This window comes from Pituophis catenifer, unplaced genomic scaffold, assembly GCF_029215685.1.
Source record: "Pituophis catenifer annectens isolate HBS135680 unplaced genomic scaffold, rPitCat1.0.hap2 SCAF_4, whole genome shotgun sequence".
NCBI classification, from domain to species: Eukaryota; Metazoa; Chordata; class Lepidosauria; order Squamata; family Colubridae; genus Pituophis; species Pituophis catenifer.
In genome coordinates, this window is record NW_027256884.1 from 56,314,300 (window position 1) to 56,458,478 (window position 144,179).

General features: G+C 39.9%; 2 protein-coding genes and 1 long non-coding RNA gene across 4 annotated transcripts; 2 read left to right on the forward strand and 1 right to left on the reverse strand.

The window, feature by feature from the left end:
* Positions 1–2,765: 2,765 nt before the first annotated feature.
* Positions 2,766–43,573, forward strand: EIF2S3 (eukaryotic translation initiation factor 2 subunit gamma). The gene is made up of 12 exons (XM_070944096.1): positions 2,766–2,915; positions 9,035–9,098; positions 17,896–18,023; positions 18,136–18,257; positions 27,827–27,921; positions 29,089–29,247; positions 33,559–33,693; positions 34,815–34,909; positions 36,747–36,891; positions 37,735–37,904; positions 38,030–38,202; positions 43,089–43,573. Exons 1-12 carry the CDS (start codon positions 2,847–2,849, stop codon positions 43,150–43,152), a joined length of 1,419 nt encoding a protein of 472 aa, XP_070800197.1. The 5' UTR covers positions 2,766–2,846; the 3' UTR covers positions 43,153–43,573.
* Positions 30,309–48,709, reverse strand: LOC139317142 (uncharacterized). Its single transcript, XR_011600414.1, has 3 exons — positions 48,271–48,709; positions 44,564–44,707; positions 30,309–30,364 (listed from the first exon to the last, which is right to left on the reverse strand). It is a non-coding gene; the product is annotated as an uncharacterized lncRNA (long non-coding RNA).
* An 83-nt stretch (positions 48,710–48,792) lies between these two features.
* Positions 48,793–66,738, forward strand: ZFX (zinc finger protein X-linked). 2 transcript variants are annotated; one of them, XR_011600415.1, is made up of 9 exons: positions 48,793–48,872; positions 50,804–50,892; positions 52,207–52,773; positions 56,433–56,576; positions 57,330–57,473; positions 57,557–57,691; positions 58,697–58,834; positions 63,339–63,503; positions 66,381–66,738. XR_011600415.1 is itself a non-coding variant. In XM_070944098.1 (8 exons), the coding sequence occupies exons 2-8, from the start codon at positions 50,832–50,834 to the stop codon at positions 60,730–60,732; spliced, it is 2,376 nt and encodes a 791-aa protein (XP_070800199.1). In that variant the 5' UTR covers positions 48,793–48,872; positions 50,804–50,831; the 3' UTR covers positions 60,733–61,475. The 2 variants fall into 2 exon arrangements, 1 of the variants encoding a protein (XP_070800199.1); XM_070944098.1 differs by lacking the exons at positions 63,339–63,503; positions 66,381–66,738 and adding an exon at positions 59,546–61,475.
* Positions 66,739–144,179: the final 77,441 nt, after the last annotated feature.

Below are 144,179 nucleotides of genomic sequence, written 5' to 3' on the forward strand. Positions count from 1 at the left end.
TTGACAAATATGCAACCAACGTACACCCTCAGAACTATCAGTGTGCTGCTATTGGCTACTTTTCCCTACCTGTGCAGATTGGTGCTCTCTCTTCTTCCTCACAACAACGCCATGCTCCATTAGGTCCTACATGTAATGATGAAGTCATCATTGATACACAACTTTCTTCTTTAAATACCTTTGGCCGTGCTGTGGCTGGAACTATTACTGGGATGATCACCTTAAGGGCTTACCCTGGAATAATAGCTCAAGAAAATAGACGTTCTATCCTGGGCTTAACATGTCACCTGGAGAAATCAATTAATGTCATTGCTGCTATTGTTCGTGATCTCCAACATGAAATTGAGGACTTGAATCAGGATGTTCTCCAGCAACGTTTTGCTATTGACTATTTGTTAGCACAACAAGGGGGTTTTTGTAAACTTGTTGGCCATCGTGGATGTGCTGTTCATTTTCATTCCTTGAATAAGACTATTGAAGATGAACTTAATGAACTTCAATCATATTTTCAGAATAATGTTCATGCTATTTTTTCTCCTTTTGACTGATTGACCAATTGGCTTCCTGATTGGTCCTGGCTCAGACAGTTATTTCTTTATGTGATTATCCTTCTCATATTGATTGCTTGTTGTTGTTTCATTCAATGTATTCCCTCATTAATTGCTATGTTTCGTCGTACCCCCCTTTCTCTGTCTCCTTCTCAAATGCGTTATATTCAAAAATCTTTGTTCCCTCAAAATTAAATAAAAAGAGAGGACATGTAGGAGTTTGCATATGTGCAGGAATTTTCCTATCTTGGAAGGCAAACCTCAGATGAGGAAGGTTACATGCACGTAGGTGCCAGGAAATGGCATTAGAAAATAAGACCCTAAATCTGTAAACAAGAGGAGCAAGAGAGGAGGAAATGGGATATGTTATACTTTAACTATAGCTAAACATTGTAAGTTCTTAAGCAAGCAGTAATGGTTAACCAAAGATTTAAGTTACCTGGAAGATTCTGTGAGCCAATGATATGCTGCCAAATACGCTGTAACAAACTGTATAATGTCACTCTGTAAAGCAATAAATTACCACATATTTCCTCAACCTTTCTGTGTGTGGTCATTTTCAACAATTAGATTGCAAAGCCACCCAAATCAAAAAATATTCTGGGCAATGTACAATATCAAAAGCAAATAAAAACAACAATTTACATAAAATTATAACAACACAAAAGATTCATATCAATTAAAATTGTACATACTACTTTGTTACTATCTGATTCAATAAATCATTAACATTTTTTCAGTGTTATACTTGTACCACAGTTCATCCGAAGACCTTAACAATTTGCTTCATACAGGACCTACAGAAAACAAGTTATTCTGAGATCTTTTTTTTTAAATTTTGATTTATATGCCGCCCTTCTCCAGAGACTCAGGACGGCTTACAATGCGTTAAACAATAGCCTTCATACTTTTGTATATTTTTACAAAGTCAGCTTATTGCCCCCACAAACTGGGTCTTCAATTTACCTACCTTAGAAAGGATGGAAGGCTGAGTCAACCTTGAGCTGGCAAGATTAGAACTTACTAATTGCAGACAGCTGGAGTTAAATTACAATGCATTAGTCTGCTGAGCTATCCAGGCTCCAATCTTCAGAAATTTTCAGATGAACTCTCTAACACTTTGAATTGGGTAGTTTTACCAAAGGACTCTACTTGAAAAGTAACACCAAACCTCTAATAGAGTTATATATGTGCAAAAATGATTTGGAACTTTTGATAAATGCTGGAGCCAAGTACATCACCCCTTAAACCCATCAAGTCATTTTTTCAGGCTTTGATACAAATGGAGAATAACAAGAGGATTTTTATTGCAGCCTAAATTTTTATTTTTAGATACTACTGTATTGCCTCAGGTTCCCATGCTGTTTATTTGCTGTTGCTCCTATAACTATAGAAGCTTTATGGAACCATTTGTGAAATGGTTGATAAAGTGATTTTTTAATATCGGAAAATATCATTTTTAAAAATAAGAGTGTTTCATTTTATCACAAGTTCATAGTTGGTTATTTTTTGGAAACTGAAATCTAATGAATATACATATATAGTAAAATATGGCTTGGGAATATTAGCAATTAATTTTATTTCTAGTTTGTGTGAAGAAATGCTTAGGAGCAGGGTCAGAGGATAGCATATGCGCACATACGTATTTTCATAAAACCAGTGGCTGGAAAACTAACGTTTATAGGTTAACATGGTGTACAAACCAAGTTGTGTTTTATAAAGTATGATTAAGCTAATACAGGTTTAGAATAATGATGATTAAGGACCACACACCAAGTTAGAAGCTCGGGCCAAATTAGCAATAGGCACACACCAATGAACTCTGAGCAAAATCGGTATCAAAGGTATGGTAGTGAATTTCTGCAATTTACAGAGTCTCTTTACATAGACATTTAGCACCACTGAGGTAGAATGGTATTAGGAAAAATTACAGTAGAGCTCTAACGAGACATCCCTAAGCAAAGATACTTCCGGTTTGGTCGTAAACTTACGGCCAACAGCACCACCCATTCGGCAGCCAGCCGAAGAAAACGTGCTCTGCCGCTATATGCCTTTCCTTACACACCGGTTGCATCAGCCAGGCCCGGGGTCCTTCTTGAGCAGTCCACCATATTGCCTGACCCAACCTCGAATTCTTTCCAAACTTCTCCCTGGACAAAGCAAGGCGGCAAGATGTAACTCTGTTCCTAGATATTTTGTAGCATCGTCTGGGAGTAAGCTGCGTGCCCCTGAAATTAGTGGGTTCTGTAGGGAAAGGTCAGGCAGACTCGGCGGTCTTCTAACTTCCTTTCAGGCAAGATGGCGGGGACCGAAGCGGGAGTGACACTGGGGCAGCCGCATCTTTCCCGGCAAGACTTGACTACTTTGGTAAGAAGGGAATTCGGAGTAAGGAAGACACGTCAGCTAAGGAGTGCAGCATTCCAATGGTTGCCCTATGCTGGTTTTTTGCCCGGTACTCGAAGGCTGGGTGATGGTCGGGAGTTCAGAAAATCTGCCTTGCCTTGCTTGTCTTCTGCTTTTTCGTTCCTCTCAAAGGGTAGTTAGAATGGGAAGGAAAGGCTTTATGACGGTGGGAAAGAAATCTCCCAAATGTTCTCACGCTTCTTCTTCCCTACATACAACAATGTTACTTCATTTAGTACGAAAGTACAAAGCCATAATGCCAGGCAGAGTGACATCTTACCCTTACAAGCTGGTTCCAGCGAAAGAAACGTGATCTCTATCGATAATTGAATTCCGACGATATATGGTTGTGTTCAGAGAGAATATTTCCCTCTCTTTCTGCTTCATTCTGTAGCGCAATCAATACAGGGTAGAACAGAGAGGAGCTGAGTTCCCATTGCATACTGTACAGTACTAGGTTATGCTTTAGTTATGTTCGGTCAGGTTTGCATAAAAAGTCACACAATACTATAAAGTTAGAATGGTAGTACATTCCCAACCCACACCTGGCCTTAAGTATACCAGTAATAGCTGCGATCTTCAATGCTACTAATGATAATTATGAAAAATTGTCAGCATGGTTTTCATTTCATTTTGGAAATATATATTTACTTAGCATTTGACAATAAATTGGGTAAGTCTTTGAGTAAGGATGCATTAACTCATTACCCATTGCAACAAACACATTTAAATTGTCGTGTACTAAAATATATTCAAAAATCTATAATTTTATGATGAAATTGAATAAAATTTGCAATGATAATTTGTTGAAATGACATAAAACTCATTCAGTTATATTTTATTTTGATTTATTAAATTTATATCCAGCCCAACTCACTGTTAGCGAGTTGCCTATAAATTTAATAAATCAGTATTTTTATAATATGGATAGCCCTCAGCTTAAGACCATTCATTCTCTTTTGAAGTTACAATGGTGTGAAAAGAAGGGATTTATGACCAGTTGTCAAAGTCTGATAATACTTTCTGATAAGCGGTTTGGGGTAATGAAAGAACAGTTTTGCAAAGCACTGTTAAAACCAAACCAGCTTCATTGTGATAGGGTTTCACATTGTAACTAGTCAGATTTTATTTGTAGATCATTGAACAAGTTGGTAGGTTTTACATAAATTGAATCTTGAACCAGATACTATAAGCTACAAACATTAGGCTTATATGCTAAATGAAACACATTATAATAAAGCATGGTGTAAGGAATGTCTCTTAATCTGTGAAATAATAAAGCATAGTTTAAGGAATTGCCTCTTAATTACTTGCAAGAGCTGTTGCCATCTTTAAAAGAGAAGCTAGCTGTCATTGGTCTTGTTGGAAAAGTAAAACAAGCTGTGGCTTTCATTGCATAGTGTGATTTTGATATTTTTTTTAGATATTTGTGGCATATAAAATTGTTTGGAATTCTTACACAGAGAGAATATGCTACCCAGTTACATTGCATGTTTGGCAGCGTGATGTATTTGTTGTTTGCAACTGTGGTTGTGATCTTATGATAAATAAGTAAACTTTTTTCACTTTTCCTCCTTGAAAAATAGGACAATGTTAATTTTACATAAGGAACTTGTTAGGATAAATATAAAGAAACACTAGCTCTTTGTTTTTTCCAAAAACTATATACTTTAATTGATTCATTTTTAAACATACATAAAATAGTGTAAAATAAAAACAATTTACAGTGTAGAAAAACAAAAGCAAAGAAAAACTTTACACAAGAAAATAATACGCAGAAGACACAAACTGTAATTAAAATTATATCCCAACTAATTTTGTAAATCTTTAAAATAAAAACTCAACATTAAAAGCTTTTTAATATTGACCAAGCCTGTTCAAAAGGGTTTCCAAAGGGAAAGATAGGTCATTTTCCTGATTAACCACATACAATTTTCTCAAAAGTTGGTAACAACTCTGAAATTCCATTCTTTATGTCTTGAATTATAGTATTTTCCCATCTTCTAAGGATATTTCTTTTGTTATTATTAGAGCACAAAATTCATCTTTGTTCTAAACATATTAAATTCCAAAAAGTTGGCATGTATTCAGTATACACATGGTATCTTTAAAAAACAATTTTCTCAATATTTCTGTCAATGTATAAATTTTTTACAATGCCAATGCAAAAGATCCATTCTGCAAGATTATAGATGTTGTCCAGTAGATATGAAAAACAATATTTTGATAAAGTAAATTCAATTTTGAATCACAGGACATCAATTTGAGGACTTTGTATTGTGCACAAGCTTTATAGCTAATTATCATGTTTATAGGATAATTATAAGATAAGATAAAATGTTTTATGACATAAACAGCATAATTTATATAACTACTTTTTAAACATTATTTCAAACCACATTTAAAAAAAAACTCATCGCGCTAAAAACAGTGGAGGGAAAAGTGGTATATTAGAATTCAATTTTATTTGGTTGCAAAATAATCTTAAACTATGTGTAGAATTCTTAGTAGAGCAAGTATCTAAAGCATGGTGGATTTGATTTAAATCAAACTGATTTAAATCACGATTTAAATCACTAGTCAGTAAGGCTTGATTTAAATCATAGTTTTCTACATAAAGACTAATTCTTGCTGATATAACTTTAATATAGAGCCTTGATGGTACAGTGGTTAATGCACCCTGTTATTAACATAGCTGCCTGCAATTTCTGCTGGTTCGAATCTCTCCAAGGCTCAAGGTTGACTCAGCCTTCCATCCTTTCTAAGGTAGGTGAAATGAGGACCCAGTTTGTGGGGGCAATAAGCTGACTTTGTATAAAAATATACAAAAGAATGAAGGCTATTGCTTAACACATTGTAAGCCGCCCTGAGTCTCCGGAGAAGGGCGGCATATAAATCAAATTAAAAAAAAAAAAAAAATATGCAAGTAGATGAAGATTTTTAGAATAACAACTTTTCATATTAGTTTTTTTATCCCCGTTTAATAGGTTAATCATTCATATTTGGACAACTTTTCTGTTGTATTTAGGAAGGAGAAAAATAATCATTACCTTAATAATAACAATTTAAATAGATTTATTCAACTGAAACAATAACATTACAGCATATGTTATTTGCTTAAACAAACATCCATGTTTGTTAACTAATTTGGCTAAACAAAATATATATATTTTAAGAAACTTAGACTGTCAGCCCAGCCTACACATGAAAAACTTAAATACTGTCCTCTGTAGCTCACTCGTCATCTTCATCTTTTTCTTTGTTCATAATCTGGAAAAAAAAAACAAGCTTTCCTGCTTTATCGGGTCCCAAACGATTTCTCAATTTAGAATGAATGAGTCCAAAGGAAGAGAATATTCTTTCAACACCTGCAGAAGAAGCTACTGCTGTTAAAAATGAAATCATTACTTGAACAGTCTCTAAATCCAAGTGCTTAAGTGACTTCCACCAGTTCACTGGTGTGACTTTCTTTAAAATATCTTCAGCAAACATATATTTCTTGAATGGTTCCCCCTTAGCTTTGAAGTTTATTATAGTTGGCATTACAGATGGATGATTGCTGGATACCCATGTCATAGCTAACTCCTCTTCCTCAGCACTTAGGTTTTGACCCTGATACTGAATATTGACAATATTTGCCAAAAAATGAACTGGAGACAGTACTTGTCCCATTCGTTTTTTTAATGCTTGTAATTTAATTCTGTCCATGTATAGTTCTGTTTTTAAGTGTTCACTCAGTTCCTTCCAAATTTCAACAGCATCAGCAATAAAACAGCTATTTTTCTGTATTTTGTTTAAAGCTTCAGAGATGGGTTTCAGGATGCTCAGCATATGTTCAACATTTCTCTTAAGCCCAATGTTGAGGATTTTGGCCATGACAGTGCCATCTATTTTATCTCGATTTTCTTGACAAACTGTCATCAGAATAGGCCAGTTCTTGATATACTGCTCAAAACAGTCCACCACAGAGTTCCATCTAACATCTTGTGGGAGCGTTAGCTTGGTTCCACCCATCCTTTTCAGAGCTGCTGCAGCAAAATGATTGGTACGGAAGTATTTAGCAATTTCAACAACATTAGTCTTTATTTCTGTAACACTTAAGTCTTTGGCTAAGAGGTGCAGCAAATGAGCACTGCAACCATATGTTATTAGCTTTGTATTCCCTTCCTGCTCTTCTAAATTTCTTCTCATCTTGGATACATTTGCAGCATTGTCTGTGACCAAACTGCGTACTAGACACTTGAATTTTTGTTCACATGTTATTATAGCTTTTACTGCCACTTCTTGTAAGTATTCTGCTGTGTGTGCATTTCCTGACGTATCAATTGTTTGTGCAAGGAAGACTTTCCCTTCTTCTATTGTTATACAAGCACATACAATAGGATCATTGCGGACATTACTCCACCCATCAATACTTAGGTTAACAATTCTACCCTCCAGAGCTGTTGCACATTGCTCCATTTCTCTGTCATACATTTTATCCAGCAGTTTCCCTGCAACATCTGCTCTGCTGGGTGGACTGTATTGTGGTCTCGGTGACTGAACCATATTAATGAAATGTGGGTTCTCAGTCAGACGGAAAGAAGAGTTCGTTGCATAAACAAACTGGGCATTTTTTTCATCAATTAACTCTTTCTAATCTGCTAGTTTTTAATCACAAACTTATCTATGGTGGTTCCAGGAGGGAAGGGTTTTTTCTTTCGTTTAGGTGATAGTGATATGTGGCTGTGGGTGTCTGATGATGATGATGCTAATGAAGCACTATCCTGGATGGATAACTCTGAAACTGTAGAACAGGAGGATGGTGATCTTGAAGGTGGATAGTTTCCAGAATCCATGAATTCCCCTAAACAAAAAAGTCAATGCTGTTATTTTATTGTTTATACAATTTCTGCTTATTGTACACAGCACTGCCCCAAAAGGAATATTTGCTTTTCTTCATAACTGTACCAAATGACAGTAACATGCAGTAATAATAAGAAATATAATTTTGCTCAAACATGACAGTTCAAGGCAGTCTTTAGAAATATGATTCAATAAAAATGTTTACCAACCTGAAGATCCTGCCTGTTCAAATGTGTTTCTTTGGTCATCTTCATCACAGCACTTCTCATGATGTTGCCTCATTCGGGCCACCAGGCCTTGCATTTCTTTCTTGCAGTGTTTGCAGTTTGTACGGATGCCTGCCTTACCGACAGGTAAAGGAACTTCATTAAAATATTGCCAAACTGGGTCTCTTTTACGGCCTGCTGCCATTATAGGTTTTTTCCTCCAAGGAAAGAATGTGATAAACCAGGTCATACACACAAAAAGATCCAAAGACTTGTCTGTCTGTGGCTGTGCAGTATTGTGCTCAGAAAGTTTCACTTTCATTTTGTACTGCTTGTCTGCTTGCCCCTTCCTCCTCACACTTAGTTTCACTTTCTTCTTGTGCAGATCTATTCCACTCCAAACAATCAGAAAAATATTGTTTCCATTCTATTCACTGAACTTCTTGAAACTTAGCACTGAAGGGGTTGATTCTGTATTCATAGGTTTGTACAACAATAGGATTAAGGTCTTTTTCTCAACTCTGTTCATGTTATAACATTTTTGCTGTGAAGAAGAGGCATGTGATCTCTGCTGAGTCAAATTCAGTTTTGAGAACTGCAAAAGTAAACCAAGCATCTGTGATAATATCTTGTAGGCAGAGAAACTGCCCAATAATTTTATAAAAACTTCTGGAAGAGCATGACATTGTGAATGGATTAATGGAATTTATTTACCAAAAAAATTAAACATATGCAGCCTTATTCTACATAATTAAAAAACTAATCTTTATTTCATGATGGAATAACCTTTGGATGGTAATATATTTTCTTCAAAAAGCATTTCATTTAAAAAAATCCAATTTAAATTAAAAAAAATCCGATTTTTTAAAAAAAATCATTTATTTTTATCCACCCTGGTCTAAAGTACAATTTTACTTGAATAGTAAAACCTGGTCTTGGGACTTCTGCTTTTTTACATGGAAACAACAAAAAATCCTTTATGCATTTTGCTCTTTAATGCTCTGGAATTCACTAATAATCTGTTCTTTGCAGGATGTTACAAAATTAACCCCTCTGTCACCAGAAGTCATCAGTAGACAAGCTACAATTAATATAGGTAAGAATATAACAAATTATAGCTAGAAGTTGCTGAGTGGTATTAATTGCGTACTATTCATTGTGCAATGCCTCAATAGGAGCTGTTAGAAAATACTATATGACTTCCAGGCGTGACATCACTGGCGACTACAGCTAAGGTGGATCGCTCCTGGTCCCTTAGCTGGATTTTACCCGCCGAGCGGCGTGAATTGGCCACTGCCCACCTCATTGGGGTGGGTATAGAAGAGGGGAAGCTCTAGCGAGCCAACCGAAGTGCAATCGGGGGTTTGCGAAGGGAAATCCCTCCTTGGGATGCCAGCGGAAGAAGAGGGCTCCAGATGGTAGCCCCGAAGCCAGGCTCGCGCCCAGTGGAAGAAGATTTGCCCACACCACAGAGATAAGTGAAGCGGAGGAACCAATGCTGGGATCGGACTGCTTGGAGAGGTATGTGTACAAGGGAAAGCCGACGAGAGGGAGCGTGGGAGGCTCCATTGAAAGCGGCAAATCGACTGACAGGCTGGAGTGATTAAGCGGCGGCAGAAGCTGTACTTGTTAAGATTGCCTTTTGAGAAGATCGGCGTGGGTGTTTTCAAGAGTGCTGTGACTGAAGTGTTTTGTGGAAAATCCTGGGACTTTCTATATTATTGAATCAGACTTAGCTGGACTTACCTGGGCTTGATAGTGAGTAAGGAGCCATTGTAACTTGCATTTTTGAGTTTCTCCGGAAGTGCTGAATAGTAAGAGCTTCGCTGGGACAAGAGGTAGGAAGAGCTGATCTAACTGAGACTGAGGCAATAGCACCACCTTGTGGTGGCTTGGAAATTTACTGTGCAAGAAAAGAGGGGAAAGTTTTTTGTTTTGTTTTTTGGCTGATTCACTTTCAGACATTGCCCTCAATTTCTGGTTCTTGGGGATTGAATTGAGTAGAAAATTGGATTTCTGGCTCTTGACTCTGAAACTACTTTGTAATCCTTTTGGATAAAGAGCCAATGCATGTAAGAGTGGGGTAGGCGGTGGAAGCTTGCCATTATGTCAACAGTGACGAAGAAGAAAGTCTTAACCCTTTCAATGGTGCCTACCCACACGGCGACATCTCCAGCACTAAGAGGATCGGCAGATGATGTAAGACTCCTGGAAAAGGGGGTCGGAGGACAGGAACTTCAAAATATGCTAGATGATACAAAACACTATTACAAAGAATCAGGAACAAACAATGAAAAAGTTTGAAGATGTGCAGGAGGAAATGGCAAGTATCAAACAGGAAATCATGCACATCCACTCAAAATATGAGGAAGTTCAAGAAATATTAGTGGCTCATGAACAAAGATTTGACCAAGTAGAAACAAAAGTGGAAAAATCAGAGAATAAAATGGACAGATGTGAAGCACGATTAATGCAAGTAAATTGAGAATTGGAAGGGGAGATGGATCGTGCTGCCTTCTATCTTAGATTTCAGAATGTGACGGAAGCAAAAGACGAGCAATGAAGATATAATCGGGGAAATGGTAGCTGGTGCGCTTGGCAGAGAGAAGGAATTGGTACAGAGTGGTATAGACGAGGTCTACCAAGTCTATACAAATTATACCAGGCGGAATAAATTACCTCGTGAAATACACGTCCAATTTAGTAAAAAATCGTTAAGAGAAGAATTATATCAGAGCACTAGGGATCAAAAGATTACTTATAAGGACTGAGAAATTGTGATATTAAAGCAGGTCCCGCGACGTGTTCGTGAGCAAAGACAGAAATACCCGTTCTTGACAGAACAATTAAGGAAATATAGGGTTCCTTATCGGTGGTTGCTCCCAGAGGGATTGATGATGACGCGGCAGGAAAAGAGAGTGAAGATTGAGAACTTTCGAGATGCACACGATTTCTATGAAAACCAGTTTAATGCAAGTGAACCCGGTAATGAAGAAGAACTGGAACAAAAGAATTGCGAGAACCAGAAGAGTCACAGAACGGAAAAGAGCGGGAAACTGAAAGAGACAACGAAAGGAGGAAAGAGTGATATAAGTGAAGATGAAATCCCAGGAACCCGACAAGAAACAAGACAAACAACAAAAGCGAAAGCCACAGCGAAGTGTGGAAATTTGATTTCGATTAATATTAATGGACTAAATGCTCCAATAAAACGAAATAGGATCTTTTCAAAATTACAAAAATTAAAAACTGGTATAATATGTCTCCAGGAGGTCCACATTAGGAAGAAACACATGGATATATTAAGATGTTCACGATTGGGTGAGTTATACGTATCTCTGGCGAACCAAAAGAAGCGGGGTGTGACAATTTATGTTCAAACTTATATAGAATCTAAAAAAATATACTCAGATGAAGAGGGAAGATTGTTAATGGTCGAAGTAACAATGTATGGTAGACGTATCTTGCTGGTGGGTATTTACGCCCCTAATAGTAATCAAAGGAAGTTCTATAAAAGAGTATATAAAAAATTGGTAGAATTAGAATATGAACACATTTGTATTATGGGGGATTTTAATGCTATAATGGATAGAGAGAAGGATTATAAATCTGAAAAAGTGGGGGGGGGAGTGAAAAAGAAAGGTAGGAAGACGTTGCCGGCAATTTGGAACCAATTAAGGGAAGAATTTGGACTACAGGATATGTGGCGGAACTTTTATCCGACAAGGGAACAGTTTAACTTTTTCTCTCCCAGGCATAAATCATGGTCCCGCATTGATATGATATGGATGTCGTTGGAATTAGGAGAAATGGTACGGGAGGTTGAAATTTTAGGGAATGATTGGGCAGATCACAACCCTTTAATGCTTGCCTGGAAAGGAGAGCGCAGCAGAGGACGATGGATGATGAGGGCAGAATTGGGCAAGGATAAGGATTTTGTGGAGTTGTTAAAACAGGAGCTGGCTCTTTTCTTCCAGGAAAATAGACGAGAGGATACATCTTTACAAATAATATGGGACACGGCTAAGGCAGTGGTGAGAGGGGTCGTGATTAAATATATGGCCAAAAAATGGAAGGAAGATAAGCAGGAAAGACTAGAGTGGGCAGACAAGTTGGAGAAATGGAAATGAGATTACAAAAGGAACCAACAGATAAGATAGTGAAAGAAGCAAGAGGATTGGCGAGGCACCATATGAATTTATTGGACCAAGCTGAGTTAGTGCAAAAAATCCGGAGAGCAAAGCAAAAATATTTTGAATATGCCAATAAAGCGGGAAGATGGTTGTCAAGCAGATTGAAAAAGAAACTAGAAAGCAGAAAGATTAAATGGTTAAGGGATAAATCGGGTCATTTAGTGGCCAGTACTGGGGGGGGGGGAAAGAAGTGGCGTATGAATTTTTTCAGGAGTTATATCAAAGAGAAGACACTAGTCGAAAGCAATTCAGTTTCCTAGAGAATTTGCCAAGGGTACCAGATCAGATGATATGCTAAACAGAAATATCTCAGAGGGGAAAATAGAGGAAAGTCTGAAAAAACAGAAGAGTGGTAAAACCCCTGGAACAGATGGACTGCCTGTAGAGGTGTATAATGTAATTTGGGAAGTGATCGGGACCCACTTGCGTGATGTCTTTAACTAAGTGTTGAATGATGGACGAATACCAAAGTCTTGGGAAGAGACGGATATCTCTCTCCTTCCTAAGGAAGGGGCCAATACGACCTATATTAAGAATTATAGACCAATAGCCTTGCTCATGCTGATTATAAATTGTTTGCATCCATCCTAGACTACAAGTTTTTTAAAATCAGTTCGTACATAGAGACCAGAATGGTTTCTTACCGCATAGATTGTTGAGAGATAATCTGAGAGTGCTATTAAATGCTCTTAAGTATTATGAACACCATTCGGACAAACAGATGGCACTTCTCTTTTTAGATGTTTATAAAGCATTTGACAGCATGAGTTGGGAATTTATGTTATCCCAGCTTCGTAAAATGGAATTTGGCGAAAAGTTTACACAGGCGATACAAACAATTTACTCTTCCCAGGTGGCATGGGTTTTAATTAATGGGGAAAAAACAAAGGAGGTTATAATCAGTAGGGGTACGAGACAAGGTTGCCCGCTTTCCCCGCTTTTATTTATTCTGACACTGGAACCTCTCCTCAGGAAAATTAGGAATAACCCAGCAATTAAAGGACTTAAAGTACGAAGGCAGGAATTTAAAATACAGGCATTCGCGGACGACCTTGTCTTCATTGTAGAAGACCCTCTATAGTTGGGCCCAGAGTTGATAGAGATGATAGAAGATATGGTAGAGAGGCTGGGTTAAAAATGAATAAGGATAAAACCAAGATATTGGTAAAAAATATTCCAAAAATGCAGAAGGATATATTAGAATCTAGATTGGATATTCAAATTGTAAATAAAATTAAATATCTAGGAATTTGGCTAACAGCCAGGTGCTCTACAATTAAGGAAGATAATTTTGTTAAATTATATGATCAGACTGTAAGAGACCTGGAGAATTGGAAAAATTTACAATTGTCTTTGATGGGACGGATAGCAGCAATTAAGACACATATTTTGCCTAAATGGCTATTTTTATCTCAATCAGCTCCGGCGAGGCTAGATAAAAGGTTTTTTAAAGGTCTGGATCGAGTCGTGCTGAAATTTATTTGGCAGGGGAAAAGGCCTAGGGTAAAGCTCAAAATGCTACAAGAACATAGAAGGGGGGGGGCTTCGGCCTCTCCTGCTGGGAACTATATTATCGAGCTTCACTGCTGGCCTAGATGAAGGATTGGGTGTTATTGAAGAGGAGGTCTTTATTAGATTTAGAAGGGCACGGCCTATAACATGGCTGGAATGCACTGTTAGGCAGAGAGAAAGCGCAATAGTATTTAAAGTATAAAAGTATTTTAAGAGATATTACCTAAGGCGAATATTACTGGAAACCTGGAATATATTTAGAGGAAAATTCTATACTAAGATTCTAACCTGGTTCTCATAGAAGCGACGACATACCCAACAGCTCTTAAACAGGATAAAATTTTTAGATATAAAGATCTTGTGGATGCTCAAGGGATATTAAGAGCTAGGGAAGATTTGGCTGACAAAGGAATCAGGCTAGATTGGTGGATCTACGCTACAGTTCAATCTCGTTACAGGAGAGAGAGATAATTATGGGATATATGTGATGGAACAGAGTTTTGATAAAATATTATTGGGAGAGGACCATAAATACATAACCAAAATATATGCACAATTGCTTGAGCAAATAATAGGAGAGGAGGTTGTAAAAGATACCATGATTGCCTGGGGGAGGAATTTTGGATACTCGATTCCTTTAGAAAAATGGCAACAAATGTGGGGGGGGGAAATATTAAAATGACTACGGCAATGTCTTTCAAGGAAAATGTATATAAAATGTTGAATAGGTGGCACCTCCCACCAGCAAGAATTGCTAAAATGTTTCCGGGAGCATCAGAGTTATGTGGGAAATGTGGGAAAACCAAAGGTACGTATTTCCATCAATAGTGGACTTGTATAATGGCAAAGAAGTATTGGAGAAGGATTAGGAATTGGATTAAGGAAATTACTAATGTGGACCTCCAATGGAAACCTGAGATATATTTACTAGGTATTCGCCCAGAGGGGCTGAGTAAGAAAAAATGGTATTTCGCTGCGCACTCAAGACCCTATTGTTTCGCCAGGCTGGGTTAGCAATATAATTTTAAATTGGATGTTTTAAATTTTTGGGGTTTTAAATTAAGCCAAATTTATTTAATATTTTTAAATTATTTTAAATTGATGTTTATTCTGTTTTTAATTAGGCTGTACACCGCCCTGAGTCCTTCGGGAGAAGGGCGGTATAGAAATAAAATTATTATTATTATTATTATTATTATTATTATTATTATTATTATTATTATCTCACTCTACATATTTTAGTTGCAGCTAGAATAGCGTTCGCCCAACAGTGGAAAGAAAAAGAGATACCAGCTAGTGCCCAAATTATAAATAAAGTATTAGAGTGCGCTGAGGTGGACAGAATGACATATATGTTGAAAGAAAAAGATGATTCTGCATTTTTTTAAAGTTGGGACAGTTGGTATTGGTGGTTGAATAAAAGGATTGAGATGAAGTGAGGGCCTAAGTCAATATGAGGAGAGATATATTTATCTGGATTGAAAGATAATTGTATGAAAACCATATTTGGGGATTTTTTACTTTATTCTGTGTTGTGGGCATAATTATTTATTAATGAAGGCAGGAATATTATCTGCCGGGATAGACGTGTTTGTATATTTAGTGTTATGAATGGGGGAGGGAGGGAGGGGAATGTATGGTTTTTGTTTTTATGTATAATCAATGTTTTTGTCTTATGTGGATTTTAACTTGGAAAAATTAATAAAATTTATTTAAAAAAAAAAGAAAAAGAAAATATTATATGTTTTTATTCATTTGTTTATTTAAAGTTTAACCTAAAATGTGAGCCTATAAGACATAAGTGCATGTACTATAGCTCTGTAGGTACCCTCTATATTATTTAGTTCAGGAATGTCAAACTCGTGTTGTCACGTTGTCATGTGACATATCACAACTTTTTTTTTCTTTACTAAAACAGGAGTGATGCATCTGGCCCGCGGGCTACAAGTTTGACACCCAGGTTTAGTTGGATCACAAATCATAATTCCACTGGTTGTTTTTAATCAGTTCTAATCTGAGTTGATATAAGTATCTGTTAGTAGAGGTTTTACATAAAACTTTTTGAAACTTCTTTTTTCTAGGACGGGGTCTTCAAACTTTTTAAATAAGGGGCCAATTCACGGTCCTTCATACTGTTGGGGGGCTGGACCGGCTGGGTGGGCGTGGCTAGGCGGTCAAGTGACTGGGTGGGCATGGCCAATTTAGCACTCCATTAAACAATACACACAAATTAAACTTTAATTTGTTTTGCTCCTGGGGGTGTTTTATTTGCATGTTCCTCTTTTGGTTGACTTTTCTTTTTACTAGATCATTTTTTAAGTTGTTTAAGAGTCTAGTGGTCTGCTTCAGGAAACTCAGTTTGCAGCAATTCTTCTCAGCCCCCAGGAGTTTACAATCAACAATTCTCTCTTTCTCTATCTCTCTCTGTCTCTCTCTCTCTCTCATTCCTTCTGTCTACTGGAGGCAGGGGAGGTAAAAAACGGGGCGTGCGAACGCCCCAAGAGGCCTCGGTGTGCCCTTTTTTGGCCTGCAGAGTGCTACTGGAGGTGGGGGAGGCCAAAAACGGGCCTGTTTTTGCTGGCAGTAACACTCTGCCGGTCAAAAAGTGAGCCTTGGTACTACAGTGGTTTAAAGCACCCTGTTATTAACACAGCTGCCTGCAATTTACTGCTGGTTCGAATCTCTCCAAGGCTCAAGGTTGACTCAGCCTTCCATCCTTTCTAAGGTAGGTTAAATGAGGACCCAGTTTGTGGGGGCAATAAGCTGACTTTGTATAAAATATACAAAAGTATGAAGGCTATTGCTGAGCACATTGTAAGCCGCCCTGAGTCTCCGGAGAAGGGCGGCATATAAATCAAATTAAAAAAAAATAAAAAAAAAAAATGGGGTGAGCAGAGGCCTCCCGGGATGTCCACATGCCCCATTTTTTGCCTCCCCCACCTCCAGTAGCACATTGCAGGCCAAAAATGGGGCGTGCAGAGACCTCCCGGGGCATCCATGTGCCTCGTTTTTGGCCTCCCCTGACCTCCAGTAGCACTCTGCAGGCCAAAACTGTTGGCCTTACCTTGCAGTTCCAGCCCGTGGAGCTCACGAAGGTAAGTTGTGCGCTCGCCCGAAGGGAGTGGGCCAGTAGGTGGGCGGGGCTATGTGGGCGGGGCCACCTCATGGTCCTGCTTGGGCCGGATCAATGGCTTTGGCGGGCTGTATCCGGGCCGTAGTTTGAGGACCCCTGTTCTAGGATGTATAATGTTTTATGGCTTGACTTTGTTCAGTTTCTTTAATTCACCATCTAAATAGTCTGGAATTCATTTTAATTTGTAAGTCTAAATGGTTTCCATCATCACAACTTCCCCCCCAAAGAGTTATAATTTGATTCCTGAATTGTATTGCATTTTCAGTAGGAATCTTCATTTGATTTCTATCTTTTCTATACCTTTCTGGTCCTTTCTTTGAACTTCTAAGAAATGTCTTAGTCTCTGTGTGTGGGGTGTGTGTGTGTGTGTGTGTGTGTGTGTTTGTGTGTGCCAGGGAGAGAGGAAGAGAAGAGAAAATTCATCTCATTCCATGCTCTGTTCTAGTTAATCTTGCTACACTGAAAATAATTCAATTATATGGAGCACAGTCTGTATGGGAAGGAAGATTGGATTCAAATGATCATCATATTATAGAACTGATGTTGCCTCAAGTATATTTAAAAGGAAGTTACTTGTAAATAAACATATTGCTGACAGTATTAAATCAGGCCATCAGTTTATGTTGCTCACTGAAATATTTTTCCATGAATGCATGTAATATAATAAGAGTAGTTTCAGAATTACTAGATTAGTATATTAAATGATATATCTTCTTTTTGTTCCTAATTGCAGTTCTATCATAAAATTCTGCTCTGTAAAATGTTTTATGTTAATATTGCTACAGCTAGACTTGAAGTACAATGAAATCCTACAATGTTTTGTTGTTATTAAATCATTTAATTTGGTTAATATCTCAGTTGCTATGGAAAGGCAATATTTTGTATCGTTCTAGTTCTGTTGTCCATTACAATACAAGAAAAATGAGTTGAGTTTTTCATAACATTAATAACATTAATATATTCAATATTTAAATAGATGTTGGGGATTATAAAATTCATTCACTTCTTAGATAATTTTTATGAAATTAATAACAATTTTTGCTTTTAAAATCTAGGTACAATTGGCCATGTAGCTCATGGAAAATCAACAGTAGTAAAAGCCATTTCTGGAGTTCACACAGTCAGATTCAAAAATGAACTGGAAAGAAATATCACTATCAAGCTGGGCTATGCCAATGCTAAGGTTTGTCACTACTTTACATCTAATCAAATAAAACGTTTTTATTTGAGCCATCATCTTGTTTTATCTAAATTCAGCTGATCGCTGGTAAAGACTTACTGTCTTTTCTCTGCAGATTTACAAGCTTGATGATCCAAATTGTTCTCGACCAGAATGTTACCGATCCTGTGGGAGCAGTACACCTGATGAATTCCCTACAGATATTCCTGGGACCAAAGGCAATTTTAAATTAGTCAGGTGACAAGTCTAGTTCAACATGATTTGTTTTTTTATACATAAATTTTGTGTGAAATTATATGTAAGTAAGTAGGCATAGTTAAACTTTGATTTCACTAGAAGACTTTTTTTCAAAACTTTTCAAAAACTTTTGCTGATTATGATAGACCCCTTCAAACAAATATAATTTCAGAATGACTGTATCATATAGGAATCATGAGAAAAATGAAATTAACATTTAATGACTATAATGTATTTAATCATATAATATTCCAACGCACTCCATGAGTTCAATAGGACCAAAAATGTTTTGTTGCTGATTTTCATTTGTTATTTTTAGTGATTAGACATGGAATCAGTGTATTGATAATCTTAACTGAACATTTCCATAAATTCCTTTGTGTTTTGTTTATTTGTAATTATGTTATATACCTCAAGTCATTAATGTTTATATTTGAAACAAAACATATATTAGAAAAAAATTAAAATATATTTATATATTCCCTAGACCAGTGATGGCTAACCTTTTTGCCATCGCGTGCCAAAAGCGAGAGGAGTGGGGGGGGTCGGGTGCGCATGTGCCCACACCCATAATTCAATGTGCCCCGTGAGTGCGCTTGTGACCCCCCCGCCCCACGCTTTTGGCATGCGATGGCATGGTGGGCCCATTTTTCACCCTCCCCAGGTTCCAGAGGCTTTCTTGGAGCCAGGGGAGGGTGAAAACTGCCTTCCCCACCCCTCCGGAGGCTAGAAACGGCCCATTTGCCAACTTCTGGTGGGCCCAGAAGGCCCGAAAATCAGCTGGCCTGCATGCGCACTGGAGCTGAGCTAGGGCAACGCTCACATGCCCACCGATATGGCTCCACGTGCCACCGATTTGCCATCATGGTCCTAGACAATACAAATCGGTTTTATTAAACTCATAAAATATGTTAATACATGGCACAGGGGGAAAAAAGGGCATGTGTACATCACACACACATGCACATGCACACAAAACATACTTATAGTGCAATATGTTAGTTAAAAACAAGTTAGTTAAAATGTTACGGAAAATTAAATCTGTGAAAGCTGTTGTCTATTAGAATCTTTTTTTAATCAAGTTTTTTTTTATTGAAAAAGTTTTAAAACAAACACATTTTCCCCACAACCCCCCCTCCCAACCCCTCCCTCCCCCTCCCCGACTTCCCAGAGCAGAACACAAGGTATTTCTATTGACCTTTAACAATAAGCTAAATTGCATAACCAATCATTAAACTAACACCCCTATAAAAAAATTTCTTAACCCCCCATATATAAAATCCTATTTCTTAAACATAATACTTCTAATATCACTTATATAACGCTTATACAAATAAAAGAAATCATTCATAAGCTATTTGATATTTTTTGGTCTGATACTTATTTTGTATATAATCAATCCATCTTCTCCAGTCCTGTATGTACCTTTCTTGTGTGTGATCCTTCAGATATGCTGAAATTTTAGCCATTTCAGCTAAATTAGTTACTTTCAATATCCAGTCATCAATAGTAGGCAAAAAGTCCTTCTTCCAGTATTGTGCTACCAACAATCTTGCTGCTGTTATCAAGTTCAAAATCAATTTAGTCTCTGCAACTGTACAGTCCGTAGTTATACCCAGTAAGAACAACTGTGGAGTAAATTTCAGTCTCTTTTTAAGAATATTCTGCATCACCCACCAAATCTTTATCCAAAATGCTTTGATTTTTCTACAAGTCCACCATATATGATAATAAGTTGCATCATCACAGTCACATCTCCAACATTTAGCTTGCACATTAGAATACATACATGATAATTTTTTAGGATCTAAATGCCATCTATAAAACATTTTATAAAAATTTTCTCTTAAATTTTGTGCTGTGTAAATTTCACATTTCTAATCCAAATCTTTTCCCAAGTCTCCATCATTACTGGCTCTTGAAAATTTTGTGCCCATTTAATCATACAGTCTTTAACCAATTCCGTCTCAGAATCTATTTCCAATAAAGCATTATACAACCTTTTAATATGCATTTGTTTTTGATCTCTAATTTGTTTTACCAAATTCTCCTCATTTTGCACAAAGCCAGTTTTTTGATCTTCCTTCCATCTAGCTTGAAGTTGACCGTACTGAAACCATGTATAAATTATACCTTCTTCTCTCAGTATATCTAAAGATTTCAAATACATTACCCCCCTTTCCATAATAAGAAGCTCTTTATAGGTAATCACCTCCTGTTTTTGTTCTATACTTATATTTTCTATTGCATGTCTAGGATTTGCCCATAAAGATATCTTATAATTTAACTTATATTGATATTTTTTCCAAACCCTTAACAAAGCATTTCTTAATATATGAACCTTAAATACTTTATCCACTTTTTTGTCATATAACAAATAGGCATGCCATCCATATAACAAATCATAACCTTCTAAATTCAAAATTCTCCCCTCAGTTAAATTAAACCAATCACTAATTTGTGATAAAACCGCTGCTTCATAATATAATCTTAAATTAGGCATTTTAAGACCCCCTCTTTCACGTGTATCTTGTATAATTTTCATTTTTATTCTGGGTTTTTTCCCAGCCCAAATAAAAGTATTAACACCTTTCTGCCATTCTCTCAGATTTTCATCTTTCTTAAGCACAGGTATCATTTGGAACAAAAATAAAAATCTAGGTAAAATTCATTTTAATTGCTGCAATTCTTCCCAATAAAGACAACTGTAATTTTTTCCAGTTTTCCATATCCTTCTGTACCTTCTGCCAAAGAACCTCATAATTGTTTTTGTATAATTTTGTATTTGAAGCTGCTATGTATCCCCCTAGATATTTAACCTTTTTAACTATTTCAAAATCTGTTAATCTTGCTAGTTTATCTCTTTCAAGTAAAGTCATATTTTTAACTATCATCTTTGTCTTATGTGAATTAACTTTAAATCCTGATACTTTCCCGTATTGATCAATTATATCCAATATATATGGAGCCGACTCTATAGGTTGGGATAAAGTAATAACCAAGTCATCTGCAAATGCTCTTAATCTATAATTTTGTTGTCTAATTATAATACCCTTCAATTTTTCTGAATCACGTATCTTGTTCAATAGTACCTCCAAAGTCAAAATAAATAATAGTGGGGACAGAGGACACCCCTGCCTTGTTCCTTTCTCAATTTTAAAAGCCTCTGTTAAACCTCCATTAACTATAATTTGTGCTGTTTGCTGCTGGTATATCGCTCTAATTGATTGTGTAAAATATTCCCCAAAGTGCATTTTCTCTATTATTTTGAACAAAAATTGCCAGTTCAAACGATCAAATGCCTTCTCTGCATCCAAAAATATAAACGCTGCAGGGACTTGATTATTTTTTTCCAAATATTCCAGTAAGTTTACAATTTGTCTAACATTATATCTCATTTGTCTCCCTTTTATAAACCCTGATTGATCATTGTGAATTATTTGTTGCATAACTGGCATTAATCTATTAGCTAATATTTTAGCAAAAATCTTATAATCAGTATTCAGAAGTGAAATTGGCCTGAAATTCTCAGGTTTAATGGAATTTTGGTCCTCCTTTGGAATTAGTGAGACAAAGGCTGTTTTCCAAGAAGGTGGTACTCCTCCTCCTACTTGTATTTTATTAAATAAAATTTTGAGTGGTTCTAACATTTCAGATTGTAAATGTTTATAATAAACAGCTGTTAGTCCATCTGTTCCCGGAGCCTTACCTATTTTTAATTGTTTAATTGCCCCAACAATTTCCTCGGAAGTTATTGGCTGATTCAATCTCTCTCTCTGTTCCAGCGTTAATTCAGGAATCTCCATCTTTAAATATCTATCAATATCAGCATCTTGAATTGCATCTTTAGCATATAACTTTGTATAAAACTCCAAAAAAGCCTTTTTTATTAAATTCTGTTGATAAATCTCTTTACCTCTAAATTCTATCTTGTCTATAACACGTGATTTCTGTTTTTTCCTCATCGTGTAAGCCAACCATCTTTAATCAAGTTTTATTGATTCTCCCCCCCCCCCCATTCACCCGCATATTTTATGAACAGAGTATTGGTCATATCATATCTTATACAACTTATCATATCCAAATACATTTTACTTAGGTACAATTTCTGCCAAAATCTTCTTTTTCCTTGTTTTTTAATCATATCTTAATATTTCTAGCTGTCTATCTAGACCTGCTCCAGTCCGGCTTCCAGCCTGGGCACAGCACAGAAACGGCATTGGTCGCGTTGGTGGATGATCTCTGGAGGGCTCGGGATAGGGGTTGTTTCTCTATCCTGGTCCTGTTAGATCTCTCAGCGGTTTTTGATACCATCGACCATGGTATGTTGCACCGGTTGAAGGGGCTGGGGGTGGGGGGCACCGTTCTGCGGTAGTTCTCCTACCTCTCTGACCGGTCGCAATCTGTGTTGATGGGGGCAGCAGTCGACCCCGAGGCGCCTTGTTTGTGGGGTGCCACAAGGGTCGATCCTCTCGCCCCTTCTGTTCAACATTTATGTAAAGCCGCTGGGTGAGATCATCCGTGGCTTTGGGGTGGAGTTCCATCAGTACGCTGACGACACTCAGCTGTACATCTCCACCCCAGGCCACCCCAACGATGCCCTTGAAGTGATGTCCCAGTGCCTGGAGGCCGTGCGGGCCTGGATGGGGAGAAACAGGCTCCGACTCAACCCTTCCAAGACCGAGTGGCTGTGGCTTCCGGCGTTCCAATATAGCCAGCTGGTGCCATCGCTGGCTATTGGGGGCGAATCACTGACCCCCACGGAGAGGGCTCGCAACTTAGGCGTCCTCCTGGATGCACGGCTGTCTTTAGAAGAGCATATGACGGCCATGGCCAGGGGGGCTTTTTATCAGGTTCGCCTGATACGCCAGTTGCGTCCCTTTCTGGATCGGGACTCCCTACGCACGGTCACTCAAGCACTCGTCACTTCCCGCCTGGACTACTGCAATGCTCTCTACATGGGGCTCCCCTTGGGGTGCACCCGGAGGCTGCAGTTGGTCCAGAATGCGGCCGCGCGGGGGATTATGGGAGCAACGCGGCGCTCACATATAACACCTCTCCTGCGCGAACTGCACTGGCTTCCTGTGGTCTTCTGGGTGCGCTTCAAGGTGTTGGTGACCACCTTTAAAGCGCTCCATGGCTTAGGGCCGGGGTATTTGTGAGACTGCCTTCTGCCGCCAATAGCCTCCCACCGACCGGTTCGTTCGCACAGAGAGGGCCTCCTCAGGGTGCCGTCGGCCAGACAGTGCCGGCTGGCGACCCCCAGGGGGAAAGCCTTCTCTGTGGCAGCACCTGCCCTCTGGAATGACCTGCTCCCTGAGATACGCACGATATCAGACCTCCGGACTTTTCGTCGGGCCCTGAAAACGCACTTATTCCATCTAGCCGGGCTGGCTTGATCCCATCCTCTCAGTTTTTAATTGAATTCGGTTTTAATTGGGTTATCTTAAATCCGGGTCAAAATTATTTAATTGTTTTTTAAAATGTTTTTAAATTTTATATGCTATGTTTTATCCTGGCTGAGTCCCGCAGGACAAGGGCGGTATAGAAATAAAATAAAATAAATAAATAAAAATAAATTTCTATGCTTATTTATATAAACAACATCTTCATTCACCCTCAAGTTCTAATTTCTCTACTTTTACTCATATTTATTCTCTTTTCTTTTTTTAATAATTCATTCTTTATCCTAATACATTTAAACGTGTTCGGGTTGCCTTTCTTCCATTTCATCTGTTTTATTGTACAGCAATCTTTCTTCTCATTCTCTTCCGTCTCCCTCCCTTCTTTTATCCTTCCTACTTCCTTCTTTCCTCCTCTCCTACTCCTTCCCTACTTCCCCTTTCTTTCTCCTACTCCTCCTCTCTTTCTCCCTATCTTTCTCTCTATTTTATATTAAACAGCATATTTCTTCTTTTTTTTTCTTACCCACATTTCATTTCATCCTTACTTATATCCCTTTTACAATAATTATATATTTCTTCTAAATTACTTTTTATATACAATTTCTACTACTAATATCCTTCTCTTAAATCAACATTAATTTCCTTTCTGCTATCCCTTTTTAACCATTTTCTTTTAATCTCTCCACAATTCCATTTCTTGATATTTTCCTCCCTTTCTCCCATTCTCTTATCTTCTTCTTTTTCTTATATCTCCCTTTCTGCCTCCTTTCTCTAATTTTTACTCCTTTAATTTTCCCTCTCAATATTTTCCCATTTCCTTCTCTTCTCTTCTTTTTTGAGAGACATTCCCCCTATCCATTTTTATTCTCTCACTGTCAATCCCAGTGTAATCATCTATATCTTTATTTTCAATTATTTCCTTTTCAATATTGTCTTCTTGCTTCTCTAGCTTCTCATTCATATTTTCTCTTTCCTTTTTTTACATTCTAACCAGTCCTCTGCTTCTTTATTTCCCTTAAAAGCTTCTCTTATCTTTTTGAAACATCTCCCTTAGTTTCTCATACTCATCCTCCCAATTTTCCATGTTATCAATTTAAAGGGCAAGGATTTTAAAATTTGTTACTTTTGTTTGCATATAATTCAAATTCAAGTCCATATAATGTCTTTTTTCTTTCCAAATAGTGTCCAATTCAAATATTCATTTAAACCAGCGGTTCTCAACCTGGGGGTCGCGACCCCTTTGGGGGTCGAACGGCCATTTCACAGGGGTCGCCAAAGCCCTCTCTCGCCCCCCCACACCTTCACTCACCCTCTCTCTCTGCTCTGTTGGATCGCCGGCCGTTCGCTTACCCCACCCACTCCCAATCTATTGCTGCCTCCGGAATCCCAGCTGATGGCTAGAGGAAAAAAAACTCTTTAAATTCTTGCCGCGGGGCTTCAAAGGGCCGCCCTATAGCCAGTGGTGCAGCCCAACTGTTTGTTAAATTGCTGGCTTGCCCCGCCCCTCCGCACCACTATTTATTGCCAATAAATAGTGGTGGGCGAGGGGCGGGCGAGCCAGCAATTTAACAAATGGTTCAGTGTTTTTTTGTAATTTTATTGGCCTGCGGAGCTTCAACATAGGCTAATTAGCCCTTGATTAGATCGGCTCCCGACTCTCAGCTGATTTGTCTCAGCTGTTTTGCTCAGGGCTCTGCTGCTTCCTTGCAAAGAGTCCTGGAGCAGATTTTTTTTCCCCTAGCTATCCTGAAAAACGAAACTGAAACTGCTTTGCTGTTGCTGCAACGTTTGAAAATTAGGCAGGCAGATTTCTTTTCTTTTTCCTCACCAAAAAAGGTAGGTGCAAACAATGGGAAATTTAGGGAAAAAGAGGAGAGTTCAAGATTTTAAAACACACACAAAAAAAGCTCTATTTAACTAGGGAATTGTAATAATTGAGATACTATTAATTGTATATTTCTGAAAGCAGAAATGGTTAAGTTGTGGTTTGGAGGAATATATGGGGGAAATTATTTGGTTTATTATTATTGGTAAATATAATTAATTGATTTGTAAGAAATTGGATTGCATGGAAATAATTGGAATATTCTTGTTCATATTGATTAATATACAAAAAAGATAGTTATATAACTAATTGATTTATATTAAAATGTTGAATTTGTATTAAACAACTAATATTACATAATTAACCAATGTGAGGATGGATATAAAATTATATGACAATGGGAAGGGGTATAATATAGAATAGAAGGGAAAAATTGAATTTGATTAAGATTAGAGATGAGGATGAAGGGTAATATTGGTTTTTTACAAAAATAGATGAGGAATAAATATGGCAAAAAGGAAATATAGAAATTGTAAATTTAATTGAAATGACTAAACACTGTTTAAATTTGTGAATTGGCCAAATACTCTGTTCAAAGAAAATACATTGTATGTTTGTATGTGTGTTTCTAATTATTGTTATTTATTCATATTTGTTCTCTTTTATTCTTTAAAGTTTAACAATTCATTCTTTATCTTAATATCTTTATATTTGTTTGGGGTTGGCTTTCTTCCCTTTCATCTTTTTTATTGTACAGCAATCTTTCTCCTCAAACCTACCACCTCTCTCTTTTCTTTCCTTCTTACTTTCTCTTCCTCCCCCTCTTCTTCTCCTCCCTACTTCCTCTTCCTTTCTCCTTCTCCTCCTCTCTTCCTCCCTCTCTTACCGTCCCTCCTACTCTAATTTCCCTTCCCTTCCTTCATCCCTCTCTATTGCTGTATCCTTTTATGCATATGGACTACTCAGAGGGCTGAAAAAGTTATTTCTGACTGGTCCTCGCACTTTTGACCAGTCCTCGAACTTACGACTGTCCTCACATTTTGCGTTTTTGCCCTGTCTTGTCACCATGGTGAAGAGAAGCAGTTGTGAAATGAGTGACATGGTTGTTAAGAATGCTGCACGGGCATAAATATGAGGATGGTCATAAGTGTGAGGACCAGTCAAAAGTGTGAGGATCTGTCAGAAATGACTTTTTTCAGCTCTTTTTCAGCTTTTTTCAGCTTTTTTTCAGTAGTCCCTATACACATAGCCATGGCCATCCGGTCACATGACCAGCTAGCCACGCCCACCCAGTCACATGACCTCCAAGCCACGCCCACAAAATAAGCCACGCCCACAGAACCGGTAGTAAAAAAGTTTAGAATCCACCCCTAGCTGGGGGTCACCACAACATGAGGAACTGTATTAAAGGGTGGCGGGAAGGTTGAGAACCACTGATTTAAACCATTCCAGTTTTAGTCTTTGTTCTTTTTACTTCTTTTGAAATCGTGCTCCAGTTGTTTAAACAAACACTCCTTCAGTATTTTCCCAAGGTGGTCTAAATAAACTTAGTGCGATGCTTTCTTTTCACCAGTAGATGTCTTTCTCCTATTCACAAATCCCCTGACAACAAAGTATTAATTGTAAATCCACAAAAATAGTTACTTCCTCTTCTCCAAATTAAGTCCTTTTGTTGTTTAAAGAATACTTCTCTGTTTTCTTTTTCTTATCTTATTTTTAATTTCTTCCAAGTCCAGTTTTAAATCCAGGTGGAAGGTTCTTTTTAGGGCTTTAGTTATAAAGTTCCTCTTTTTTTTCCACTTGAATTCCCGAGTGCCAATTAGCCGCTAATTACGCGTTGGGACTTCTTTCAAGCTTTAAAAAAAAAAATTTTCTTCTTACCTGTGAGTTGGCCAATCACTCACCCGGTAACAATACTCTGTTCAATCTCCGCTCCTGCTCAGATCTTAGTCTGGTTGCCCCAGCTTGTAGTGGTCGTAATGGCTGCCTCCCCCACCGCCGGGTCAAAAAGCTGCCTCCAACCTTCTGAGGAACTTGCCTGTTCCTCTTGGCCTTCTGAGGCGCCTCTCTCTCTCCCCTGTCCCTCCAAGACAGTTCCGGTCCGAAGACTCCCCAACAGCAGTTTGTCTGGCTGGGTTTTTGCGAAGCTCATCGGAGCTTTGCTATTTCCCATTCAGTATCGCCACGACACTTCCGGTTCCCTCGTCTATTAGAATCTTGTAGTCTCTCAAGATACATCTTTTTTCCACATTTATTATAATATGTCAAAATTCATGTAATACTTTTTTGAGGAAATATTATTTATGGTTATTCTTTTTTTCCCTTTCCTTATATTATAGACATGTCTCTTTCGTGGATTGTCCTGGCCATGACATTTTGATGGCTACTATGTTGAATGGAGCAGCTGTCATGGATGCAGCTTTACTGTTAATAGGTAATTATTAGTGTAGGAGTTTGATATTGCAATAGATCCATGACATTATTGTGGCTAAAGAATTTTACTGTTAATATCATGCTTTCAAGTTACATTATGTCATGTTATGCTGGAGAAGGAAACACTCTGGAAGGATGCATTTTTAAAAATATAATGGAAAGTAGCTATTGGGACAAAGAGGGCAGGGAAATGAGTGACCACCAGTAGAGAAAGCCAAATAATTCTCATTCCATTATTTTTCTTAGCAATAACTAAGAAGATTCAAGCACTGCTTTGTAATCATCAAATGTATTGCCTGATTGAATTTAATAAAATTTTAAAGCAAGTTAATATATTATGTGCTACTTTCTCTGCTGGAAAAATCGGTAGTGTCTACATCTCCTTTTCCATATAAACCTATGTTCCAATTAACTGGTCATTCCTGAACAAGAAAAGGCAAAGAGAATGGTGTCAGAAGTATGCATTTAGATCATGGAGAGCTGCACACCTCATATTCCATTCAAACACAGAGAAGTATAGGCTTCTGGAGTCACATTCTGTGCATGCTGATTATTGTTCTGCTCTCAATCTCCTGAAATAAGGATACGGAGCTTCTCTTCTACTAAGTTATAGAATAGACATAAAATTAGTGGTTGACATTAGCAGATACTAAAGTAGGCTTCCTGCTATCTCTGCTTCAGAAAGAAAGTGAAATTCACAGCAGTGTGAGATAGATAGAAATCCTTTGCCAGATCTCTTTCTAGATACTGCACTGACTAGTTTATAGTGAATGTATTCAGTCAATTTCACATCCAATACATTTTCTCTCTTTTTTGTCACATGCACACAGATATGTTAGCATTGAAACATAGGGGTTTACAGAAGTAAGGTTGTGTTAGTGTTCATATTGCTATAAGGATACCAGTACATTTCCTGGATTACATAATCAATTAGAGACACAAACTTCACAACCTTGTAAACAAGGTTTCATTAATTATAATCCTTATTGTAATACAAACTATATTTACTCATTACACGAAATTCACATGTACAGTTTCACTCTCAGGTGTTCTAATTACCCCTAATTATAATTTACAGAAGGATTAGTATCCTGTATTTTAACCTTTTATTAAGAAGTTGATCAGTGTTCTATATTCTGTTGTAAACATTGTTTTTCTGTTATTCCAGCTGGCAATGAATCATGTCCTCAGCCGCAGACCTCAGAACACTTAGCTGCTATTGAAATTATGAAACTGAAACACATTCTAATTCTACAGAATAAAATTGATTTGGTCAAAGAGAGTCAAGCCAAAGAACAATATGAACAAATTCTAGCATTTGTGCAAGGTGAGTTTCCAGGTCAAAATCGAGAAGTCTCTCTTTGTTTACTACAAACCAACTTTTTGTCTTGCTTCACAAACAGCTCATTTTCAGTTATTGCCATATCAAATTTGTCAAACTAATTTTGCAAATGTATTAGCTAATTTTAGTAAATTTATCCAAGATCAGAACTCCAAAGCAAGCAAGCAAAAAGTGACTAAAGGTTAAATAGGGAAATCTAGTAAAGAAACCAAGTCAAATTCCAGTAAATTCTTCATAGCAAAGACCCTGACAAAGTGAGAGTCAAACTAGACCCTCATATATCAAGATTGTACTAATAATTTAGACTTGCCAAAATTGTTCCTTAAAAGATCTTAGTCCAGAACAGGGGTGTTAAACTCAATTTCATTGAGGGCCGCATCAGCGCTGTGGTTGATCTCGGGGGGGTCAGGCATGCATGGCCGACTGGGTGGGCATCACCAGCTTGATGCCACTCACTGGGCATGGCCGACTGGATGGGCATGGCCAGCTTGACGCCACTCCCCAAACTGCTGGCATGTTTCCTCTTCACATTGGGTAGACCTGGCCTAAACCAAGTTGGCCCAATGTTTCCTCTTTGCATTGGGTAGACTAGGCCAAAGTGACGCGGGTCAGTCCCATACATTTTCCAAGAAGGCCCTATGGGCCTGATGCCACTCACAGGCTTGTGTTTGACACCCCTGGAATAGGTAATGGGTTCAGCAAGAGATTCTTTTTCACGGTTACGTATTTTTATTTATTAAATAAATATATATAGCTACCCAATTTACACATAGGTGACTGTAGTTTACAAAATGATGTAAAGGAATGTGTGGATAATCTTGGGGAATGAGGGGCAGAGATGCTGCCTAGGAAATAATCAGATGAGTATTAGGAAACTGGACTTACTTAGTAAACATTTCACTTTTCATCCAAAAAGCTTCTTCAATTTTAAATGAAGAAATTAGAAAATTATATTCTTGGATGAGAAGCAAAATGTTTTTAAAGAAAAAAAACCTAGGAAATCCAGTTGCCTTTTGGAAAAAGCACTTTTGGGACTACCATTACCTGTATGATTGAGAATCTCTGTAGACAATCAGATGAGAGATGGAGGAGTCTTCAGTGGCTGGAGAGGAAGAAATTTAGGATTAGTCCTAATGGATCAGATGTTTAAAACAGACAAGAGGAAGTTTGTACCTTCAGTCATGCAAGATTCTGTTAATGTTACCTTACACTAAAGTAGAATTGCTTATTTAGTTGTGCTTCTTGTCTGGTTTACCTGGGAATATTGTCATAAAAACAGTCTGTAGTACTTCTGGTAGTTTGGTTGAGCATTATCTCTGTTATCCAGTTACTTCATTTGCAGTAGAACATTTAAACACTGAGCCAACAAATACATGACAGGCAATTCAATTTGATTGCAACAGTACTGTCTGTATAGAATTTGTAACTGGTGTTGGTACATATTATAATTATACTCTTGTCTGAAATTTTTAAAGATTTTAAAGATTTTCTATTTGTAATAGCCTGTATCTGTTAAAAGTAGAATATTTATCCAGTTGATTTCAAGTCACTGTAGAGTGCTTATGTCAAAGAAAGCATTGTATGTTGTTGCTGTCTTTTGCTTATCTGTTCTAAAGCAAAATTATAGACTCAGATTTTGCACTAAATGCTCTTGCGTTCTAATAACAACAAACAAGAGTAAAGAACATTAATCTATCTGACATTCTATTTGTTTCTTGATCTTTTTTTAGATTTTTATAATTGTAAGGGATTATCAAACATTGGTGAAAAAAAGAGGATGAGTTTTTATCCTTTTAATCCTTCTCGGGCCAGCTTTTTTTTTTCTTTCTTTCTTTCTTTCTTTCTTTCTTTCTTTCTTTCTTTCTTTCTTTCTTTCTTTCTTATTTAAAACTGTTTAATTTAATTCGGGAAGTAGAGGAATATACAAATATTTCCTAGCAGAAAATAATCCTGGAAATGCTCAGTTACTTTTAGTCAAGGAGAAGCCAGAAAAACCATTTTTATGATTAGAAAATCGTCTTGCTGATTACTCAGAGGAGGAATTTGGAGAATGATGGCTAATTGTAACTACTACTTCAAATTGAAGACCAGTAGATGAACTGAAAATAAATTGATGCTTCAACTGAAGGAAGCATTTTTTCACTACAAATTCTTTCCTATCCTTAATTGTGGCATAAAAAGCATAAAAATCAAATCACTTTAGACCCTGAATCTTTGCCATTCATCCTCAAACATTAATTTTCAAAGAATAGAATTGATTTATTGAAAATTATGATTATTTCTTCTGAACCAACTTTTCTTTAGCAAACCATTCTGTTAGTGAATCTGTATGGTTTCTTTTGTTCTTGTCCAAAAACAAATATATTCTGTAGATCAGGGGTGTCAAACTCAATTTCATTGAGGGCCGCATCAGGGTTGTGTTTCACCTCAGAGGGCTGGGGGGCGTGGCCAGGGTCAGCGTGGCCAGGGTGGTCGTGACAGCATTCAGCCTCCTGCAGCACTCTGCCAGCCAAAACAGGGTGCAGGGGTTAATTACAAAATGTGGGCTTTGCTTTGTGACATACAGATCCAGCAAGCAAGGGGCGTGGCCTGCACAGAAAATACACTTTTGTTTGGTTATGAAGAATATCCACAAACTCAGATGTAGACTAAATGTAGATTGACTTTTAGCTACACACCTTCCCAGCAAACAGCAAATTTTGAAGTTTCAGGTAAAGAAGATTCATTTTAAGATGAGTAACCACAGTTTGCATGTTGGAGGTTCCTAAAGGAATGTTGGGAAACTCTGTATTTTAAAGAACATTTGAGGGAGGGTTGCAGAATAGCCTTTCTCTGCCTGAGGCTGTAAAGACCCAGCACCAATCAAAACACTTTTTGTGAAGCAATTGATCACACTGACAGGGTAAGCCACTAGTATATGAAAATAAGAGCAAACCCCACTCCCTTCTAGTACTGATGAAGTTACCTAGTTTGGTAATGAAACATCTGCAAGAAAACCATCAAGGTCAGAGAGCACCAAGGACCCCACAATTCAATCCTGAGCTACAAATATTCTCTTCTATCAATAAACACTTTTTGATTACTCAGAGCCTGCCTTATATGAGATGGCTCCCACTGGATTTCATTCTAAATTTTGATACGATTTCTGTAAATAAATGTAGAATTATAGTGGCTGGGTCTTTGATCCTTCATACATCAAAAACATACAAAGCTAAGGGATAAACAAATAAAAAAAAAGATTTGAAAAAAAGAAAATGCTCAGGAAAGAAAAAATGAAAGTGTAAGAAAAAAAGAAAGAAGGAAACCCGAAAAAGAATGACTTCCAACTTTTTTTGGTACAGATATAAGTAAAAAATATATCAAACTCTTACTCTAAGATTAACAATTGTCTACATTATTTCCATAATCCCATGTCTAATAACTTTTAGATCAACTTTTAATTTCAGTTTCTCACAAAAAGTCCAGTAATGGTTCATATCGCTTTAATTACTATTTGTTAAGGAAACCACAACTGATTTATTTAATTGCACCAAACTCGAAATAAAACAGAAATGGAAAATCCTAAACTCTAGTATAGACCCATGCTTCTCAACTTTGGTAACTTTTAAGGTGCATGATTTCAATTCCCAAAATTTCCCAGGCAGCATGAAGTTAGTCCATCTGATCTACAGATAGGGATTTTTCCATTCCTCTTTTACTGGTTGTTATGAACAATCATAATGCAAAATCCTCACTTCCACCCCATCCCAGAGCAACAGAATTCCTCACTAACCTCCTTTCCAGCTCTGTTGTCCTGCGTGCAGAGCAACAAAAGAAGATCATGTGACTACCAGTTTAGAAAAAAATGAAATCAGACCTTCTATTCTGGGGGGGGAGGGGGGGGCTCACAAAATTAGAAGGTCTGACTTTTTTTTTTTTTTTTACTGGTAGTCACATGGTCTTTTGTTGCCCTGCATGCCGGAGAATGGAGCTGGAAAGCAGGTTAGTGAGGGAATTGTGTTTGCTACAGGATTTTGCAGGAGGCAGTCCAGATCAAAATCGGGCCACGTTTTTGGTCTGGATGCATGTCCCATTTTTGCTAGTAAAGGCATTGTGAGCCGGTTCTTTACTATTTCTAGGCCAGCCCTACGGGCTGGATCTAAGCACCCCATGGGCAGGATCCAGCCCGTGGGCCTTGAGTTTGACACCTCTGCTGTAGATTATAGAGCAAAAAATGTATTTGTGCTGGAGTTTCCAATATGTTAATCATAATAGAGGATTACAAGTATTATAATACGTGACTGTTTGTTGAAATAGGTACAGTTGCAGAAGGAGCTCCAATTATTCCAATCTCAGCACAGCTAAAATACAACATTGAAGTCGTTTGTGAATACATTGTAAAGAAAATTCCAGTGCCTTTAAGGGACTTCACATCAGAACCAAGGCTTATTGGTATGTCTATTTGAGTCACTGATTCTACGTAGAAAGTACACTAACACAGGAATTTGGTTAATGATGTGATAAATACATATTTATTGTAGTCATTGGTAGTATTGTTAACATAGCATCTTTGCTACATAGACTTTATAGGAAATATTTTGATATGAAAAATTTAGCTTAAATTCAACAGTGCTATATATCATTAATTCTATGTGAAAGTGATATGTTGTGTGATTAGAATCCAGCAGGACACATATTTAGATGAATTGGATCACATTAAAATAGTGTGTATTTATGTAACATATTTTATAACTTCAGAATCACGTAAATTTCTGTGCCCTCTTAATGGAGTGATGGTAAGCATAGTCATAAGAAATTAAATCATACTGATTTCATAGGGCCAATATTTATTGATTTGAGGACTGCAACATTTAACAGATTATAAGAGGAACTCATTATTTGTATGGATAATATACTTTTTTTGTCAAATCAAGAACAGTTTGTCTCATATTCATGAGGTCCTTATTCAAGAAAACTGAATAGATGGCTCCCATAAACTGACTTTGAAATTCCACTTTGTAAATTATCATGTCTTGAAACTTTCTGTTCAAGATAAATAAATCTGATACTGTTTTGTGCTCCTAGAATTAGTAACTGTTTTTGAATTGAACCTTATCAGATATATTTTCGTAAATGGGTAAAATGTCTAGAAGAAATGTATTTCTAGACATGCAATGTTTGTTTCAAGGGTTTGTGATGTTGTCACATCTACCACATGAAGGTCGATCAAGAAATTGATTTCAGGAAGCAGTAACATATATTTTTAGTTTCTTTATGTATAAATTCCTTTTAATTATTTAATCTTACCTTACCATGAGGACCCAGATTGTTGGGGGCAATATGCTGACTCTGTAAACCGCTTAGAGTGGGCTGTAAAGCATTGTGAAGTGGTAAATGTCTAAGTGCTATTACTAGTGCTATCTTCCAAAAAGAAATATGGATCCAACAATATACACCAAATCAGTGGCTTAATAAAGTATTAGATTCAGAGTGTGACTAATTGATAAATATATTATGGTATTAAAATGTTTAAAGTTTTTTGCAAGCTGAACTTAATGGAATGTTCTTTTCAGTTATTAGATCTTTTGATGTTAATAAGCCTGGATGTGAAGTTGATGACTTGAAGGGAGGTGTAGCTGGTGGCAGCATTCTCAAAGGTGTATTAAAGGTAATGTTTCTTTCCAATGCTGATTAACAGACTTATCATTTTATGTTAATGATAGAATTGTATGTATTCTTCCTCCTATTCCTTCTACATATGTGGGAGTTGAGGGATTCTCCAGAACTTGTTTGGTGAACATGAAGGCTAAGAGATTAAAACTAAATCGTTGGATGAATCAAAGTCCATAAGTTTAGATATAATACTAGTATAAATGGATGTTTATGACAATCCCAGGCCAAGTGTGCATGTGTGCGTGCGCAAGTGGTTGTGTTCTCTTTACTAAATGAGGATTGCAAACAAAGGCACTTGCAGTATAGAGACAAGTTCCCACTCCTGTTCCCCTCAAGTTCAACAAATTTGTCTTAAAAGTGTTTCAAATCAAAGCAAGAATGCAAGAAAGTAGTGAAGTAGTGAAGAAAAATCCAAGGATCAAAGTTTGTAGTTGGCATGTCCAGGCTCAGGGTTGTAAAGTTTTGCAAGTCAAGCTACAAGGAATGGGACTTAACAGGTCAATGGAGAGCTCTATTGCCTATTCTACACTCTTTACAGCTCACCAAACTGTTGTGTTGGGAGGGAGTGGTAATTCCACATCCTCATTTTCAGAAAGCTAAAGCAGCTGTGACTGCTGTGTGTTGTTTTGCCTTACCTCTTTTGGCTAATTCACATGGAAGTCCATTTGATGGTGCTGGAGCTGTCAACCCCAAAATGGCAAGCCTCTGGTGAGCCATCTCAGGGTGCCATTCAGGGAGGGGAGGCTGCAGGGCGTGACTGGGAGCCGTGCTGATCAGCTGGAAGGTGGCAAATGGAGCAACCGTGCTGATCAGCTGGGAGATCGATGGCGAATAGATCAGCTGGGCGTTGGAGCTGATCGGCTGGGAAGCGAAGCGCCAACCAATTGCAGCGCGAAGAGCATCATCTCCAAGCCCTACTCCCAAGTCGTCCCTTTTGTTTTAAGTGTTCTTGCCTTTTGGCAGCTCTGCGAATGCACGCGCTGGAAACAGGCTCCCCCTATTCCTCTGCCTTGCTGATGTCCGACTCTGGAGGCTCCGGAGGCAGCACATAACTCACAGATGGTCCTGGCCCCCTCTCTGCCTCCGACACAGAGCCCTCATCCGAGCCTTCCCCAGACTCCAGGACTGGGGAAGGCCCATGTTCCTCCCCAACCTCCTCACTGTTCAACTCTGCTGCCAGCTCTGCAGGCCACTGGCGGATCACAGCAGGTGTTTGGAACAATGATCTCCATGCCATACTCTCCATTATTTATGGTATCTCCCAGGCGTGAAATGCTATCGGTTTGCTCCGGTTCGGGCGAACCAGTAGTGATAAGAACTACCGGTTCAGGTGAACCGGTAGTAAAAAAATGCTTTAAAAAGTAAAAAAAAAAGTTCTGATGATCACAGTTGTGCCGTGCGATCGTTGGAACATTTTTTAAACTTTTTTAAAGTATATTTTTACTACCGATTCAGGCAAATAGGTAGTAAAAAATGCCTTAAAAAGAAAAAAAAAGTTGGCTACACCTAGTCACATGACACACACACACTCCACCAAGCCATGCCCACAGAACCAGTAGCAAAAAAAATTGCATTTCACCACTGGTATCTCCTTAAATTTCTATGATGCTTATCATGTAAAATGATGATTGGGGAAAAACAAGCACTCCCATTCCTTCTGAAACTAATCATTAGTGTAGCTGAACACATAGAGAAAACCAGTGTTCTACATAAACGTGTACAAACCATGGCTACAGTGAACTGACATAAAGAATTGGCTATAAAATCCATTACCAATGCACTATATAGAGATTGATATGTAATAACCTTCCTTTCTTATATCTTATTATTAGGTTGGCCAGGAACTTGAGGTGAGACCTGGCATTGTCTCAAAGGATAGTGAAGGAAAACTTATGTGCAAGCCTATTTTCTCCAAAATTGTATCTCTGTTTGCAGAACATAATGATTTGCAATATGCTGCACCAGGAGGCCTTATTGGTATGTTTGTTTTACATTTATGTTTAAGAGAACATGGAAGATACCAAGATAAGACTGTGGCTATGAATATACAGTTTCAAGGACTTTTTTTGCAACAGCTATAAACGTTTCTATACTTTCTAAAACCATTTTTAAAGTGGTAGTTATAGTATTATATGTGCATTATGTACATATTAACTCAAGCTAAAATTGAATACCTTTCAGTTTCACTTAAGTTTCATTTATAGCACAACACAAAGTGATAGATAGAATTAAGATCTATCAACAATAGAGGAAAACGTAAGGGTTTTTAAATTTTTAGCTCATTCACCAATGGCTCTTGGATGAAGAGGAAAGAAAACTATAACTCTTACAACACTCCAGTTTGTTTTGCTATGATTTAGGAATCTATATTCCTGGTAGTGATTCTGTTTTACTGTTAGCTGTGTCCTTACTAGCTATCACTGTTTCCCCTGAGAATGTGTTTTGAACAACTTAGTATCTTCCAAATCATCTAGAATTCAACAAATGTTATAATATTCATTTATTAATACATATTTATGTAGTATTACAAATAAAATTATAAAAGAGTGATAAAAGAAACTTTGGAACAGTGAATCATATATGTGGCCCAAGCAGCAGAATCTATTTTTGGCAAATTCATTAGAATTATTAAACTATTCTTACAAGATCCAAGAAAAAGAAAAGAATCCATTGGAATGGCCAACTGATCAATTTCAATAAATAAATATTTATTTTAAATATTTTTTTTTTAAAAAGCACTGAATAGTGTCTGGTGATTTAAAAGTAACTTAACAATTGAAAATCTGTTGCTTTTTTAAAATAAAAGTATTTTGTTATTAGGTGTTGGTACCAAGATTGACCCAACTTTGTGCCGAGCTGATCGAATGGTAGGGCAAGTTTTAGGTGCAGTTGAAGCACTACCTGAAATATTCACAGAACTTGAAATTTCCTACTTCTTGTTGAGGCGATTACTGGGTGTCCGTACTGAAGGGGACAAGAAAGCTGCCAAGGTTAGTTAAATTATTTCTGGTGAATCTGGATATTCTGTAAATTTCTGTATTTTAAAAGGGATGCTTGCAAATTTAAAATGGTACAAATTGCACATATCTTTAAAATTCTTTACTAATTGTTGTAGGTGCAAAAATTATCTAAAAATGAAGTACTAATGGTAAACATAGGATCTCTTTCAACTGGAGGACGGGTCAGTGCAGTGAAAGCTGATCTGGGGAAAATAGTGCTAACTAATCCTGTATGCACTGAAGTTGGAGAAAAAATTGCCCTTAGTCGAAGAGTTGAAAAACACTGGCGGTAAGTTGATTTGAAATAAAACATAATGTATCACTATAAATACATTTTAAGCTAAACACAAATTATTGGAAGAATCTAGCAGAAAAAGCAGATAATATAAAGTTAGTATCTATTCTGCTGGGTGTAATCCATGATATTTAATACTAATTAATAACTTGTTGGACCTGACATAATGTTTCAAAGTACACTAAACACTGTTTTTCCATGCTGGTAAATAGATATTGCTTCCTAGTCTACTTAATAGTTTTCCATTTATACTTGCATCCTGCCATTCTATAGATGTTCAAAGAGTTTGTCAAGAGTTGCCTCAAACCACTAGATGGGTGGCAAATGTAATAATAGTTAACAAAATAAATTCCTCCATAAATTTTTCAGATTACTTTTGTATTTTTGCAAACCTTTGTATTCCGTAATGTCTCTTCTTATGCATAAATGTAACATGTTAACAACATAAGAACCACTATTTAGAGATTGCAATTTGTATTTATAATGGTAAAATTCTAAGTTCAATAAAATAGTAAGTATAGTAATAATTTCAATTATTGAAATATCACACAACTCTATCCTAAGGACTGTTGTTGCTTGAGTTGATGTTTCTTATCAAATATAATAAAATGTCAAAGATGCTAAATAAATGGAACAGTGTCTTTGATTGAAGACTGCCCTATTTAGCAACCGCTCAAAATCATAATAGCATTGAAAAAGTAAGTTTATAGTTAGTCATCAAACTTATGATGAATGTAGAATTCCAAGATCATGTGATCACAATTCAGGCATTTGGTAAGAAGCATCTATTTTTTATCATCTCAGTCTCCCAGTCACATAATCACAATTTGTGACCTTCATGGCTGGCTTTTTTTTTTTTCCAAAATTTTTATAAAAAAAATTTTAAACATAAAACATAAAATATATCATTTTAGAGCAAGGGTTTGGTCCGTCATAAAATGAGTACAATTATTCACATTCCCTCAATCAATTTTGTTCCAAATTTTATCCATTTATATCTTAAAGAAAAAAGAAAAAAAAATCTTATTCTAAACATTTATCATTCTACTATTACACCCAAAATTCTAAACAATAAACACTGGTCTAAATCTTTATCATTTTAACAATCAACATTTCATATATATTCCTCAATCCTAAAACCCATTACCTCAAATCTATATTTTACTTCTCTTAAATGACATCTAATATCCATAATCTTGACAAAAAGTATTTTCCTCCTCTCTTAAAGTCATTTCATAAACAATCAACATTTCCTTCTATAGTTTGTTACTTCCACAATACTTTATTTTATTTATTTCAAGTTTATTCTTATATTTTATTGAATCTAATTTTTAACTGGTAAAATAAATATTAAATATCTATTTCCCAGCTGTATTTTCCAATACTCTTATCTGTATTTATTTAAACTGGTTCACAGTTTAGCTACTATTCTCCGGTAAAATCTCTTCCACTTCCTCCTAAATTTATTTTTTAGCTGGTTCACATCTTAATCAGCTGCTTTCCAGCAATGCTTTCCTCATTCCTTATCTTAATTATTTTAGCTGGTTCACAGTATAATTTTAACTGCACACCAACCTTCTCCTTAACTCCTCCTAAATCTATTATAAAACTGGTTCACAACTCAAGTAGTTGCCTTCCAGCAATGCTTTCCTCCGCTCCTACCCCTATTTTTAACTGGTTCACAACTTTATTTCAGTTGATCCCCAGCTATAGTCTCCTCCACTCCTAACTTTTGGCTGGTTCACAGCTTTGCTTTAACTCAGCAGTTCTCAACCTGGGGGTCGCAACCCCTTTGGGGGTTGAACGGCCATTTCACAGGGGTCGCCAAAGCCCTCTCTCGGGCCCCCCCACGCTTTCACTCACCCTCACCTTCTGCCTCTGTTGGATCACTGGCCGTTCGCTTACCCCACCCACTCCCAATCTATTGCTGCCTCCTGAGTCCCAGCTGATGGCTAGAGAGAAAAAAAACTGTTTAAATTCTTGCCGCGGGGCTTCAAAGGGCTGCCCTACAGCTGATCAGTGTTAAAAAAAAACAAATGAGTAGACCAGTGCCTGCAAAAATAGAAAAAACAGCCCCTTTCAGCTTCAGGATAGGTTAATTAGCACAAGTTGATTAGATCAGCCTCGACTCTCAGCTGTTTTGCGGAGGGATCTGTTGCTAGCTGCAAAAAAAATCTCGAGCAGATTTTTTCCCCCTAGCTATGCTGAGAAAACGAAAGTGAAAGTAAAGCAGGGTCTTTGCTGCAACCTGACAAAATGAGGCAGAGAGAGATTTCTTTTTCCTCACCAAAAAAGGTAGGTGCAAAACTGCAAACAAATGGGAAATTTAGGGCAAAAAAGGAGGTTCAAGATTTTAAAACACAAAAGAAAAAAAGCTCTATTTAACTAGGGAATTGTAATAATTGAGATACTATTAATTGTATATTGTATTGAAAGCAGAAATGGTTAAGTTGTGATTTGGAGGAATATATGGGGGAAATTATTTGGTTTATTATTATTGGTAAATATAATTAATTGATTTGTAAGAAATTGGATTGCATGGAAATAATTGGAATATTCTTGTTCATATTGATTAATATACAAAAAAGATAGTTATATAACTAATTGATTTATATTAAAATGTTGAATTTGTATTAAACAACTGTATTACATAATTACATAATTAACCAATGTGAGGATGGATATAAAAATAGATGACAATGGGAAGGGGTATAATATAGAATAGAAGGGAAAAATTGAAGATTAGAGATGAGGATGAAGGGTAACATTGTTTTTTTAAAAAAAATAGATGAGGAATAAATTGGCAAAAAGGAAATATAGAAATTGTAAATTTAATTGAAATGACTAAACACTGTTTAAATTTGTGAACCGGCCAAATACTCTGTTCAAAGAAAATACATCGTATGTTTGTATGTGTGTTTCTAATTATTGCTATTTATTCATATTTGTTCTCTTTTATTCTTTAAAGTTTAACAATTCATTCTTTATCTTAATATCTTCATATTTGTTTGGGGTTGGTTTTCTTCCCTTTCATCTTTTTTATTGTACAGCAATCTTTCTCCTCAAACCTACCACCTCTCTCTTTTCTTTTCTTTCCTTCTTCCTTTCTCTTCCCCCCTTCTTCTTCTCCCTACTTCCTCTTCCTTTCTCCTTCTCCTCCTCTCTTCCTCCCTCTCTTACCCTCACTCCTACTCTAATTTCCCTTCCCTTCCTTCATCCCTCTCTATTGCTGTATCCTTTTATGCATATGGACTACTCAGAGGGCTGAAAAAGTTATTTTTGACTGGTCCTCGCACTTTTGACCAATCCTCAAACTTACGACTGTCCTCACATTTTACGTTTTTGCCCTATCTTGTCACCATTGTGAAGAGAAGCAGTTGTGAAATGAGTGACACGGTTAAGAATGCTACAATGGGCATAAATGATGACCAGTCATAAGTGCGAAGACCAGTCAAAAGTGCGAGGACCTGTCAGAAATCACTTTTTTCAGCCGTCTGGATTGTCCTTTTGTGCACATGGACTACTCAGAGGGCTGAAAAAGTTATTTTTGACTGGTCCTCGCACTTTTGACCAGTTGTCGAATTTACGACTGTCCTCACATTTTACGTTTTTTGCCCTATCCCCATGGTGAAAAGAAGCAGTTGTGAAATGAGTAACATGGTTGTTAAGAATGCTGCACGGGCATAAATGTGAGGATGGTCATAAGTGTGAGGACCAGTCAAAAGTGCGAGGATCTGTCAGAAATGACTTTTTTCAGCCCTCTTGAGTAGTCCCTATACACATAGCCATGGCCACCCGGTCACATGACCAGCTAGCCACGCCCACCCAGTCACATAACCTCCAAGCCACGCCCACAAAACAAGCCACGCCCACAGAACTGGTAGTAAAAAAATTTAGAACCCACCCCTGGTTGGGGGTCACCACAACATGAGGAACTGTATTAAAGGGTCGCGGCATTAGGAAGGTTGAGAACCACTGCTTTAACTGTTTTCCAGCCCATGCTTTCCTTCACTCCTAACTCTTATTTTTATTTTTAACTGGTTCCCAGTTTACTTTAACTGTTCTCCAGTATGATGCTTTCCTCCACTCCTACCTTATTTGTAAAACTGGGTCACAGCTTTGCTTTCACTGATCTCCAGAATCATGCTTTCCTCCACTCCTAAACTCATTTAACTAATTCATAACATTTATCTCTTATTCAGTTGTTTAGCTCCAAATTACTTCAGAATATGTTACCAATATTGTTTTCCAATCTATTCTCCTCCATATCTCTACCAATTTAAGATACAAGTATATTTCAATAAATATCTTATCTCCTATTCTCTCTTAAGTTTTCTCCCATTCCATGCTTATTTCTTATTTTCAATGGCTGGCTTTTGATATGAAGTCAATGGGGAAGGTGACAGTAATTGCAACTCAGAGTCATGTGATTTGCTTAACTACATCAGAACTTACATAAGTCAAGCATGGTCATTCACATGTTTCACTTACTACTGTGTTGCTACCAGTTCTAACTCTCCTAAGAGAACTTACCTGTATACAGTGGTATACAAAACATTTCATATTGGAGCAATCAGACTTTGGAGTTTTATTTTCTGATAATGGCCAATCCCAGTATTCCAAACGTGATTCATGAATTATCTGGAATGGGAAATGATTACTAATGTTTGCATAATGTTATCTTATACCTGTTTCCCGCAAAATAAGACATCCCCTGATAATAAGTCCAATCGGGCTTTTGAATACATGGATTCAAAAAAATATAAGACAGGGTCTTATTTTCGGGGAAACACGGTATATTGTATTTAGAGGATCTTCTTTTATTCAAATTTATTTTTGATGCCTCAAAGTTTTTCTAATCTGCTTTTCTTGTTTTCCAGTTTAATTGGATGGGGACAAATTAGAAGAGGAGTGACAATCAAGCCTACTGTGGATGATGATTGAAAGCAAAAAGCCAATTCTTCAATTTGTAAAAAAAATGGTGTGTGTTTCCATACAGTTGGAATGCATTTTTAGTGAGGAAGCTGTTGCAGAGATAATGTCCACATTGTATTGAAAATCAAATCTCTAACTAAAAGTCTTGACAGTGTCTGCAATAAATTAAACAAATTAGCAAAGATGGATCTAATTCTCCAGTATTTCACAAAAACTAAATTTGTTGTGTGTTTATGTCAGTTTTTTTAGAGACTGTATGGGGCTGAGTATTTGATTTTAAACAATGTAACTCAAGATCCCATAATCTGATTTTGAATTTTGAAAATTGCTTATTTTTTCATTTAACTCTTATAGGTCATTGAGTAACAAAAAACTGAAATGTTTGTCAATGAAACAAACTTAAACAAATAAACTTTTCTTAGAAGATGAATTTTCTTTCTTGTTCTATACCATACTTCGACCTTGCAGCAAATATGATTCTACTTATTATTGAACGCTGTTATATTTATAGCTAATGGTCCCAAAGCACTGATCCTATTTATCTGTCAGTAAATGTTTTTTTAAAAACTAAACCCCTCAAGAGAGAATTTTGAAATATAATTCCAATTACACATCCAAAATAAAATATTTGCAACCACAATGGACAGTATCCAAAAAGCGAACTAATTATTGTCTATTTTAATTTTTTGGAAAAGGCTAAAATTATTGTATAGAAATGCTGTATATCTGAATTACAAGTTGAGAAGTGAATAATGATTTATACAATAGATCCGGTTTAATGTAATTATGATGCAATGCCATATCAGCCATTTATGACATTTAGCTACTCAGTATCCTGTGGGATATTGCTAATAGAACATGAATACTTATTTGAAATAGTTTAGCTGGAGTGATATTCATTTTTATGATTGCAATTGATCTTAACCAAGGTAACTTTAAGCTTCTGCACTTTTCAATGTCTCTTCTCTTGCCATAATTTAAATAGATATTCTTGATTATTACCTGTCAGGTGCAAATCCTGGCATTTCATGGAGTCAGCTATCTTGACAACCATATTCTTGCAGCAGATTGAAAATCTTGTTTTTCTTAACTGTTTTATTGCCTTTTGTGGTCCTATGATAGTTAATATCACATTATCTGCATAATATTTCAGCATATATTCCTCTATGCAAATTCTCACATCATATCCATCTTTGGTATGGAATTAATAAACACACTAACATGTATTATTGAGAGCAAGTTGGATAACAGAGAGAATATAACCTTGTCAGTAATTTGCACACAGTGGTTTTGAGTCCTGTATCAGCCATGCCAGTTTGACTAAGGAAAAGCAGTGGCTGTAAGCACTGATCTAGAAGTAACCAGCTGGGAGTCCTTCCAATGGGGCTGTTAAACTGGTGTTACTGCTGAAATTACTTACCTGCATGGCAGTGACTCTACAAGCTCCTGATTGTCATCTCAGGATTGGGACTGGAACTCCCAAAGTATCCTGGGAAGAAAGTCTGATGAAACTTGTGAATTCATGACCTCCATGGCAACTATGGTCCTTTTCAAGTAATCTGACCTGGGAGAATATAGATTGGTTTTTATTTCATTCCAGATGAATTGTGATCTAGAAATGAAATATATTAACTTATGCTATTGTTGTTAAATAATTTTCTCATCAAACTACACTTCCAAGCTGCCTTTGACTTCAATATAGATGGTGGACCTTTTCAAGTGGACCCAAAATTGTCCAGTAGTTTTCCTTCTAGTTGGTAAGATTTGACTCGGAAACCGAGCAAGTTAAAGACTGTATGACCAAATGGATGCAGTATTTAGACACAATTGATATGAAGCAATGGAAATTCAATGGAAAAAATATTAGATTTACAGTTAATGTTGTACTTTAAAATGATATGTTTTACTAATATTACTCCAGTATTGGTTCCTAAACTGACAGCTTATTTTCTAAAAAGTATTGGTTATGTAACAATCAAGTTGGATTATTATTCCATATTTAATGGCACTGCTGTAAAGTTCAACAATTTTTGAAAATGATTTACAACAGAAGTTCTAAAAGTTGAATTTTTCTGTTATACATCACATTAAATACATATAATTCCCTCAGTAAAATAATGGCAAATTACATTGTGAGATTGTAATGTCTCAAATAACTTTGCATATAAATAACAAATTTTACACATAATTTATGTCAATATCATTTTTGGATTAAATTTCATTTATTGGTTTTTATCAAATCCAAAATTTGAATTTTTCTTGATATAGAATCATGGACCAGATGACATCTTTTCTGTTTTGGTCCTTATTCTGTTTGGTCTCTTCCTCATGGATTCCCAAAAGCTGCCAAAACAGCCCTATTCCCCTATTATTTTTACTCTACTTGATTGTTGGAGGTATTTATGGTTTTGTATTGTTTAATATTATTCTTCTAATGGGGGCAGGCTATAAAAAACCATGAACAAATACATAATGTAATAAAAATAAATTATCCAGGACAAGGTATTCTAGGTATTATTGCAACTTGATTCTGGAATACTGCATTACCTTTGTGTGACATGCTTCCAACATTATTTGAGCATAAAACTACTCATTTGCTCCAAACCTAATTCCATTATTAGTAAGCTTTATGTGAAGTGTCCTGAGTAATGACCTCTGAAGGGCAATCTGAAATACATTTGATTTAATATTAAAAAATTTTCAAGCAAAAAGTTTTGCTTTTGAAAGAATTGTTTTCTTTCATTTTTGTTTTATTTTTTATATGAATAATGCAGCTGTTATACTCTGCAAGTATTCATATGGAGGGTTTAAAAATAGTTTAATGTTAACTATTTTCTATCCTTAAAATTTGCATATATTGGATTTTCTCCTGTTCTATAGTTTGAAATGTCAAATTCTGTTCTGATAAAGTTTATCCAGTCTCCTTTAAGGTTTTGGTCTAGGAAAATATTTAATGTTCTTAGACTGTTCATCAATCTATTTAACTATGAAATACACCTAGCATGTGTTTTACTGGGATCAGTATAGAACTCCAAGGAATTTCTGTCATGAAAACAAAATTTCTGGGGGACAAAAACACAGCCTTAACCTACGATTGCTCCTTCTGTTGCATTGTTTCTAGAGATTCCTTGAAAACAAAGTATCTACATTGTCTTAAATATTGTATTAATCATTCCATCATAAAAATTCTAAAACCAAAATATATTGATTTTCCAGAAATTATTTATCCAGGCTTGGAGACTATGCCAAAGAACATAGATGTTGACTATTGTTTTTGTTGGTTAATTAAAAAAGAAAATGGATAACAAAAAAAGGCTGAGTTTACATATCATACTAAGTAATAATCAGATAATTATGTTCGTCTTAATTCAACAAATTAAGTTTTATTCAAACAAACCATAGTTTAGGATAATGTACAAAACTTCCTATTATTTATTGTATCGGTAAGGATTGTAATCACCTTGCAATTGAAGATATACTTGGGAGTTTAACATTAACTGATACAGTGGTATTGTCCGGTTATAGTTGCATTTGAGCCAATATCAGGACTCTTAATATGACTGTTCATAGTTTACATACAACAATTGTGGACTTCTCGGGCATGAAAATTGGCTAAGAATGGCACAATGTAGGAAGAAATCTATACTGCTCATAATGTAATTTCCAAGCCTTTTTTTTAAACTTCTATTTTTTTCTTTACCTCTATGCTTATCATTTTTGTGATTGTATTGATCCTTTTATAGAGTTTTATATTTTTATATGTTTGATTGGTGTATCATAAAAATTGTGCAAACCAGCTAATTTATTCAATTAACATACCATATGTTTTATTTGGTTACGAAGAAAAGGTTTGCTGATCAGACCAAAAGATCCCTCTAAGTCAGAATTTTGTTTGCAAAGTAACCGGGTAGATGCTTCTTGAAAGCCTCAAGTTTTAAAATGGATTTCATACAGGCACTTTGACAAAGAACCATAGCAGTCTTTATCTTCCTACATGTTTACATCTATTTTTAATTCTAAACTGAATTCCCAACATTATATCATGTGACACTGAATTCCATAATCTATGGTATATAAAGTGTTCTTTATGAGGATGGATTTATGAGTAATTAAGTATTATAATACTTAATTACTTAAGTAATTAAAAGTACTTCAACTTTTAATGCTGTTCTCCCTAAATATCATACATTTTATTAAACCAAATGTTATTAAAACAATAAACCATGCAATTAAAATATTAGGAAAACAAGATACACAACATTTACTAAACGTGGTAATGTATTTTATTGCTAATAATTGAAGATACACAGCAGAAAATAACAAGAGAAGTCTTCTCTAACCTTGTCATCCCCTTCCAGAGAATGGATTTCAGTTCTCAGAATTCCATTAGTTTGACTATACTGTACCTGAGAATTTTGCAACTTGAAATTTACTTTTTTAACTTTAAAAATGCTATCTAAGCTTAATAGAAAATATTAAAAATAGCATCTATAACACAAAGCAAAGACACAAAATTGTGTTCTGCTGTTAACACACATTTTTAACAGAGAATTAAATGGGATATAATGCATATGTGATTTGCACCTTAGGGCTCCAAAGGAAATGAGCCTTAATTTGATCCATACTCATATCAAGTATCCACAATCTGATTTTGATAGCTGAAAACAGAGAACTGTACAAACCATCTACGTAACTTTTAAATAATTGTGTCATTAACAAAATATAGATCGTTACAATGAAGTATTCAGTAAATTTAAGTTTGCAACTATGAAACAATAATTATTTTGAAACATTCATTTTACAACAAAAGACACACTGGCACCCAATGTCTAATAATCGCAAATTTTTTATTTGCTAACTAAGGTTGCACATTCTGATTTGGGAAAGTAGCTGTACAACAATATACCCCTGACTCCCTATAAAACCAGAAACAGAAAACATGGTAGATAACTGCATTCACCAAAAGGATTGATCTATATGAACCGGGATTAAAGCACCGTACTTTCATTTTCCTGGCTTCCTATTTAAGAAAAATGTTATGTTCTCCGTCAAATGGAGAAGGGGAGGGCGGAGGGTAGAGATAGAGAGCGGGACAATACTTTCATTAAAAATGCCGTAATAAGGTACCTCTTATTTTCATTTTCCAAAAGGCTGTGGATAAATTTATTTTCGGCAAGCAAGGGGGATGTATTACGATGCGAGAGGCGGGGGTGCCCGGGGCAATGCCTGTGGAGAAGCCACCCCAAAATGTTGGGGATTTTCCAGGCCTAAACAACTCCTCATTCCCCGGCGCCGTGTTCAGCAAGTGAGCCCGGAGCGGAATTTTACGGCCAAGCTGGAACGGAGGCGGCGGCAGGAGCGGCAGCTATAGCGGGAGGGGTTGGCAGGGACCCACCGCCCTTCTACTTCATCCACCCGGCCCGGCCCGGCCCGGTTCCTTCTCGGTCGCGCGCCCGGTCTGGCCTGGCCCGGGGCCGAAGAGCAGGCGGCTCAAGCAGCAGCGGAGCCGGCAACTCCTTCCGCATTTCCCTGGGTCTCTCACGGGCAGTGACGTGACGTGCTGACGGCTGCCCGGCCCGGGGAGCTTGGCCGCTTCCACTCAGCTCCGAGCTCGGCCCCTCCCTCCCCTTCGCTCCCGCCCGCCCGCCCCGCCGCCGCGACACTACCACCGAGATCGGCCCAACTACGCGGAGAAAGGCCTCCCAGAGCCCGCCGCACCGCCCCGCCTGGTAAGCAGTATGGGACAGGCCTGACCTAGGCCCTTACCCCTGCGTGGAACCAGGCCTCGGCGCCTGCTTCGGTACAGGCCCCAAGAAGGCCGCAGCTAGGCCGCGCAGCATTCCTTGTTGCAGGAACGGGCCGGAAGCCTTGCAGGGGGGGGTCAGGCAGCTGTAGCTCAGCTTCCAGAGAGAGAAAAGCGGTGGGCTGTTGTAGGTTGCACGAGGAATGGGGGTCAAACATTCTTGGAGGACAGTGGGACCAGGCCTGAAACGGAGGGATCGCTGCTGGGGGGGGGGGACAAGATGGCGGCAGCAAGGGAGGCTGAGGAAGAGTGCCGGACGCCATCTTGAATTAATCGCTTCTGGCCCCAGACAGTCCCCATTACAGGCGGGCAGGGCAGGGCGGAGACGGCGCCTGTGGGGGAAGGTTGCCCCTCCCCTCTCCCTCCCTTTCTTATGCCCAGTTGTCCTGCTCGGCTACTCCCGAGCCCTGCATAATTTAGTCCCTCCACATTCTTCCCTTTCACGTAATATCCAGCGGGTGCAGAGGCATTTTCTGTCTATTATTGCTTTGCCTCCTAGCCCTGAATATCAGACAATGACCGACGGAACACGAGTGATTATTCACATAGCTCCCCCTCTCCGTTATGTTGATACAGGAAGAGCTGCTTGCAGCTCCAGGTGCTCGGTTTTGTCCAGATGGTTCTGTCTTTCCGCAAAAAATAACCTAACCATGAACCACCAACCAGTGGCAACAGATACCTTGGAAAATAATAGTCTGGGTCAGTTTCATTAATTAAGAAAAGCTGTTTGCATGACAGGCTTGAGGGAGCAAGCCTGTTATAAGGGAGCATAGTGGTGCCACAGCTGAAGCACCAGAATTAAATTCAAAATCCCACCAGAAACAAGCTTCCAAGTGCACACATGTGCAGAGAAAGTAGTCAAGGAAAGCCTATGTGCTGATAAATTTATTAGTAATTAGGTGTCATAAATCCTGTGGCCTCTGTTGCTCATTTGATATTTTAATATTAGTAATCATCAAGTGTTACATAAATACTACCATAGGATGGTTAATAATTTATAATTTGAATTATAGAGATTGAAAAACAGCCTAGAGGTTTTTTTTTCCTGTTGGTGTGATATGTGAAGTAGGTAAATTGGATTATTATAGATTTAAAAACCCCTCAAAAGTGACCATTTTATTGTTTTGAAACGACACATTGCAGTCAGTAAACAAGCATCTGAAAAACAAATGTGATAGACAATAACTTCTGAGTAATAGGGGTTGATGCGAAGAATACTAACTTGCACTAGAAAAGAAAATATTAGTCAAGATTTCTACACAATTTAGGCAGGAAAGCAAAGATGTAGAATGTATTTATGGGAATGCTTATTTCAACAGATGCGAATGCATAAGCAGGAAAACTTTTTTTATACTTGTGAAATGAATGGAAGCAGGAATGTACGCCAGATACTATATTAATACATTTTAGTATACTGCATTCAAGACTCAACAATGCCAGTCAAGCAAATAAAAAGCTTTTAATTATCCAGAAGCTTTAGATATTAAAATGGATGAAATTGGAAAAATACAGTTAGTACTTGCAGTATTTGATTCAGATTATATCAAAATATTATAGTCTAACAGAAAATGCCATGATGTTCGTGCATAGGGAGAAAAGCACGAAGTGTTACAAAGAAGGTATATATATTTTGCTCTGGTACAAGTGAATTCTCCCATTGCTATAGGAGGCAAGGAAGGGACATCAACATATTAGCCATTCTTTTTATGCTTACTCAAGAATGGGGCAAAACGTTCAAGTCTCAAGGATGTGACAATTTTTTCCCCAATGCAGGCTTGATTGCAATATATATGCTATGTGCTAGTCTGGGACACTTATTAAAAGTTTATAAAAAACACATTTGTTTTAATTTTATAGACATTGTGACTGATGAGATTTAAAGGCCATGGATGAGGATGGGCTTGAACTACAGCCACATGACCCACATGCGTTTTTTGATCCAACAGGTATGTAAGAAAATAATATATAAGCTTCTTTTCCTAAACTCGATAACTATTGGGTCTTTAGTAATGAATCCAGATTACTTTTATTACCCAAGTCTGGATCTAATTTATTTAATAGTTAAACTAATTTAGAACTATTTTAGAATAGTTAATAATCTATTTTGAGGCTGAAAAATATAAGGAATATTATATGTTTCAAATATTTACATCAGAGGTGGTATTCAGCAGGTTCTGACCAGTTCTGGAGAACCAGTAGCGGAAATTTTAAGTAATTCGGAGAATTGGTAAATACTACCTCTGACTAGCCCCGCCCCCATCTATTCTCAGCCACCCAAGTCCCAGCTGATCAGGAATAAATGGGGATTTTGCAGTAACCTTCCCTTGGACTGGGGAGGGAATGGAGATTTTACAGTATCCTTCTCCTGGACGAGTGGGAATGGAGATTTTACAATATTCTTCCCTTATCACGCCCACCAAGCCATGCCACACCTACCAAGCCACGTCCACAGAACCGACAGTAAAAATATTTGAATCCCACCACTGATTTACATATGATTATTGTGTACCAGTTTTTTTTAATAAAGGCAAGATAACTTACTAGCTATGTGGGAAGACAGATTATGAAATGTTTGTGAAAACTGATCGAAAAATAGGTTATCAATAACCTTTTATAGCTTTTAAAATAGTTTTTTATCTTCTATCACACTAAATTATATTGTGGAAATATTGCTAGTTACTAGCAAGTAGGAAGCAAATTATATAGAATACAGGTAGTCCTTGACTTACAATCTTTCATTTAATGACCATTTGAAGTTACAACAGCACTGAAAAAGTTATAACCATTTTTCATACTTACAGCCATTGCAGCATCCCCACAGTCACCTGATCAAAATTCAGATGATTGGCAATTGTCTCATATTTATGATGGTTGCAGTGTCTCAGGGTCATGTGATCATCTTTTGCAATCTTCTGAGAAGCAGAGTCAATGGGGAAGCCAGATTCACTTTACAGTCATATTACTAACTTAACAACTGCACTGATTCACTTAACAACAATGGCAAGAAAGGTCATAAAATGGGGCAAAACTAACTTAACTGTCTTACTTAGCAATAGAGGTTTTGGCCTCATTATGGTCATAAATTGAGGACTACCTGTATATGACTTCCATGATTTGCACCTGATAAATGGATGAAGACGAGTAAAGCCCTTCAGATCAATTTTTTTTCTGGTCTGGTAAATAAGTTAGAGATATCATTGCTATATCATAATCAAAAGATTTATGATAGTATAGGACTGATTATAATTTATATATTCCAGGAGCTGATGAAACGCATTTGAACGGAGATGAAATTGTTGTCGAAATACAGGAAACTGTATATGTATCAGATGTAGAAGATTCTGATATAGCTGTACATAATTTTGTCCCTGATGATCCAGATTCTGTAGTAATTCAAGATGTCATTGAGGACGTTGTTATAGAAGATGTTCAGTGTCCAGATATCATGGAAGATACAGATGTATCTCAAACTGTTATTATTCCTGAACCAGTGCTGGACACTGATGTCACTGAAGAAGTGTCTCTGTCACACTGCAGTGTTCCAGAAGATGTTTTAGCATCTGAAATTACAGCTTCAGCAGTGGCAATACCTGAACATGTACTCACAAATGAATCAATACACGTACCTGAAATTGAACATACGGAACATATTCATGACCATAATAATGTTGTAGAAGCAGAAATTGTCACAGATTCCCTTGGAGAAGATGTAGTTTCAGAAGTCTTAGTGGCAGACTGTGCTTCTGAAGCTGTAATTGATGCCAGTGGAATATCTGTGGAGCATAATATTGAAAAAAACAACTGTGAAGACTACCTGATGATTTCCTGTAAGTGTCTGGGTAAACTATTTTAAGGACTGCAGTTTAAACTAGAGAATTTTTCATCCAGGCTATCCCACTGATTTTGTTCTTGGATTTTTGCAGTGTTAATCAATACAACATGTAGACAATTTTAGATCCTGACATTTCATGTATCAGGAATGTAACGAACACATTTTAACACTATCACCATTCTACATAATAATTGAATTAGCTTCTGGTGGCCTAATATAAAAATAATTTGTTTGATAACAAGAACAATTTTGTTGTTAAAAAATAAATAATTTAAAGTTAAGATAATAAAATTAGCATCAGTATCCATACCTATGACTTTAACATTATTTTTTAAAAAAGATTTTGCAGTGAACATTCCCATTTGGGATTAGTACCACTTTAGTGGGATGGTAACAGTGTTTGGTGCACCTCAGCATATACTCATGTCAGCCCCATGACCACTGTAGCATCTTTGGACAACGATGGCTCCTTGGGCTAGGAAGTAGAAATGAGCTCTGCCTCCTAGAGTCAGACATGACTGGATAGGGAAACTTACCTTTACTTTTTTTACTATTAAAATGCCCTGCATCAATCACCTATCATTATTTGATCATTGGGCTGCAAGCCTTGAACTAATGTGCAAAATCCGTCACTTGACACTTGTTATTATTAAGATCATAGGGTTACTATATGTTGTCGAGATTGATAGACTACTACTTTACACTTATTCATAGTATCTGGAATGCTCTTCTTCCCAAATTTGCAAGGTATCCATTCTTACATTATTTAATTCCTACTGGAAATCCAGAGCTTTCTGTGGATAATCCTTATATGTAAATGCTGTTATTTTTGTTTTATTTTCCATTCTTCCATATTTATAATGAATAAAGTTTATATATTATTTTACTCTATTCTTGTATTTCAATAATTTTAGGTTTAAGATGCAGTTGTTTAAGAATCCTTATAGGGCTATATTAAATAAATACATTTCTCTGTTCGAATGGTTGCCAGCAGAAATACAGGATGGAGAGCTAACTGGCAACAGTTAAAGGATTGAAGAAATATTGATTTTTGTTTTTTTTTAAAAAAACCAGTGATGAACAGTAGATGCGTAGTGAATATGTTAGCAAAAGAAGAATAAAGTGGAAGGGTGAACTATACAGGTAATCCACAATTTACAACCACAATTGAGTCCAAAATTTCCATTGCTAAGCAAGACAGTTGTTAAGTGAATTTTGCCCTATTTTACGACCTTTCTTGCCACAGTTGTTAAGTGAAACACTACAGTTGTTGAAGTTAGTAATGTGATTGTTAAGTGACTCAGGCTTCCAAATTGATTTTGCTTCTCAGAAGGTTGCAAAAGGGGATCATATGAGCCCAAGACACTGCAAATGTCATAAATACAGGCCAATTGCCAAGTGTCTGAATTTTAATCACATGCCTATGGTGATCCCGCAATGGTTGTGTGAAAAAAGGTCATAAGTTGCTTTTTCAGTATTGTAACTTTGAATGGTCACTAAACGAATGGTTGTAAGTGGAGGACTACCTGTAACTGGAATAGGAAAAAAAGAACTAAATTGAGAACTACTTTTTATAAATGTGTACACTGTAATTGTGTCTAATATTTCTAACAAATACAGATCTTGCAAAGAAATTTATTAGTATCTGTGATTAACAGGCAACGTGTTGCAGTCTATTTCTTAAGTCCCAAACTCTTGATTTGCTGTTCCATGAGATTACAATTTATTGCTGAGTTCAATGTTTTTTCAGGATAGTGATGATGTGCTTCGTTGCCTTTAGTACTGTAGTACTATTGTTTGCAGATGCAGAATTGCAATAATATCTAAAGTTGTTGAAAAATACAGCCCTAGACAAAGGAAGTATTCCTGCATCATTATCAAGGCCACATTATACACTAGAAATCTAGGAGTAATCTTTCATAATGTGATAGCAGGTAACCAACAGTAGATGATGTGTGGACTTCTCTATATCCTCTTAAGAATTGATTTGCCTTTTTTTCTTAATAATATGCAGACTGCTACACTCTTATTATGCATGAGCGTGTTATAATCCTTATTTCCTAAAAATATACTTTACTATTTTTCTTGTGGAAATTATAAATCTATATTTCTTATGATTTGATGGGAATGCCTGTTAGTATTGTGCTAGGTGAAAGTTTCTCACAGTATTAATCTTTTTCTTAGAGCCTTATCAGAAAGTTGTCAATGTTTTATACTATTTGTGTAGTCTGGTCTTTCTTTAAGAGTATTGCAAAGTAATATGAAAACATGCTTTTCAAATTCAGTATTTCTTTTACATAGAAATACTAAATATCCAATCTGACATACTGTAGACACTTATTTTGTTGACTGTGATGGAAATTTAATTTATTCCTGTAATATGTGAGATTGTGGAGGACTTTGCTGATGGTGTCTTTCTCAGCTGTTTAAAATCATTCCCAATGTAACTGCAATGCATTATTGCAAAGTGACAACCATATGGAAATTGATGGGACAAATTATATGAAATGGCCAAATATAGAATGCATAGCTTCAGTGAATTGTGATAATGGAATAACTAACATTTAAAATTAATGCAATTGAGGGGTGAAAAATTCTATTAAGAGACATGAATGGATGGTAGAAACAAGATAAGCATGATCATTCATGCATACCTATTCAAAGGATTGATTGATAGATAGTTCATGGTGAAACATTGAGAGGCTTAGTGAAGAATACAAAAATGATGAGAAGTATTGAATGAGGAGCAGACTATTAGGGTTAGGGTTGGGGTTGGGGTTAGCATCTGTAGCATGAGTTTGAGCATAAGTAGCATGAGCATTAATAGCATGAGTAGTGAATCTTGGGAAGAAGAGGAACAAGGGAAAATAGAATGATAGCAAAAAGTACAAAGCTTGCTTGTAAAGTATTAGAAAATGAATTTATTTCACAATAGAATGAATGGAAAGTGGAAATCAGGAAAAATGTGGAAATGTCTTGGGAAAAAATGGAAGGAATTAAGTGAAGAATTATATAATGAGAAGTACACGAAAGGATTGTGAAATTGTGAGGTGAAACACCGGATGACAATTGCAAAAAATGTAATAAAATACAAGAAATGGTTATGATTAAAAAACAGAAAATTTAGACAGATTTAAAATAAAAACAGTTTGGGGATTGAAGAAGTTAAACAAGAATTCTTTTAATTGGAATTTAAAAATAAAAGTTATGCAATAATTTGGGATAAAACTCAAAATAAGGGAAGACTGAAAAATTTAGCAAGCATTTTGCTGAGCAGGTTGGATACACATCAGATTTCTGTTTAATGGGTATTGAAAAATATATGAACATGAGGAAGAAAGTTTATTTTTATATTTGTTGATTTAAAGAAGGTGTTTAATAAAATAAATAAGATTTAGTTACAGAGTGTTTTGTAGGAATATGGAGTTAAAGGGAAAAATAATAGTATACCATGGAAATAAATTAAAGTATATGTGCAAATAAATAGAATGCTTGGCAAATAATTGATGTCCCTTTGGGTTTTAATGTATAAACACATGTCTATTGCTGGTCGATGACCATAATAAAGTAATATTCTATTCTATTCACATAAGAAATGCTTATAATTTATGTTAGAAGAATGTTGTTGTGATGATATTATTGATTTTCTTGTAGTGGATGATGCTGTCAAAACAGAAGCTGACAATTCTGTTGACCTTAAATCTGAGTCAGAAAGTGATCCATGTAAAATGGATGGCATTTGCCCAGAAGTCATCAAAGTCTACATTTTCAAAGCTGATCCTGGAGAAGATGACATAGGTGAGGTTTTCTTAAATGAAAGAAAAAATTAATATTTTGGTGCTTGGAGATCTCAAGAAATATTCTGAGAATTTGTCATACTAAAAGCGAAAAGAACCCTGAAACACCCTATGAATGGCATTCCTAATAACTGCACTTTTTATTTTATTTTATTTTATTATTATTTACTTTATTCATTAAACATGAAACTCAGTCAACTGAACATTAAAAAATGCATCACAATTATTATTATTATTATTATTATTATTATTATTATTATTATTATTAATGTATTATTCATATATAGAGGCAGCTTTGTTAAGGTTCTGGCCTATGCGTCTCTTATGCATGAAAGCAGACTGAGTGACGTTAGACCAGTCAATCTGTCACCCCAAATGACCTTACAGGGTTGTTGTGGGGAAAATTAAAAAGCAGGCATACTGTGTGTGTGTGTGTGTGCGTGTGTGTGTGTAAAGGTGGGATAAAAATCTACTAATAAACTTTGGTTATCTCCCTTTGTAAAAATACAAACTATGTACTTAGTCTATGATTTTATACACATTTACTAAATTAATATAATGAAGCTTATATTTCAATAGGATTTCATAATATCCCTCTTGTTTTACTCAGTTCTTTCCAAAAGTCTAGTTGACAGAATTCTCACACCTTTTAAAAAATTGTGTTACTATATTTTTTTTCAGTTTCTTGAATTTGAACCATAGTGTAATAGAAGCATTTTCTTACAAATAATGTTGATAATTCTTTTTAACATAGGAGGCACAGTAGACATTGTGGAAAGTGAATCTGAAAATGACCATGGTGAAACTTTAATTAATCAAAATAGCACTGTTCGCATTCCAAGAGAAAAAATGGTCTATATGACAGTAAATGATTCTCAGCATGAAGATGAAGATTTAAGTAAGTATGTGACCTTCATTTGGGTTAAAGATTTTAAAAGTTTTAAAAAATATACAAAACTTATAACATGTTTCTTCTATTAGATGTTGCTGAAATTGCTGATGAAGTCTATATGGAAGTGATAGTAGGAGAGGAAGATGCAGCAGCGACTCATGAACAGCAAATTGATGACAGTGAAATCAAAAGCTTTATGCCAATAGCTTGGGCAGCAGCTTATGGTAGGTCATTACTCCCAAAAATTAAAGATTACCTAGTAAGGATATTGGTTTCTGGTCTTCTGTATTCAGAAACTTAAAATAATCTTTCTGGGATGGTGTTCAGTATTTCTGCCAGGATTTACGTATAAGAGTACATATATATTATTTGATTCTTGATGGAAATGATTTATGGTTTATTTGAAACTGTACAGGAATTAAGAAGAAAATTGTAATAAGAAATCAACTCTTATATTTCTATTATAGTTAGAATAGTAAAAATAAAAAAACAATGTATCTCTTTTTTTAAAGAATTCTGCAAAAATAGATAATTTATTCAACCTTAGAGAGGAGAGTTTTTTCAAATCTTGGCATTTGTTAATTTTATTCAATATTTTGAATCAGATAAGTAAAAACGAAGTTTACAGGCCTCCTATAAAATTTAGATTTTTGTCATGTTAATTATACTTATTTTTTTTTCATCGGAACTTCCAGCCTCGGTCCATTTCTTTTACAGCATCAATGTGGGAGATACTTTTATACTCTCCTCCCATAAGGGTGGAGGGTTGCTAGTTGACTTACAATCAGCCATATGGCTACAATATTTACATGCATTTTCCAGTGGCCTTGGAAAAATAGACTCTGGTAATTGGATTCTATGGTGTCTGTTTGCCAAGAGCATCTATCTTCTACAGCATTCTTTCTACCTGTGTGTTCGTCATGATGTGATTAAATTCATGCTATGAATATGTATGTATAATACTTGAGGCTTTTTCCATGGTCAGTGAGGACAGTGAGAAAGATATAGATATATATTGGCAAAAAGCTACACGTGAATAATTCACTGAATAGAAGAAGGCTTGGTTTTTTAAATCCAAATCTTGCTTACTGTTAACTACAAAGATATCCAAATATATTTATTAACACCAAGAGCTGATTATTCACACTTGCCTTTTAAAAGTATAAAAATCATATTCAGAGATAGTATGTGGACTAATCCTTAGGATGCTAAATTCTGATCCACACTAGGAAATAATGATGCAGTTGAAAACCGAAATGGAACTGCAAGTGCCCTCTTGCACATAGATGAGTCTTCTGGTCTTGAAAGGCTAACAAAACAAAAACCAAAGAAAAGGAGAAGACTGGAATCCAGACAATATCAAACAGGTACTCAGCTTCTGTTTGCTTGAAAATAGAATTGGAAATGGAAATGCATTCTCCATTAGCATTTTTAAAAGCACAGCCATCTACCTATACGCATTCCTGGTGGGAGTTTTATGTAATATTGTTGCTTTATTGAGGTTGTAGACTGGTAGACTGATTTCTCATTTAAAAGTAACATACTATCTTCAACTTCAGTCTTGATGGATGTTTTGCATCAGTACACAAAGGCACATGTGTATATGTTCTTTTGGAGAATATTATCTTGAAACATGCCAGATATGAGTCATTTCTTGAAAATATATCTATTCCCACAAGATTCCTTTGAGAGAATGCAGATGTTGCAATTGCTGACATGTCAAGATATTCCTTTCCACAGGGTTAATTTGTCTAAGTGATATGTTGGCTGTTGACATTGCTTCCAATTATTGAAATTCTGTAAGCCATATTTCTGTTGGAAGATTTTTAATTTTGAGGGAGAAAGCTGACATACCATTGTAATTAATAGACAATTAATTGATCTGAACTTTATTTGCAATTCCAGCAGTGTTCAGAATATTAGTGTCCTATGTATTTCAATGTGAAGCTTAAGCATGTGCTTAATTCTGCTACTAAAACTAATAGGAACTTAAAATGTATAATTTCTGTGCAATTATGCTAGTGCTTGAGAGGTATTTGGTAGATGCCATTTTTATTATTTTTTCTTTTTTTATGCAGCCATAATTATTGGGCCTGATGGTCATCCTTTGACTGTCTACCCTTGTATGATTTGTGGAAAGAAATTTAAATCCCGAGGTTTCTTGAAAAGACACATGAAAAATCACCCAGAGCACCTTCTTGCTAAGAAAAAATATCGATGCACTGATTGTGATTACACTACAAATAAAAAGTTAAGTCTGCATAATCACCTTGAGAACCACAAGCTTACTACCAAGACTGAGAAACTAATTGAATGTGATGAATGTGGGAAAAGTTTCTCTCATGCAGGAGCTTTATTTACACATAAGATGGTGCACAGGGACAAAGCAGCAAACAAAATGCACAAGTGCAAATTCTGTGAGTATGAAACAGCAGAACAGGGATTACTGAATCGTCACCTTCTAGCTGTACACAGCAAAAACTTTCCTCATATTTGCGTGGAATGTGGAAAAGGATTTCGGCATCCATCAGAGCTCAAGAAACACATGCGAATCCATACTGGTGAAAAGCCCTATCAATGCCAATATTGTGAGTATAGATCTGCTGACTCTTCTAATCTGAAAACTCATGTAAAGACTAGGCATAGTAAAGAAATGCCATTCAAGTGTGACATTTGTTTTCAAATATTTTCTGATACCAAAGAGCTGCAACAGCACATTCTTATGCATCAAGAAAGCAAAACACACCAGTGTTTGCACTGTGATCACAAAAGCTCAAACTCAAGTGATTTAAAAAGACATATAATTTCCGTTCACACAAAGGACTATCCCCACAAGTGTGACATGTGTGATAAAGGCTTTCATAGGCCTTCAGAACTGAAAAAACATGTTGCAGTGCACAAAGGGAAAAAGCTGCACCAGTGCAGACATTGTGACTTTAAAATTGCAGATCCATTTGTTCTGAGTCGTCATATTCTCTCAGTTCACACAAAAGATCTTCCGTTCAGATGCAAGCGGTGTAAGAAAGGATTCAAACTGCAAATGGAACTCAAAAAACACATGAAAACACACAGTGGTAGAAAAGTTTATCAGTGTGAGTACTGTGAATATAGCACTACAGATGCCTCAGGTTTCAAGCGGCATGTTATTTCCATTCATACAAAAGACTATCCTCACCGTTGTGAATTCTGTAAAAAAGGCTTTCGAAGGCCTTCAGAGAAGAATCAACACATTCTGCGGCATCATAAAGACATTGGGTTACCATGAAGATTTAAAGACAGGGATTTGGGAAGGGTATAAAAGATTTGCTTTTTAGGCAGTCATTGTATTTTAAAGCGGATCTTACAAATGAAATACTGTGCATTTGATTTAGTGCTGTATACAGATAGGAATATTGCTTCTAGTTGACTTTTATATATTTTGTTCATTAGTGTGTTCTGAATTATCTTTCGTTTGTTTAATAAAAGGAAAGATGGCAACAATAAAGTTGCATTTAATAAAGTAAACTTTGTCTTATACTGAATTTTTCAATTACATTAATTCTCCATGCCAATTCAGTTTTAACATAAATTAAATTTCTAATTTGCTCAAAGATGTTATATAGAGGGCTGCTCAAAAATCAGAGCAGAATTAACATCAAAATACTGCATTGTACAATAGGATCCACTTGATTGTCCCATTGGTATTTAAGGAACTTACTACATGCTATTCATTTGAGTGGTTATTTAACTTTTTTCCAATACTGAAGTTATTTCTTTATAGTATTGAATACTTCCATAATGTAAGAAATACATTGGTTGCTGGGAGCATTTATTTTCAATAGGGTGAATTTTAAAGAAAAACTTGAGGCACTTGTTCATTAAGTATTCATTATCTGCTTCTCTGCTTTTTTGTTCTGTATTGCAAATGTAATTGTATTTTTGAAACATATTGTTTCAGTTGTTGACAACAGATATTCAATTGACTGTTGCTAGGTTTATTCCAAATTAAATGCAGTTTTATTACAAGACTCTAACTGTATGGAATTTTTGGTTTGGTCTCATTTTTATCTACCTGGATCTTTGGACAGCTTTCAAAGATAAACCATCTGGAGGGAGAACAGGTGAAGAAATAAATAATAAAAGCAGGTCATTTTAAAGAAAGAATTAATTTTCTTCCAGTTTAAAAATGTTTCTTTTTTATTCTTTTAGGGACACAGAATTTTCCTTACCAAAATAATTTCAGGAGGAAGGAATTAGACCTTCATGCCTATGGCTATTAAGCAGTAACTTTTTAATTATCCCATTATTTCTGTCCATTTATACACTTATGGATATATGTTGAATGACCACTGTATGCTTTAAAATTATTGCAAAGTTAAAGCTGCTTCAGTCTGTTTCACAGTAAATGTTTAATTAGTTTATAATAAAGCATACTGGAAACTTGATGAATAAAACATTTCACATTTCAAGTGAAATCAAAGCTAATTTTTAAAAATGTGATATTCTGACTATGTTCTCTGAGCTTGTTTTTTCTCATCTGTCCCTCCCTAACTTTGGTTCCTAGAATTCAATGTCAAATTCAATGTCAAGAATTAAATGTATTGAAAGTGAACAAAAGTTTAAGCAGTTTTGCCTCATGCTTTCCCATGTCTCCTCCCTCCTTTCATCAGACATAAGGATTCCAAGTCATCATTATACCATATATTACATTGTCAGAGATTATAATGTGTGTACGTGCATTCCTTCACATAGTTCGATATTCCCTGGGTGATTCATTTTAATATAAAATTAGAATTCTAACACAAATAGTTGTGATGCAAACAAAAAAGCCTAATGTTAACATCTTACTTTGTATGACTTGTAAGATATCTGTGGAATTATGTTTGTTTCTGACTTTTTAATGTGTATGAACTGTTGCATGTTCACCAAATTCTTAGAAAATATTGGTAAAAATTATTACTGTCGAGCAAGCTCTTGAGTTCTAAATCACACAGCTACAGTGTGCACATTATACTGACATAAATTAAGTGGAACATGTGAAATTGTATGGAACCATTTAAAGCTTTTGCATTGTGGTGATAAGTATTGCAGGGTTGAGGTCTAAAAGCACCTCAGTTTATTAAAGCAAGTGTTCTCAAGATCCAGCAGTTATCCATGGAATATAGGTGTCTCATTTTTTTTATTGAAGTCCTACATAGATTCCTTTGCACACAAATAATTTTCAAGCTATTAAGATCTATTAACTTTTGTCATATTCAGAGGTATTACCAGAAGTATTACCATACTGGAATATTTTTTAAAAATTTCAGACATAAGAAATTTGGCTACTTCCTATTTCACTAATACCACCTGGAAACATAAATACATACATTGAAGCATAATTTTGGCAATGTAGAAAAAGCAATTAAGAATTTATCAGTTGAGTGGATTTTGCACAATGTGCCTGTATAAAAAGCAAATGAAAACTAGTTATTGTTAATGTACTGACATTAGTTATAAACTAGTTTTATTTGATTAGCAAACGCTATAAAATTGATGTTGAAGTTTCATGTTTTAAAATGGTACATTAAAAGGATGTAATATAAATAATTGTTCTGTAAAATGCTTGTTAAGTACTTGATGTCCTTCCCTCTTGTACACTATGTAAAAATTAAAAAACAAATTACATAGACTCATATATAGGGATGTGTGACGTAATGTGTACTTGATAATGTGAAAAAATAAAAATCAAATTATTTTCCTGTTAATTATATGTTTCATTTGCTACATCACTGTTTTCAACAATACTTCACACTACGTTAGCAATACAATTTTAAAATTCAGTAGTGTAATTACTTCCATGGAGTACTGAGAAATGCCTGAAAGTGAACCTGGAAACCTTCCTTTCTTCAGGAAACCATGCTCATACAATGAAGCTGATGGCCCCACAAGCTACTCCTGTTTGGATTGAGTCAATTCCTTCCCTTGTGTGAAATGAATTGTGTCTGTGTGTAATGAAAATGATTCTGCTGCTGGGAACAATAGCTGATATCTTGGCTCACTCCTCTTTACAAAAAGGTGAGTATATGTTCTATTGGTCAAAATTAAATATAAGAGGAACTGTGTTTTACAAACTGGGCCTCTCATAGAACTATTACTACACTACTGCTTTCTCTGATTCTCATCCAGCTGCAAAGGTGAAGCAGGCTTCAATTCATCCAAGCTACTTTAGGGGCCTAGGAAGGGTACACTAACAAGTTCTATAGCAGCACACTAGAAGGATTTGGGTCAGCTTTAAGATCCAACAATCTCTTACGAGTGGACTCCAAGTTCAACTTGAGAAAAAAGTCTGCAGGCCTCTACCTGCTTTGGGGTCACACTGGCTGGCATCAAGTCATTCCTGATAAGTGAATCTGGCTTCAAAAGACTCAGACAGATTTATGTGTCGGATAAGTAAAAGCTGGCAATTGAAAGAGATAACTTGGCTGTCTGTTCCTCTGTCCTGTTCTCATTTGTTATGGTCATGGAAAGAGGAGATCTTGTTCATATGCCTTTATATTAAACTGTATAGTAATTGGAATTGATGGTCAAACTAATATGAATGATAATTTTTCAACTTTAAAAGGAGATGTGAAAAGAACAAAATATTACTAAAAGGCAAGAGACAACCATCAGATATTTAAATACAGTCTATTAGATTTTTATACTCTGCGTCTTACCAATAGATGGCAATGGTGTATAAGACCTGAAGGAAGTTCAATACAGTGATGTATTTCCTAAAGAATAAACATAAATGGAAAGGTTTGCCAGGAAAGAAAAGTTAATGCTTTAGTGCTATAGTAATGGGGGCTGGAATTTAATATTTAATTCTAACATTTGTTATGAATTTGAAACTATCAAGCTCAGTTCACTAATGTCTGAATGCATCTATCTCTCTGAACTGTGGAACAAAAATGTGGAAGTTATTAAACTTTTTCAAAGTGTGGAAGAGTATAAAGAGATTTCAATGTTATAGGAACAAAGAAGTTGAGCATTTCATTGAATCTGGAAAAAAACACATTAAAAATAGATGTAACCTTTCCTGGTAGATGATCCAGCAGCCCAGTACAACTAAGTAAGGGCACTCCAGAGCATGCACCAGCTAACTGGAATGCAGGCACTGCATACGACATAATGAAATGCAGCAGGCATATTGGACCACCCTGCTTATTCCAGCAGAGAACTATGTTTGATACAGAGTTAAGAAAATAACTTATCAAGGCTAGGCATAGACTGAGAATGACATCTATTTCTGCCCTCCTCAAATAAGAAGTGCTTAGCTTCATCCCTGTACCGACAGGCAGCATTCCTTGTTAACAATACTGATGCAAATGACTGTCCACACATCAAGGAAGACAGTACCCTTTTCAGTTTGTGCATTTTGTTATGGACCTTCTGCTCATTTTTTTATGATAAACACATACATCCTTTCATAATTGTGAAGCAGCCTGATTTTCAAGTAAATCTGAATGGCCAATATTTAATTCTGCCTCTTCTTTTGGACATTTTTGCTCACAGTTTAGAAAAGACTGTTTTCATGTAAAAGCTAGTACTTTAAAAAAATAATTGCATTATCCAATCAAGAAACAATTGTATTTTTCCTGCCCTTTTTATTTTTAGAATTTATTTATTTTTTAATCTGCAACATTCATCTATAATATTTGCAGATAATGTTACTTGCGATTATTCTGGTTATATATTGTGCTATGAATGCTATAGAAATCTTTTGAGAAGGTTTGTTCATCAGTCAGTTTTATAAGAGGAACAAAATTCTGTTCCCTAATTCCATGCAGTAGTTTCAAAATAAGAATAGATAAGCTGCTAATTTTGTTTTTCCGTGCTTATAACCTATTCCTAAAATTCATGCTTAAAAATATAGTACCGTGTTTTCCCAAAAATACGACCTAGCCCAAAAGTAACCTCTAGCCTGATTTTTATATGTGTCCAATATAAGCCTATCCCCAAAATAAGCTCTAGTTAAGACCCCGCCCACTACAGGATGCACAGGGTGGGGCAAGGTGCACGGGTAAAAATTAAGCTAGGGTGGGGATGGAGGAGTGGAGTTGCCTTACCAGGCCTTGCACACCTGACACCTGTTTTGCCTTGCCGGTCCACTTCTTCTATGGCCACTTGCCACTGCTTGCACGTCTCACCCCCGGCCTTCATTTCACTGTCAGAGGCCTTCAGGAATGGCTTCTGCAGCCAAGAAACAAGCTCCAGATTGATGCGTGCAGTGCCCTCCGGCCTCATTTTGCCATCGGAGGCATTCCAGAAAGGCCTCTGCAGCTGAGAAACAAGGTTCGGATTGACACATGCGTCACCCCCAGCCTCCATTTCGCCATCAGAGGTCCTTTGGGAAAGGCCTCTGCAACCGATAACAGAGCTCCAGATCACAATAGGCTCCAAAAATCAGATTAAAGTTGGGAATCATTAAGGGAGTGAATTTCTTTTCACTGGATTTATCCCATGCTTCGTATTAAGGTATATCCACATAATACTTCTGTGACATTCCTAGGCTGGCTTTATACCCATGATCCTTTTACAACTGAGCTATATTTTGATTCTATTGCAATATTGTACAGTAACAGGCTTTATGTTGAGCCCAGCTTCCCAGAAATTCTGGAGCTCTGTGCATATGACTTTTAATTCCTGGAAAATCCCCCCTACCCATAGGAATACTTTGCACTACCATTTCTAGGCAGATGGCAACCACCCTGACCTTAACATGAATATTTATATTTTTTAAAAAGCAATAAATGATTGAATTTATGAAAAAAATCAATTTATACAGAAAAGAAGAAAATAATGGTTTAGCTCAGTAAGAAAATGGTCAACTGAAAGAAAAGTCAATTCATACATCAACAACAAACATGTTTGTAGTCATTAACAAATTGCTTTTGTATTTTCATACCACAGAATGCCAGAATTTGTCAGAATGGTCTCTTTCTCATACACATCAACTCCTTCGGTGAAGAATATAACTGACAAACTTGAAAAGTTTCATCTGCTGTTTGTTAGCTCTGCATTCCCCAATCTCTAAATATCTTGACTTTGACTCTCACAACTTCCCAGTCAGCATGCCATTGCTAAGAGTGGAAATTCATTCTGAAAGAGACATAGATTGGAGAGAATTGGTTTAGACTCAGAACAAACCAGAAGAATACTCAATTTGTTCTTGGAAGAAACCAGAATTCCCCAGTTTAGTAAATATAATAAAGAAATCACAAATGCAAACTGTTGCTTGCAAGTTGGCTCAATTAAAGGTAATATGTAACCTTGTGTCATGAGTGTTAATTGAAGGGGAATATGATATGACCTCCACTTTCCCAGAAGGGAACTTTCCTTCCAAGTCAAGCCCTTATTTTGTGCCACAGTGCTAAACCACTTATTCCAATCAGACTCTTACAAGCACCAATTTGACAAAACAATTTAGTATGGTTGTGACTTCCATCTTTCATTCAGGTGTTGTTTCCCAACTCTCCATAAGGCACCAAAATGAACTGAAACTCCATTTTTATTATTTTATATTTTCATCTACCACATTAAGAGGGGAGAGATGGACACCTTATACTAGATATAAGCCTCCCTTGCCCACTCCTCAGGAAATTGACCAATTTACACTATATATGTTGGCGAATCAGCATCAAATTTCCTTTCCTGTGATATGTGAAAGCAAAGAATATGTTAACTGATTATTTGCCATTCATCTATTAGCTAGCTCCTTTTAGGTCTTGTTATCACACAGATAGTTTACCTGTGGCTAAACTATTAGACTGAAATAAATTCTCCATGCCAAGATATACTCTGCACAAAAAAAGTTTGTTGCATGTGAAAGTGAGTGTGTTCACAGTACACTAGGAATGTAGTTTAATCCCCTTTCATGATAATCCCTCCCTGTGAGTTAAAAACTGTGAATGCTTCCTTCTCCCAAATCGCTCATTCTGCATCAATGAGCTTCCTGGAGGTATATGAGCATGGTTGCAACTTGCCTTTGTTGTTGTGCTGCAAAAGGACAGCTAGGATGGCTATGTTGCTTGCATCAGCCTGGATGACAAAGGGCTGGTTGGGATCTGGGTGTCTGAGGATCGGCTCCTGGGCAAACGGGGCCTTCAGAGTTTCAAAGGCCCACTAGTGACTTCTGGTTTGGCATCGTGGTGAGACAGTTGGGGAAATAGCGGGCTCTGATGAGCGCCACAAAAACCCTGGCTGCTGAACCGCCGCCGATGGTCTTCGGACCAGAACCGTCCTGCAGGGACAGGGGAAAAGGAGGGACACCTCGGAAGACCAAGAGGCAAGAAGGCAAGTTCCTTGGAGGTCAGAGGGAATCCTCTATGAGTCGGCGGCGGGGAGCAGCAGCCATGGTGGCTGCCACAAAGCTGTGACAAGTGGGCTAAGAGATGTGCTGGAGGAAAGTGGATTGAAATGGAGCTCTTTGAAGCCGGGTGAGTGACAACCAACCCAGGCTTTTAACAACACCTAGAGCAATACTATCTATAAGACCCCAAGCCATAAAATAGCGGCTGAATAACAAAGGGGCTTTGGAAAATTTAAAATGCAACTTTAAAGTGACAAAGACCCGATAAACAACTAACTCTTGAAAAGAACTAATGGAATTAAATATCGAGATATGGTGAAAAGACTGGATACCTTAAAATTTGAATTGGATTTTAAAAAAGAAGACTTGATATTTTAAAAAAAGAGAGAGAGAGAGAAGAGTAAACAAATTGGACTGTTACATAATTGCAATAAAATGGATACTCACATGACTAATGAAAAATGTGGATTGTAGAGGGACACCTTCTGATCTAAAAAGGAACATGGCAACTTGTCTTTGTCATGGAAAATTTTGAACTTTACAGATAACCAGTCATGGGATTTGTGGAGGAGGTTTTGTTTCTTGTCTGCAGGCAGCTTGACTTTGGTAAAAAGAAAAGGAAACTATAATGGAACAACTATAATTGAAACAACAATAACAACTGGCGCAGGAATAAAAGAAGGATTTAGCGCAGGATGCATTTTATCCATAATAAAAATAAGAGAAAGATTTAATATGACATATGGAGGACAAATTTGATGATTTTGAAAATGGAAGGAAATATACGTTAGCAAGCGAGGAAATGAAGAAATAAGATATACACGACTGGAAAAAGAAAAAAGATTAAAACAATGTGATTAAAAATAAAATAATGTATAGGTGGATAGTAATAATAAAAAGGAGGTTTTTATAGAAATACAAGAGAATTAAGCAAGTTAAAAGAGATTTATAAATATATTCAAAGATACGTTTTAAGTAAGAACCATGTCTCAATGTTAAAGTGTTATGATAAAGGATAAGGATAAATATGATTAACTGGAAATAAGCAATGTATAGATGGATGGAAACAACAAAGAAAGGATTATGTAGGATTAATAGTTAAACTAACTATGGTTATGCTGTGTTTAACAGCCAAAAAACAAAATGGATATGCTGTGTTTAACAGCCAAAAAACAAAAATAGATATGCTGTGTAACAGCCAAAAAACAAAAATGACTATGCTGTGTTTAACAGCCAAAAAATAAAAATGGCTATGCTGTGCAACAGCCAAAAAAAAAAATGAATATGCTGTGTTCAATAGCCAAAAATAAAAGTGGTTATGCTGTGTTTAACAGCCAAGAAATAAAAATGATTGGTTTAACAACAAAGAAAAATGAGGTAGGATAGCCAAAATAAGGAGGAGTATGTTGAGATTAAAAGTAAAAATGAAATGAATAAACTGGATTTAATAACAGAAACAAAGACGATAATGTAGAGTTTAATAGTAAAAAGAAAATGTTTATGTTGGAATTAAATATTTTTTGAATGCTTATAACAATTGTAATGATTCATATTTTGAAAATGTATCCATCTAAGCAAAAGAAAGAGAAAAATGGAATGATATTTGGTTAAGAATTAAGATTTAAGTAACGGATTTTTGGGGATAATGGCATAGATAAATAGAATTGAGGGAAATAACTGAATAAAATATTAAGTTGTGTTAATTGAAAATTAAGATTTGTTAGTGATTTATATTAATCTGTGACCGGATCAATGCTTCATTTTGGAAAATATATGTTTTATGTTTATGTTTTAAAAAAATAATAAAAAACTTTTTTTTCAAAAAAAAAAAAAAGGCCCACTGGCACTCCATGATCCACTGGAGGGGTTAATTGGGACAGGGCTTGTCACAGCGATTTGGTCTTTAGTAAGTTGGTGATTGGCAGAGCTACCTGGGCAAATGAGGGGATGCACTGTCTATAGAAGTTCACGAATCCCAGGAAACTCTGCAACTGCTTACGCGTCCTAGGTGTCTGCCATTCCAGGACAGCTTTCACTTTTGCAGGATCCATCTCCACCCCTGTACCAGATATCCAGTACCCCAAATAGTCCAACCGTATCTGGTGGAACTTGCACTTGGACAGTTTTACATACAAATGTGCCGTGAGTAATTTTTCCAACACCTGCCGTACTAGTTGGATATATTCGTCCATTGTTTCAGTATATACTAGAATATCATTCAAATACACCAACATGCCATTGTACAGGTGCTCAGGCAGCATCTCGTTGATCAGCTGCATGAACACCGCAGGGGCCCCTTGCAACCCAAATGGCAGCATGTTAAACTGGTAGCTCCCCAGGGGGCAGTTGAAGCAGTTTTCCACTCGTCCTCGTCCCTTATGCAAACCTTATAGTACACCTTCCATAAGTCCAGTTTAGTGAAGATTTTGTCCCTAGCCAGGTGGGCCAACATGTCCTTCATCAGGGATAGCAGGAACATATTTTCCACACACACCCCATTTATGCCCCTAAACTCAATGCACAAATGCATTGATCTATCTTTTTTTTATTAAACAATACAGGGGTGGCGATCCTGGAGTGTGTCAGCTGGATGAACCCCCTGGTCAGGTTCTTTTTTTAAACATATATATATATATAAAGTTTTTTATTTTTTTTAAGATAAACAAACATATAATACATCAGTCCTTCCATGCGTCATCTCGGTGTTTCTTTGATGACTTCTTCTTTTTGTTACTCCTTATTTCTTCCTTAATAAATCCCATTTCTCTATTTCAATATTTTCCCCAAAATACATATATTTAATGTAACTTTCTCCTGTTTGCTTATCAGATTCTTTATCTCTTTTCTATCTAATCATAAAATTTCCCCCATATCTTAAAATATTCCATATCTTCTTTCTCTTTAATCATTAAAGTTAATCTGTTCATCTCTGCGCAGTCCAAATTTTTTCTAATTACTTCCCCTTCTAAAGGGATTTTCTCTGCTTTCCATCTTTGTGCAAATATTATTATTGCTGCAGTTATTATATATATAATCAAGTATACATTTTCTTTACTAATTTTCTCTGGTAGGACACCACAGTGAATTAGCTTTAGGGCTTGAAAATCAGCTAAGTGATAGTATAAAGGATTTTATCAGTCGCCACAGTTTGCTCACTTCTCAGACAGTTCTGGCCATTTTTGACCAGTTTGCAGAGGTGCATTTAAAGTTGGACTTCCGTGATCAATTTTATTGCTGCGGTACAGATGGAAAAGCCGCAGGTAATTTCAACTGGTTGCCAGACAGAACGACCTGGCCAGATACCATCAATGGTGCAACCGAGGGAAGGAGTAAGCAGACAGCATATTGACTGTAATCATGGGGGGAAAAAAGATGGTGAGCTGGTTGGCCCTGAAATCCCGCGGCACAGGAGTGGGGGGGGGAAACAGGCGATTGCTGAAGGAGCAGATTGTATTGAACATATATAATTCTGAGATAAATGCGGGTAGATGGACTTCAAAAAGATGGATAGTGACCTCATTGTCACAGCTTACTCGGAGTGACAGGGGGGCAATAGATTTGGCAGCATATGAATATCTTCCATAACGTGATAATTATTCCAGAATTCTTTTTAAGTTCAAACAACAGCTCTTTCCTAGCCTGCTCATGTGAATGAGAGGATTCTTGGCTTTTTATCAAATTTTACCAACCCGAGTTTTTTTGAGCGGTAAAGTCAGCCCGATGATCCGGAGAGTCCCCAGAGAGACCCTTACAGTGCATGGGATGGCTGATGGGGAAAGTGAACTAAATGGGGAAAGCAAGTTAACTGAAATGGGGAAGAGATTTAGCATTACAGAGGAAATGTCGGAGATGGAAGGCAACCAGGAAGGAATTCCCCAGTCCCCCTTAGTGGCAAAGATGATTCCAAGAAACGACATAAACACAGTGCCTCATGTAAAATCATTTACCGTGGAAGCAGAGATTAATAGAGTTTATGGATCTGCAAGCCCGAAAGTAACAGGCAGAGTAAGGACGCCTAAACAGACTTGTGTGGAGCTCAGGCGATTAAATGTTGTGTGAGCGCAAGTGAGGGAGGACGGATGGGAGAGATTATTCAAGAAGCTTGACTAGGAAATAGCGAGCAATCATTTTCTCCAAGAATACACTTCCTCTCTTGGAATGTGGCAGGATGGAGAGGAAGCTGGTGCACAGATGACTGTATTAAATTTTTAAACAGGTACCAAGTAATTAACTTACAGGAGACTTGGGTTAGCAGTGATGAGGCCCCCATTGAGCTCCCTGGGTTTCATATTTGGCAGCTGCCAGCAAAGAGGGTAGCTACAAAGGGAAGAGCCTCAGGAGGGTTGTGCATCTTGATAAAAGCTGAATTAGGATGGAAGGGAAATGAGATATGCTTGGACCCCGATCCTTTATTTTTTCAAGCAATCCATTTGGCATATGAAGGGAAGTCAATGGTATGTTAATATGTTAATGGAAGTAAATGTGTATGTTAATCCAGCAATGGGCAATCTGTGGGAGGCACTAGAGGTAAAAATATTAGATATACATAAAAAAATTATAAAAACACCTTTAATTTTGGCAGGGGATTTTAATGCTCGTGTGGGTACAATTCCAGATGGATATTTACATGACCAACAATCATGGGACTCCCAAGATAGGAAAAAGAATAAAGATGGGGGGAAATTTTTAACAATGGTATACAACTGTAACCTCCAAATTGTAGGCCAATACTCGAAAGCTAAAAGGTACCCCATAATTTTTTTTGGCCCTAAGGCATGTAGCTCTATTGATTACTTTTGTGTTTCTCACAGCTTAGTATCAGGGGCAACTTTGGTCTTGACGTTACTAAGGCCAGAAAGTGACCATCTTCCGATTGAGACGTCCCTGGCAATCCCCTCCGACTTAAGGATAAGGAATCAAACAATTCAACAAATAGTCTTCAACTTAGAAATAGCCCATGAGAGAAGACTAACATGGAAGAGGGTTGATAGTAAAGCAGTGACAGAATTCACTGAAATTCAGAATTCTATGGAAGCCTTAGCGCATATATGCTCAAATAGTACGGGTGAACAAGAGCTTATAATATATTTTGCGGAAATATGCCACAAATTGAAGCATTTTTTCATGACCACCAAGCCAATGGTCAAGTTTGATTCTAGTTATTCAACATGGTTTGATATTGTTTAACGCACTGTAAGCCGCCCTGAGTCTCCGGAGAAGGGCGGCATATAAATCAAATTAAAAAAAAAAAAAAAAAGACTGCAAGGAAAGGAAAAAAACAGCTTAGGAAATCACTTAGGAGATACTTAATCAGCCCAAACATGGAATTACAGAAGGAGTATATCACCAAAAAGCAGAAATATAAGCAACTATTGAAGAGGAAAAAGGCCTCTTATATTGACAACTTATGGGCTGGCCTAGAACAGGCAGCAAAGCTGGCCTCACCCATACTTTTCTGGTTGGAGATCTCAAAAATTATTAGAGATAGAAAACTAATAAGTGACCCAAACATTACTGCAATAATGCATTATACAACCTTTTAATATGCATCTGACTTTGATCTCTAATCTGTTTCACCAGATTTTCCTCATTTTGCATAACACCAAATTTTTGATCTTCCCTCCATCTAGCTTGAAGCTGACCATACTGAAACCAAGTATAAATTATCCCTTCTTCTTTTAATTCATCTAAAGATTTCAGTTGCAATTTACCCCTTTCCAAAAAAAGAAGCTCTTTATAAGTAATCACCTCTGTTTTTTGCTCTATACTTATATTTTCTATTGCATGTCTGGGATTTGCCCATATGGGTATCTTATAATTTAGCTTATATTGGTACTTTTTCCAAACCCTCAACAACGCATTTCTAAGTATATGACCCTTAAACACTTTATCCACTTTTTTTTCATATAACAGATAAGCATGCCATTCATATAACAAATCATAACCTTCTTTGTTTAACATTCTTTCTTCAGTTAAGTTAAACCAATCACTAATTTGTGATAAAGCAGCTGCTTCATAATACAATCTTAAGTTAGGCATTTTAAGACCTCCTCTCTCACGTATATCCTGTATAATTTTCAGTTTCACTCTTGTTTCTTCCCAGCCCAGATGAAAGTATTAACTCCTTTCTGCCATTCCATCAAATTTCCATCTTTCTTAAGCACTGGTATCATTTGAAACAAAAATAAAAACCTAGGTAGTATATTCATTTTTATTGCTGCTATCCTTCCCAGTAATGATAGTTGTAACTTTTTCCAATTTTCCATTTCTTTCTGTACTTTTTGCCAAAGAATTTCATAATTATTTTTAAACAATTTCGTGTTTGAGGCTGCAATATATACTCCTAGATACTTAACCTTTTTAACTATTTCAAACCCCGTTATTCTCCCTAAATCTTCTCTTTGACTTATGGTCATATTTTTAGTTATCATCTTTGTCTTATGTTGATTTACTTTAAATCCAGACACTTTGCCATATTGAGCTACTATGTCCAACATATAGGGAGCCGCTTCTATAGGTTGAGATAAAGTAACAACCAGGTCATCTGCAAACGCTCTTAATCTATAATCCTGCTGTCTAATTACAATTCCTTTTATTTTATCAGAGTCACATAACTTATTCATCAAAACTTCTAAAGTTAAAATAAACAACAATGGCGACAAGGAACAACCCTGCCTAGTACCTTTCTCAATTTTAAACACATCTGTTAAACCTCCATTAACTATTATTTGTGCTGTTTGTTCCTGATATATTGCTCTAATTGAATGTATAAAATACTCCCCAAAATGCATTTTTTCTATTATCTTAAACAGAAATTGCCAATTCAATCGATCAAATGCTTTCTCTGCATCCAAAAATATGAATGCTGCAGGGACCTGGTTGTTTTTTTCCAAATATTCCAATAAGTTTATAATTTGTCTAACATTATATTTCATTTGCCTCCCTTTTATAAAGACTGATTGATCATTATAAATTGTTTGTTGCATAACTGGCATTAGTCTATTCGCTAATATCTTAGCAAAAATTTTATAATCCATGTTCAAAAGTGAAATTGGCCTAAAATTTTCAGGTTTAGTGCAATTTTGATCTTCCTTCGGGATCAGTGAAACAAAAGCTGTTCGCCAAGAGGGTGGAACTCCTCCCCCTAATTGAATTTTACAAAATAGAACTCTAAGCGGTTCTACCATTTCAAGCTGTAAATTTTTATAATAAACAGCTGTTAATCCATCTGTTCCCAGAGCTTTCTCTATTTTTAATTGCTTAATTGCATCAGTAATCTCCTCAGAAGTTATTGGTTGATTCAATCCTTCCCTCTGTTCCAACGTTAATTCAGGAATATTCCCTTCCTTTAAGTATCTATCTATATCTATACCTTGTATTGAGTCACTAGGATATAACTTTGTATAAAATTCTAAAAAAGCCTTTTTGATTATATTCTGTTGGTAAACTTGCTTACCTCTAAATTCTATCTTACCAATGACTCGTGATTTCTGTTTTTTCCTCAACATATAGGCCAACCACCTACCTGGTTTATTGGCATTACAAAATGTATTATGTTTAGCATATTGTAAGCTAGTTGCCACCTGATCAGCTATTAACATATTAAATTGTCCTCGTAGTATATTTATTGTTTCTTTTACTTTCTTGTCTCCTGGATTAAATATAAGTAATTGTTCTTTCTTTTTTATTTCTTCCTCTATCTCTTTCCGCTTCTTTTATTGTTTTAGTCTATATTTATTATTCATATGTATTAACATACCCCTCATATAAGCCTTACTAGCATCCCAGACCATTTCCATAGATGTACCTTATTCATACTAATAACATAAAATTCTTTCATTTGTTTTTTAAGCTCTTTCACTTTTTCTTCATATCTAAATAAATTTTCATTTAACCTCCAAGATCTCCTTTCTCCCCTCTCCTGTAAAAATTCCACCCAAACCGGACTGTGATCAGTTAAAGTTCTTGGACATATCTTCGTCTTCTTCACTCTGGAAATAAAATCATTTGTGGTTAGTATAAAGTCAATCCTGGAGAAGGATTGATGTCTATCAGAAAAAAAAGTAAAGTCTCTTTCCTCCACATTATGTTCTCTCCAAATATCTCTCAGTTCTATATCTTCCATCATATCAAAAAAAGATTTAGGTAATTTTGCACGTGTTGAGATCTTTGATAAGCTTTTTTTATCTTTCTGTGTGTCTATTACTCCATTCCAGTCACCCATTAATATATAAAAGATTTATAGTCCCATTGTATTATTTTAGTATGTAAAAATTTATAAAACTTGTCTTGTTGCTGATTAGGGGCATATATTCCAATTAAAAGCATTTTTCCAGTCTGTGTTAATAAATCAATTGCAATATATCTTCCTTGATCATCTGCCTCAATTAAATTATCTGATAATCCTTTCCTTACATATATGACTAGCCCATTTTTCTTCTCTGGCGCTGATGCCACAAAATGTGTACCTAATCTTGAATTTATCAAATATTTTTGGTCTAATAATCTAATATGTGTTTCTTGCAAACAAATAACATCATTGTTAAATTGTTTCAAGTAGTGAAATACTTCCTTTCTTTTTTGTGGTGAATTTAGGCCATTGACATTCCAAGATAGGAATTTAGTTGCCATCGTTAGCCTTTCGAAGCCGTATGAGCATCAGCTGAAGCTCCTCCTCCATCTTACTCTTCAGCCTAGCCCCCCCCCCGCTTCTGTTTTTTGAACTTCTTGAGATAAATCTTGAGATTGTTGCCTTTTTTATTGTTGTTCTTGAAGTTTATAAGTTGATCGGGTCAGTCGTTGTACTTTTGGCTCTCCCTTCTTAGGTGGTTCCAAAGTTGGGGGTAAACCCCCAAGATCCAAATCTTCTTCCATGATAATTCCTCCAGCTGCAACTTCAGCATAAGTTTGTATCTGTTTTCCATCTTTTTCTTGTTGTAACATCTCCATTTTCTTCCTTTCCCCCCCCCCCCCAGTGAGGGTGGGTATCCAGCCTTTAAAACATTTACATAAAAGTCTTTTGCCTTCCAGACTGTGTTTAACCGGTATCTTTCTCCATTATAAGTCACTATTAGACCAGTTGGAACGTCCCATCTGTATGCCACTTGTTGATTTCTCAGCTCATTTACCAAAAAGCCAAAGTCTTTTCTACTTCTCAGCATCTTTGGAGGAATCTCTTTCAAAACCACCATCTCTTGCCCAGCCACCTGAACTTTATTCTTGTAGGAAGCTTGCAAAATATCATTTTTGATCCTCCTGGTTGTAAAATAAATCACCACATCTCTTGGCAGCTGTCTTTGTCTTGCCAGCCAGGAATTAACCCTGTAAATTTTATCAATTTGGCTTGCCACATCTTCTGGTCTTTCTTTAATTATCTCTGCAATAGCATCAGCACAAATATCTTTTACATTTTCTTTGCTATTTTCTTTTAGGCCTCTCAATCTCAACGCAAACTCCATGGACGTGTATTGTAACATTACCAGTTCATCATCCACTTTCTCTGTTCTGGTCATAACGTCTCCCATTTTGCTTTCCAAATTTAAATTGGCTTCATTAATTTCTTCAACTTTCCCATCAGGCTGGATAACAAGTTTTGACAATCCTGATACAGCATAAACAATATCATCTCTTATTTCATCGTGTTTTTCTGCAACCACTTCCTTAATTGATCTTATATCCTCCTCAACTTTCTTTAATTTCCCTTCCACAAGTACTATTAAATTATTCATTGCTGTGGCTTGATTATTCATAGCTTCTTTCATTGCTGTTGCTTGATTATTCATGGCTTCTTTCATAAATTCTTTAAAATCATTAAGTGCAGCCTCCTGACTCTGACTCTGACTGTGAATCAGCCGGAAGTTGTGCTTTCTGTGTCACCACTGACACAACTGGAGAACCTCCCCCTCCTTTAACAATTCCTGGTTTCACTTGTTTAGAAGCCATTTTTTCCCCTTTTAAAGAGATCTTTTTTTTCCCTCAAAGCCACAAAGTCCCTTAAACAACTTTAAAATGTTTGTAATTTATAGTCTCTAATTTATCAGGCAGGATAGTTTTGTTTTCTCCACAAGCTCTCATTTCCCAGCAGTTAATAAGCAGCTAATCCACTCTCCCAGCGCAAAGTTCTCAAGAAGCACTTTCGTTTCTGGCTTTCACTTTCAAAACCATAACAAAGACGCAATCTTCAGCCTCCAGCTCAATGAAATTCAGTTTGAAACAAAGTAACTCCGGAGTTAAGCTCTGTACTTTTAAGGCTTGTTCTCCTGTTTCCACTCTGCCTGCACTTGTAATCAGTCAAACTCACTTTTGAAAGCAGGATCAGATCGTGGCTTCTCGCTCTGCTTTCGCAGAGTCGTCCTGGCTTCGGAGCTTCTTGGCGGGCTGACTGGGGAGCTCTCACCCTCCAAGCCTCTGGAAATATTCCAGAGGGCTTTCGGGGAGCTCTACTCTCGCCCACCGGCTCTCCTCTCCTTCTTTTCCTGAAGGGGAGGTTTTTCAGCTGCCAGACAGCCGGTTTGCGCTGTCAAAGCGGCTTTTACGAAGACAGAGGCTGGCAGTCTAAAAAGACCGTCCACGAAGCCTGCAGTGCCGACCGGAAGATGTGTAATATTAAATACTTTATTTATTTCCTATAGTTTTCTTTAATCATCCCTAGTAGAAAAATCTCTGGTTTAAGTACTATTTTTTCTGATGTTATTTCTATTAGCCAAATTCATATTTTTTCCCAATATTTCCTAATTTTTGGGCAAAGCCACCAGACGTGGAAGAAAGTACCCTGTGCCTGATTGCACTTCCAACAAATTGGACTTAAATTTGAATACATTTTTGCTAATCTCGAAGGGGCCAGATACCATCGATACCACATTTTGTATTGATTCTCTTTATAAACCACTGACTTTGTTATAGTATAGTTATTTTCCCACACTTTTTCCCAGTCCTCCAATTCTATATTATGCCCAATATTTCTTGCTCATGCTATCATTTGTGCCTTTACTAATTCCTCTGCTAAATCAAATTCCAATAGATATTTGTATATTTTTGAAATAAATTTTTCCTCTGTGGCTTCTAAAAGTTTATCCAACCGATTCGGTTTTACTTCAATTCCTCCTTCCTTTTGATCCTTTTTATATCTTGTTTTTATCTGAAGATAGGGCCACCAATCTATCTGTATTCCTTGATCTCTGAGTTCCTCTTGTGTTTTTAGTGTTCCTTGGGGATCCAAAATTTTATAATATCTTGCCATTTTTTGAATTGCTAAGGTATTGGGGTGTATCATCACCTCCATTGTGGATAGCCATCCAGGAACTTTATCATAGAGTGTTTACTTTTAATTTCCTACCAAGTATAAATTAATGAATCTCTTAATATATGATTGCAAAAATACCTATGTGTTTTGTTCCTGGGGCTCCACAAGAAGGCATGCCATCCCATCAACAAATCATGTCCCTCCAAGGTTAGCAGTCTTTGGTTTTTTAGATTCATCAGACTCTTCTTGTCTTAATCCACCTTCTCAACAGACCAGTTCTTTTAGAATCAAAAATAAAAATATACAAGAAAGAGTGTGTGTGTGTGTGTGTGTGTGTGTGTGTGTGTGTGTGTGTGTGTGTAAACTTTCATATTATCCATCCATATTAAAATTAATTCAAAGTGTTTTTTTTCCTTTTTCTTCTGCCACTAGGTGGCACTGCAGGCTAATTCAGTCAATAGAACAAAGCATTTTCAACACCTAAGTTTTTGCTGTTAATTAGTTCTATTCAAACTTTAAACTCACAATTGTTTAGAACTATTTCATCTCTTTGTAAAAAAAAAAAAAAGAAAATTCAGTTTTCTCCATTTAATTAAGCTTAGTTTTCAAAAAAAAAATCCCAACTTCTTTTTTTTCTCTCCAGAAAAAAAAATCCTTTTATCTGATACTTTCACTTTCCTCACTGCTCGATGCCGGATGTGAGAGCTGAATATACACCCTCTCTCACTCCTCTCTTTCAGTCTCTTTTTTACTCTATTCACAAGTGGGTATGAAGGGAAACTTCTTTTTCCCAAAAATAAAGATTTTCTCACTTCTATGTCACACGCTGTCTTCTTAAGCTTTCTTCTTCCGTTGTGGCCGCCCCAGCTTTTTAGCGACTTCTAAGGTCGCTTTCTCTGCTGCCCAGTTGGAGAAGCTTCTCCTGACTAGCCAGGGGGTTTGTGACCCCCCCTGTGCCGGTTGGACTGTGCCGGTTGGCTTCTGTTGTTTGTCGTCCCTACAGGACAACTTAGGTCACTCAGAACCCTGGACAGCAGAGATATCGGCAGATCTTTGGGGAGCTCCCAAAGAGTCCGTCGTGTCACTGCGGCATTGGCCACACCTCTGGCCAGGTTCTTATTGATGTAGCACTGCAACTCCTATGTATCCCGGGGTGTCGTTGAGTACATCTTGGGTTTGGGCAATTTCGCCCCGGGGATGAACTCAATGGCACAGTCAATTGGACAGTGGGGAGGCAGGACATCGTATTTCTTTTCACTGAACACATCCACTAATTCCGTGTACATCAAGGGGTAGGGAAAGCTCCCCGATTTCATAAGCCTCACTACTCTGGCATAGGTCCTCTCCAGTGGTGAAATCCAATTTTTTTTTACTACCGGTTCTGTGGGCGTGGCTTGGTGGGCATGGTGTGGCTTGGTGGGTGTGGCAGGGGAAGGATACTGCAAAATCTCCATTCCCACCCCACTCCTGGGGCTAACCAGAGGTGGTATTTGCCAGTTCTCCGAACTGCTCAAAATTTCCACTACCGGTTCTCCGAACTGCTCAAAATTTCCACTACCGGTTCTCCAGACCTGTCAGAACCTGCTGGATTTCACCCCTGGTCCTCTCTGGACCTGATCTATGGACCCCATCATGCGATGGTGGGAGGCGACCACATTCTATCCTCAGCCTTCTGTACCCTTCTTCCCACCATATGGTCAGGCCCCAGTTGTCCAGCCATGCCAAGCCCAGGATCACAGTTTCGGTCATCCTGGATACGACAAAACGGATCATCTCCCAGTACATGGCCATTTCCAATCGCACCAGCTCTGTGATATGGGTGGCTGGGACTGCCCCCCCAGCAGGGAACTATTCACCTGCTCGAACCACAGAGGCTTGGCCAACCTCCATGTCCTAACCTCCAATTCGGTGACTGCAGATAGGCTAATCAAGCACCAGGTGCACCTGGAATCTATCAAGGCCTCAAACATTCCACGAACCCCCAATCTAAGGGCTGTGAGAGACACCATGACCACAAAAGGACGTATGGGGGCACTCACCATCAGGTCTTGTTCCCCCTCATCATCGCTGTCATATGGGAGCCGTGGGTATTCCCCCTTGATTGGTGCCTCTTCCTTGTCCAGCAGCAGCTGCAGGGCCTCCACCACTTGGTGTGCTACCCCGGATTTCTCAGGGTCGTCTTGGGTGTTTTTCTGGCCTTTCCTAGTCCCTCCTTCTCCCTTTTGGTATAGGGACTGGACACTCAGCTGCTTGGGGGTCCTGCTGACCACACCTAAAGCACTGCATAGGCAGGTGATTGGGTCTCTCAGGGGGACTGGCCATTGCAGGCAGGGCCAGCCATTTGTCAGCTGCTGCTCAGGGAATCTCTCAGGGAATCTCCATGCCCTAGGTTCCAGGTTCCCCTTGGGGCAGCACTCCCTCAGTTCAGTGTCTAACTCAGTTGCCTCCCAGTACCACTCATTCAGCCAAGGAGGCAGGCCCCAGTATGCACAGGCCTGGCACAGACTCTGATCAAGGTCTGCCTTGAACTGATGGACCAGCAGCTGCTCCGGCCATTGCTGTAACTTGCCAGCAAGCTGGCAGAACTCCCAGTCTGGTGCCAGTCAGGTTCCCTGGTTTAGCAACATAAGGTCCCCTTTTGGCCAACTGGGCCCGGGTCACATCCTCAAAGCAGTCTTGCAAGATTTCCAACAGTAGACTGGCATCTGCCAACTTCCTAGTATTCTGGCTATAAAGAGCCATTACCCAATCTACAGCTTCCCCCTCCAATGCTGCCGTCACTGCCTCCACAATGGCCTGTTGGCTGGGGTATAAGTGGACATAGCAGTTCAGGTGGCTAACAACCTGATTCAGGAACAGAGCCAACCTGGCAGGATCACAATCAAAGGTGGTCCTCAGGTGTTGTGGCTCCAGGGGCCATGGCTACAGTTGCCAATAGCCTATAGGGGCCCCTTGGCCTTAAGAAGCCAAGCTAGCCACCTGATGGTCAGGACCTCCAGGGGGCAGTGCTCTCTGCCTACCAGGGGGGCAACTGGCTCCTGCCTCATCCACTGGGAGTGACTGTCTCCTAACTTTGCCATCTCCTCGGTAACCAGTTCCTTTCACAGTCCTGCTTCTGCTGACTCTAACCCCGTCACCACTCCCCTCACCAGCTGGGATTCCTGGGACCTGCTGTAGCCAGCATCCAGATCGAGCCTTGGGCTGGCTAGGCAGTACTGCATAGGTGGGATAACCAGCCCCTAGTCAGGTGATGGTCTCACTGGCCAAGCGGCCGCCTCCCCCTCGCCTCCCAATGAGGCCAGGAACCAGATTCCCAGAAGCTGGCCTCACCCAAGTGCTCTTACAACATCTCCATAGTCTGGCTCCCCAGCGTGCTTGAGTAACTCCATTCTACCTCCTCATCATCCGTCATCCTCCTCTGTCACCATTCCATTAGATTTGAGCTCTGGAAGCTTGGTAGTGGAACCCTAGTCCCAGCAGCCACTGTTGAGCTTTCCCACCATTCCCCAGCAGTCTCCGCTGTCGGACTTCCAATACAGAAGACTCCTCCTGTACCAGTGGGCTGTGCTGGAAGCCCTCCCACTCCTTTGGGACATGCCCCCAGCTGGGCAGTGCCCGCTGCCTGCTCCATGTGATTATCTGCCTTGGACCCGGCCCCCTCCGTCGCTCCCACTTTGGTCACTTTCATCATCTCATCGGCCATTGCACTGTCCAGTCCCGATGAACAGGTGAGTCAGGAGACCCAAGGGGAAGCAGCAAGAAGAGAAAGAGGCATGCTGGCTAACTCTCACGGTTCCAAGCCTAGCCAGTAAGAAATGAGGCTACACCAATTGTTGGTAGAGCAATTCCCCTTTACAGGTCTCTCGACTCGGCATGCAGTGAAATTTGGAATCTAGCCAGCATTACCAGATTCCATCTGCCAGCTGATTATGAGGGCTTGGCAAGGCTTGCTCCGGGCTTGCTCCAGCAAAGACTCTCCGGCCACTGCTGCTTCACTCTTCCGGGGCCCCTCCACAAGTCTGTTGCACTCCCCTCCTTGAGTCCACTGCAACACCCAGCAACCGACACCCAGCAGTGCACCCCATGGAACCCTCTTCACCCTCCTCGTTTGTGGCAACTCCGAAATGACACGCAGGGGGGTAATCGCAATGTCGCCGTTTCAGATGTTGACACCGAGTTGGAGTTCCCCTTGGTCTTGCCTGGAGTCATTGTGACTCAAGGGATGTTGTGACTCTGACCCCCGAACCTGTCTTATCAGAGGGAGAAGACTCCGAAAATGAAGGAGAGGAGTTGGCAAGGCCTCCCTCTCCAGGACCCTCCTCTCTGGCAATGCCTCAGGTGTCCTCCGAAGGCCAAGAGATAGGCCAGGCACTTCGGAGCAGCCTCAGTTGGACAGTGATGGAGATGAGTCTTGGCTGGACGCCTGACAGCATCGCAGAGATAAGCATGTGCAGCAGAGGAAGAGGCATGCCAGAGATTAAGCTGAGTCACTGGACCACACCCCACAGGGGATAAAAGGGGGTGTGGTGGCCAGTCAAGCCTTGTGATGAACAAAGCTGAAAGCTAGAAAGTCATTCTGCATTTCTGGAACTTTGTTATATGCTCTGCTTGGATTGATTTTTGGACTGGACTTGACTATTCTTTGGCTTTTATGGACTTACTTTGATGTTTCGGATGGAGGAGAAAAACCTCCTTTTGTAAGTAAAAACTTTTGGCAAGCAGCCACTGGGTTGCTGCCAATTCTGTTATCAAAGGAAATTCTTGTCTGCCGGTTTATTTTAACTCTTGGTCGAGAGTAAATGGAAGGCTCGGAAGGCTGCAGATTGGGAAGAACCAGAGGAGTGGAAATTCCTGACAGCATGCCATAGCCCATCTGTAGATCAACTGCGTGAAAGATTTGTCGGAATGGAGATATGGGGAGCAATGTCAATGAACCCATCAGTCCCAGGAGCAAGGCTTGGCATGGGTCAAGCATCAGCAATCTCATCCCCATCTGCACCCCAAAGGTGAGATTGGAGAGTGTGGCCCAAGGAGCTGGGGTTCCCCCAATAGGGGCTACCACCCCTCCTGTGGCTGCAGGATAAGCCTGGGGAATCCCTACAGTGGCAGGAGCCCAGGCTCGAGGAGTCCCACAGATGGAGGAGCTGCCACTGGGCTACATACTAATTCAGGACAACTGGAAGCCCCTGCTCTAAAAGCTATGTTTGATGTGTGGCCGGAGAAACTACTCTACTTCCTGAACCAGGTGTGGAATTATCAAGCCTGGCTGGGTGGCTCAGTGGCTAAGACGCTGAGCTTGTTGATCAGAAAGGTTGGCAGTTCGGCGGTTCGAATCCCTAGTATAGGTCTCCTGCATGAGCAGGGGTTGGACTAGATGATCTCCAAGGTCCCTTCCAACTCTGTTACTGTTAAGTTATCTGGAGCAGTAGAGAGTAATATACCTGGATGAAGTTGCCCACACGAAGGCCATCACTTCAAATCTAGAAGAGAGGCAGCAGAGTAGGTGATGTACCTCCCACCTCCAGGCTGGGAAGCTGAAAGGGTGGCCAAAACACTTACTGGTCTACCACTTCTGAGATGGACTAAACAAGGAGCTATACCAAAAGAGGCGTTGGACTTACCGTGAACGCTCTTTCTCCAGAGGATGCGGAGTGGGTCAGAAGTGGGGATGATCCAGCCTATCTGGCCAATCACTGAGTCGGATAATCTTGGCCACGCCTCCTTAGGCCTCCATTACTTCCAGTTTGTTCGACGAAGGCAGATCTGCAAAACAGTCTCAAGCCATTTCATTTCATTTCATTTTCATTTTATTAAATTTGTATACCGCCCTACTCCCGAAGGACTCAGGGCAGTGAACAGCCATAAAATAAAACATGTAGATACAAAATTTAAAATAGAGATAAAACTAATTAAATAAATTTGGCTGAGACATTTTAAAACCCCAATAAATTAAAACCAAATTTAAAATTCCATTTAAAAAGAGGAAAAAGTTTAGGTCAGGCCAGCTTGATGGAATAAAAACGTCTTAAGCGCGCGACGGAAGGTACGCAGATCCGGAATCCTCCGTATCTCCGGGGGGAGCTCGTTCCAGATCGTAGGTGCCCCCACAGAGAAGGCTCTCCCCCTGGGGGCCGCCAGTCGACATTGTTTGGCCGACGGCACCTGGAGGAGCCCCTCTCTATGGGAGCGTACTGGTCGGTGGGAGGCTATTGGTGGCAGCAGGCGGTCCCGTAAATAGCCAGGTCCTAAGCCATGGAGCGCTTTGAAGGTGATAACCAAGACCTTGAAGCGCACTCGGAAGACCACCAGGAGCCAGTGCAGCTCGCGCAGGAGAGGCGTTACATGGGAGCGCCACGTTGCTCCCATCACCACCCGCGCGGCCGCACTCTGCGCCAGTTGGAGCCTCCGAGTGCTCCTCAAGGGGAGCCCCATGTAGAGAGCGTTACAATAGTCCAGACGGGAGGTGATGAGGGCATGAGTGACCGTGCGTAACGAGTCCCGATCCAGAAAGGGACGCAACTGGCGAATCAGGCGGACCTGATGAAAAATCCTCCCGGTCACGGCCGTCAAGTGCTCTTCTAAAGACAGCCGTGAATCCAGGAGGACACCCAAGTTGCGAACCCTCTCCATGGGGGCCAATGCTTCGCCCCCAATAGTCAGCGATGGCACCAGCTGACTATATCGGGACGTTGGAAACCACAGCCACTCGGTCTTGGATGGGTTGAGCCTGAGCCTGTTTCTCCCCATCCAGATCTGTACGGCCTCCAGGCACCGGGACATCACTTCAAGGGCATCGTTGGGGTGGTCTGGGGTGGAGATGTACAGCTGGGTGTCATCAGCGTACTGATGGTACTCCACCCCGAAACCACGGATGATCTCGCCCAGCGGCTTCACATAAATGTTGAACAGAAGGGGCGAGAGGACCGATCCTTGTGGCACCCCACATATAAGGGGCCTCGGGGTCGACCTCTGCCCCCCTGTCAACACAGACTGCGACCGGTCGGAGAGAAAGGAGGAGAACCACCGTAATACGGTGCCTCCCACCCCCAACTCTTCCAACCGGTGCAGCATGATACCATGGTCGATGGTATCAAAAGCCGCTGAGAGATCTAATAGGACCAGGACAGAGGAACAACCTCTGTCCCGAGCCCTCCAGAGATCATCCACCAACGCGACCAATGCCGTTTCCGTGCTGTACCCAGGCCTGAAGCCCGACTGGAACGGATCTAGATACGTCATTTCATCCAGGTACCGGGGAAGCTGTCGTGCAACCACACTCTCAACAACCTTCGCCACAAAGCGAAGGTTGGAGACTGGACGATAGTTAGCCAATGTTGCCGGGTCCAGGGAAGGCTTCTTGAGGAGAGGTCTCACCACCGCCTCTTTCAAGGCGGCAGGAAAGACACCCTCACCCAATGAAGCATTTATAATCCCCTGGAGCCAGCCTCGCGTCACCTCCCGGGAAGCCAGCACTAACCAGGAGGGGCACGGGTCCAACAAACATGTGGTCGCATTCAGTCTACCCAGAATCCTGTCCACGTCCTCAGGGGTCACAGAATCAAACTCATCCCAGATAACATTCTCAGGACCTGCCCCCATCATCCCCGCTGGATCTACCCAGTCAGAGTCCAGATCTTCCCGAATCTGAGTGATTTTGTCATACAGATACTGAACAAAATCCTCGGCTCTTCCCTCCAAGGGGTCCTCCCTCGCTTCCTGGTGGAGCAGGGAGCGGGTCACCCTAAACAGGACGGCCGGGCGGTTATCTGATGACGCAATAAGAGCAGCAAGATAAGTACATTTTGCTGCTTTTATTGCCACTAGGTAATTCTTAATATGAGATCTTACCAGTGTCCGGTCAGATTCAGTACGACTGGCCCTCCAACTACTCTCTAGGCGTCTTTTCCGGCGCTTCATCTCCCTCAGCTCCTCAGTGAACCAAGGAGCCAGGTGAGATCGACGCCGGGTCAGAGGCCGCAAAGGCACGACTCGATCCAGAGCTCCAGCGGCCGCCCTATCCCAGGCTGCCACTAGGTCTCCAGTCGAGGCGTGAGCCAGAACCTCAGGAATTGGCCCAAGCTCCGTCTGGAACCTATCAGGTTCCATCAGGCGCCTGGGGCGGTACCATCTCATCGGTTCCGCCTCCCTGCGGCGGGGTGCAGCGGTTCGAAGGTTAAGGCGAAGGAGAGAGTGATCTGACCATGACAAGGGCTCAATGACTATGTCCCCTATCTCGAGATCACTCAGCCACTGTCCAGAGACAAAAATCAGGTCCAGTGTGTTTCCCCCCATGTGCGTAGGGCCATGAATTAGTTGGGTCAGATCCATAGCCGTCATGGAAGCCATGAACTCCCGAGCCACCTCAGACATCTCACCCACGGACGGCAGGTTGAAATCCCCCATGACCATTAGTCTGGGGGTATCAACCGCCACCGCGGCGATAACGTTGAGTAGCTCGGGCAGGGCTGCTGCCACGTGGCAGGGAGCCAGGTACGTGATCAGCAAACCCCTCTGAACGCGATCATGACCCCACTTCACAAGGAGGGTCTCACAACCGGCCGTCTGAGGAACAGTGGCCTCCCTCGGCCTAAGGCCTTCTCTAATAATAACCGCTACTCCCCCGCCCCTCCCCTGTGACCTCGGCTGATGGAATGCCAGGAAGCCTGGTGGGCACATTTCTACCAGAGGGGCCCCTCCCTCCGGGCCCAACCAGGTCTCCGTAATACCCGCCAGGTCCGCTCCCCCCTCCTGAACCAGATCACAAATGAGGGGGGCTTTATGTATTATGGACCTGGCGTTGCACAACATCAGTCGAAGGCCCGGGCTCTGAGGGTCTGTACAACCTGGAGAACGAGTGGAGCCTTGGGGGCCGGAGCACGCTACTGCTCGGAGACAGCGGGTGCGCGCTCCCTTAACATGATATGGCCCCCTGCTCCCGCCATATCTACCCCTCCCACTCACAGTACCGATGATAGAAACACAATCTGGACAAGCTCGACCCCCCCCATCACCTCCGGATCCCCCATCCCCTCCGCCGCACATAGTGGCCAGGCCTGACCCTCCCCAAACCCACAACCCTAGTTCCAATTTTTCCCTCCCCCCCCCCGGGACCCCTTAAAAATTTACCCAATTTACTTAAAAAAACCCTCAACCCCCTCTTCGCGGCATGCCACCTCTCTGGGTTCCAAAGCCCGTCATTGAGGTAGGCCCTCGATAATGTGGAGGGCCAGACCTGCGAGAGGGGGGAGTCTCGCAGCGCAAGAAGCTCAATGGTTGAATACATCCACAGAATGGGAAAGGGTGAAAATGGCATCTGGCCAGGGTTCCATAAGTCTAAGGGTCCTGAGGACAAAAGGCAGCAACAAAAACGTGGGTAACGACTCCACTGTCCTCTCACGACAGTGGGAGGAGTCCCATGCCATTCCGATAAATCTAGGGGATGTTCCTCCCAGACATCCTCTCACGATGTCAGGCCAGATGGAATGTGCTATGGAGAAGTTCAAAAGCTGTCCCCTCTGATAGGGATGGTAGTAGTAACCCAGACTCCCTGGGAACCCACTTCAAGCTGTCCGTTTGTTATATCGTCCGGGGCGGATGGAATAGGCCAGTCCAGAAGGTAGAAGAAGATAGTAAGACCAGGGGCAGAGTTCGATGACACCCAGAAAGATGGAGAAAGTGGCTTACGAGGCAAAAGGCAGCTGGGGTAATGACTATAATAAGGCCTACACAAGCCAAAAAAGGGGGGGAGGGTATGGCCCGAGGCAGCCCACGGCCAGCCCTCAGCCATCCTCCAGCCTCTCCCACTCCCTGGTCTTTAGTCATTTTTATCCCCCGTCTGCAGCCCCAATTCAGGGGGGCCTCCGGATTCGGCCAGGAAATGGGTCCGTAGAGCCAGCCCCTGACAGGTCTGGGCTGTTGGCAATTTGCCTCTCCCCACATTCGGCTGCTGCCCCCTCGCCTCCACCAGCGTCCAAGGCAGTCCAAGCCTCGTAGGCACCAGTGCAGCAGCCGCCGCCGTCTCCACCAAGGCTCCCACCACGCTCCAGAAACGCCAGGGGCCTTAAGAAAGACCCCAGAGAGACCGGAGAACCGGGGAGACCCCCATTTCGCCGCCGCCGCTGCTGCAAAGCTGCCGCCGCCGTCCCGACCGCCGCTGACCATAGTGGGGGGGGGGAAGCACCGCTGAACAGCTGTTGTTGCTGCCGCCACCCCGCGGCGCCTTCTGACGGCCGTATCTCCTCAGTCCTGGTGTCCCGGAGGGCGAGAAAACCCTCTATATGCTGGGAGGAAGCCCCTTTCCCTAGGACTGGGGGCCAGGATGATCAAATTTGCCCCCGCGGTCCCCAAAATGCCAGGAATCGCCCCTTTCTCCTGGGAGCGTCTCAGCTCAAATCCGCCATCTTGGGCATGCGCAGAGTGAGTCAAAAGGAAGCATAAGTGTAATCGCAGACGGGAGGGGCTGACCCACTCCGCATCCTCTGGAGAAAGAGCGTTCACGATAAGTCCAACACCTCTTCTCCCACTAGGATGCGGAGTGGGACAGAAGTGGGACATACCCAAGCTTGTAAATTCTTTGGGAGGGAAGTCTGCGAAGGAGGAAGCCGAGGTGCCAGGTGTACCTGTTGGAGAACCCTCCTGCCGAAAGCCGCCTCGGCAGAGGCGAAGACGTCCAAACGGTAATGTTTGATGAATGGAACAGGAGAAGTCCAGGTAGCAGCCCAGCAAATTTCCTCAAGGGAGGCCTGCGTGGCCCAAGCAGCGGTGGTAGCTGCACTCCGCGTGGAGTGAGCTGTAATATGACGTGGAAGCTTTGGCAATGCAAGCTCGGATCCCACGTCCTATGGTGACTGAGGAAACCTTGGATCCCAGAGATGCAGGTTGAAATGAAATAAAGAGTGCTTCGGAGCGTCTTGAGGAGGCAATCCGAGAAATATATATCTTTATAGCCCTGCGAACATCGAGGGTGCGCCATTTGTGCTCTAGGGGATGGGCGGGGTTCGGGCAAAAATTAGGAAGGATAACCTCCTGCTCACGATGGAATCGGGAGTTAATTTTTGGCACAAAGGCAGGGTCCAATCGAAGTATTATCCTATCCGGGTGTATCACGCATAAATCTGGCCTGACAGATAGAGCTGCCAGCTCTGAAATGCGGCGAGCTGAAGTTACGGCCACCAGGAAGGCCACTTTCATGGTTAGGAACCTAAGGGTGGAAGTACGGAGAAGTTCAAAGGGTGGACCAGTTAAAGCCTTCAATACGTGCGGCAAGTCCCATGTGGGGTATCGGTGGACTACAGGTGGTCGAAGGTTTCGTACCCCACGCAGAAATCTCCGGATGGAGAGGTGGTGAGACAAAGGCATGCCTTCCCTGGGCAACAACACCGTGGCGAGAGCTGCGACATGACGCTTGAGAGTATTATGTGCCAGGCCCTTGCTGTAGCCATCATGGAGAAACTCCAGCACCTGCGGGACAGAAGCTGACAATGGATTAATTTCGCGCGCAGAGCACCACGAAATAAATACCTTCCATGTGATGTTGTAGAGTCTGATGGTGGACTCCTTCTTGTCAGTCTGCATCACCCGGATGACGTCCTCAGAGTATCTCGCCTCCCTTAGGAGGAGCCCTTCAAGCGCCAAGCGGTTAGGTTGAGCCACTGGGGCTCTGATGGTTGATTGCCCCCTGACTGAGGGACACCTTCTCCGGGGGAAATCGCCAGGGATGCGTCGTTGAGAAGGCCACGAGGTCGGAGAACCACGGTCTTCTTGGCCAATAAGGAGCGATGAAGACGACATCCGCCTCCTCGGCTATGATTTTGCGAAGTACCCGTGGGATTAATGGAATCGGCGGGAATGCATAAAGAAGCTCTTGGGGCCACGGGCAGCGGAGCGCATTCGTGTTCTCCGCCCCCGGCGATGGGTAGCGTGTGAAGAACCGTCGTAACTGTGCATTCTCCGGGGACGCAAATAGGTCCACCTCTGGCCGGCCGAATCGAAGACAAAGGTCCTGAAACAGCTCGGGTTTGAGACGCCATTCCGATGCATCTATTGTGGTGCGGCTGAGATAGTCCACCTGGAGGTTGTCTTTCCCTGCGATGTGATCCACCCGGAGGGAATGAATGTGGGATTCTGCCCATCTCCCCAGAAGGAGAGCCTCCCGCATCAAGGTCCTGGATCTTGTTCCCCCTTGTTGATTTACGTGGGCTTTCGCTGACACGTTGTCTGTAAGAACTAACAGATGATGTCCCTGGACAGTCTGATGAAAGGTCTGAAGGGCCAGGCGAATGGCTCTGAGTTCCAGTAGGTTGATACTGGACCACACTTCCGTTGGAGACCAACGCCCTTGAGCAACCTGGAGGCCCAGGTGCGCGCCCCAGCCAGTCAGACTGGCGTCTGTTGTCATAATCAGAGGTTGCACGTCCAAGAAGACGCACCCTTTGTCCAGAGCCGGGGATAGCCACCAGTGCAAAGATCAGCGCACCGAAATGGGGACCCTGATCCTGGATCGGGAGGCTGCGGTCATTTTTCGTTGATGTGGGAGCAACAGCCATTGAAGGCTGCGGGCGTGAAGCCGAGCCCAGGGGACTATGTCCGTGCATGACACTAGTTTCCCCAGCAGGCGCGATAGGTCTAGTTTGGGAACTGTTGGTTCTCGTAAAAGATGCCGAATCAGGGACCTGAGGCTCTTTCCTTTCCTGTGAAAGGAATACCTGCCCTACCTGAGTGTCTATGACCGACCCTAGATGAGTTAGATGAGTCTGTGGGTCCAACTGACTCTTGGGCCTGTTGACTAGGAACCCATGATTCTGCAATATCTATAGCATGAGACGTACATCGGTCCTGGCTTTTTTGAGGGACGAAGCTTGTATTAAAATATCATCCAGATAAGCCTGAATTCGAATAGGTATTGATCTTAGGTGGGCTACCAAGGCCGCTAGGATCTTGGTGAAGCTGCGCGGAGCCGATGCCAGACCAAACGGAAGGGCACAGTATTGCAGGTGGCGCCCCGCGTAGCTGAACCGAAGGTACCGCCGGTGAGCTGGCTCTATGGGAATATGAAGGTATGCCTTGGAGAGAACGATGGAGGCTAGGAAGTCCCTCTTATTCCCTCTAGGATAGATTTCAGTGTACTCATTTTGAATTTGCGGTACACTAAATGAGTGTTCAGGGATTTTAGGTTTAGAATCGCCCTCCAGCCCCCAGAGCGTTTCGGTACCATGAAAAGGATTGAGTAAAATCCCTGTCTCCATTGATCCCGTGGAACTTCCTCCACCGCGTTGATCTCCAGGAGGTGTTGAACGGCAAACTCCATGAGACAGCGCTTGCTGTGGGAATTGGAGACAGGGCAAGGCACGAAGTGGCTCAGAGGGCTGGAGAGGAACTCTAACGGGAGGCCGAATTCTATCACATGAAGAACCCATTGGTCGGTTGTACTGCAAGCCCATTCGGAGAGAAACAGGCTCAGCCTTTCCCCAATGGGAGCTGTCAAGGGTGAGTCATTTTTGGCGGCGGAACTGGCATCCGCCAGTTCCACGAAAGGGCCGCTTCTGTGGAGCAAAGGATTTGGGTTTATCCCAAAAGGAACCCCTGTCCTGGGAACAAAAGGAACCCTGGGAGTATGACCTCTGACTGGTACCCTCCTGAGGAAAATTGCAAGCCGTTTGCCTACGGTAGTAGGGGGTAGTTCCACGATCAGCTCTTCTAGTAATAGAAGGTAAGACCTTCCTTTTATCCCTATCCTCCATTAACAATGGTTCAAGGGAATCGCCAAATAATTTAGACCCTGAATATGGTGTAGATGCCAGGCGCCATTTGGCCTTGAGGTCAGCGTGCCAAGGTCTCAGCCATAAAAGGCGACGGGAGGTAATCAAAGAAGCCATAGCCCGCGAGGCATATTTGGCCGCATTTAGGGTGGCATCAGAAGCGAATTGAGTGGCGGCAATTATCTTATTCAAGTCCTGGTGGACTCTGGCATCCTGTGCTGGTAAGCGGGACTGTAGTTGTTGAAGCCACAACAATGATGACCGGGAGAAGAACGAGGCCGCAGTGGCTGCCTGGATTGCCCATGCTGAGGCCTGGTGAGCTTTCTTGAAAGATGAATCAAACTTACGGTCCTCCGGCTTGAGTCCTTCCGAAGTGTCTCCCGAAATGAAAGGAGATGAAGAGGATAGTGCTGCCACTGGACCATCGACACCAGGAACCTGTAAAAGGTTGGTCAGGGCAGGGTCCATGTTGTAGTTCCGGCGGTCGTAGCCACTGGGAGTAGGGAGAGAGGTAGGGTTAGTCCATTGTTTGCAAACCACATCGGTAAAAAGCTTTGGCACCGGAACAAAGAGCTGTTCAGTGACTGGTTCAGAAAATATGCCCTGACTGGTGGAGGCAGAGGAGGTTGTCGGGACAGAGACAGGGTCAACCAGGCCCGAAGTGATTTTGGCCTTGTGGAGAAGTGACTTAAAAAGTCCCTGAGGGAATAACCCCATAAATGCAGGCACATCTGGAGCAGTGGATTCATCATCAGATAGATCCACTTCCCTCTGAGGTTCATCCTCCAGGTCTATGTCAATACTGCCCCTAGATCTGGTAGGTGAGTGGTCAGGAGACCCAGTGAGACTGGCGTCAGGGGAGACTCGAGATCTTCTCGAGTGAAGACTTTCAGATACAAGGGAAGTAGAGCGGTGCTCCCTGATGCCCGCTTGAATGCCATGAGAGATGGCCCTGGCAATTAGCATTTGTACTGACTCAGGAAGATTCTCCAGATCTGACTTAGGTTGTTTATTTGATGGAGGATCCTAAGCAGAGATAGAGCAATCAAAGGGGTCCCCCTTTTGCCTAATTGGGGAGCCATGAGAGCCAGAGGATAGATTGTCCTGTCTTTCCGGGGAGAGGGCCCTGGTCAAATCAACCTCATCCGAAACCCCCAAATCTAGACCCGTGTCCAGAGTTGGCTTAGCTTTGTGTGCCTGGTCAGTCAGATCAGAACCATGCTGATGAGATTTTTTAACATGTCCTGATTTTGCTGAGGCCTTACGGCCAGAATCGATCTTGCAAGATGACTGGTCTGCCATGATGGTCAAGCTGTAATACAGCAGAAGATCTGTACATAAATGGAACAATAATAAAGACATCATCAATATTATCATCATTATTAATGTTAGTAACAATAATAATAATGGGCAATATCATCAATAATAATTCCACGCTTAAAGCGTAAGGTAATTAGAAAAAAACCTTATTCTAACTTTGAACTTTAAAATGGTTGCTAGGCAGAAAAATGAGGTCCAATCAAAATGGCCGCTGTAACAGCCATGAACTGACAGCATGAAGAATTCCTCATTCTGAAGATAAAATGGCTGCCCGGCAGGAGACCACCAGGGCTAGTCAAAATGGCCACCAAGGATTTAATTTGAACCTCAATTGAGGGCCCAAAACACCTTCTCACCAGAGCCTTTTTTTTTTTTTTTGAATTCTTATTGCAGCAAGTTGTAACAAAAAACCACCTAAGCAGCAACGGGAGGCAGCGAATTGCTCACCGAATGTGCTGTCAAGGCAGGTCTCAGAAGGCAAACAAGAAGCGAAGGCAGCAGCAGAAATGGCGCTCGCAGAAATGGCGGTGGCTGCAATAACGGCTGCAAATATGGCGGCTGTAGAAATTGGCGGGGAAGCGAAATGAGCCTCCCACGCCAAGCCGATAGTGCCAGGAGACAAAACGCCGCCTTCCCTGAGCACTGGGAAGGGCAGCGACGGCAGGAACGGCCGGAACGAAGTGCTAGTCTCCGCGGTGCTGTTCAGACTCTCTGCCCCTCAGCTGATGAGCGCTGAGCGGCGACAGCCAGCAGATCGAGACAGCGGTGGCAGAAAAGCCGGAACGAAGCATTGGTCTCTGCGGCACACTTTCACTCTCTCTGCCCCTCAGCTGATGAGTGCTGAGGCGGCGGCGGCCAGTAGAGCGTGGCGGCGGCGTTTTCAGCCGAAACTGAAATGGCCCGCACGCACACTGCTGGAAACGGAGGGGGCTGAAGTCAAGAAATAAACTCACGTTCCTCAGGTGTTCTAGAGGCAACGGAGACAGCACTAGTACTGAGGCAGCGATTCCAGCCAAAACTGCCAAAAAGCCCCAACTGCAATATCACGATCTCGATCGGTCAGAAGTGAGAGACTCAGCGAAGCGATTGGTCAGAACCACTGAGTCAAATAAACTGGAAGTAATGGAGGCCTAAGGAAGCGTGGCCAAGATTATCCGACTCAGTGATTGGCCAGATAGGCTGGATCATCCCCACTTCTGACCCACTCCGCATCCTAGTGGGAGAACTGCCTGCCCCAAGGAATTCCAGACAACCTCAGGGCATGGTACCAACTGGCAACTACAGTGGAGCTAGACCTGTTGGAGTACCGGCAGCAAGCAGCACATGAGGGTTGCCCCCAATGAGGCCAGGAGAGATGCCTGCCAACACACAAGGGATCAACAGTTCTTCCTGCCACCCTGAGGGAGAACCTTAACCCAGAGCCTGCTTCCAATGTGGAAAAGAGGGCCATTGGGCAGCAAATTGCCTAGCCTTGCAACCCATGTCAGCACCAAAAGGTCTGAGCCAGCTGAAGGCCAAGAACGCACCAAGGAAGGGAAAGGAGAAGATATGGGTGGTGCAGCAGGTTGTGAAGATCTCTTCCCCCTCTAGAGAGGGAACTCTGACCCCCAGCAAACCCAACCTGGTCTTTTATGAGAGTGACAGCGAAGGGGAGAATGATCCGATGGTAAGTGGAACCATCGTGCCTTTTACTACCCGAGTTGAGATTCTAGTGCCTCACTCAGGGGCAACTTATGAAGTTTGAGCAAGTTGATAGCTTCCTTACTGGGGGGTTGCCCACCACCTGCCTAACCAAGCCAGTAATCCTGACAGCAGTGAGCCACGAGGAAACCATATGATTCATAGTAGCTCCAAAAATGGTAGAGACTATGATATTGGGGTTGGCGTGGCTGAAGAAGTGGAAACCCACGGCTGACTGGAAAGACAACAATTGGCATTGGAGGTGTAGAGCAGGTGGATTGCAATGCCTAGGGGCGACATGCAAAGGTAGCGAAACACCACTGGTGGGTAAGGGAAAGCTAGAACTCATTAACTCATTAGCTCAGAGTGACCAAGGGGGACTGACCATCCCTAAGAAATACCAGGATTTAGCTGAAGCATTCAGTGAGCAGGAATCAGACGTATTCCCTCCCCATTGCCCCACTGACTGTGCCATTGAGATGCTGCCAGGAGCAAAATTACCCAAGCTAAAGATGTACTCAATGACCCCAAGAGAGATGGAAATGTTCAGGAACTTAGTGGATAAAAATCTAGCTAGGGGCTTCATCCAACCAGCAAAATCTATGATGGCAGCCCCTGTGAAAGATGGCTTTTTGAGATTATGCGTAGATTTTCAGAGGATCAATAGTGTCTCTGTGAAAAACATGTACCCCTTCCCCCTTATGAAGGACATGCTGGAATACCTGGCCAAGGAAAGGGTATTCACCAAACCGAGAGAACTATATTACCGAGTGAGAATAAAAGAGGGAGATAAGTGGGAAACTGCTTTCAATTGTTCCTTAGGTTATTTCCAGTTCCGATGCCTTTTGGGCTGCAGGGAGCATCCACAGTGTTCATGCAACTAATCAATGAAGTACTGCATAAGCATCTGTATAAGGGGATGCTGGTGTACCCGGACTACATCCTCATTCACTTGCTTTGCTCTCCTGCCTCTGCTCTTGTAAACTGCCTTTTCTCTTCCCGGCTTCCCTCGTCCTAGAAGCACTCTGATCTGTGCTAGCAGCTGCCCCTTCTCCCTCTCCCTCATCACTGCCGAGTTGTCCCGTGTGAAGAACGGCTCTGCGGCTGCAATTTTTAAAAAGGACTCTAATGAAAACTCCAATGCAGTGGCCAAGATCCAATCCCAAGCCAAAAAAATCAGGTCCCCCCTCCCCTATGCGTCTGCTTTGTCTTGCTAAATCGGGCCTAGAAGCTGAGGGACGATTAGAAATTTAATGGGCAGGAGTGGGGGAAGGAAGGAAGGAAGGAAAGGCAGCAGAGCAATGTTCATGAAGTAAACTCAAGTTTCTTAGCTTGGACCAGGAAAAGGTGGTGGGCAGAGGTGGCAGGTAATACAAAGGGCAACTGGAGAGATGGCACAGCGCTTGGCCATCCAGGCTTCAAAGAAAAGTTCGCTTCAGGGAAAGGGGCGCAACCCACACTGCTTTCTAACTGTTCCTGCTAAGCTCCTAAAAAACAAGCCACAGTGTTTAGTCCACGTGCCCACCTCCTGCCTTTCTAAAGAGACACCTCCCCGCTTGCTCCCGCATATTTCCACCCACCTTCTCCGGGTTTTTTTTTTTTTTAAATTTGATTTATATGCCGCCCTTCTCCAGAGACTCAGGGCGGCTTACAGTGCGTTAAGCAAAGGTTGCCTCTTTCTTTGCCCAAACATACACACAGAGCAAACGTATGCACACCTCATGGCGCTGGAGGGATTCGCCCATGTGCTGTCTCCTTGCAGAAAGTCCCAACACCATGAGGTGTATACTGTGTGTATGTTTGAGGCCTTGAAGGAGACAATTTGGCCAAACTTTTCCTGCCTCTCTTCACAGCGAAGCTGCTTGGAAGGCAGCTGCCATGGCCTGTCCCTTTAAGGTACTTCGACACTGCCCACCATCCGGCTCTGTGCAAAGGCAGCCAAGCGGGGCAGCTGCCACCAAAGGAAAAGGGCTCCACTCTCCCAGTCCCAGTGACTCCACAAGCTGAAGCCAGATGGCGAGGGGTGGGGGGACCTTAAAGAGACAGGTCATGGCAGCTGCCTTCCGAGCAGCTTCTGAGGCAGGAAAAGTTCAGCCAAGTCATGTTGTCCTCCTAAGCCTTAACATACACACAGAGCAAACACACACACACACCTCACGGCGCTGGATGGACTTGCCCACGCACCTCTCTTGATTCTTGGGCAGGTTTTGGATTTCACTATCCCGGCAGATCATAAAAACCTCAGACAAATAGCTCCATGATCCCACAAGCTTGTAAATCTCTTCCCTTGCCAGTTGTTCAGCCAGCTGTGGAAAGGCTGTGTCTTCTGGGAGCAGGGAAGGCAGCACTATGGCAGGCTGGAGAACCTCCGGGAGGGAGCAGGGCAGCCTACAGCAGGCAGAAAATTGTACGTGGGTCCACAGGCCCCAGCCAGGCTCTCTCCAGGCCAGATGCACCCTCCCCCTCCTGTCCTTCGGGCAAATGGAGCTTGGGACACTAATTCAGGGTGGGAGAGACAACCCTTCCTCCTTCAACCTTGCGAGGGAGATACAGGAACCCTTTTTCCAAAACTCCTACTACATGGAAGCTGCATTGCACTGTTCCTGTATAGCCCACCCTGACCTGTTGGCACTACATCAGAACAGGGCAAGGCCAGCTCAGGGCAGCATGCCAATGGCCACCACCTGCCTGCATTTTTTCAACTCTCCCCCCCCCCCGCAATCCTGTAGCAGGAGAGCGAACAGGCCGGCATATCCACCAGACTCCCTTCTTCTCCTCTGTCCCAACTCCTCCTCACCTCTATCTTCTAGAAAAGGCTTTGCTCCCTTGGAATTAGAGATGAGATCTGTACAGGGCGAGTCCCTCTGGCACCATGAGATGTATGCATGTTTGCTATATGTATGTTTGGACAAAGAAAGATGCAGTCATTGGGGAAGAAGTGAGGAGAGTGAGTAAGGGGCCGCTGAAGGAGGGGAAATGGGTGGAGGTAAGCGAGCTGAGCCGGCAAAGGATGGGACCATGGTGGAAACATGTGGGAGCAAGTGGGGCGGTGGGGGGGAGGTGTCCCTTTAGAAAGGCAGGAGGTGGGCACATGGACTGAACACCGCGGCTTGTTTTCTAGATATCTGGAATTTAGCAGGATCTTGTTTTAGAAAGTGGATTGCACCCCTTGCCCTGAAACAAACTTTTCTTTGAAGCCTGGATGGCTGAGCGCTGTGCCATCTCTCCAGTTGTCCTTTGTATTCCCTGCCACTGCTGCCTACTGCCTTTTGCTGGTCCAAACTAAGAAACTTGAGTTTACCTTATGAACCTTGCTCTGCTGCCTTTCCGTCCTCCCTCCCTCCTGCCCATTAAATTTCTCATCCTCCTGTTGGAATTATTTAATGAACTTTTAGTGAAGGCAAAGATTCCAGACTCATGGACAGAGGTGTATGTAATGCTCATACCTAAAGAAGATACAGATTTACAACAAGTTAAAAACTATAGACCGATTTCATTGTTGAATGTGGATTATATAATTTTTGCTTCAATAATGGTGAATAGATTAAAAAGGCTGTTAAATGAATTTATTCACATGGACCAGAATGGGTTTTTACCTAAGAGACAAATTAGAGACAATATGAGGATAATCTTGAATACTTTGGAATATTATGAGGTATACTCAGAAAAACAAATGGCAATGTTGTTTTTAGATGCACAGAAAGTGTTTGATAATGTGAATTGGAAATTTATGATAGAACAATTACAGATGATGGATTTTGGAGAGAGATTTACAAATATGATAAAAACAATTTATAACAAGCGATCGGCAAAAATAATGATGAATGGAGAGATGACAGAAAAAGTTAATATAATGAAAGGAACAAGGCAAAGATGTCCATTATCTCCTTTGTTATTTGTATTAACATTAGAAGTCTTGAACAGAAACATAAGAAGAAATGAAGAGATAAAAGGAATGAAAATCAAGGGAGAAGAATATAAATTACAAGCCTTTGCAGATGATTTTATTCTAGAGGAGCCTCAAATAATGGATCCTAAATTATTAGAACAAAGAGAAGAGTATGGAGAGGTTGCAGGTTTAAAAATTAACAAGGAAAAAACAAAAATACTGGTCAAAAATATCACAGAAAAACAGAAAAAAGAATTGACAGAGAAATTAAATATCCAAATTGTGAAGAAAGTAAAATATTTAGGAATATATTTAACCTCAAGATGTGTAACTATAAAGGAAGATAATTATTATAAATTAAAAAAACAAACTGAGGAAGATTTGGAGAAATGGAAAAATCTACAGCTATCATTGATGGGAAAGATTGCGATAATAAAGATGAACATACTATCGAGACTATTGTTTCTATTCCAGATGATACCGATAAAACTAGAAAAGACATATTTGGATTATCTTGATAAAATAGTAAGGAAATGTAGATGGCAAGAGAAAAAAACGATGTAGAACATAAAACTTCTACAAGATGCAAGACTACGAGGAGGATTTGGACTACTGAAATGGGAGCTATATTACCAGGCAGCAACTTTGACATGGATGAGAGAATGGGTTGAACTAAGAAACATTAGACCAGGGGTGAAATGCTCCCGGTTCGGACCGGATCGCCTGATCTGATAGCGATGGCAGCGGATGGTTTGGAGAACCGGTAGCAAAAATCCCTGCCATCCCCCATGCCCAGCTGAGCCGCGCAATCATCAGAGGCTTTTTAAAAAAAATTTAAAAGCATTTTTTCTACAACCTCTTTGGCCAAAACAAAATGCTTTTAAAAGTAAAAAAAAAAGCCTCTGACGATCCCAGCTGAGTTGCCTGATCCTCAGAGGCTTTTAAAAGCATTTTTTTACAACCTCTTCAGCTGAAGAGGTTGTAGAAAAAATGGTTTTAAAAGTAAAAAAAAAATTGGCCACGCCCATCCAGTCACATTAACTCCCCCACCACCACCAAGCCACACCCATAGAACTGGTAGTAACAAATTTTACATTTCACCACTACATGAGACTATTAACTTTGGAAGGTCATGATTTACAATTGGGATGGCATGCCTTTTTATGGTATGGCAGAAGCAAGATGCACACTTATTTTCAAAGCCATTATGTAAGGAATGCATTACTACAAGTACAGAAGATCAGAGATAAACATTATTTGAAAATACCAGCATAGTTATTGTTATGGACATCCGCCGGGGGATTGGTCACTTCCACTGGTGGGAAGTTTAAACAGCTGTCATTGGCTGGCTGGCTGGCCCGAGCAGAATATAAGGAGGCTCGGGAGCCACTGCCAGCAGTCTGTTTTTTCATCATTCTAATAAAGAGCTGAACGGACCAGAGCTGAGTCGCGTTTCTTTCCAGCGCTGATCTAACACTGGTGACGAAGGACTAGAGAAGAACCGACGAAGAGCTGCAAGCCAACTGCCATCTTAAGCAAAGAGCTGAAGAACGAGCTAAGTCACTACCATGTCTGGACCTCAAATCTCAATGGCTCCATTCAACCCGAGCACTGAGAAATGGCTGGAGGTCATCGCGATGCCATCCACCATGACAGAGGCCACAATCAGGGCACTCCGCCACCTATTCGCCACACACGGGCTGCCGGACATCCTGGTCTCCGACAACGGCCCGCAACTCACAGCCAAGACCATGGAGGATTTCCTGGCAAGCCAAGGCATCCGGCATGCCCTCATCGCCCCGTACAGGCCAGCTGGAAATGGACAAGCAGAAAAAATGGTACGGCTCATGAAGGACATGCTCACCAGGATGGGCCCAGGAGACTGGCAGGAACAAATCGACAAGTTCCTGCTGGCACAACACATCACACCACACGCCACAACGAAGAAAAGCCCAGCCGAGCTTCTGATGGGGAGAAGGCTCCGCTCACTGCTAGATAAACTCCATCCACAGTACAACCCAAAAGACAAGCCGAATAACTCACCACTGACACGAAGGTGTTCACGCTCAACTTTCAGGGCCAGCCGAAGTGGATCAAGGGTCGGATCGGGAGAGTGACGGGCCCAAGATCATACGAGGTGGAGCTGGATGACGGCCGGTCATGCAGAAGGCACATCGACCAACTCCGCAAAAGGGTGAGGGGAATCGAAGGAAACCACCCCGACGAGGTAGGACTGCCACACCCAGACGAGGTAGACCTACAACACCCCATCAAGGTAGACCTACCACCCCCCAGTGAGGTAGGCCTGCCATACCCAGATGAGGTCGGCCTACAACACCCCTGTGAGGTAGGCCTACTCCACCCCCACAGGGTAGGTCCGCAACCTCATGGCGAAGGGGACAACCGCCAGCAGCGCAGCCAGAGCCCAGTAGACCGGGACCGACCCAGCGGGACGAGGCACCAAGCCAACAGCGACGATGGCCAGCGACCCTCCGAAACGTGGCATCCCCAGTATCAGGATGAGGTAGACCAGGGACAACCTGCCCCGGAAAACCAACACCAACCCGACCGAGTTGACATCAGCCAGCCAGACGAGGGAGACCTACACCAGCACAGTGAGGTAGGACATCAACCATCCACCCCTCCGCGTCCACACCAACCCGGCAGAGTCGACCATCACCACCCCAGCAATGTTGACTGGCGCCACAACACTGAGAGGATCCAACGCCAGCCCTGCAGTGGAGGACTACAACACCCCAGCAGGGGTCCCCAGCCAGGGGGGGGACTCCGCCACCATCGACCGGGGAAGCCCACAGAAGTAAGCCAGAGACCAAAAGAAACAACCAAGGGTCCTACCGGGATTCAGCTGTCCAGTCCAACTCCGCGACGAACGACAGGAACCGACCCAACATCATCCTGGCAGCGACGAGGTAATCCACCAGCCGTGGGGCGAGCCGGCCACTCCAGCTGGAGGCGCTAGGCGAGGCCCCACACACTCAACGGCCGATTTCTGGGACTGCCCACCACGAGTACCAGCAGGAGCCAGACCCATCGGGAGCAGCACCGGAGAACGAACTGTACCGCGCAGGTCAGGTAGGACCATTGTCCGTCCCGCCTACCTGCGCAACTACGTGACTCACTTACGCCATGGAATGATTGACTGAGGACTAAGAGGGGAGGGGTGTTATGTCCTTATAAGGACATCTGCCGGGGGATTGGTCACTTCCACTGGTGGGAAGTTTGAACAGTTGTCATTGGCTGGCTGGCTGGCCCGAGCAGAATATAAGGAGGCTCGGGAGCCACTGCCAGCAGTCTGTTTTTTCACCATTCTAATAAAGAGCTGAATGGACCAGAGCTGAGTCGCGTTTCTTTCCAGCGCTGATCTAACAGTTATCAACAATGGAAGCATTAATATATCCAAATATTAGTAATATTAGTAATATTCTTAGATATAAGGATATTTTAACAGACAAGGGGGAATTGAAAGGGAAACAAGAAATAACGGGATTGAGTTAGACTGGTATACTCATATGCAAATACGAACAAGATATGAAAAAGATGTTAAATTATATGGTATCTATTTAGAAATGACAGGACTGGATAAGATACAGGGACAGACAAACACATAATTTAAAAAATATATAATTATCTATTCAGTATTGAACTAGCAGAAGAACAGGTAAAAGAAACAATGATAGCTTGGGCAAAAAATTTGGTTATTCAATTGAATTAGATAAATGGCAGCAGTTATGGGAAAGGAATTAAAAATTAACAATGCCAACAGCATATAAAGAAAATCAATATAAAATGTTTTATAGATGGCACATGTCACCTGAAAAATTGGCAAATATGTTTAAAGATAAATCTGCAAAATGCTGGAAATGTCATCAGTTACCTGGATCGTATTATCATATGTGGTGGACATGTCCAGAAGCAAGAAATTATTGGATGAAAATTAGAACACGGTTAGAAGAAATGACACAACAACATATAGATTTAAAACCTGAACTGTTCCTATTGGGTATCTTACCAGAGAAATTTAGTAAGGAATATATATATTTGATTGTACATGTGATAACAGCAGCGAGGATAGTATTTGCGCAAAAATGGAAAGCAGAGAAAATCCCTATGGAGGAAGAAATAATTAAGAAAATATTGGATTGTGCAGAAATGAATAGATTGACCTTGATACTTAAAGATAGAGAGGAATCAGAATATTTTCAGATATAGGCGCAATTTTATGATTGGTTGGAGAAGAGATATGTATAGAGCCATGATGACGAACCTATGGCATGCGTGCCACAGGTGGCACACAGAGCCCTTTCTGCCGGCATGCCAGCCATTGCCCCAGTCCAGGTCCAACGCACATGCACGCACCTCCAATCAGCCAGCTGGTCTTCTGGTCTCTGCCACGCATGAACGGAGGCAGGGCCTTCTCCGATCTCTGCAGGTTCTACCCTCTGCAGATGGCTCTCCATGGCAGGAAAGCAGGAGAAAGCTAGCACGTGATGGGGGGGAGAAACTGCAAAGATCTGAGGAGGCACGGAAGGCAGGAGGTACTCAATCGGGGGAGAAACTTTGGAGGTCGTGGAAGGCAGGAAAAAGCTAGGATTCCATGGGGGAGGAACTTTGGAGATCGTGGAAGGCAGGAAAAAGGTAGGATTCGATGGGGGAGAAACTCTGGAGATCGTGGAAGGCAGGAAAAAGCTAGGATTCGATGGGGGAGGAACTTTGGAGATGTGGAAGGCAGGAAAAAGCTAGGATTCGATGGGGGAGGAACTTTGGAGATCGTGAAGGGCAGGAAAAAGCTAGTATTCCATGGGGGAGGAACTTTGGAGATCGTGGAAGGCAGGAAAAAGCTAGGATTCGATGGGGGAGGAACTTTGGAGATCCTGGAAGGCAGGAGAAAGCTAGGATTCGATGGGGGAGGAACTTTGGAGATCCTGGAAGGCAGGAGGCAGCTCTTTAGCACAGCTAAAGCACAGCTCTTTAGTCAGATCTCTACCCCCTACAAGCGTGGCTCTTTTAAACAGGGAAAGAAGACGGGCAAGAGAATGAACACGTTTAGCAGGAAACTTTGGAGTTGCCTGATCATCAGCCAAGCTATCTTGGCAGCACCATGCGCTGGGCGGGGAACAGCTGTCTCACTAGGGAACGGTACCTAGCTGTCCTCTGGTAAGAGGTATGCCGGCCCACTTGGAAAAAGCTTTAAACTTGTTAAACAGGATACAAGTAAAGATTTTGAAGAGCCTTGGTACTACAGTGGTCTAAAGCACCCTGTGGCCAGCATGGTAGGCTGCGGCAAAGGCAGGCAAACGGGCAAGGTGTGGAGATCAGCTGGGCCACAGGGGCTGCATGGTCTGGGCAAGTGAGTGAGCGAAGGAGGAGCTGGGCTGTGAGCCTGACTCTAGGCACTGGCCAAGGTGGGTGAGATAAGGAGTGACTGAGAGGGACAGAGCAGAGACTGGCGGGGCCAGCTAGTGGTGCAATTTTCCGGTTCTCTGAACTGTGCAAAATCTCAACAAATGGTTCACCTGAACCTGTATGAACCAACTGAAGCCCACCTCTGGGTGGGGGCCATTCTGCTCCAAAGAAACATGAACCTGCAACCCTGTGCCTATACTTCCCGGAAATTGACCAATACTGAAAGACGTTGGGCAGTGTGGAAAAAGGAAGTATATGCCATGTTAAGGATATTGTTGTGTTAACCAACCAGCAGAGTGTAGAGCACAGGGAAATGGTGCTGAGAGCGATGAATAAAATACATACAAACTGGTTTATCAACGTTTTTACTTTGTAGTGAAAAACAATCCCATAGTCTTTAAACAATCCAAGTCTTAGCCATTCAAATCAGTCCAGTGATACAAAAGTCTTCTTACCATACAAAACAGCAGTAGATAATAAATAACAGCACATTCACGCTGGTAACAGATCACAATGGTAGCATATCCACCCACGATGATAGCATATCCACACATGATGGTAGCATATCATCAATGACTACATTTCAGCTCCCTTCTTAAATACAGTTACAACAGAGCTTATCCAATCAGGATACAATGACTCAGCATTACAATGACTCAGCAGTACTTATTAAAGTCATAGAATACATATTCATCTTAAAGTCATATTGTAGTGGAATGGAAGGACTAAAAACATTCCCAGGCCAGTCAGAGACAGTTTATTGCGCAAGGTTCAGAGCCAGATTTGTACCTGAAGCTTTGAACAAAGAAAGAACTCTGATACAATGGTTTTTATACATTTCTAAGACAAAGGATTCAGTGAGATCATACATTTTCCATATATGGTTAATCATGAGATCATACATCCGATTTTCCTTCTATGGTTACATTCACTGTTAATAAGTTCATCTAATTACTTAAAGCATTAATCTTAGTTTACAAAATTATCTTAGCCACACAACTTTTCTTAAGTGCTCAGAGTCGCTAATGAGAGAGTTACTACTGTCCTTGGGTAAGTTCATTGGATTAAGTAACTCTTTGTAACATATAGGTCTTTGTGTCATTCACAGTCAGGTCACTCAGATGTTTTTCCATATAGCAGTCCTTTCCGTGACATCTAGGTATCAGAAGATATATTACCACTTAAAGGGGTTTAACTGTTTGTTAATGTAATTTCCAACAAGCACTTTCCTCTCTTATAATAATGTGAATAGATAGGGTCTCTCAGAGTTCATGTATCCAAGCACGTCTTCCCTTTATAATAATGTGAATAGAGAGGGTCCCCCAGAGCCCATATATCTGACTCTGTATGATTCCTATTTTATTCACATTATTTCTTTTATCTACATTATTCTTTATTTGCTATTTACCTCATTCCCCCCTGTGGAAGTTTTTCCATGCATAAACTTCCATTACTTCCTACACAACACTCTATGTCCCTTAATACACAAAGCCAACATATAATATCCCACAACATATGACTAATCTAGGCAAGAGATAGGTATTTCTTGATCTTCACCCTATTAATCCTTGGAGGTACTCCCTCCATTCTTTTCCCAGACCCTATTTCGACATATGTGTCTTTTTCAGAAACTTTTTTTCTTCAAGAAAGCGCTCTGTCAAAACTAATTCCTTCGCAGTCTGTATCTCTTTCACTGCTCTGATAGATAGCTGTTTCAGCACAGGGATTGCACAAGGAATAAAAGCTAGGCCTGCCACAGCCATATCAACAAGAATAACATTTGTTTAATCCAGCCGGATCCAGGCAACCAAGAAAACCACATGTCCGGTGTTTGTAAACTTTGACCTATCTTGGATGCCCTATCCTGTAAATCCTTGGCAATTCCTCTGACCACACCTGATTTATTCATGTAGAAGCAACAATCTTCTCCCAGAAATACACACACACCTCCTCTTTCTGCGGTTAGGAGGTCTAAGGCACGTCAGTTTTGTAAGACCACTGCAGCCAATGAGTCTATTTGATCTTGGACTTCCACCAGGGTTCCAGCAATTTGGTTCAGGCTTTCTTCTGATAATTGCTGAAACTGTATTACTGAGTGTGTTACCTCACCTACACCTGTTCCACTGCAGTTCCTATCCCCATGATTACTAATAGTGGGACTAGGATTGGTACCCGTTTCTGAACATGCCCCATGAGAGGAACAGGGATGGTATGTTCTCCACTGACAACATCTATTTCAGGAAATTTCTAGTGTGCATGTTCCGGTCCAATTTGTTGGCAAACATAAATACGTATCCCTTTCACATAAGAAGATTTATGGAAAAGGCATGTGCTCGGTTGTTCCTTGCATTAGTCCAGACCCCCAAAAGCCCCCACCACAAACATTCCCGTCAGTGGCTGTAATGGGACTTTTAGTGAAGGGTCCTTTTGCTTATCTCCGAGGATTGGACCTTCAAAAAGATACCGGGAGGTAGTATCCCAGGGGGAAAGAAGACACATAAACCTGTGTTGGACCTAATGGAGAACCAGATAGTGAAGTGAGGGGCTGGAATAGACTAGTGCACCTTTCCTTGATACCTTCCAGGACCTCTTCCATCCTCCCCATTTTGTGATGATGGCAGTTGGTGGTGATGAGAAAGTGAGTGGTGTGCAGAAGGAAAAAAAATCTTTGGTTAGTTTTACATCCCTAAGGTTCATTCTAGGACCAAGGTACACTTCTGATGGACATTGTTCTTTTATCAGGGATCCTATAGGCCTACCAGGTTTCTGATGTCTCTACACACAGGGAAGGTGACCCTATGATTTAACAAGGTTTCGACCCAATTCCAGTATCCCTGATATGCAATCTCCTCTTTTCAATTATTGTAGGGGCCCTTCTATTCCCCCCTGTACCGGGATTGTTAAACTCTTAACCTTAGGTCTAGGAGTTGGTTTAGGAATAAGGTACCCACTCCACCTTCTGATGCCACATTGTTGGCGGGAGTGGACTTGACCTAAAGTGTCCCCATTCAGTGTCTTGATGCTGCTAGGTCCCCTGGGATTCTTGACATCTTCAAATCCTTCCGCAGAGACAAGAGGAATTTCTTGAACATCCACACAACCTGAGGAACTACTGTTCAAGCTAGCATCACTCACTAGACCCTTGGCTAATAGTACCCACAACCCCAAATAAATCATAGTGACTTTATTCCCACACCCACAAGGCCTTAAGAGCGCAAGACCTGAAGTTTACAAGTTCACCATGTTAGGAAGAGGGTTAGGGATATGTGTAACTTGGGGTAGGACAATATCAATTGTATTAAAACAATACCAACAGAAGGGCTAAAGTAGCTGTTGCCCAGAGTCCCCACACCCCAATCTTCCTCAACCATGAGTGTTTTTAATAAGTGCTTACTGGATACTATCACTGTTAATGGGTTTTACATTACAAACTATAGTCATGGAATGTTGTCTTCCTCCATTCCAAGCTTCGGCCGTGCGTAGAGAACCAGCTTCCGGGGTGGTTCAGCAAAGCTTGACGATCACCACCGTGCGTTGAGAGCCCGTTGCCGGTAGGACTCAGCAGGGTGTATTCTTCTTGAACCTCAACACCAAGGGCCGGTCAGTTGTTGTCACCTGGTATGTGACTGGATCACTTTGGTCTGCGGGCTTCAGTCTCGTCCAGTGAATCCAGGACCGTTCTCCTAAGATCTTAAAAGCACAATTACAAAACCAATACATCTGGGAGAGAGCGCAAAGAGATCTGAGCAGTTGTAGTCCTCTTCAGTTGGGAAACAGCATAGGCAACCACTCAATCCTTCCACTCCTTGGGGGCTGGCATGGGCCCTTTCACTTCCTTCCAGGAACATCCAATCATCATGGTGGAATTTATGGACTGGAAACTTCAAAGGTGGTGTTTGGGCTAATAGTCCTTGTTTCCTAAAAACTTTAAAATATCTGGACAGTTTATACACATATTGTTTCAATACTTTGTCTCTGGTTTCCAGAAAATTAATGCATATGCTTCCTGTAGTGAAAACTACTCCAAACAACAGTTCATATGATGATAATCTTTCTAGGTTGGGTATAATAAAACTCTTGACACCACTGTTGCTGTAGCATTACTGCAGAGAAAAGCTTCAACCCACCCTGTGAGGTGGTCCACTATGACCAATAAATATTTTACTCTCCCCACTTTTGGCAATTCTGTAAAATCCACATGAATACATTGAAATGGTCTTAAAGCTGGTGGTCTCCCACCCATCTGTTGTTTCCTAACAGCTTGTTCATTCATCTTTTTACAAATCAAACATTTGTTTATAATTGATGTTACTAAAGGATATATCCCAATACAACCATAGCTTTTTAAAAGTTTATCTACAATAGCTTGAATTCCCCAATGACTCCACCCATATTTTGCCAAATGAATGCACTATCCCAAATGCATACAGTATCCAGCATACAGCATCCCCACTCCCTTTTTTTTTTTTTTTTTAATGTGCCGCCCTTCTCCGGGAGACTCAGGATTATAATGCATTAAGCAATAGCCTTCATAAAGTCAGCTTATTGCTCCCAGAAACTGGGTCCTCAATTCATCTACCTTAGAAAGGATGGAAGGCTGAGTCAACCTTGAGCCTGGTGAGATTCGAATTGACAGTAAGTGCAGACAGCTGGTGTTAAATTACAATGCATTTGTCTACTGAGCTATCCAGGCTCCCTGTCCATAGAGCTTAATTTAATGAATACCATTCAAAGGTTTGAGCAGACCAATTTCGAGGCAAACCCCTTGTTTCCAGGATTTTTCCATACTCCCCCTTCCACCCTAGAGGAACCATTTATACAAATTGCTTCTCCTTTCTCCAGGGGGTGTTCCTCCAAATCAGGTCTTATTTTTGTTTGTAAATCAATCACTTCAGCACCATAATGTTCTAATCCAAACTGATCCATTGATCTGGTGTTGGCTAAGAACTGTGCTTGATTCAAATTGTGATCTATGGTTACAATCAAGTCTGTCTGCTGCATTAAAATTGTTTCATTTGTGTGTGTGTGTGTGTCTGTGTGTGTCTGTGTGTTTTCAAAGAGATTGAATGGCTTTTCCAAGTTTGGTAAACTTAATACAGGAGTCTTGGTCAAAGCTTGTTTCAAATTTTCAAGGCTCCCTCTTTCATGTCCCTCCCATTTCAAACTCCAAGGTCCAGATACAATTAATTTTGCATAGAACTATCTTAATTTTTGCTTGTTTATAGATAGAGGCTGAGACGCTACTCCTGTCGGAAGGAAAAAGAAGTCTTTCCCTTTAAGGATTGTTGAAAGGCAGATCTTTCCCTTCCTGAATTCAAAACTCCCGGCTGGGAGATTACTTCGAAATGATTGGAGGTCAGCTGCTTGAGAGTAGAATCAGTTTATTGTTTCTGGGGAGGCAGGCAAGAAACAAACACAAGCACAGCATTCGGAGGCTAGCCTGTCGTAACTGTAAGAGTAACCCCCCCTTTTTTTTTTCCTCCCAAAAAAAATATAATTTGATTTGGCGTGTGAATTCTTTGTTTTGTGTGTGTGATTGTTTTATGGTGGTTAAATCCTCTTTTTGTTTGTGATTAGGTTCTTCTGTCCTGGATCTGGCAAATAAGTAATAGTTTTATAGTTCACTCTCTGTTTTTCCTAACCCTTTGTAGTTGTTCGTTCCCTATAATTATTCAGTTTGCTATTTCTGTGTTTTAGTGAATATCTCTCTTTTATAAACAAATTAGCTCCTTCTTCGAAAGGAACAACAACTTATGCTGCTAACAATCAAACAAACAAATCTGAAATATATTTGGATCAAACTTTAGCTTCAATTCTCTGCCTTTAGTAAAATGCAAGTCAGATTAAAAAAAATCTTTCAAAATCATTTCTTTTATATAGGTTTAATTAAGCCTTTTAAACCTCAAAAATTTCCAGAAAAAAATAAAATCAAAATTGTATTCAGAGCAGAAAAACTTTCGTATGCAAATTAAAGAGATCAGCAGCAAAAACCACATTAGCCGATCTTTCCCCCTCCTTTCTCTGCTCTTTCAGCAGAGAGAGAGATGTCCGCTGAAAAAAAATCCAACAGCCCACCCTTTTCCTGCTTCTCACTTCCAAAGGAAAAAGGGGGGGGAGAGAAAAAAAATGTTTTACAGCAGGCAACCAAGCCTACTTCATTCAGCATTCACCTGCTTCATTCAGCATTCTTCCAACAAAGCAACACATTCTGCACTTCTCTCCAACCTCCACAATTCACAGACATTTCCCACAAATTATATGAAGGGGAATTAAAGTGCATTTTCACCAACTTTTACCCTCAACACACTTCACATTCATGCTGCAATCAAACTGCATACACCAATCTCACATGCAAAAATCTCACTTCATGCAAACCAATCATTACAATTATTCAAGCACAACTTTACTTAATTTGCTGGCCAGCCAAACAATCAATTCAATTCCATTCAATTTTACACACTATCATTATATATATATATATATATATATATATATATATATATATATATATATATATATATATATATATATATATATAACAGAAATCACACCAAATTGATCAAGTCAAATTATCTGACACTTCCCATTTAGACAGGCTTTACCTCTTTACGGCCTGCTAAACCCCGGGTGGGAAGAACAGTAAACAATGTCTTGTTTATTCTTAGTTAAGAATGGCAATTTATCAGAAACTTTATAACACTGCAATTAGTTCTTTTCTCTTACCACACATAAGATCACACATTTTTTAAAAAAAAAAAAACTTTTATTGCATAAGGTTTTCTTTCTCCCCTTTCTTTAGTTTTCATCAAACAGACCCTAGCAAACTCTGCCTGATACTTGAGTAATTAAGGGGGTTTTTCTTTTTGTCTTCCACTGATCAATACTATTACCACCCATTCTAACAACACTACCCCTGGCTCACGACGCTGGACATTCCGACAGTCGTCTATGAGAACCGCAGAGGTTTAACCACCCGCACAATCCCACACAATACTTAATTCCACAATACTTAAATACTTAATTCCAGAGACTTCAGGACGCCACCTGGTCTCCTGGGGGGGGTGATCAGGCCCCCTCTGCCACCCCTTAACGGGTGTGTACCTCTAAACAGAGAGACTTTAACTCTCTGATTTATACTTACCTGTTTTCTTTTTCCTTTCTTTCTTTCTTTCTTTCTTTCTTTCTTTCTTTCTTTCTTTTTCTTTCTTTCTTTCTTTTCTTTTCTTTAAGGTCTCTGTGTCTGGCTAACCTTTAAGGATCCTTGACTAGGCCAGGCCTGGGTAGAAAATAAGTAGGTAGGTAGAAATTCAAAAAAATTTCCTACCTTTTTCTGTGGGCGTGGCTAGGTGGGGTGATCATGTGACTGAGTGGCCGTGGCTGTGAGTGATGTCAAGTTGGTCACATCCACTAAGTCACATGTCCACCAAGCCAAGCCCACCAAGCAAGCCATGCCCACAGAAACGGTAGTAAAAATTTTTGAAACCCACCACTGGAATAAGCATCCAGTTTGTGGAGAATGTGCTAGAGTTGAGGAGCTGCACAGGCAGCAATCTTATCAAATTGCCTGTTTAACAGGCTCAGACCCCAATGAAATCCCAGACCATTTCTCTGATGGCAAGAAGCCCTTTGATGAATTAAGCAATGAAGTTCAACCCCTAGCAGCATCACAGAAACTGTATAAAAATCCTTGCATTCATCAAGCTAACTTGTCAGCTGTCCCAAAATGGATGCTGTGTTTCTGCTTAACAATAAACAGTGTTGTGGCTCCGTCCTCCGAGCCTATCTTATCGGAGGAAGAAGGCTCTGAACATGAAGGAGAGGAGACAGCCAAGCCTTCCTCTCCAGGACCCTCCTCTCTGGCAATGCCTCAGGTGTCTCCCAAAGGAGAAGAGATTGGCCAGGAGCCAGATGTTTCCGAGCCGTCGGATAGTGATGAAGAAACATTGTGGTTGGACTCATGCCAGCGTCGGAGAGACAAGCGTGTACAGCAGAAAAGGAGGAGTGCCAGAGATTAAGCTGAGTCACTGGACCACACCCCACAGGCTATAAAAGGGAGGGTGGTGGCCATTTGGACTCTGTGACGGACAAAGCTAAATCTCTGGTGAGTCACTTTGCACCTTTGGACACAACGTCTATTTGCTGTAGATTTAATTACAAACTGGACTATTCAAACTGTGTGTATTTTTGTCTGTGTTATCGGAGTAAAAGTTCTTGGCAGGCCAGGGCTGTGGAGTTGGGAGATAAATGTTCCGACTCCGACTCCGACTCCTCAGTTTTTTGTACTTCCGACTCTGACTCCGACTCCAGGTACCCAAAATTTCCTCCGACTCCGACTCCTCGACTCCGACTCCGACTCCACAGCACTGTGGCAGGCAGCTACAGAGTTGCTGCCAAGTTCCTTATCACTGACGTTGAGTGTTTGAAGAGTTTATTTAACCCTCTGGTTAACCCCGCTGGCTGGTTGGGTGCGTGTGTGGGACGGGGACAGAACAAACAGAATAATTCTTTCCAGTGGTGGAATTCAATTTTACTACCGGTTCTGTGGCATGGCTTGGTGTGCGTGGCTTAGTGGTCATGTGACTGGGTGGTCATGGCTGGGTGGTCATGTGACTGGGTGGATGTGGCCAAGACAAAGGAATAAAAACCATTGGTAACATACTGTCCCTTCATTGTCTATTAATTGATAGATTGATTTTTTTCCTTCTCTTTTTTCAATCTATATGCCACCCATCTTCCTGGTTTATTTGTGTTTTCAAAAAATTTTTGTTTAGATCTCTTAATTTTTTGAGCTAAGTCCTCCTTTTCAGTTTATGTTTTTTCAAATCCATTTGATTTCTTTTGTTCTTTTTTTGTGGATCTTTTTACAATTCCATTTCTAACTTCTTATACTCCTCCTCTAGTTTTTTTTTTTTTTTTTGAGCTTGTCTTTTCTTTTTATTTCTCTTTCCCACATGTTATTGCCAGTCCTCTGATATATGCTTTGGCTGTGTCCCATACATTTTGTAATGAAGTTTCTTCTTTTCTATTCCCTTTAAAAAAGAAAACCAACTCTTTTTCCATATTTGATCTCGTTGCGAACCGGTAGTAAAGGTAAGTAGAACCCACTCCTGGTTTGGACTACCAAACTGGGAATTATATTACCAGGCAGCAGTGTTAACATGGATGAAAGAATGGATTGTATTGAGAAATACAAGATTATTGACATTGGAGGGACATGACTTACAATTGTGTTGGCACGTTACTTCCAAAGACATTATATAAGAAATGCTTTATTATTAATATCTGTTTGAATGAATGAATCATGTGACTGCAGGGAGGAAAATTCTCCATCTCTCCTCATGGGGGGGGAGGGGAGAGTGGCTGTTTGATTGAGTGTAAGTGGGAAGTCTTGTTAGCTGTGTGCGTGGGAAAAACCAGTTAGATGGTGTCCACTAGCCTTGGAAGGCAACTTATGTAGGAGAAGGAAAACTCTGATCTCAAACCTCCACTGCCTTCTGGCTATACCCACCTATGGGAAAGTCTTCAGGAGTTAACCTCGAGGCAAAACCTGGAGCAGGCATCCTGGAGTAAGGAGGAGTGCTAGAGGAGTAATACCTCTCTAAAAAAAACCTTAGTCCAGCTGGCCCGGCTGGTAGCACCTCATAAGGGCCTCTATCCAGGGTTACAGGAGAAGATGGTCAACTGTTTTGAAGGCAGAAGAGGGCTTTATGCCCCAATGGCAGATAAAATGGCAGGACCATCTTCTAGGAGAAGGGAAACTCTGATCACAAACATCCACTGCCTTGTGGCTATATGTACTACTGGAAAAGGCTTCAGGAGTCAACCTCAAGGCAAAATCCGGAGCCGGAGTCCTGGAAGCAGTTCGTGACTGTGTACAATCACATTCTGATAACTCCTGCGACGCAGCTGAAACTAATTGTATCGGCTTTGCCGTTCCATTGGACTATTTCAGCGATGTGGAGAGGGGGGATATGCTGCTTGGGTAACAGTCTATCCTCCATATTAATCTACCCAGGCCTCGTGCTCTGGAGAGGACAATCCAGCTTTGCATACAGCATTGAAACAACATGGGAAGTGGCAGTAACCGGTTATAAGTCTTTGCTTGATTAGCGTAGAGTGTGACGCCAGGGGCCACTTTCATCGGTGGGAGAGGTCATTGTACCTCATTGGGCAGCTACCACCCGCCTTAAGCTGGGCAGTCCCCAGCCAGTAAGGTGCTGCCCTGCAACCCTGTGAGGTTGCGTGGAGTTTAGGGTCAAAGCTGACAAGCAGATCGATAACTTTGCACCATGCAACAAACAAGAAAACTTTAGTCCTAAAGTTGGGGACCTGGAATGTTCGGACAATGACCCCCGGTTTTTCTGATGATTTACAAGAGATAGATGATGTATGTAAGACAGCTGCCATTGACATGGAGTTGAGCAGACTGCAGATGGACATCATTGCCCTTCAAGAGACAAGACTGTTAGACTCGGGATCTATTAAGGAGAAAAACTTCTCATTCTTCTGGCAGGGAAAATTATCAAACGAGTCTAGGGAATATGGGGTTGGCTTTGCAGTCAGAAACACCCTACTAGGATCCATTACGCCATCTGCTGCAGGAAGTGAAAGAATTCTGTTCTTGCAGCTCCACTCATCAGCAGGGCTGGTTACTCTTATTAGCGCATATGCTCTGACATTATCATCTTCAGTAGAATCCAAAGACAAATTCTACGACGATCTGGCTGCTACTATCAAGAAAATCCCTGAGAAAGAACCACTGTTTATCCTTGGCGATTTTAATGCCAGAGTTGGAGCTGATTATAGTTCTTGGCCCACTTGTTTAGGTCAGTTCAGCGTCGGAAAGATGAATGAAAATGGCCAACGATGGAGTTTTGTTACTATGGTCTTTGTGTTAGCAATACATACTTTAAAATAAAGCCTCAACACAGAGTCTCTTGGAGACATCCAAGATCGAAGCATTGGCACCAGCTCAACTTGATTCTTACCAGGCACTCCAACCTCCCCATTATTACAATCACACGCAGCTATCAAGGTACTGATTGCGATACAGACCACTCCTTAGTGTGCAGCAACATAAAACTGCAAACAAAGAGATTGCATCACTCGAAGAAGGAAGGAAGACCACGAATTGACATCAACAAGACCCGCAAACAGGGCAAAGTGGAGGAATTTGCACAAGCACTCAAGGAAACTCTCCCAGGCCCAGCTGAAGTAACGATGGGAATATTTCAAGAATGCTGTTTATAATACCACCTTGTCAATATTTGGTAAGGAGATCAGAAAGGCAGTAGAATGGTTTGAAGCTCATTTGGAGGAGTAGATGCCAACCATTGAGGAAAAAAGGAGAGCTCTAATTGCATATAAAGCCTGTTCCAGTGAGCGCAACCTACAGGTTCTGCGAGCTGATCATAGCAAAGTCCAACAGACCGCCAGGAGATGTGCTAACAATTATTGGCTGCAGCTTTGCTCTCAGATCTAGATAGCAACTGACACAGGCAACATCAAGGGGATGTATGATGGCATCAAGCAGGCCTTAGGTCCAACACAGGCAAAGCACCCGGGAAAGATAACATTCCTGCCAAAGTTATGAAATGCTGCAAAGAGAACATCTCCACTGAACTGTATGAAATCTTCTGTCTTTGTTGGAGGGAAGGTGGACTACCACAGGACATGAAGGATGCAAATATCATCACACTATACAAGAACAAAGGTGACAGGGATGACTGTAAAAACTACCGTGGCATCTCTCTTCTTAGTGTTGTAGGGAAGCCGCTTGCCCGTGTCATACTGAGGAGGCTCCAGGTCCCTGCAGAGAGTCTATCCAGAATCGCAGTGTGGATTTCGAGCCAACAGGTCCACTACTGACATGGTATTTTCCCTTAGATAGTTGCAGGAGAAATGCAGGATGTCAGCACTTCAAGCTGCATTTACTCTAGTGCTGACAGGAGAGGCAGAGGTGTCTGAAAAGGCATGTTTCACTTTTCACCTACTTATTTTCCCTGGAGATAATATCTCCTAGGAGATGGGATGGGAGGGGGAAAATTCCTTTGAGCTGGAGCAGTAGATTAGGAATAGAATGACTTGGAAGATGGCCAATGAGTGCAGGAGAGTGGGGAATGGAAAGGGAGGGTTTTGGGCCTGGAAGTCAGTGTTGGCTTCAATGGAGTCGGGTGTGGAATGTCGTGTTTAATAAATAGGAGTTTTCCTTCAAAGACTGTTTGAAATGCAATTTATTTGAGACGACCTCGAAGCCTGACACAGGGAACAAAGACAGCCACTTTTTGTAGCCTTCATAGATCTTACAAAGGCTTTTGACTTGGTTAGCAGGGATGGCCTTTATAAAATTCTCCCCAGGATTGGATGTCCACCTCAACTCCTCAACATCATCAGGTTCTTGGACTTCCAGTGGCACCATAGGCATTGAAGACGCTCCTTTGTGAGCGCCAGCTCCGCGATCGTGTAAAGCAATTAGAACAGCGCAAATCAGCTGTCTAGCGGCTTGGAAACTTTCTCCCTGGGAAAAGGGGAGGAAGAGAACAGACGGGTGTAGGTAGAGCTCCCCAAGAGCCCCAGGAACAATTCTCGAAGGGTGAGAGCTCCCTGGAAGCCTGACAGAGCTACAGATCCAGGACGTTTCTGCTTTAAGCAGAACAAGACACCGCGACCACCCCCGCAAACAATGCTTTGAATAAAACATTGGATTTGGAAGCAGGCTGAGCAAAGCCAGGAGAGATCAGATTTGCAAGTACTAAACTTTAACTCTAAATGTGTATTACTTCCTTCTGAGTTATTAAGGGAAGAAAGTGAAAGAAAGATGGCGATTGAGCTCTAATGGGGCATGAAAGTGAAAGTTAAAAGGAAAGTTTCGTTTAGCGTTGGCAGCCCCTGTCTAAAACTAGAGATCTTTGCTTTGAAAGAAAGAAGATTTAAAGGCTAAAAAGACTATAATAGTGATTTTAAAAAATGATTGATATTATTTAAGGACTGGAAATTTTTGGACCTGGTGGATTTGTTGTCCTGGTTGCTGAATAAATTCAAATTGAAAACTAAAAATGGCTTCAAAACAAATAAAGACTGTTGCCTCTAAAAGCGCTGGGAGCTCGCCAACTCAAAAGTCCAAATTGCAATCTCTCTCTGTTCCAATGGAACCACCAATATTAACACTTGAAATGTTGCAGGAAGCCCTTAAAACACAAGCCTCTGTTACAGAGAAAAAAATTACTTCTGTGTTTGAGGATAAAATTCGAGATGTCGCTGATGAGATGGCTGAAATTAAAGAGTTTATTCAAATTCGAAATCAGGAAATTAGAGAAGATATTGTCATGGCAGTCCAAGGTCTGGCAAGCCAAATTGAATCATTAGATGAAAAAGTGGAAGAAATTAAACAGTCTAATGTACGCTCCCACAGAGAGGGACTCCTCAGGGTGCCGTCAGCCAGGCAATGTCGGCTGGCAACCCCCAGGGGGAGGGCCTTCTCTGTGGCAGCTCCCGCCCTCTGGAACGATTTGCCCCCGGAGATAAGAAGGATATCAGATCTCCGGGTCTTTCGCCGTGCCCTGAAAACTTTTCTTTTCCATCAAGCAGGGCTGGCATGACCCCCCCCTCCTTTTTTTAGTTTTTTAATTGTTTGGCTTTTAATCCGTCAATGGGTTTTAATTCGAATTGTTTTAAATTTGGGCCAAAGTATATAATTCTTTTAATAATTTTAAATTTTGTATTCTTATGTGTTTTAGTTCTGGGTGTGCACCGCCCTGAGTCCACTAGGAGAAGGGCGGTATACAAATTGAATTAAATAAATAAATAAATAAATAAATAAATAAATAAATAAATAAATAAATAAATTTGGAAAATAAAATGGGAGAAGTTCAGAATAAGATGGAAAAAGCTGAGGCCGATGTAACAATGATACAATATAGAGACATGGAATTTGCTTTGAGAATAAGAGGTCTGAAGGAAAATAAGCAAGAGAATTTGAGAGAGATTTTTGCAGAAGCATTTGCACAGATAATGGGAGAACAAAAAGCAAATTTTCAATGGCAAATTGATAAAATTTATTGTGTCAATTCATGGGTTGCTAGACAGAAACATTTACCAAGAGACATTGTAGTCTATTTTACTACAAGGAGGATACACAATGAAATTTTACAAGCCACTTTTAAAAACAAACTTCAAGTGCAGGGGCAGGAGGTTTTAATACTGAAAGAAATCTCCCCCAAAATGTTGAGAGCCAGAAGGGATTATACCTTTCTGGTGGAAGAACTGAGAAACCGTCAGATACAGTACAGATGGGAGGTTCCAGCTGAACTAATAGTGAACTATTCAGGAGAAAGATATCATCTTAATTCAGTGTGGAAGGCAAGAGATTTTTACACCAATGTACTAAAGGCTGGATGCCCACAGTCCCCAGAAGCTAGAAGGAAGACGGAAGCAGAGGGGGCAAGAAAGGGGGAGAAGGAAGAATCGCTGGTACAGGCCCAAAGGGGAGCTTTGATTATTCAAGAAGATTTAATACAACTTTCGACTACTGCTCAAGCTTTGGAGGTATTCGAAAAAATAGAAGAACCTAAGGATCAAAGACAGACCCCAGCGGCAGCCAAGCGTCAAGAAGAATTAAGAGTGCAGCAACTCCAGATGACAACTCAAGAAACTACAAAAACAGAAGCAGTGGGAGGAGCAAGGCCAAAAAGCAAAATGCATGGAGATTTCCAGCAGATGCTCCAGAACTTCAGGGTGCCAAGAATGGCAACTAGATTTCTGACTTGGAATGTTAATGGCCTAAATTCACCACAAAAGAGGAGAAAAATATTTCATTATCTGAAACAGTTTAAAAATGAAGTAATCTGTCTACAAGAGACTCATATTAGAATGAAAGATCAAAAATATTTAATAAATGCAAGGTTAGGTACACATTTTGTTGCATTTGCTCCAGAGAAGAAGAATGGTATAGTTATATACCTAAAAAAAGACTTAATTGCTAAACTAATTGAAGCAGATGAGCAGGGAAGATTCATAGCAATTGAACTTTTAATAAAAGGGGAAAAAATACTTTTAATTGAGTATATGCACCAAACCAACAACAGGAAAATTTTTACAAGCTTTTACATTCCAAGTTACTACAATGGGATTATAAATCATGCATTTTATTGGGTGATTGGGATGGAGTTTTGGACACTAAAAAAGAAGGGGCTCTTGCAAAATATCTCAACGTGTGCCAGATTGTCAAAATCGTTTTTTGAAATGATGGATGATATGGAGTTGAGAGATATCTGGCGAGAGAGGAACTCTGAAGAAAAAGATTTTACTTTTTTTTCTGATCAATCTTTTTCTAGGATTGATTTCATATTAATTACTAATGATCTCTTTTCTAGGGTGAAGAAGACAAAGATATGTCCAAGAGTTTTAACAGATCATAGTCCAGTTTGGATGGAATTAGAGTATGGAAAGGGATTTAAGAGGTCTTGGAGGTTAAATGAAAATCTGTTTAGATATGAGGAAAATGTAAAAGAATGTAAAAAATTTATGAAATAATTTTTCATTATGAATATGCATAAGGGTACATCTATGGAAATGGTTTGGGACGCAAGTAAAGCATATATGAGAGGTATTTTGATATATTTGAATAATAAACATAGACATAAACAGGAAAAAAAAAGGAAGGACTTAGAAGAGGAAATCAAAAAAAAAAAAAAGAACAAGCTTTGATATTGAACCCAGCAGACAAGAAAATAAAAGAGACAATTAACTTACTGCGAGGGCAATTTAATATGCTAATGGCAGATCAGGTTGCAATAACTTGCAATATGCTAAACACAATACTTTTTGCAATGCTAACAAACCAGGGAGATGGTTAGCATATCTGTTAAGGAAAAAACAAAAGTCACGGACTGACCATAGAGAAAATAGAATATATAGGTAAAGAGGTTTATCAGCAAAATATGATTAAAAAAGCATTTTTAGAATTTTATACGAGGTTGTATGCTAGTGATAAAATTCAAAGTATAGATATAGATAGATATTTACAGAAAGAGAATATTTCTATAATTACAAAAGAGCAAAGGGAGGGTTTAAATCAACCGATTACTTCTGAGGAAATTATGTTTGCAATTAAGCAGTTGAAAGTGGGTAAAGGCCCTGGGACGGATGGTTTGACAGCCGCTTATTATAAATACTTGCAGTTAGAAATGGTGGGACCATTTAAGGAATTATTTACTAACATACAATCTGGAGGAGATATACCCCCATCCTGGAGGACAGCTTTTATTTCTCTGATTCCAAAGGAGGATCAAGACCACACCCAGCCAAAAAATTATAGGCTTATATCACTTTTAAATACAGATTATAAAATTTTTGCTAAAATACTAGCAAATAAGTTAATGACAGTCATGCAACAAATGATTCATAATGATCAAACTGGTTTTATAAATGGTAGACAAAAGAAGAGTAATGTAAGGCAAGTTGTTAACCTATTAGAGTATTTGGGGAAGAACAACCAAGTCCCTGCGGTGCTAATATTTCTTGATGTGGAGAAAGCATTCGATCGATTGAATTGGCATTTCTTATTGAAAATAATAGAAAAGATGCAGTTTGGAGAATATTTTACATAATCTATTAAGGCAATATATTAGAAACAAACAGCGCAAATAATAATTAATGGTAGTTTAACAGATACTTTTAATATAGAAAAAGGAACAAGACAAGGATGTCCCTTGTCTCCATTATTGTTTATTTTGACTTTGGAATTTTTGGTGAGTAAAATATGTGGGTTGGATAAAATAAAGGGAATTAAAATTAGGCAGTATGACTACAGATTATGAGCATTTGCAGACGACTTGGTTGTTACTTTAACCCAACCATTACAGTTAGTTGTAGGTTTAATGGATATAATTAATCAATATGGACAAGTATCTGGATTTAAAATAAATGCAGGGAAAATGAAGATAATAACTAAAAACATGACTACAAATCAAAAAGAAGAATTAGAAAGACTAACAGGATTTGAAATAGTAAAAAAAGTTAAGTATTAAGGGGTTTATATTACGACGTCAAATGCGAAATTATTTAAGCATAATTATGATCCATTGTGGCAAAAAATACAGAGAGAGATGGAAAATTGGAAAAAAATACTATTATCTTTGTTGGGAAGAATAGCAGCAGTAAAAATGAATGTTTTGCCTAAGTTTTTATTTCTTTTTCAAATGATACCAATACTTAAAAAAGATGAAAATTTGAAGATATGGCAGAAGGGTATTAATAATTTTGTTTGGGCAAGAAAGAGACCGGGAATAAAGCAAAAAATAATGCAGGATATACGTGAAAGAGGAGGTCTCAAAATGCCCAATTTAAGATTATATTATGAGGCGGCTGCCCTATCAGTAATTAGTGACTGGATGAATTCAACAGAAGAAAGAATATTGAATATTGAGGGATATGATTTGGTTTATAGTTGGCATGCTTATTTATTATATGATAAGAAAGTGGATAAGACTTTTAAAAGTCACATATTAAGGAATGCTTTATTGCGTGTCTGGAAAAAGTATCAGTATAAATTAAATGATAAGTTACCAATGTGGGCAATACCCAGACACGCGATAGAGAATATAAGTGTAGAGCAAAAACAAGGAGAACTTGGTAAAACAAATTAGAGACCAAAGTCAAATGCATATAAGAAGGTTGTATAATGCATTGGTAGAAATAGATTCAGAAACGGAGCTATTTAAGGACTGTATGATAAAATGGGCACAAAATACTGAAGAACCAATAATGATGGAAATGTGGGAAAAAATATGGGTTAGAAATGTAAAGTTTACGCAAGCCCAAAACTTAAGAGAGAATTTTTATAAAATGTTTTATAGATGGCATCTAGATCCTAAAAAGCTAGCCTGTATGTATCCAAGTTTGCAACCTAAGTGTTGGAGATGCAAATGTGATGATGCTACGTATTATCATATATGTAAAAAAAAATTGTAAAAAAATTAAGGCATTTTGGATAAAAAATATGGTTGATTATTCAAAATATTCTCAAAAAGAAGATAAAATTTACTCCACAGTTCTTTCTGTTGGGTATAATTACAGATTGTACGGTTATAGAGACTAAATTGATTTTAAATTTAATAGCAGCCAGACTTTTGGTGGCGCAGTATTGGAAGAAGGAAGACTTACCTACTATTGAAGAATGGACATTAAAAGTAGTGAATTTAGCAGAGATGGCAAAAATTTCAGCATACTTGAAGGACCATTCAAATGAAAGACATATGTGGGGATGGTGTGACCTCAGTTGTCGGCAAACTGCACTGAGTAAACAACGTCAGCACATAGTCCTAATCTTATCAGAGAGGTAAAGACAGAAATGTAAAGACAGGATGTCTGGCAAAAGATCCTTTATCAAGATATGCAACTCAGCAAGTAGTATTGTTTGTCACAGGAAATAACATGAGGGTAACATGAGGGATCTATGTGGACTTCACGAGCTTTCTTTAGCCAATTAGCATCTGTAAACGTTGATTAATGTTTTGCCATGATAGTTGTAAAATGACAATAAAAGGGAGCCTTCTGGATGGAGTCAGGGTGCCTTCCCCAAGGTACTTTCACACTGAGGTACCTTAATCAAGGTGCCCTCCCACCGAGGGGCCTTCCTGTGAAACATCATCCTGCCTATGTGCCTTTCTTCATCGAAACAACAGATATATATCGGAATGGAGAAGATGGATTGACTATATTCAAAACAAATATTGGACTAAAAAGTTTGAAATAGCTTATGAATGAAACAAAAAAATTTTTTTTTCTTTTTAAATTTAAATTTTTAAATTATCAAGCTCAACCCTTCCAAGACTGAGTGGCTGTGGCTCCCGGCATCCCGATATAGTCAGTTGACTCCATCACTGACTATTGGGGGCGAGTCTTTGGCCCCCACTGAAAGGGCTCGCAATCTGGGAGTCCTCCTGGATAGGCAGCTGTCTTTGGAGGAACATCTGACGGCTGTTACCAGGGGGACCTTTTATCAGGTTCGCCTGATTCGCCAGTTGCGGCCCTTTCTTGATCGGGATTCCTTGTGCACAGTCACTCACGCCCTCGTCACCTCTCGCCTTGACTACTGCAACGCTCTCTACATGGGGCTCCCCTTGAAGAGCACCCGGAGGCTCCAGCTGGTCCAGAATGCAGCAGCGCGGGTAGTGATGGGAGCAACATGGTGCTCCCATGTAACACCGCTCCTGCGTGAGCTGCACTGGCTCCCGGTGGTCTTCCGGGTGCGCTTCAAGGTGTTGGTTATCGCCTTTAAAGCGCTCCATGGCATAGGGCCTAGCTATCTCCGAGACCGCCTGCTGCTACCGACGACCTCCCATCGACCCGTGCGCTCCCACAGAGAGGGCCTCCTCAGGGTGCCATCAGCCAAACAATGTAGGCTGGTGGCCCCCAGGGGGAGGGCCTTCTCTGTGGGGGCTCCCACCCTCTGGAATCAGTTGCCCCCGGAGATAAGAAGAACCCATGACCTCAGTGCCTTCCGTCGTTCCCTGAAAACCCATCTTTTTCAGCAAGCCGGGTTGGCTTAAGAAGAAATTTTTAAATTCTTTTAATTAGTCTGTGATTCTTAACTTTCGGGCCAAAATTTATATATATTTTTAAATGTTTTAATATTTGTATTCTATGTTTTTTATCTTGGCTGTACACCGCCCTGAGTCCTCAGGGAGAAGGGCGGTATATAAATTGGAAATTAAATTAAATTAAAATTAAATGTTTTGTTTGTTGAAAGGGGAGTTAAAGAGCAAGAGGGAGTTTGGAGTCTATAGAAAGTTAGCATATTTTAGTTTATGTTTGTTAAATGTTATACCCTGTATTTGCTCTGGGAAGTCCGGGGTGGGGGGACCGGGGTGGGGGGGAAGAGGGGGGATGAGAGATGGGGGGTGGGTGGAGGAGGGATGGGGCATGGGTGGAGGTGGGATGGGAAAAATTGTTGTAATATTTGATAAAACTTTTTAATAAAAAAAAACATCAGGTTCTTTCATGAGGAAATGAAGGGCACTGTAGTTTTTGATGGCTTAACTTCAGATTCCTTTGATATTCGAAGTGGAGTGAAGCAGGGCTGTGTCCTTGTGCCAACTTTATTCGGGATCTTTTTTGCTGTCATGCTGAAACATGCCTTTGGAACTGCAACAGAGGGTATTTACCTCCGGACCAGATCAGACGGAAAACTTTTTAATCTCTCTAGATTGAGAGCAAAGTCTAAAGTCCAGCTGAAATGCTTACGGGATTTCCTCTTTGCTGACGATGCTGCCATCACTGCTCACTCTGCTGAAGACCTTCAACAACTTACGGACAGTTTTAGCAAGGCCTGCCAAGACTTTGGACTAACAATCAGCCTGAAAAAAACACAAGGCATGGGTCAGGACGTGGATTCACCTCCCTGTATTACAATCTCTGCACAAGAACTGGAGGTTGTCCATGACTTTGTGTACCTCGGTTCAACTATCTCTGACACTATCTCTTTAGATACTGAGCTGAATAAACCTACTGGTAAAGCGGCCACCACATTTTCCAGACTTACAAGGAGAGTATGGCTTAATAAGAAGCTGATGGAACATACAAAGATCGAGGTCTATAGGGCCTTCGTCCTGAGAACACTTTTCTACTGCAGTGAGACTTGGACCCTTTACGCACGGCAGGAGAGAAAGTTGAACACCTTTCATATGCGCTGTCTCCGACAAATTCTTGGCATTGCCTGGCAGGACAAAGTTCCAAATAGCGCAGTCTTGGAATGTGCTGGAATTTCTAGCATGTATACACTATTGAAACAGAAACGTCTACGCTGGCTGGGGCATGTCGTGAGAATGGCTGACGGTCGGATTCCAAAAGATTTCCTGTATGGAGAATTAGTGCAGGGAAAGCGCCTTGGAGGGAGACCACAGCTGTGATATAAGGATATCTGCAAGAAGGACCTAAAGGCCCTGGGAATGGACATTAACAACTGGGAAACCCTGACCTCCGATCATTCAGCTTGGAGGCTAAAGACACAGCATGGCCTTCTCCAATTCGAAGAGACACTTGTTCGGCAGGCTGAGGCAAAGAGGCAGTCCTGAAACCAGCGAAATCTGGGGGCTGGGCAGGGGACAGAATGTATCTGCCCTCAGTGTAGAAGGGATTGCCACTCTTGAATTGGCCTTTTTAGTCACACTAGATGCTGTTTTAGGACCTCTTTCCAGAACACGATATCATAGTCTCTTGAGACTGAAGGATGCCATTGATGATATTATTAACGTGGGAGAAAATTAGAGAATTAGAGGTACTTGAAGATACCAGTTTGACTTTCGACAATGGAAGCACTAATACACCCAAATATTATTAATATGGGAAATATTGTCAGATATAAGGATATTTTGTCAGAAAGGGGGGAACTTAAAATGAAACAGGATTTGGAAAAGCAGGGGATTGATGTGGTATGGTATACACAACTGCAAATACAATCTAGATATGAAAAAGATGCAAAATTATATGGTTTTTATATGGAACAGACAGAATTAGATTAGATATTAACAGGAACAGATGAGGGAGTGATAAGAAAATTGTATAGCTATTTATTGAGTATCAAATTAGAAGAAGAACAAGTTAAAGAAACTATGATAGCATGGGCAAAAAACATTGGCCATACGATAGAGCTAGATAAATGGCAGCAATTATGGCATAGAAATTATAAGTTAACAATGTCTACTGCAGGGGTTGGCAACCCATGGCTCCGGGCCCTCTGCCACAGCTCCCTGTCCCATCACTGGTTCACCATGCCCCTCTTATTTCTTTTTTGGATTCCAGCCCGAAGCGGCAGGAAGCGAAGGCTGCTTTATGTGCAAATGTGGCGTGAAAGCAGGTACAGGGAACCTTCGCTCCTGCACTCTCCTCCCCCCTCCTCAAGGCATGTTATGTCCATCAAGGCATAACAAAAAACAATCACACTCACTACAGAAATACACAAAATCTCATCAAGCTGCACAAATTTCAAAATATAAAAGCTATAGACTCATAACATAAAATTTGCTTGCAAGCAAACTCACAAAATTAACTGTCTACAACACACCATGTAGATATTGAATTTTTTATGCTAATTTTTTTAAAAAAGAGCAATTTACCCAAAATAAGGCAAAGGCAGGCAGGTAGATTCAGGAGCTGCTCGCAGGGTCATAGGCCGATCAGGCCATTCAGTTGGGCCATGGGCCGACCACCACGCCACATGGGATGCAGCCGTGATGGTGAAGCAAGGCAGGCAAGCTGGAGGCGCTCAAGATTTGGGGGTCACTTGCAGGCAGGTAAGCTGGAGTCTGGGGGTGGTGGTGGTAGGGCAACTTGCTAGGCCACGAGTGCCATGGCCCATGTGGGATGGAGTCGCGGCAGTGATACAAGCCAGGCAAGCTGGAGGCCGGGGGGGCAGCTTTCTAGGCTGTGAGCACTGCAGCCTGCATGGGATGGAGCCATGGTGGCAAAACAAGCCAGGCAAGCTGGAAGCCAGGGATGGGGGGGGGGGGCTAACACAGCTTGCAGGTTTACTTATCCAGGCAGGCAGATCATGGCCACTCAGTTGGCCTGCAGGCACTGCGTGGGACGGCAGGCAAGCCTCAGAGACTGTGTGGTCAACGCAAGTGAGGAGCCACACAATGTGCTATGCCGGAGAGGTGAGGAGTGACTGAGCGGGGGGGAGTGGGTGGGCGGGGCAAGTGGGGGCGAGCAAGCATGTGAGGTGAGCGGGCAGGTGGGGTGAGCAAGGGCGACCAGCGACCGGGTGGGTGGGAGAGGGAGCAGCCAGAGGTAGTACTTGCCAGTTCTCCGAACTACTCAAAATTTCCACTACTGGTTTGCCCAAACCAGTCCAAACTGGCTGAATATCATCTCTGATTCTTTCCAATCAGCTTCCATTTTATTTCCAGCGCCTGTCTCCTGGCTTGGAACTGAACCAGATGGATTTTTTATTCCAATAATTTGGCAGCCCAGATGGGACTCCAAGCTCACCTGACCAACAGCCCTGGCCCAGGTAAGCCATCTTGCCAGCAGCAGACCCATTGAGTGGGTGCGTTTCCCCAGACCTTGGCCATTTGGAGCAAGGGTAGTAAAGGAAGTTTTGAGTCTTGAGCTCAATAGGCTGCTTGGAAAAAAGGTGAGTACCTTTAATTTTTAACTTTTAAAACCCAGGAAAGCAAGGGAAATGTGTATGCCTGTGTGTGAGAGTTAGAGGACACTTCTCCCAATCACAGTTGGATCTGCTCCCTCTGTGCCTTTCCTAGCCATAAAAAGATCTATTCAACCAACAGGCCCTGGAAAACATGGGGGTTTGGCCAGAGTGCAGGACCTTCTATTAGGGAAAAGGGAGAGGTTGTGTGAAAGTGGAACAGAAAAGTGAGTGAGAGAGTCAAACCCGGGCAACTGGCTGAAATCTTTGGGCAAAGTTTCAGTCTTTTAGGGGGGACCTTCAATACTCTGTGAAAAGAAAGTCAGAGTCCTCCCAGACCCCTTTGTGGTCTGAAACTGGGGTGGCTTAAAAGGGTCACCTTACCAGGGGAAAAGGCTGGAAGACTGCCTTACCAAGGTCAGAGGACTCCAGGAGGACTCCAGAGGACTCCTATATCTGCAGAGATATAGGAGAGTCAAGGAAGGAATCTCATTACATGTAACAGGAACAAGGGTCAGAGTCTTGCCTGAAAATAAGGGAAGCTCTGATTCCAAGGTCCTGCCAATGTTTCCTTTAGGGAGACTGCTAAAAGCTTGGTATCAAAAGATACACACACACACACACACACACACACACACACACATATATATATATGTACATATACATATATACACACACACATACATACATATATACTGTGTATGTATATACATACATACATACATATACACATACATACATACATACATATACTTAAAATGTACTTAAAATATATAAAAGATATATATAAGACAAAGGGTGTGTGTGTGTGCGCGTCTGTGTGTATGTATGTGTATATGTATATATGTATGTATATGTGTGTGTGTGTGTGTGTGTGTGTGTGTGTGTGTAGTTAATATTTCGGGTTTCTTCCCGTGTAATTGTGGATATATCCCTAAAAGGGTAGAAGCGACGTTTCGACAGAATCCCATCTGCCATCATCAGGCTTATGTCAGCAGTCATTTTGCACTAACTGCCGTTGGTATTTCAAATCTGGTGTTGGTATTCTGGGATGGCTCCATCTTTTCATTCTGATTGGTTGGGAGTCCCAGTATGTGTTTATTGGCTTGGCTTCGGGTGTATGGTTGGTTTTTCTCCACTAGGTGGCAGGGCTTCATCTTTGTGGCTGGTTTGAATATGATTTGGTTGGGATTTTTTTGATTAATGTTTGGTCTATGTTTTATATATGGTGTTAAGATTCGTCTATCTATCTATGAGAGCAGGTTTCCAAATAGTAGGCAGACGTGAAGTGTCATCCCGTTTATTCATGCAATATGGTCTTTTTTCTATTTCTATTGCTTCTCTGATTATCCTGCCATTGAGATGTTCTATTTTTGCAACTGTTTTTGTTTTATTAAAATTAATGTTGTGTCCTGTTGTATTTATATGTTGAACTAATGATGATGTGTGTTCTTGCTTTTGTATTGAGTTTTTGTGTTCCTCGATGCGCACACTCATTCTTCTGTTGGTCTGTCCAATGTATGTTGATGGGCAGGAAGCACAGGGGATTTCGTATATGCCTTGATCTTCTAATTCTATTTTGTCTTTGGGGTTTCTCAGAATGGACGATATCTTTCTATCTGTGCAAAATATGGTTTTGATGTTGTGTTTATGTCTAAACGTCTGGCTGATGAAGCACATTTACAAACAGAATTATATACACTAACTAATGTACTGACATCAAATGGGTTCTGTAGAAATAAAGTCATCAATATGATCAAACATACAACACCAAAACAGAATAAAAAACAAGAGGAACAAAACAATGGGAAAGCCATCTTGCCCTATATAAGGGGAACAACAGATAAAATTAGCAAAGTACTACATAAACACATACATACATACATACATACATATATACTGTGTATATGTATGTACACATATACATACATATATTTAAAATGTACTTAAAAGATATATATAAGACATTTTGCGATTTCCCTTGTTTGATGCGTCAGTGGAGAGAGAAAATGGAATTCCAGTTTTAAGATCATTGAGAACCAACTCAATAGAAAAAGGATACAAAACCTCATTGACAATAGCTAATGATTTGGTTCTTCCACAAGACATCTGTTTTACTCTTATGATGCCCATGAGAAGATGGGGCAACATGTGACTGTGCAGGGTCTTGATGCGAGGTAGATGCATCCTCCGACTGCCTCTGAGTAGAAGAACTGTTTTTACGACCATATTTGGATTTGGCCAATGACTTCGGCATAATGGCAGATCACAAGGCAGAAGCAACAGTCACTAAACGAAGACAAGGTGGGGAGCGCGGCAACTCCACTAAATTCAAGTCCTGTGCCCAAAATTCCAGAAGCAAAGGAAGGGGAGCGCAGGCACTCCACAAAATGGCCGCTGTAATTAGGGAGACAGCAAATAGTGGCTGGCAAGGGCAGCGGAAATACAAGCAGCTCCAACAGTCAAAGGGAGGGGGCGCGAAGCTCCACGAACACACTCACAGCCAGCCAAATTAAATATAGTCCAGAGAGATGCCCTTTGGGGTTGCCAACAGCAGGGAAGACCAGCAGTTCAGATGCAATCGCTGGGGTGGGGGGGGGGGCGCGAAGCTCCACACACACACGCTCTTGATGGGCAACTAACAGGAAGCAGTCCAGGCGCTGTAGCAGGGAGACGTGGTAACAAGGGAACCCTTCAGGCCCGGCTCAGCTGATCGTCGGCTGTTAGAGCTGCAGAGAAAGGGCGGGAGCCTAAAAAAACTCCACTAATTAGCTCAGCTGTTCGTCGGAGATAAGAAGCGGCGATTCCAGCGCTTTTAGCAATGACGGAGCTTAGACAGCAGAGGAGGCAACCGGAACAGCAAAGGCAGCAAATTCGGCTCCCAGGAGGCTTAGACAAGCAAGCCCAGCAATCCCAAAGTCCAAAGAAACAGCCAGAAAAAATTTTTAAATAAAAGTTGTACACGGAGCGAGGGGCGACAAAATGGCCGCCGCCACAGAAACGGCGCGAAAAAACGGCCTAGAACAAAAAAGCGAGGCCCTGGGGAAGGCGTTTGGCAAGGGAGGGCCAGATCCTGAAGGAAGGGGAATGCCAAGCCAGGTAGGGGCGCCCAGGAAGCCCCCCCAGGGGTCCCCAAGGGAACAATTCAAACGCCCTCACACCAGAGTCTTAACAGCCCTTAAAAGGAAAAAAACTCACAAAGTCCAAAGGCAACCAAGTCCATAGGGATAAGCAGAAGAAACGTCAGAAATAGTCCAGATCAAAAAACACCAAATATTCCAAAGCAGAACAGATAATTTGAAGAAAGCAGACAGAGCTAGAGACCCACACGCCAGTCCAACTGAAGGACTGAGCCAAAAGCTGGGCCTGCCCGGCAACAGGGGCGGGACTTGAAATTATTGGCTGGCTCAGTCCTGCAATCTGATTGGATGAGTGGTACCACACTGGCTGCTGTCTCCACTCTCAATGGAGAAAATGGAATTCCAGTTTTAAGATCATTGAGAACCAACTCAATAGAAAAAGGATACAAAACCTCATTGACAATAGCTAATGATTTGGTTCTTCCACAAGACATCTGTTTTACAATTTCTGAATCATCAAAAATTTGCTTCATTAACTTAATACCACAATCTTGAGCCAGCAAAGAAATATGGTGTTTGATCCCATGGTAAGTTTCAGCCATTTCAGCTACAGTCACTTTCTCACTGAAAGAGGAGTCTTTAACAATGAAAAACTAATTGATTCGCTTGTTGCTGGAAGCTATTTTCTCCTTATCTAATTGATTTTTTGTGCTTGCATGCTGTGTGACAGCTTTTATACCATTATATTCAATTGTGAACGATTTCTGACACAATTTACAGTAGACTGTCGTATTTGTTCTGTCCGTTTAGTTGTTGGTAATCCATGCAAAAGGAGCTTCCCAGTCTTTGGTGTATTTGCACACTCCTCTCTTTCGTTTTAAAGAATTCGAAATCTCGCCACTGTGACTCTCATCACTCGACGCCATTTTAGGTCAGTCGACACAAGCTACAATACATTTTAAAAATGTGAACTGTACATAATTTTATAATATATTTTTATTTTAATCTCATCATTAATTTTTTCGGAGAATCAAGTTCAATGGATATTCGATCTTTGTCTCATTCTAACTTATGAAAAAAAAGACAAAACACGATTCTCCTATCCTTATTCTCTTAGACTGTACAGCTTTAGATTAAAAAAATGTCCACTATTTTGTGAAAAAAAATAGTGAACATAATGTGAAAAAAGCGGACTGTCTGCTCAAATAGTGGACACCTGGCAAGGGTATGGGAGGAACAAGAAGAGGCTTGGGGGAAATGATAGGATTTAGAACAGAAAGCTCTCAAATTAAACAGTGGGGAAAGACAGGGCAAGGAGGAAAAATTAAATTATGAATTCAGAATATAAATCTCGAAGTAGATGGAATGAAAGATTTAAGAGGAAAACAGGGGTGACAAGTTAAAAAAAAGGTAGGATTAAAGGAAAGGATGTGGATAAGAGATAATGGTTAAGGGGAGTAAAAGAGTTAAAGATATGTCATGATGATATGGTAATTGTATTAATATTAGAATGATATGGCTGAATGATGGGATTATTAAAAGTGTATTAAAATATGACTGTGTAGGTAAAGTGAAAGTAGATATGTTTATGTGTATTAAATAAATTTTAAAATATATAGAAAGGAAGAGTTAGAGAATGGGAATATGAATGATAAAACAGAGTATCATGTCTTTGAATATAATATATGGAGGGGGGAAGAAAAAGATTAGTGGAAGTTTAGAATGGAAGGGTGTAAAGCAATGTATCACAAAGTCAAATAAGTTAGGAAAAGAAATATGAAAAATAGACATAAAGAATGAAAATAGTGGTAACTTGAAATGTGAGGATGTAAGAAACTGATATTTAGATGGTATGCTGTTTGATTAATGAAGTGATGTTAGTATTAAAAAATAATATTGCAGTTGCTTATATATATGTGACTAGAATGATGATGTGCATAAAATTATTAACATGGAGATTAATTAATATTTTGATAGTATAATTATAATGATTATTATTATTAACAATATATGTGTAAGTGATTAAGTCTGTTTCTTTGACTTTTGAATGTAATTTAAAGAAACTGTATGGTTATAGTTGAAAGAGATAATAATTGGAAAATATACCATATTCTATAGGTATTGGGAATATTATATGCAACAATGAAAAGAGAGAGGGAAATGGAGTGGAGTGGAAGGGGAGAGGAGGGGAGGGGAGAGGAGGGGAGAAAGAGTAAGGGTAGAGAGGGGAAAGGAGAGAGGGGAGGAGAGGGGGAGAAGGGAGGAGAAGAGTAGAAAGGGAAGGAGATAGAAGTGGAGAAGAATTTTTATTTTCTTTTTTTTCTTCTAATGCTTTTTTAAATTTAAAAAAGAGAAAGAATATCAATGATGAATTGATGGAGGGAATTAAAAAGCAGAAGAATGGAGAAACCCTGGGGACCAGATGGACTACCAGCAGAATTATATAAAAAGTTGCAAGATGTACTAAGCAATACACTGTTACAAGTATTTAATGATTTATTAATACATATGGTGTGCTTTTTATCACCAATAATGATGATATGGAAAGGACAAAGAAAAAGAATGAGATGGACATTAAATCAAAGTTTACTAAATGAGAAAGACTTTATACAATATATGGAAAAAGAATTGACTTTTTTCTTTAAAGAAAATAGAAAAGAAAATACATCTTGCAAAATGTATGGACACTAGTAAAGCATATATAAGGGGTTTGGCAATGACCTATGCAGGGGTGGGTTCTAAAATTTTTTACTACCAGTTCTGTGGGTGTGGCTTATTTTGTGGGTGTGGCTTGGTGGGGGGGTAATGTGACTGGGTGGGCGTGGCCAACTTTTTTTTTTACTTTTAAAAACATTTTTTTCTACAACCTTAGGAGGTTGGAGAAAAAAATGCTTTTAGAAGCCTCTGATGATCAGACAACTCAGCTGGGATCGCCAGAGGCTTTTAAAGGCATTTTTTTCCCCTGCAACCTCTTCGGCCGAAGAGGTTGTAGAAAAAATGCTTTTAGAAGCCTCTGACGATCAGGCAATTCAGCTGGGATCGCCAGAGGCTTTTAAAGGCATTTTTTCCCTGCAACCTCTTCGGCTGAAGAGGTTGCAGAAAAAAATGCTTTTAGAAGCCTCTGACGATCCCAGCTGAGCTGCGGGATCATCAGAGGCTTTTTAAAAAACTTTTAAAAGCATTTTTTCAGCCGAAGAGGTTGTAGAAAAAATGCTTTTAAAAGTAAAAAAAAAAAAAAGCCTGTGATGAGGTGGGTGGGGTAAGTGAGCGGCGACTGGGTTGGGACCGGGTTGGGGGCATGGCCAGCCAATGTTCTTACTGGCTCTCCGAACTATTATAAATTTTTACTACCGGTTCTTGCGAACTGGTACGAACCAGGAACAACCCACCACTGGACCTATGCAGGAAAAAGAAACAAACAGAACAGACAAGCTCAAAAAAAATTTGAGGAGGAATATAAAAAACTAGAAAAAGAATTGCAAAAAAATCCACAAGACAAAAAAATCAAAAACCTAATGGATTTGAAAAAACATAAATTGAACTTAATAGAAAATGAAGATAGCCAAGGAAAATAAAATCATCAAAGCAAAATTTTTTTGAAAATGCAAATAAACCAGGAAGATGGGTAGCAGATAAAATGAAGAAGGAAAAAGAAAGGAAATTGATAACCCAATTATTAGATCAAGAGGAAAAGATATGCTACCGATATGCTACTGAAATGAGGAAAAGAAAAAATAATTGAAGAATATTATAAGAAATTATATCAACAAGAGCAGATATTAGATGGAAAAATAGAACAATATTTGGAAAAAGTAATGACTTCCAAAATACTAGAACAATTTAAAAAAACACTAGAAGAAAGAATATCAATAATGGAATTGATGGAGGGAATTAAAAAGCAGAAGAACGGAAAAACCCCGGGACCAGATGGGCTACCAGCAGAATTATATAAAAAGTTGCAAGATGTACTAAGCAATACACTGCTACAAGTATTTAATGATTTACTAATAGAAGCCAATGTTCCGAACTCATGGAGGAGGCATATATAACTCTTATACCAAAAGAAGAAACAGATTTACAACAAATAAAGAATTATAGACCAATTTCACTACTAAATTGCTTTGCACATTGTAAGCCGCCCTGAGTCTCCGGAGAAGGGCGGCATATAAATCAAATTTAAAAAAAAAATGCAGATTATAAAATATTTGCATCAATTTGGGGGAAAGATTCAAAAGGTTGTTAAATGAATTTATACATTCAGATCAAAATGGTCTTCTGCCTAAAAGACAAATTAGAGATAATGTAAGAATTATACTGGATACATTGGAAAATTACGAGGCACATCCAGAGAAACAAATGGCACTGTTATTTTTAGACGTGCAGAAAGCATTTGATAATGTGAATTGGCAATTTATGACTTTACAATGACAAAAGATGGATTTTGGGGATAGACTCATTAATATGGTTAAGAATATATATAAAGACCAATTGGCAAACATAATAATAAATGGTGAAACGACAGAGAAAATAGATATAAGAAAAGGAACTAGACAAGGATGTCTGCTATCTCCACTATTATTTATTTTGACCCTAGAAATTTTAAACAGAAAAATAAGACAAGATAAAGAAATAAAAGGGATGAGAATTAAAAAAGAAGAATATAAGCTTTTGCGGATGATTTAGTATTCATTATGGAAAAACCAATAGAAACAGGCCCAAAGCTAATTGAGCAAATAGAGGAATATGGAGAAGTAGCTGGATTGAAAATAAATAAAGATAAGACAAAAATTATAGTTAAAAATATGAGAGAAAAAAAAAAGAAGCAACTAATGGAGAAGTTAGATATTCAAATAGTGAAGAAAGTGAAATATTTGGGCATTCAATTAACTTCAAGATGTATTACAGTGAAGGAAGATAATTATTATAAATTGAGAAATCAAACTGAAACAGATTTGGAAAAATGGAAAAAATTACAATTATCTTTAATGGGAAGAATAGCATTAGTCAAAATAAATGTATTGCCAAGACTGTTGTTTTTCTTTCAAACAATTCTGATAAAGTTGGAGAAAAAATTCTTTGAGATTCTGAATAAAATGATGTGGAAATATATATGGCAAGGGAAAAAAGCAAGAATTAATCTTAAACTGCTTCAAGATTCTAGAACTAGAGGAGGATTTGGTCTACCAAAATGGGAATTGTATCACCAAGCGGCGATGTTAACTTGGATTAAAGAATGGATTTTATTGAGAAATACAAGACTATTGACTTTGGAAGGACATGCTTTACAACTAGGTTGGCATGCTTTTTTATGGTATGGAAAAAATAGGATACATGGATACTTCCAGAGACATTGTGTAAGGAATGGCTTGTTAGTGGTATGGGAGAGAGTAAAAGAAAAACATTATATGGAAATACCAATATGGCTTTCAACCATAGAAGCATTGACGCATACAAATATTGTCACGAGTGTTTCCAGGATTGCTGTGGCTACTTGCCTACTCACAAACAGTATGGTTTCAATCAAGCAATTACCTTGTTGGCAATTACCTGCAAGCCTTCCCCGCCCTAATTAATTGCAGGTTAACTCCCCATATAAGCAAGGATTTTTTGCTTGCTACTTGGGCCTAGACTCCTGGTTTAGGCCTAAATGCACAGCTCCTGCAGGAAGCTCAGTGCAAAGCCGCAGATGGGAGAAGAATGCAGATAAGGACTCCAGACGCTATTGCAAAGAAACTCCCACAGATGCTTGCCTTTTGCTGTTTTGAAGCACGCAAGCTATCATCGGGACTGCTGCTGGACCTTTTTCCTCCCACAAGCTTCAAGCAATGTTTGCTGTTTGAACTGTTTTTGTTGCATTCGTTTCCCGGAGGCTGAAGACGTGTGAATGTATGAAAGGAAAACATCCACGGATAGCAGAGTTGAGAGTAGAATCAACAGCCAACAGCAACTTTATTGAGCATCAGACATAGTTTATATAGTTTCTAAGTTTCTCAGTTCTTACCTACTATGCGTGTTACTTTATTATTGGTTAACAAATCTCCAAGGCACAATAATTGGTTAGTAATTACATCATTGGTTTTTATGAGAAAATGCATGTATTCACACACAATGATAGCTACACAAGATACACTGAAAGCGGTAAATGTTACAGGTTATACATTGTTTCACCCTGTGTCCTTGTACATGCTAGAAACACTGCTCAAAGATGAGAATTGCTGATGTTTGCAATTTCGTGTAACTGCAGTTCCAAAAACCATACAAATGAACATTGTAATAACCCTACATTTCCTCGCTTTTTATTTTAATGAAGGAAAACGAAATTTATCAAGAGCATGCAATTGAATCACATTTAAAGTAGGTTGAGGTGACTTACGAAACATTGCAAAAAATGCAGGAATACATTGCATACAACAACAAAAAAGTATAAGTAATGCAAGTACAATTACACCATAGAAAAACAATTGTTTTAACCAAGCAAGATCAGGTAACCAATCAGTTAACCAAGCAAAAGGAGAAAATTCCACATGTACATTATTTTTTATATCAGCTTGTAAATTAGCTAATTCATCTTCAATAGTCTTATTAAGTGAATGAAAATGCACAGCACAAGCACGTTGACCAACCAAGGTACAAAATCCACCTTGACGAGCTAACAAATAGTCTATGGCAAAACGTTGTTGAATCAAATCTTGATTTAGTTCTTCGATTTCATTTTGCAAATCTCGAACAATGGCAGCAGTAGCGTTAATAGATTTCTCCAATCGACATGTTAGTCCCAGAATAGAATGTCTATTTTCTTGATCTATTATTCCTGGATATGATCCCAAAGTAATAGTTCCAGTTATGGCTCCAGCTAAAGCACGTCCAAAAGTAGGCAATGAAGAAAGTTGAGTATCAATAATAACTTCATCAGAACATGTTGATCCCATGACCGCACGTCTCCTTCGAGTTGACAATCTATCAGAAACACCTATTTGTATAGGTAAAGACAAATATCCAATTGCAGCACATTGATAGTTTTGAGGGTGTACATTTGTTGCATATTTATCAAAGAAAAACCACATAGCAGGATCTTTTAATTGCCATCCAGCACAGATTGATCCACTTGATCCCATATCAGAGACATCAGTAACTTGAAAAATAGGAAAATCATCAGGATACATATCAGGTATAATATTATGTCCTTGTGATGTTTCATTAATATTACCCCATAACCAATATTTCTGAGTACAATAACTATAATTCCCTACTTTATCTAAAATACGTTTAGCTTTTGAATAATCAGACCATTTATTAAGCCAATTATAATGAGCATAACAACAAAAACATAAACCTCTAGTAAATTGATTAATACGAAGATACTTCCATTTAATTAATTCAATTCATATGGAGGAGTAGAAAATAACCAAGAAGAAGAAATATGTTGAAGTTGCGAAACAATGAAAGCAGAAGACTTAACTAAATTAGGAATAAAGCCAACTTGACCAAAAGCCATAGGAGGTTCATAATATAAAGTTACATTATTACCATGAATCAAAAACATATATTGAGCATGACGAATCCAAAGATTAGGACTAAGGGGAAAATCAATAATTGCTTCAGAATTAGGAGAAAATAGAGAGAGAAAACAAAGGAAAAAACAGCACATAAGGAAGGACTTGTTGGATTGGTGTTGAACTTCAAATTGGTCCCAATTCAAGAGTGGAGGATGTTGTAACTTGAGAGTTTTCATTTGTTTTTCCATGATAAGGACGAACACATCGGCCTGGAATCCACACAGCTTTTTTCGTTTGCAGATCTTCAATTGCAGCGTAACCACGACCCCAGGTTATAAGTTTTGTAGGTCCACGCCAGGCAGGATCAGGAAGTTGACGATAGAGTACCAAAGGTCGTGAAACAGGATCCTGAATATGAAAATGTAAATTGACTGGAATTTCTGAAAAGGAATCTAAAAATGTTAAGTAATTCCATGCATACAAAGCAATAGAGATCAAATTTTGAATCTTTCGCAAATGGAATGGACCAGATTCAGTTTTTATTAATTTAGTCAATGTAGCTTTGAATGTACAATGAGCTCGCTCAATTATAGCTTGCCCTTGGGAGTTGTAAGGAATTTCATGTATTAATTGAATGTTCCATTGTTGACAGAAAGAAGTAAATTCCTTACTAGTATATGCTGGACCATTGTCAGTTTTCAATTGACTTGGTCTTCCCATGACAGAAAAAGCAGAAAGACAATGAGACACTGCATCAGAAGTGCGCTCATGTCTAGAAGCAGTAACCCATAAAAAATGAGAATATGTGTCAATGGTTGCATGTAAATATGTGTATGGTTTAAAAGTAGCAAATTGTGTGACATCCATTTGCCAAATTTGGTTGGTTTTTGTTCCTCGAGGATTTACTCCCAGAGGAAAAGGAACTGCAAATTGTTGACAAGAAGTACATCCCCGAACAATATCACGAGCCTGGGAGATAGGAACAGAAAATTGTTTAGCCAAAGATTTAGCATTTTGATGAAAATATGAATGACTAGCAACAGGATCAGAAAAAAGAATTGTGACATCTTTTAGAGTTTCATCAGCTTGTCTGTTTCCTTCAGTCAAAGAATTTTGAAAAGGAGTATGGCTCCTAATGTGCTCAACATATAAAGGAAAGACACGTTCTTCCAAAATATGTTTTAAAGATAAAAATAAAGACAAAAGATTAACATCAAGAGAAACAGAACAATATGCATAAGGAAGAGATTGCATTGCAAGAAAGACATATTTTGTATCAACAATTAAGTTAATAGGCTGATCAGAAAACAATCTCAAAGCCAAAATAACAGCTGCCAACTCAGAACGTTGGGCAGATGTCTGAGTAGAAGTAAATTTAGAAAACCATTGTTGACCATCCGTCCAAACCACAACACCACGAGTAGGTGATCCATCTGTGAACACTGTTAAAGCTTCAGGAAGAGGAGAACGAGTAAAAATAGAAGAAAATGAAAAATTTAATGTATTTGTGATAACTATTCTAGGATCTTTAGGTAAAGAATATTGAATACCACCAAGATATTGAGAAAAAGCAATTTGATATGAATCAGAAACAGTCATTAAATGTTCATGTTCAAGTTTAGTAGGAGTGAAAGCAATACCATCCAAATCATGACCTATTAATTGCAAAGATCTTCATCGTGCTTTCATGATCAATTCTTCTAAGGCTTGTTGGTAAGGAAAAATATTTCTAGGAGGAGAAGCAGACAAATTCAACCATTCATAAATATGAATTGTTTTTTCAGTAAAAGGAGAATAAAGACAACCAGTAGGTAAAGGTGAAGTAGGAAGAATTGCTAACCATAATTTAGTAGCTATAGAGACAATTCTATCAACATATCTCAGTTTAAGTTTATTTAGAATGTTCTGAAGACATTTCTTTTGCAAAGCAGTAAGAGACACCAGATCTTCAGGATGCTTGGAACCTTTTAACAAGGAAAAGAGAGGTAACATTTCTCCTGTAGAAATTTGAAAATATGGATGAGCCCAATTAATTGTACCTAAAAGTTTTTGCCATTGGACCAAAGTATATGAAGATTGCACTTTAAGTTCAGGTAAGATAGGAATGGAAGAAGATTGTAAAACTTTAAATCCCAAATATGAATAAGGTTCAGTACGTTGTATTTTTTCAGGAGCGATGTAGAGCCCTCTGCTGGCTACAATGGTAGTCAACGCTTGTAGCACTTGTTCTTCATCAAAATCAGGACCTGCTATTAAAATATCATCCATGTAGTGATAAACTAAAAAAGAAGGAAATTGAGCACGAAAAGGTTGCAAAGCTTGATCCACAAAATATTGACAAATAGTAGGAGAATTGAGCATACCTTGTGGTAGAACAGACCAATGATATCGTTGTGTAGGTTGGCTATTATTTAAAACAGGCACAGTGAAAGCAAATTTTTCTTTATCCTGTGACTGTAAAGGAATGGTGAAAAAACAATCTTTCAAATCTACTACTAACAATTTATAAGATTGTGGGATTAAATTAGGATTAGGTAGGCCACATTGTAAAGGCCCCATCAGTTGAATGCAGTCGTTTATGTATTCCAGGGACTAGTGGAAGGTTCAATGTGACCAGCAGTCAATTGTTCCTGTACCAAGAAATGAAGAGCAATCAATTTTTCAGAAGATAAAGGCCACTGCTCAATCCAAACAGGTGTAGAACAAAGCCATTTAAGAGGAAGTGCCATCATCTAGAATCAAATGAGCATTAAGAAGAGAAAGAAGATCCCTGCCCCAGATGTTAGTATGAATATCTAAAATGTAAGGATGTAAAGAGACAGACTTACCAGCAGAAGTTGTGATGACTATAGGATGAATGCTTTGCCAAGCAGTTGTAGACCCACCAATGCCCCATAAGGAATGAACATCACGTTTACGCCATTGCACAGGCCACTGTAAAAGGGAGATGACAGTAACATCGGCACCTGTGTCTAGTAGACCTTGAAAAGGTTGTTTATTAAGATATAAAGTAAGAAGTGGTCTAAAAGAATTAATAGACTGAAGAAGTCCTATAGAATTAAGAGTTGAACCAAATCCAGAATTACCACGTTGTCCAGTACCTGGATTAGGTACCTTGTAAGGAAGAAAAAGAAGTTGTGCAACAGAAGATGCTTTAGGAAGAAATTGTGGAATATTAACCCAAATTTGCATAAGAATAACTCCAGTATAATCAGAATCAATAACTCCTGGGACTACAAAACATCCTAATTTATGAGCAGAAGAGCGAGGTAAAATAATACCAACTAATCCAGAAGGGAGAGGACCAGTGTATTGAGAAGAAACAAGTTTAACTTCTAAAGGAAATTTAAAATCCAAGTCTTCTTGAGTAATTAAATCGATCCCAGCGCTACCTGTTGTGGCTGAGGAGGCACAAGAGAGGGAGGAGGAGGAAGGGGGAGAAGATTTACATAATTTCATAAGCAGAAATAGCCTTCTTCAACTCTCGTAAAATTTGAAATGGCAAACCTTCCCATTCTGCAATCTGTTGTCCAGCTTGTGGTCCTGGTTGATATTGCACTGGACATACTGACAACAATTCAGCTAACTCTTCCCCAGAAATAGCAACATCTGCCTTACAACTTTCAACCATCTTTTGAAAAGGAGACTTTAGAACATTATTAGAAGGAGGAGGTTCTAATTCAATGTTAGAAAGTTTCTGTTCAATGTCAGAAGAAATAGAAGGAGATTTTAAATTCTTTTGTTCAATAGCAGAAGGAACAGAAGAATCAGAAAGAGGTTTTAGAATCTCAGAAGGAGGTCTCAAAATCTCAGAAAGAGGTTTTAAAATCTCAGAAAGGGGCTTCAAAATCTTTTCAAGATCAGTAGGAGCAAAAGGTATTTTAGTGTCAGAAGGAGCAGAAGGTATTACTATATTAGAAGAAACAGAAGGAAATACTTCAGATTTAGAAACTTCAGCTTTAGAATCAGAAGTCAAAGCTTCTTTAGAGTCAGAAGTCAAAGCTTCCTTTTCAGGCAGAGTGTCAGAAGGAGGTATTTTAGAATCAGAAATCAAAACTTCAGAAGGAGGTGTTAAAGGAGAAGAAAACTCCTCTTCCTTCCTACCAAACATTACTATAGCATGTCTACATAGATGCCAAGCATGCATAATATCTACCTTTAAACTTGTATTAGAATGCAAAACCTTGCCAACCTTATCCCAATCTGACAATTTCAAAGAACCCCTATCAGGATAGAAAGAACAAGTTAAGGCAATTTCTCGTACCAGCCGATAAAGAGCCTTCTGTGAAACAGAAAGTTCAGACTTTTTAAGAAGATAAAGTAAATCATCTACATGCTTCCTTTGTTCTTGAGAAAGCGAAGAGCCCATACTTACAAAAATCTTATAAGAGATAAGATCGAGACGGCGCGCCTGTCCTTGCCGGACGAAATATGGGTCCCTGTTCCGGGCGCCAAATGTTGCATTTGTTTCCCAGAGGCTGAAGACGTGTGAGATGTATGAAAGGAAAACATCCACGGATAGCAGAGTTGAGAGTAGAATCAACAGCCAACAGCAACTTTATTGAGCATCAGACATAGTTTATATAGTTTCTAAGTTTCTCAGTTCTCACCTACTATGCGTGTTACTTTATTATTGGTTAACAAATCTCCAAGGCACAATAATTGGTTAGTAATTACATCATTGGTTTTTATGAGAAAATGCATGTATTCACACACAATGATAGCTACACAAGATACACTGAAAGCGGTAAATGTTACAGGTTATACATTGTTTCACCCTGTGTCCTTGTACATGCTAGAAACACTGCTCAAAGATGAGAATTGCTGATGTTTGCAATTTCGTGTAACTGCAGTTCCAAAAACCATACAGATGAACATTGTAATAACCCTACAGTTTTTACTTCAGGTGACTTTCAGTTGTGAAGTTTGTGCTGCCCCCATTTTGATTGCCTTGATGATGTATTGACGCCGAAGCTGCTTACCTTCATGCTAGCTTTATTCTCTTGTGAACTGTTTCGGTATTGTGGAGAGGGATCTAGGGAGATAGCCTTGCTTCACATACCCAGATAAGACTTTGTTTTTAATGTGCTTTCTTAAAGACATAGTGCTTTTTAAATGTTTTAAAGTAAATTATATTTTTACACAAGGCGCCTCTGTCAGAATTATTTCAGTCTCAGTGTGTTTACTCATGAGCTGGTTCACGGTCCGGGGTACCCCTCAACCCCATTTCATAACAGTTGGTAGCAGAGGATGGTTTAACGAACCTATGCTCATGTGGTAACGCGCTAGACTGGAATGTCTGCAGTTGAACAGATGTTGATTGGGGCAGCAGCAGCAGCAGCAAAAAGTATGAAGTCACAAACTGG

Excerpts from the sequence above, each read along its gene's own strand:
- EIF2S3 (XM_070944096.1), top strand. The coding sequence starts at position 2,847 with ATGGCGGGGACCGAAGCGGGAGTGACACTGGGGCAGCCGCATCTTTCC. Across the intron at positions 9,099-17,895 it reads ACAAGCTACAATTAATATAG|GTACAATTGGCCATGTAGCT; the intron begins GTAAGAATATAA and ends TTTAAAATCTAG. Across the intron at positions 33,694-34,814 it reads ATCAGAACCAAGGCTTATTG|TTATTAGATCTTTTGATGTT; the intron begins GTATGTCTATTT and ends TGTTCTTTTCAG.
- ZFX (XM_070944098.1), top strand. The coding sequence starts at position 50,832 with ATGGATGAGGATGGGCTTGAACTACAGCCACATGACCCACATGCGTTT. Across the intron at positions 52,774-56,432 it reads AGACTACCTGATGATTTCCT|TGGATGATGCTGTCAAAACA; the intron begins GTAAGTGTCTGG and ends ATTTTCTTGTAG. Across the intron at positions 57,474-57,556 it reads GCATGAAGATGAAGATTTAA|ATGTTGCTGAAATTGCTGAT; the intron begins GTAAGTATGTGA and ends TTCTTCTATTAG.